Source organism: Coptis chinensis, chromosome 7 (genome assembly GCF_015680905.1).
Source record: "Coptis chinensis isolate HL-2020 chromosome 7, ASM1568090v1, whole genome shotgun sequence".
NCBI classification, from domain to species: domain Eukaryota; kingdom Viridiplantae; phylum Streptophyta; class Magnoliopsida; order Ranunculales; family Ranunculaceae; genus Coptis; species Coptis chinensis.
Window position 1 is genome coordinate 38,572,043 of NC_141462.1, and position 144,179 is coordinate 38,716,221.

General features: G+C 39.2%; 1 protein-coding gene and 3 pseudogenes across 2 annotated transcripts; all 4 read left to right on the forward strand.

Moving 5' to 3' along the window:
- The first annotated feature begins 1,611 nt into the window (after positions 1 to 1,611).
- Positions 1,612 to 12,838, forward strand: LOC147487458 (xyloglucan endotransglucosylase/hydrolase protein 31-like; annotated as a pseudogene). Its single transcript, XR_015202793.1, has 6 exons — positions 1,612 to 1,685; positions 1,739 to 1,969; positions 7,925 to 8,024; positions 11,764 to 11,986; positions 12,108 to 12,208; positions 12,371 to 12,838. The product of XR_015202793.1 is annotated as a xyloglucan endotransglucosylase/hydrolase protein 31-like (transcript).
- Positions 12,839 to 54,437: 41,599 nt separating this feature from the next.
- LOC147487459 (uncharacterized) lies at positions 54,438 to 62,303 on the forward strand. The gene is made up of 5 exons (XM_086574040.1): positions 54,438 to 54,551; positions 55,448 to 55,560; positions 56,065 to 56,146; positions 60,756 to 61,061; positions 62,244 to 62,303. The coding sequence occupies exons 1-5, from the start codon at positions 54,438 to 54,440 to the stop codon at positions 62,301 to 62,303; spliced, it is 675 nt and encodes a 224-aa protein (XP_086430166.1).
- A 1,253-nt stretch (positions 62,304 to 63,556) lies between these two features.
- Positions 63,557 to 108,180, forward strand: LOC147487460 (cysteine--tRNA ligase, chloroplastic/mitochondrial-like; annotated as a pseudogene).
- A 14,307-nt stretch (positions 108,181 to 122,487) lies between these two features.
- LOC147487461 (uncharacterized) lies at positions 122,488 to 127,158 on the forward strand (annotated as a pseudogene).
- Positions 127,159 to 144,179: the final 17,021 nt, after the last annotated feature.

Consider the following 144,179-nt stretch of genomic DNA (forward strand, 5'->3'; position numbering starts at 1 on the left):
GATACAAGGCTAGAGTTGAGTTTGGGGCAAGACGAGTTGCCCCCAATCGACTTGCTGAAGCTATAGAGCACGCAGAATGGGGTGAGCCCTCTACGGAGGAGAGGTGCAACTTACACATGGGGCATGGAATCCAAGCATGAAGAGAGATAGAGGATGGGAGGAGCCTTTTTCCTTTGCGGAGGAGGGGCGCAAATCACACATGGGGCATGGAACCCAAACATGGAGAAAGATAGCGGAGGGGAGGTGCCCTTCGCGGATATACCCAACCTTCGCGAAAATAGCGAAGGGAACGAGCTTATCACTAATGCAATGCACGAATTGAATAAAGGGCCCATGGACAAGATATGCAATTTGCACGCGGGGCATGAGGATTGGCTTACAGTTGATTGAATAGCCAAACAAAGAGAAAAAGATAGGGGAAGGGCAACATTTGATTAAGACAAAAAGACCAGACCACAGAAGAAAGGTGGGAGGGGGGAAACTTGGAGACAGAGAGACAACGCGGTTTAAACGAGTAGCAAAATCAAGAGATAAGGAGATAACAAACATGCCAGACAAAATCAAACATCACATGAAAGAGGTTAATATCCAAATATAAACAAAACAAGTGTACTGCAATTAGCTGGCCGAGATGGGGTAAAAGTTACTTATTACAAAAAAGAGGATCTCTAGTGCATCTCAGATGGGGAGTCGTTGGCAGATAGTATATCAGGAACTTCTTCAGTAGATACAGTGGTGTTCGCTGCAGCGATGTTCTCCAGGGTTGCAGTAGGGGGGTCTCTTCGGTAGCCGCTGTAGAGTTGGAGGTTACTTCGTGCACCTGGGAGTGGGGAAAGGTCTCTGGTGGCCGCCACTTCTTCTCTGGCATTCATAGGGGAGGATACCACTGGTGGTGGTAGGCCTTTTAGGCAGAAGCCGGCCTTCCTGTGTGAGTCGGGCAAGCTCCTCTTGGATCTTCTTGGTTACCCGTTTGTCAGCAAAAATCTTGAAGCGTTTGCGAAGGGCAGCCATATCGTCTTGTTGTTGCTGTAATAGGGCGGCGGCAGCATCTTTATGCTCTTGGTTAAGGGTATCCACGACAGCCTAGTGTTGTTGAGTTAGGGCAGCCAGATTGAGCTGATGTTGTTCGAGGAGCATTTCCTGCTGATGACTCAGGCGGTCGTTGATCGTATCCATGTATTTCTGGTGAGATGATTTCGCGGACTGGAGTTCGTCCTGGGCCTTGAGCTTAGCCAAGTTAGCAGCGGGTAGATCGGATTGGAGCCCTGCATAGGCAGCTTTTAGGCCAAAAGGGCCGTTGAGTTCTTTCTCCAAGGCGACCAACTTGGTCTTGGTGCTGAAAAGGCCGCGGATCATGAAGGAAATGTCCAAGCTCACCTAGAATCAGAAAGAGAGAGGTAAAAAAAAGAAAAAAAGAAAAAGAAAGAGAGAGTGAGTGAGTGTACCCGTTCCCAGTTGGTATACAAAGAGGTGCGGTGCTGATCAAAAGAACCCCCTTTGGCATAGGCGATTTCCTTGGGCAGATGAGCGTTGTAGAATAGGGAAGAGGCTACAGCCGCATTGTCCAAGGCGGAGTCAGCTGTTGACACTCGGTGGTTGCGCACATTGAAGATGGGGCAGAAGTCCTCTACAGGGGTCAATTTAGAGACCGGAGCTGCAGGTGGAATTGGTTCTTTGCCAGGCCAGTGTGCTTGGGGAGAAGAGACTGCGCGTTGAAGTGACGAGGTGATGGGGGCAGGTTTTCAGATGCGGAGGTCTATGAAGCGATAGGGACTGATTCTTCAGAAGCTAATGTCCGCTGCCTCTTGGATGGGGGCATTTCGACAGGAGCCCTCACTTCAGTTGGGGAAACCTCAGTCACATCTTCATCATCAGAGTCGCTATCAAACAATTTTTGTTTGCAAACATCCATGTCATCGGTTGGGGAGTTGGGAGAGGTGTACTGGTCATCCCAGTTAGAAATGGAGCTGTATGAAGGGATGTCTTCGGGAGTGGAGGGTGCGGGAGAATCACGAGATCTAAGGGAGTGAGAGGAGGGTCGAGGACGACGGTGGTGGGAGGAAGAGACGTGGGATCTTTTTCTGGTAGGTGGAGAGGCTCTGGGTTTCCGCTCCTTGGGAGGGGGAGGACGGTAAAAGGGAGCTGAGAAGTTGCAGAAAGTTTGTAGACTGGGGATTTGCAACAATGGGGTGGCTGTAGTGGGGTGGATGCCTAGGCAGTCGACTTGAGCAGGGCCGAGATCGCGGAGTCTTTGGAAAATGGGACAAGAGATGCTGGAGTAGAGTTGAGATTTAGAGTCCGACCGCCAACCTACAAAATAGAGAAGAACAACGAGTTAGAGCATAACGGTAACAATGCAATAAGAAAGAAGGGAAGAACAATGATACTCACCACGGGTGATGAAGGCGAGATGGTTAAGATTTAAATCTAAAGGAATGTCCGCGGACAGAAATTGTCCTGATACGTATAAAGGATAATGATGCCACACTTTGTCTGAGGATGTGATACGGAGCAAGAGTGATGGCTTCTGAGGGCGTACACAAAAAGATTGGTATCCCACACCGACGTCTTTGGTACTTTTCTTAATAAAATAGTGGGAGAAGATGTCGCGGTTAGTGATTTTAGGTTTGCCGGTTTTAGTGTATGCATTCGCGGCATACATAATCCTCCAAAAATTCCTTATGCCTTGACAGGGGGGAATGTTGAAATGATTGCACACCTCGACATCCAGGAGAATGAGGGGCAGCCGTAGACCGACGATAATTTGACCCACCGTGATTACAAGGTACCCTGGACGGCGGAGAACCAGGTGGGGGTAGTGTGTGATAGATGGCACGTGTTCTAAAGTTATGTTGGTTGGAATGCCATAAGTTGCCCTAATTGCGTCCAAATTAGGGCGGCGGCATCGCGAAGGTGGAGGTAGTAAAGGGACTTGGCGCCCGGAGGTGGAGGGGGCCGCCGTAGGGGCAATAGGAGGCAGAGATGCTACTCTATATGAGCGAGAAGTGGAAGAGTCGCCGGAGTTAGAGGGCGACATCAGAAAAGCAGAAGAGCAGACGCGAGATACGAACATAATCAACTATTTAGCTCGAATAAAAATAAATGAAGCCTAGAAAACGTACCGAATGAAGCAAAGAGAGTGGTTATGCCTGAGTAGAGGTCCGAAAAGAGCAAAGAACTTGCCGGAGACCGAGGAAACGCACGCAAACTGGAGGCTGATCGGAGAAAGGGAAATGGTAGAGCACTGGAAAGCAAAGGGAGAGGGGAAAACAAAATGAGGAAGAGTGAGAGGGAGAGGAGTTTAAATAGGGGAGGGGTAAAAGTGTAATTACTGGGATTTGTGGAACTCGAGGAGTCAGGCAGACAGTCTAGCCAGCGTGAGACACGTGGAAGCGCAAGGTACGAGGGGCGGCTGAAAATGTGCATGATGATTGCAGCCCACCTAACATGCAAACCAAGAAAAAAAAATGTGGGCGGTGGAAAAAGAATAACAATGAGAGTTCTCAACCCCGATCCATTAACAGGACCACGGAGTCGAGAAGGGGTATTTGTAGTGGCACAATGTGGGAAGATTGGACTAAGTCAGCGGTGCAGGGGAAAAATGCAACATAACTAAGGAAATGGAGGATTAGGGAATCAAGGCCGCGGAACCCTAGACCACAGACGTGGCATGCGTACGGTCGGAAGGAGAGCCATGGGATAACAGGACAGATGGGTGGTCCAGATGAGAAGAGGGAGGTATAAAAAGAAGAGAGTAGGGAGAAAAAAAGTGGAGGCCGCTAAAAGAAAAGAGGAAGGAGGAACAGTGGAGAGGGAGAGAAAAAAACAGATTGTGGAGTTGAGATATTTAGGGTTCATACAGACTACCAGATGACTCTATTCCCACCGGAGCTCAGCTACTGCCCAATACGCAGGTTCTTTTGCCACAAGAAGCAGCAAATGAACAAGTACAAGACGGCCAGTAGGGACTACCATATGACTCTATTCCCACAGGACTTCAGCTACTGCCCAATACACAACTTCTTTTGCCACAAGAAGCAGCAAGCGAACAAGTACAAGATGGCCAGCAGGGACTACCAAATGAATCTATTCCCACAGGAGCTCAGCTGCTACCCAACACTCAGCTTTGTTTGCCACAAGAAGCAGCAAGCGAACAAGTACAAGACCCTCAGGACCTTGTCCCACAACAACAAATTAATGAGGAGGACAACCTTAGCCTCAAACACTTGGTTGTGCAGTGAAACATGATGCTCTAACAACAAGCGAGAGATATGGCTTGCTGTCGGATAAGACATATGTTGCAACAGGGGCGGCCTGCCAAAGACTGGACTGATTCTTGGTAGAAAATAAGGCATGTAGCAAGCACTATAACAGGAAAGCAGCTACATTCAGCTACTAAAAAAGCTACCTTTAGTTTTGATTATTGGGTTTCTGTCAAGTCAGTTTTTGACTAATAGGCGATTAAAGACCATTTTATGCTGCTTTAAGGTTCTAGTGCATTATCACAAACTAGTAACTCATCCCCCCACCACCACCACCCACCCAATGTGTGTGTGTTGGGGAGTTCTATGCATGATTCTATCCATGACTGGCAGTGACAATAATGGTATTCCAGTGGTGGTGTATAGTGAAGTTATGCAGAATGCGTGATTTGCCCTGGGCATTCTTAGGAAGTGTTTTAGGTAAGGCAAATTGAAATACTCAAGCTGTTAACACTGAGGACTGGTAGGGGATGGTCTACAATAGTACAATGTATACAGATGGATCCAAATTTCCAAACAATCTGGTTGGTAATCCAATCAATTGACAAGTCTACCAGATAGGAAAAATGACGCAAAAAACAATAACAGCAAACCATGCTTCTCATGCTGGGGTGTGTTTTCAGATAGATACATTTATGGCAAGAGAACATAAGCATATGATGAAAATGATTGCCAAAATCTTGTCCATTTTTTTTTTATCATGTGCCTCTTTACAAATTCTTATGTTCTTTCTTCATGTCCTTTTTTACTAACAAACAATAATATCTTTATACAAGAAATTGACATCTATTAAGAAAAAAGACGTTTTTCTCTTTCTGTTATTAAGGGCACGACCCACGCTCTAAGTATGCCTGGATAAGGCGCGCGGCGCGCTCGTGCCTTTGGTGACCTCCAGTGATTTAAGTGCGACCCGCGCTCTATTTATGCCTGGACAAGGCGCAACTCGTGCTCCACTGTATTTCAGCAAGATACGACTGTTTTGAAAGTTTTTTCTGAAACAGTATAAATATAGGTTTTTTCTGTAAAAACCTAACTTAACCAAAACTAAGAAAGAGAGAGATTATAAGAGAGCAATTCTTTGTGAGTTGAGTGTTCATTCTTTGTGAGTGAATTAAGAGACTTGTAATCTGTTACTCCGGACATCTAGTAAAGCTTAGAACTCACAGTGTGGACGTAGGCAAATTACCAAACTACGATATATCTTGTCTTGTGGTTTGTTCTTCTTTTACATTAATTGTTTTACTTTAGATACTTGTTTATTTGATATTGAGAAGTGTTGGGATTACTTTGGAGGGTGTTGAAGTCTTGTCTAGCAAGAAGGATCGATCTTTGTGTATGATTGATCTATTTGTTGTGGGTAATGTTGTTTCCGTATTGTCCTATACACAACAATTGGTATCGGAGCAAGGTTAACAACCTAGGATTTTGAGTTTTGGTGAAGAACCATAGTGCTCAAAATTTGTGTAGACAAGGTGTTCGATTAAATTCCAAAGTAAAATTATTTTTTGGGTTATTGTGTGTAACTTGAAATATGGCTCCTAAAATGTCAAATGCTAAGTTTGAAGTAGAGAAGTTTAATGGAAAGAATAATTTTGGGATTTGGAGGATCCAAGTTAGGGACATCCTCATCCAACAAGATTTGCATAAGGCTTTAAAGGGGATTAACTCAAAGGCTGCGAGTATGAGTAATGATGATTGGGAAGAATTCGATCTTCAGGCTTGTTCATCAATCCAGTTGTGTCTTGCTAATGAGGTCATGTATAGTGTGATGGGAGAAAATACCGCTGCCGGTATTTGGCTCAAACTAGAGTCTATGTATATGACCAAGAGCATGACGAACAAGATGTACCTTAAGAAGTGTCTTTATCGGTACATGATGGTTGATGGTTCAACGATGCAAGAGCACGTTAGTGAGTTCCATTAACGTCTAGCAGATTATTTGAATGTTGGCATGAAGATGGATGATGAGGATCAATCGGCATATTTAATATTCTCTTTGCCAGAAAGCTAAGAGCATCTAATGACTACATTTATGAACAGAGAAGACGTTGATCTTGACGAAATTCAGAGTGCACTTCTTTCTTATAAGTTGATGAAGAAGACATGTGTAGAGAATAACATTGATGTAGGTCAGGGGCTAGTGGCAAGAGGAAGGTCGCATGAAAAAGCGTCTACAAGCAATGAGAAGTTTAGGTCCAAGTCAAAGAAGCCTTTGACACATGTGAAGTGGTATAATTGCGATGAAAATGAACATTACACAAGTAATTGTCCTCACCCGAAGAAAGAGAACAAGAGAGATGGTAAGAAGAAAGGTAAGGCAAAAATTGAGGCAAGTTATGCTTCAGGCTCTGAAGGGGACGAGTTGAGTCTCTGTGTGTCCACACAAGACTATATGGCCGAAAGGTAGATTCTTGATTATGGATGTTCCTACCATATGTGCTTGAATAGAAAGTGGTTTACTTCTTATAAGAGCATTGATGGTGGTTCCGTTTTGATTGGTAATGATGTTGCTTGTAAGATGATAGGAATTGGAACTATATGGATCAAGATGCATGATGGTGTAGTGAGGACTTTAACTGATGTGAGGCATGTTCCTGAGCTAAAGAAAAACCTTATTTCTCTTGGTACCTTGGATTCCAAAGGCTTCAAGTTTGTGGGCGAAGGTGGAGTCCTAAAGATTGTCAGTGGCTCTTTAACTATTATGAAGGGTCAAAGACATAGAACTTTGTATACTTTGATGGGTAGTACGGTGATAGGCGATATAGCAATGGTTACATGTAGTGATGATTCTGAGTGCACTAAGATGTGGCATATGCGACTAGGGCATATGAGTGAAAAGGGTTTGTCTGAGTTGTGCAAGCGAGGGTTCATGAAAGACTTAAAGAAGCCAAGTATGGGCTGGGTTCTGTGAGCATTGCGTCTATGGGAAGCAGTGCAGAGTCAAGTTCAAGTCAAGCAAGCACACAACAATAGGCATCCCTGACTATGTGCATACGGATGTTTGGAGACCCTTTAGAGTGGCTTCAAAGGGAGGTAACCACTATTATGTCTCATTCATTGATGATCATACCCGCTATGTGTGGGTGTATATGATGAAAATGAAAGATAAAGTGTTTGAGACATTTAAGAAGTGGAAGGCAAGGGATGAGAATCGTACAGATAGAAAGGTAAAAACATTACGGTCTGACAATGGTACTGAGTATACTTATGGGCCTTTCCAAGAGTTTTGTGCACAACAGGGAATTGCCAGACACTGGACAGTCATGGGCACGCCTCAGCAGAATGGAATGGCAAAGAGGATGAATAGAACCTTGCTTGAAAGAGCGAGATGTTTGTTGTCTAATGCCAGTCTAGGTAAAGAATATTGGGCAAATGCAGTGTCCATAGCGTGTTACCTGTATAATAGGTCACCAGTTTATAGATTGCAAGACACCTTATAAGGTGTGGTCAGGTAACCCAGCTAATTATAGTATTTTGTGAGTGTTTGGATTGATTGCTTACTACCATGTGAGGGAGAACAAGCTAGATCCTAGAGCTAAGAAAGCCATATTCTTAGGCTTTACAAATGGGGTAAAGGGATACAGATTGTGGTGTCAAGAAGACCACAAGTTCCTGGTCAGCAGAGGTGTTACCTTTGATGAGACTTCCGTGTTATCTTTCAGTAAGCCAGAAAGAGCTGGGCAGAATAGTGAGTCTATAGAAGTTCAAGCCACTGAGCTTGAGTTGTCTGATGCAACAGATGACTGGTTGGCTCATGATGAGGTACCAAATCATGGAACCACACAGCAACAGGAAGAAGAGCAAGATCGAGCATCTGTAACTTGTATTGGCTGACCCTAGGCCAAAGAGACAAGTTAAAGAAATGCACAAGTATGAGCATGAGAAGCCGGTGAAACACTATGGTCAGGTGAATTTAGTGGCATATGCACTGAATATCGAAGATGATGAGCCAGATAGCTTCAAGGAAGCTGTTAGAGATGCTCATTACAGAGATTGGTTGGTTGCTATGTAAGAAGAGATGGAGTCTCTTGATAAAAATTACACATGGGACCTAGTTTTATTACCAAAGGGCAAAAAGACTATTGGTAGTAAATGGGTGTTCAGAAAGAAAGAGGTCCTTCCTGAGTTCGACAGTACTGGGTACAAGGCAAGAGTGGTAGCAAAGAGTTTCTCACAGAAGGAAGGAGTCGACTACAATGAGGTATTTTCCCCGGTGCTCAAACATACTTCCATTCGTGTGTTATTGAGTTTAGTTGCTCACTTTGACTTGGAGTTAGAGCAACTTGATGTGAAAACTACTTTCTTGCATGGGGACTTAGAGGAAGAGATCTATATGAGACAACCTGAAGGGTTTGTTGTTGCTGAGAAAGAAGATCATGTATGCAAATTGAATCGGTCACTGTATGGGTTAAAACAATCACCCAAGCAATGGTATAAGTGCTTTGACACATTCATGATGTAACATGAATACACCCAAAGTAAGTATGACTGTTGTGTTTACTTTCGTAGGCTTCGTGGTAATGACTTTATCTATCTCCTACTTTATGTGGATGACATGCTTATTATTGCTTCCAAAACCATGGTGGAGATAGACAAGTTGAAATCTCAACTTAGCTCTGAGTTTGAGATGAAAGACTTAGGTGGAGCCAAGAAGATACTGGGCATGGAGATTGATAGAGATAGGAAGGAGTGACGGATAGTTGTATCTCAGAAAAAATACCTTCAGAAAGTAATTTCTTGATTTGGTATGGAGAATGCAAAGTCGGTTTCTACACCTTTAGCTGGGCATTTTAGGCTTTCAGCTAAGTTCTCTCCTAGTTCGGTGGAGGAACAAAAGTATATGGCTCATGTTCCTTATGTAAGTGTCGTGGGAAGTTTGATGTATGCTATGGTGTGCACACGCCCAGACATTTCACATGCAGTTAGTGTTGTAAGCAGCTATATGGCAAATCCTGGGAAATAACATTGGGAGACAGTGAAATGGGTACTAAGGTACTTAAAGAGTACCTTGGATGTGGGATTAGTTTATGGTGGAAGCACTTGTTATGTCAGTGGATATGTGGATTCAGATTATGCAGGTGATCTAGATAGACGACGATTGACTACTAGTTATGTGTTTATGATGCATGGTGCACCGGTTAGTTGGAGGTCTATGCTACATGCTACAGTTGCTCTATCTACTACTGAGGCAGAGGCAGTGAAAGAGGCACTAAGGCTTCGAGGTCTTCTGGATGATATGGGTATTGAGCAGAACAGTGTTGCTTTGTATTGTTGTATTGTGATAGTCAGAGTGCTATTCATTTGGCGAAGAACTATGTTTATCATGCTCGGACCAAGCATATTGATGTCTGTTATCACTTTATACGGGATGTCGTTGAGGATGATGGTGTAGCAGTTGAGAAAGTGGACACCCATGACCCATGACAATCCTACTGATATGTTGACAAAGGTTGTCATAGGAGTTAAGTTCCAACACTATTTGGACTTGCTCCAAATCCTATATGCTTAAATGTGCCCTTTGTGGGCATGGCCCTTCGGGGCGGTTGACTGCGAGTTCTGGATGGATGTGTTCTTGCTGGAAGTGTTCGGCTCGGTTTTATGTGTTAAAACCTCACCGAGATGGAGAATGTAAAGAAAAAAGACGTTTTTCTCTTTTTAGTGTTAAGGGCGCGACCCGCGCTCTAAGTATGCCTAGACAAGGCGCGCGGCGCGCTCGTGCCTTTGGCGACCTCCAGTGATTTAAGCGCGACCCATGCTCTATTTATACCTGGACAAGGTGCGACCCGCGCTCTACCGTATTTCAGCAAGATACGACTGTTTTAGAATTTTTTTCTGAAACAGTATAAATATAGGTTTTTTCTATAAAAACCTAACTTAACCAAAACCAAAAAAGAGAGAGATTATAAGAAAGCAATTCTTTGTGAGTTGAGTGTTCATTCTTTGTGAGTGAATTGAAAGACTTGTAATTTATTACTCCGGACATCTAGTAAAACTTGAAACTCGTAGTATGGACGTAGGCAAATTGCCGAACCACGATATATCTCGTCTTGTGGTTTGTTATTTTTTTACATTAATTGTTTTACTTTAGATATTTGTTTATTTGATATTGAGAAGTGTTGAGATTACTTTGGAGGGTATTGAAGTCTTGTCTAATAAGAAAGATCGATCTTTATATAAGATTGATCTATTTGTTGTGAGTAACGTTATTTCCGCATTGTCTTACACACAACAACATCGATAATAGGAACCGCTAATAGGGAAACACATAACAAAGCTAGAGAAAGAGAGGTGACCTGTTGCTCTGGGGTCATGAAGTGTTGTAAGACCCAGGTCTATTCTGGTGTTCGCTTCCAATCGAAGAATCTTTTGGAGAAGATTCAGAACTGTACACATCAGCACCTTGTTCTCTATCTGGTGATACTCACACTTTATTTTCTTCTTGTTCAGTCTCAATGCAACAGCTCTGATCCGAAACTTAATTCCTCATTGCTATTCAAACTTTTGAACTTACTACATTATCACTACCATAAGATTTGCTGCAAAGAAAAACAAACAACTCAAGTGAGAAAGTTTGTCCGCTTTTGGTGCAGAGACTTGTGACTGGAGCGCTAGTATTCTTCACTAATAATCCAACCAATTAAGTTGTTCTGTAATTCAAATTAGCATTCTTGAGTACAACTTTGGAATACAAAGCACAAAATGTGATGCACTGATGCATTTCGCATCTTGAGTGGGTCACATCAACAATTTAATATACACTGTAGAAGATTGTAACTTTTGTAAATGATAGGCATAGCCATATAGGACTAATTTAACGGAAAATGCCTAAAAGAAAAGGCACATCACTACAAGTATACAACATTTCGTTATGCAATATAAACTTCACAGCAACATTTCGTTATGATATAGTAATGCTGCTTTTAATAATTTAGACAGATACCCATGTTGTTTTCCATGTCCTCTAATAGTCTACTTTTGCTGTATAATGCATAATGCAAATTTTATGTACATTCACACGAGCACATAATAAACACCCCATTATCAAACACTCTATTCATTTCATATTTCGTAATATTTTCCCCAAACAAAGAAGCAGCAATAGCTAGTAGCAGTTTCTATCATAATTCATAAATGAAATAAAAAGGGCAGTTGAAACTTGAAACTTGAAACTTGAAAAAAACAGCAAAATTAAGGAATAATAGCTTATCACATTTTTTTTTAAATAGAATTTGGGGTTACAGTCCCCACTGTTTCATTAAAATCTCACATATACTTGTCAGGTTATCACATTTTTTCCTTTGCCTCTTGGTTAATTATACTTTGATATTTTGTTATTTTATTTGAAATTTATGAACCCCACATCAAGTCCCCTTATCACCTCTCTTTGAAGGGTGGGTCCTTGATCTCCTTATTTATAGCTAGCAACTGTACTGCCATACTCATTCAAATGCACCGTCGCTTGCCTCACCTATAGTGCACCTTAAGCACACAATCATTTTAGTTTCTATTCATAGTATATTTTCATCTCCATTTTCATGGCACTTCTTCTGTCTCTTTTCTGCTCTTCATTATCCCTTCAAGCACTGCTCAACCTTCACCTGGTTACTCTCCAACTTCTAAATTTAGGACTGTAAACTTTTATCATGGATTTAGAAATCTATGGGGTCCTCAGCATCAGACAGTTGAACAAAATGCTTTAACAATTTGGCTTGATAGGAACACAGGTCTCTCTCAAGTACTCTAAATATGCTTTATGTTAAAAGTGTCAAGTGTGTAGTCTACATATGCATCATTTAGAAGTGTGTTTGCACATGTTCTCATTTTCTTGCTTGATTTGCATAACAGGAAGTGGTTTCAAATCCAAAGTCCCGTTTAGATCGGGTTACTTTGGATCTTCAATCAAGCTTCAACCTGGTTATACTGCAGGAGTTATAACAGCCTTCTATGTGAGAATTGGACTAGTTACTTAATTGAGATATTTTTTGCTGCTTTAGTCCCTCCCTGCTCTGTTTGTCTATGATCTATACGATATTTAATAATGCTAATTAAATAATGAATTTTTAACGTTGTGAATTCTTAATATTAATGTCGTTAATTGGAATTGGCAGCTATCAAACAATGAAGCGCATCCTGGGTACCACGATGAAGTAGACATTGAATTCCTTGGGATACGCCAGGGAAGCCATATATATTACAGACTAATGTATATATAAGAGGGAGTGGGGATGGAAAAATTATTGGTTAATAAATGAAGTTTCATCTGTGGTTTGATCCAACTGCAAATTTTCACAACTATGCTATACTTTGGAGTCCAAAGGAGATCATGTAAGTGAAGTTTCCCATTCGCGTACAGATCAACTCAGAAAGAACCCAAGTGGCAGTGTGTCCATTGTCTTAAATTGGTGCACATTTTACACTTATCTCACGTTGTTTGGCTATAAAAGACACCAAGTAGATAACATACTTGACCTGAAATCAGCCCAACTGGTTTTCTATATAGATCAAGTTAGTAGGAAAAAAACTCTTTGTATGAGGGAACAAAATAACGGACGATCATAAATAATAATTGAAAGCTACCCGAATCTACCATACTAGCTAGTACGGTATTTCAAAAATCTCACTGCATATTCCTGAACTGCTAGTCGGTGACAGTTTACAGTATTTTGTTCCTCCATGTGTCTGCTCGCCTCCTGCTGAGACCACCACAAAGTTAAGGAAGACAAGACGTTTTGATGCAATATTTAATTAAACAATTAAACATAGACATGTGTTACTAATTACTCACACCATGATTTTTAGCAATTAACTACCACATAGAACATAAACATGCAAGTAATAAGTAAATGTATCCCACCCAGTGTTTAATTCCAGGCTTTCAATCTATCTATAAAGCTACTCATCTTGGTTAGTAAGTTTCACGCATTGATTTACACATCAAGTAGAAATTTGAGCTTAAAAGAAAATGTGCGAAATTGGGAAGAATTCAAAATTAGTGTGAGGGAGTAATATACACCACTTCCATTAAATATTAAGCACGTGCCCAACACAGTAGAGTTAACAATCAACCTCATATTCTCGTCCTCATAGCTCGCTTCATAGTGACTCAAATCAGGCAAACAACATATTCAACTTGCGCCCAAAGCGACCACACCACCAACCGATCTCATCCATTCGACCTGCGAGCTCGCTTCAAAGTGACTTGAGTCGAATGGATGATCTCGACTAGAAACGACCTGCATAGCACCCACTCCTCTCATCCCGCAATGGCTTGTAACACATGTCTTTATTACAAACATCAAGACCGGATCTTCAGGCATGCTTCATGATAAATGACCATAACTCGCCATCAAGGTTGGATCTGACCTGACGCGGGAATGTGAGAGGTGTGGACACCTTGCATATATAAAGAGGATGAGGAACTATGTCTGACCTGATTCAAGTCTCCCCCCAGCAGAGGGAACTTGATACGTAGGCAGTTTGCTTATAACGAACTTCGGTCAATTCAATCCCACAAACACCACTCTCTCCGATTATTGCCTACATTTGTAAGGTTAACCAAATAGAACATTTATATTGGCACCGTCTGTGGATTGAATTACTTGAAAATTCATCTACTCAAAATTTTCATTTCTTCCAACCATTTTCATATAATCGCCAATTTTCAAGCCCACGAAGCATGGAAAGCCTCCAGGATCAAATGAAGAACTTGGCCGCCCAGATGGGAACCATGAACGACAGCATCACCTTCTTACAACAGGAAAACGCCGCACTCAAAAGTCAGGTGGTAGCCCAGAACCCCAACAGAGTCACCGCTGAGGACGGTATTAACGAAGTGAACCAGCAGATTAACGAGTTGTCCCAGCAAATTGACCAGAGTACTATGAAGAAGGACGCCACTCAGATAGTCTAGAAGATGTTGAAAACTTATCGAGCATCCTCATTCACACCGGAGGTAATCAGTAAACCCTTCCCGCACGATTTCATTCAGCCACGCTTTGCGATGATGGCAGTATGTGTCCCGGTCAACACGTAGCTCGCTACATCCAGAGTCTCGCACTCTACAATGCGCAAAAGTTCGACTACTTGCAATGCCGCTTGTTTCCTGCAAGTCTGAAAGAAGGAGCCCTCGACTGGTTCTACTCACTAGAGCCAAACTCCATCGATAACTTTGAGAAGCTAACCGACCAGTTTGCTAATCATTACGTCCACAACAGATGTAAGAAAAACGACATTGACTCACTCTTCATGCTGTCTCAGAAGAAAGACAAGTCAATTTGCTCCTTCTTAGGGCGATTCAAGACAGACTTGCTATCTATAGAAAGCGACCTCCAAGAGTCCTTTGCAATCTTGGCATTCACCAAGGCAATCCGGAAAAACACCTGGCTATACAGGTCGCTCATGAAGGAGTGTCCTGAAAAACTGGAAGACTTGTACACTCGCGTGTACAAATATATAAAGCTATAGGAAGCTTTAGATCACGACGGTCAACAAGAGGAAGTTGCAGCAAACTCAGACGCTGCCCCGTCCTCAAACAAACGATCCAGACCACAAGGACAGAAGTCTGGTACCAGGACGCACACGAAGCGCGAGTTCGCTGTGTTCACAAGATCTCCAAGCTACATACTGGAGAAAATAAAAACAGCGGCCTATTACCGACCTGAGATAAAACGGCCAGAAGACACACCAGGAAAGCCGTACTGCTCTTTCCATAAAGCAAAGTGCCATGAGACTAACGAGTGTCAAGGGCCCAAGCACTACCTACAAGACCTCGTCGAAGCAAGGCATATCAAACATTACACTGATATCACCGATGGTGACCTGCGCCACAAACTCATAGCTAGTAGAGAACGAAGCTGAACTCCACCCCACAACAACAAAGCTCTCTCTCATGCTAGAGGATGCTCCAATGAGCGATCTCGTCATGAGCGACACCAGCACTCCTCTGACAGAGATAACAACAGAACCATCAACATGATTACTTTCCAGGACGACTCTGTCACATCCTCCAAGGAGAAAAGGAGACGGGTATGCGCCCTCCAAGAAGTATACCAGTTCTCCTCACAAACGGCTCCTGCCTCACACGCAACTCCCCGCAACTCTGGAGACATCACTTTCACTGAAGCCGACCTCAACAAGGAGTGTTTCCCAAACAATGATGCCTTGGTGGTCTACGTCAAAATCAGCGACTGGACTGTCAAGCGCATCCTGATCGACCTAGGCAGTTCGTGCAACATCCTATTCTACCACACCTTTAAAGAGATGAACATGCCTAGGTCAGTCATGATCGATCTAATAGCCCCCCTCTATGGCTTTAACTGATCACGAGCCGACCCAATAGGAGACATCATTCTACCTATCTCAGTTGGGTCGCATGAAGAAAAGGTCAACATCAACACGCGCTTCAGCGTTCTGGATGTCAACTGGTCCTATACTGCTATTTTAGGAGGCCGTTGGATCCACAAGATGCAAGCAGTTTCATCAATACTCCATCAGGTTTTATGCTTCCCTGGCCCCAGAGGCATGATGGAGCTCATAAGCAACCAGCTCGATGCCCACAATTGCAACCAAATCCTTTCAGTCAACAAGCCTGTTAGGGGTTCACTCAAAAACAAGGGAGAGATCGCCAAAACCAAACTCGCATAAGACTTCATATTTGAGGTCAAAACCCTAGCCAAGACCCCTCGAAACGATCTCCTAAAGGAGAACACTGGGGGTTCGATCAAGGAAGACGCTTCAAATGCTATGACCCCAGAGGTCGCCCCACCGCTTCAGGTCAAGGAGACTGATAAGATCCCAAAACTGCAGTTTTAACCCCTTAATAATATTAAATTTAGACCAATTATGTTTATAATAAATAAGAGTTAGTACTGTGTACGTATTTTTGTGTATTTCAGGTTTTGGAGTCAAATATATGAAGAAATATGTCACTTTTGTAAGAGAAATGAGTAAAGGTTGGTTGCTAAGAAGTTCTATGGTTAAAGCCCGAGTTTTAAGGAGAAAAAACCTTTTTTAAAGCCTAGTAAAAGCTGAAAAGTCAAAGTCAACGAGGGCAGAAATAGAGTAGAAAAGTCAACATAACTTCCATAAGCCGTATCTTTGGACTCAGACCTCGGAATAGGGCCTACTATATGTCAAAACGACCGGCTCGGAAAGAGATTTCTAGTGGTCCTATCTTTAATCCAATTAGAGGAGTAAAAGTAGACAAAAAGGCTATTGCAATAATTTCCAGCAGAGAAACCCTTTTTGGACTTAAGTAATTAGGTTATGGGCTTGATTTAATGGCCCAAAACATAGCTCCAAAGCCCATGCATGAAATTTTAAACCTAACCCTCTCCTATATAAAGAGGGTTAAGGCTAAACAAAACTTTGCTACTCCCCTATTTAGTTTAGTTGTAAATTAGGGTTCTCTCTCTCTCTCCCCCTCTTTAGTTTTAGTTTAGGTTTAGTTAATTAATTTAGTTTGTAGCCTCCATTAGAACCTTTTAATAAAAGCTTTAGTTTATTCAATTCAATTACTTCTTCTTTACATTATGTATTCCTTTCATTATTTTAGTTTAATTAATCCAATGATATTAGGCCAATCCCCCCCATTAGAGGGAGTGATTATGAAGCCTAGCTAATATGGAATAGATTGCTTAGTAGGATTATTTAATTGTGTATATATTTCAATGAGTTTAGTTTATTATATGACTTCCAAAATAAGCATATAGTAAATTAAACTAGGGGTTGTTATAATTAAGTCGAGAGACTTGGTTGTAATAATCCTACATGCTAGTAATAATGACTATAGAGATGTAGGTTGTTGCTAGGGATGATAAAGTTTGAGGCTTTAGGTTGGATCATTGTGTGAAAACCTAAAGATGATCTCTTTAATTTTCAATGAATAATTCTATTCTTGCTTGAAACTAATCATTAGGTGGATTGATTACTATTCTTTATAACTTTCTCTTCCATCAAAACCCTATTTATACTAATTTAGTTAATTTAGATTTATTTGAATCCGTAGTATAATCGTAGAATAGAAATCGCTCAACATAATATTACTCTCACCATTGTTTCTTTGTGATTTAAATTAGTTGAATTTCATTTATGTCTTGGTAGTTTAGGAGTGGAACGAATCCATACTATTTATATTACTTCATTATTATTTGAGAGTAGGAATATTGATATAAGCACTTGTTTAGTTGATTGATTATTTGTGTTTACGCATAGATAGTTAGTTTACATAACTTACTGTTTATCAAATGGCGTTGTTGCCATCTTAAACTCATTCAGGACAAGAATTCAATTGGTTGAATCCAAGGGGCAATCCCCCATTCTCTACCCACCCACCCTTTTAATTTTTCATTCTTGTTTCTCATATTTTCGTTACTGTTCAAGCTTGAAATTCATTGTTTTAAACTAAGAGCACACCCGCCCTCCCTTTTGCCTTGCACAAAGTGCGCCCGCGCTCCCTTAAGACTACGGACTCACAGTGAAGAATACTCGGTAAAGGCGACTTACTGGACGTCTTAGCAAACTACTATAAAAATTTCAAATTTTTTGAGAGCGCCAGCTCTCTTATTCTTGGAAAAAAAAAAAATTCCCGAGATTTTGAGCTGAAGCGCCAAGACTCCCCTCAAGAAAGCCTGATTCACCGGTTAGTCACAAGCTCTCTTTTTGTTCAAATTATTTTATATTCAGTGTTCCGAATTCTTCAATACACTGAGATTGTGTATCAAAGACACTATTCATATGCGTAGCAAGGAGGCATTCAGGTACTCCTTCTTCCACTCCTCGCCTTTTCTGTCTGAGGAGTTTAATTCTAGTATAATCAGGCTTGTCTATCGTAAACGTCAACGCACATGCCTATCTAGAAATTTATAGTTAGAGTTTTGTTTGCATATTAATTGTCCTAGAATATATTTTTAAAACCAATATGGCATATCAATATGTAGACCAACAATCATGTGGTTATTATGTAAACCCTTCACCATGTTCATGCTGTGGTAGTCCTTACCATTAGGCTTCTCAGTGCCCATCATACTAAGAGTTTGGACCTACTATAGGATATAATAATAATTATGAGCCTCAATTTTCAAATTATCATAGTAACTAATACAATCAAGAGTTTTCTAGTCATCCAAACTATACATGAAGTCAACTAGTGTCGTCTACTTCTAGTTCCGTGATGAGTGTGTATAATGAACCAAACACTTTTCCATGCACAATTTGTTCAAATCCAGACTACACCGCCCATTCATGTCCCATATTTATTCAGCCTCAACCTAACCCAACACAGTACAAAATCAAACAGATTCACTCAAACGCCAATAACTATGACTATCAAACACCATACCAATCAGACCCACACCACCAAGCTTCCCCTCCGCTAATGACATTTGACAAAATAATGGCCCAAAACAAAATAATACTTCAGGACTTAGAAGGGACAAGATTGATTCTAACCTCACATACACCAGACCCTTCCACCATGCTAGAAATCACCCACCCATCTAGTTTGCCACCCTTCCCAGACCAAATTTCCCAACAAATGACCGACTCAGAACAAACATTTAGGGAACAAATAGCCAACAATGAAAAATCGTTTAGAGAACAAAATGCCAAAACCCAAACTATGCCTCAGAATCTAGCCCAAATGATTTCCATGATCCCCTCACCTAACACAGAACTTTAAACCTTGCCAGAGATCGACACACAAGTAGAACAACTTATTACCATAACCAAAACATTCAACCTAGTTAAGACATACCCTAAATTTTATGAACCATTTACCTTCCCATGACCCTCCCATTAACCATTATATTAACTCCACACACTACCTGGATGAGAAAATTCTTGAAGACGACTCTTTAGGACTTGTGTCGGATGACCATGATGTCATTGAGGAAACTTATATTGTTTTAGGGGATGAGAGTGAGAAAATATAAATCAACAATTCTAATCTAAGGCATGAACAAGGTCATGTGCAGGAATTAAAAGAAGTAACTTCTTTATCGCAATGTGAATCTCAATTTAGTTTGGCAGCTGAGGAAATAACAATGGAAGAAATAGATGAATTTCTTAAAGATAAAGCCACGAACTATAACTTTATGGATTCAGCTAAGCTAGATGAAGAATTCTATGATTTCTTAAGAGCGTGTGAGGATCCATCAACTGATGAACCACCGACTGACCACCATCCACCTGAGTTACCACCTCTTAAAATCCAACCATCTACCACAACTAAGCCATCCATTCACCCACCATTTCAGAGGAACCTCGAATTTACACTTGAGCCTATTGCCTCAGAGACCCTCTATAATTTTTTCAACCCTCACGGTGAAGAGTTTTTGCCTAGCACACAATCCCATAAGTACACCATTCCTGTAGTTGAGAAGCCATGCTTTGATCGAGTGTAGTGAGAAACCTAGTTTGTCTTATTTTTCCTCATCTGAGCCTCATGAAAGACATCAGGATCCATACTTCATTCCTTTCTCACCTAAAGTATCATTAATTCATCTTTTGGGTCATTTTAACTTTTTAAAACAGCTACAATATGATGGTTTGCATATGTTCTTTGATGTGTTGCATAAGTTTTCATTCATTCTTCTACATGATTTCTTCCAATTATACAACTTTATTTTATTTGGGGGTGCATTTAGTATCATGTTTTTATGGCTAGACCCCCAACTCTTTTGACTATTAGTTTATAGTTGACCACACATCATCCATTTTGTGCCACCCAAGTTTCTTGCTTGTTTGGGGGTGTGCACAGCCTAGGAGAATAATCTGACTTAAAATGACCCCACTTTAAGTCTAGGGGAATCTGACTTTAAAAGACCCACGTTTTTGTACAATACCACCTTTCTGGAGTATAGGCCAAACAAAAATTTTCAAACTTAAAAAGAGTTTTCCAATTTTGTTTGAGGGTGGCGTATTTTAGTCTTTCATTTCAAAACTTTTTACCACCCTTTGCCTATCATGTTGACTCTAGTAGAGTTTGTGTTAGTTAATATGTAATAGTTTAATTGTGCTTCATATTATCATATCATCTTTACAATATTTATGTTACAAGTACTGCCAATTTTTGCCACATTTTTATGGCAAATTCTTTCTTTATCTCTTTACATTTAGAGGACAAAGCGTTCGATTGTTTGGGGGTATGGTGGGATGAAAACATTTGCAAAAATTAGGCACTTTTGGGATGTAAATTACGCACTTTTTTTTATAAAATATTAAAAATCATAAATATTGTTTATACTAGGCACTTAGTGATAATGGTATTATTTCCTTCTCCATGATGATATTAGTCTAGAAATATCACGTAGTACTTGAATTAGGATTTAATTTTTGAAACTTAGATTAATATATAGGTAATAGTCATTGCATCTTTTCATGAACATCTTGCATGAGCATTTATGATTATACTTGGCATTATTTTTCTGAGACCTAGGTTAGAGTACTTAATACATATCTTGTGAGAATCTAGCCAAAAAGCCCATATGAATTAATATTTGAGTGATGACACAAGGGAGAAGTCAAATCCGAGTAGAGAAATCACACATCCACTTGCTTGATCACCATACTATATCCTAAATGAGAATTTATGCCCTCTTTGGATCGATATAGCCAGAAATTCACACCTATGTGAAATTTATTATCCGCTAGTTGCCCCATTGAGCCTTTCATTAGCCTTTTCACAAACCACAAATCATTTTACCTAATAAAACAAAATAAAAAATAAAATAAAATCAGCCTACCTATCTGGATAAGTCTGAGAAATAGGATGAGTGAAGAAAAGAGAAGAGAAAAACTTGTGTAAACAAAAATTAGTTAGTTGCTTTGAAAGAAAAAGAAAAGAAAAGAAAGCTTCTAAAAAGAAAGAAAAATAAAAGTTAGAACTCCAAAAATAGAATCAAAAGGAGTCAAAAGCCAAAATAAAGGCTAAGTATGGAGCAAAAAGTGTAGAAGCAAAAGAACAAGGTTTTCTCTAAGTTACACAATATGAAGACCCTATTTTCTCAGACTTGTCTTTTTGAATATCCATTTTTTTCCTTCTTTAACCAACACCTACGCCCCGTATCACCTAATAAAGACCTCTAGCTCAATTAGAAATAGGTTGGTGTGATAGTAAGTGGTAGATGTGTTTGATAGACCTCGGCTTCCTTGGATTGTCATTGAGATTGTGAGGAATCGTGTGCCCACTGCACACTAGAGTTAGCGAACTTGAGTGGAAAAATCAGAGTGTTATATGTTTTGACACATTCATTGTGAGAACCTACTTAGGCACACTACCCAAAAGTTTCAGAAACGGACTTGCCATTGCATTTTATATCATAGTTCATTATATAGTTGTTTATCTTAAGATGATTTGATTATTATGCATGTATTAGTTTAAGTTTTAGAATGATCATCCTTGTTTAAGTACTAGCGAGATGAATAGATTATGAGATAAAATTAGGGAACAATTACTTTTATTTCTTAGTCATTGAGGTATAAATGAAGTTTGTGAGTGCCTTCTCTAGAAAACTCCCAGGAGGCTATAACTCGTCTATTAGGAAATTCCTAGTGGTTTAAGACCTTATTGCATATGGTCAATATAATTGCACTCAGCGAAATGAGAGTAGTTATGAATACATTTTTGGCCACTTATTTTAATTTCACATATTTGCTTAAGGACAAGCAAAATACTGTTTGGGGGTGGTTTGATAAGAGCCCAAAACTGTAGTTTTAACCCCCTTAATAATATTACATTTAGACCAATTATGTTTATAATAAATAAGAGTTAGTACTGTTTACGTACTTTTGAATATTTCAGGTCTTGGAGTCAAATATGTGAATAAATATGTCACTTTTGCAAGAGAAAGGAGCAAAGGTTGGTTGCTAAAAATCTATATGGTTAAAACCCAAGTTTCAAGGAGAAAAAGCCTTTTTAAAGCCTAGTCAAAGCTGAAAAGTCAAAGTCAACACGGGCAGAAATAGAGCAGAAAAATCAACAAAACTTCCGCAAGCCGTATCTTTAGACTCAGACCTCAGAATTGGGCCTACTAAATGTCAAAACGACCGGCTTGGAAAGAAATTTCTAATGGTCCAGTTCCTAAGCCAATCAGAGGAGTAAAAGGAGACGAAAAGGCTATTACAATAATTTTCAGCAGAGAAACCATTTTTGGACTTAAGTAATTAGGTTTTGCGATTGATTTAATGGCCCAAAACATAGCTCCAAAGCCCATGCACAAAATTATAAACCTAACCCTGTCCTATATAAAGCGGGTTAAGGCTACGCAAAACTTGCCTACTCTCCTCTTTAGTTTAGTTATCAATTAGGGTTCTCTCTCTATCCCTCTTTAGTTTTAGTTTATGTTTAGTTAATTAGTTTAGTTTGTAGCCTCCATTAGAACCTTTTGATAAAAGCTTTAGTTTATTCAATTCAATTACTTCTTCTTTACATTATGTTTTCCTTTCATTATTTTAGTTTAATTAATCCAATGATATTAGGCCAATCCCCCCATTAGAGGGAGTGATTATGAAGCCTAATGAGGAATAGATTACTTAGTATGATTATTTAATTGTGGATGTATTTCAATGAGTTTAGTTTATTGTATGACTTCCAAAATAAGTATATAGTAAATTAAACTAGGAATTGTTATAATTAAGTCGAGAGACTTGGTTGTAATAATCCTACATGCTAGTAATAATGACTATAGAGATGTAGGTTGTTGCTAGGGATGATAAAGTTTGAGGCTTTAGGTTGGATCATTGTGTGAAAACCAAAAGATGATCTCTTTTCAATGAATAATTCTATTCTTGCTTGAAACTAATCATTAGGTGGATTGATTACTCTTCTCTATAACTTTCTCTTCAATCAAAACCCTATTTTTATTAGTTTAGTTAATTTTGATTTATTTAATCCGTAGTATAATCGTTGAATATAAATCGCTCAACATAATATTACTCTCACCATTGTTTCTTTGTGATTTAAATTAGTTGAATTTCATTTATGTCTTGGTAGTTTAGGAGTGGAACGAATCCGTACTATTTATATTACTTCATTATTATTTGAGAGTAGGAATATTGATATAAGCACTTGTTCAGTTGATTGATTATTTGTGTTTACGCATATCAGAGACACCGCAAGAGACCAAGACCCCAGAGGTCGCTCAACCCATTGAAGCGGCTGCTCAGACCGAGCTGAAGGAAAAGGTTAACCTAGGAACTGAAGAGGACCCTAAGTTCATGTATGTAGGAGCTAACCTTTATCCTACACTCAAGATACAACTTGTAAGCTTTTTATCATTAAATAAAGATGTTTTTGCTTGGTCGTACATCGATGTGCCCGGAATTGATCCTAATGTTGTATGCCATAAGTTAAATGTTAACCTAAGTGCTAAACCAGTTCGCCAACGACCTCGAAAGTTATCCCTTAGATTCCAAAAAGCAATCAATGAAGAAGTTGAAAATCTCAAAAAAGTTGGCTTCATTAGGAAGGTCGATTACCCTGAATGGGTTGCTAACATAGTTGCAGTCCCAAAAAAGAATGGCACAGTTCGCCTTTGCGTGGACTTTACCAACCTAAATCTAGAAACTCTTAAGGATAGCTTCCCCTTACCAAGAATCGACCAACTTGTGGACCCGGACACAAAATACGAGCTCTTGTCATTCATGGATGCCTACAGCGGCTACAACCAAATCCCACTAGCAGAAGAAGACCAAGAGAAAACCTCATTCGTGACAGAGCAAGGAATTTACTGTTACAACGTCCTCCTGTTCGACCTCAAGAATGCTGGAATTACCTACCAGCAACTCGTCACCGATATATTCCAAGACATGTTAGGTGACACCATGGAAGTCTACATAGACGACATGATTGTCAAAAGCAAGAAAGTTGGAGACCACTTAGATCATCTCACACAAGCGTTCTCCAGACTTCAGCAAACTTAAATGAAACTTAACCCTGAGAAATGCCTCTTTGGAGCATCCTCCGGGAAATTTTTGGGGTATCAGGTCTCACAACATAGGATAGAAGCAAACCCTGATCAGATTCGAGCGTTCTTAGACATGCCCAACCCAAAAACAAAGAAGCAGATACAGAAACTCTCAAGAATGGTGGCAGCTCTAAACCGATTCATATCGAGAGCATCAGACAAATGCCAACCTTTCCTACAAATTCTCAAGAAGGGTGAACAGTTCTCATGGAAAGGGCAATGCCACCAAGCGTTCTCTACTCTCAAGGACTATTTGACAACACCACCCGTGCTAGCAAAACCGATTGATGGTGAAACGCTGGGGCTGTACTTAGCTGTGTCTGATTTCGCTATCAGTTTAGTTCTCTTCAAAAAGGAACAAAACACAAAGAAACCGATCTACTTCACAAGCAAGACATTATTGCCAGTTGAGAAGAACTACTCCCACATCGAAAAGGCAGTACTGGCACTACTTTACTCAGCAAGAAAGTTCAGGCCCTACTTCCAAGCACATCTAGCCAAAGTGCTCACCGACCTGCCTCTTAAGGAGATCCTTCTTAAAGCCAATAAGACAACTCGCAGGGCAGTATGGGTAGAAGAATTCGGTGAACACGACATTGAGTTCACCCCAAGAACCTCTCATAAGGGTCAGGTCGTTGCTGATTTCTTAGCAGATTTCCCAGTAAACGACCTGAACTGGGAACCAGAGGACAACACCCTGACCTCTAAACAACATGACCCGTCGGAATGGTCACTCTTCATGGATGGAGCTAGCAATCTAGGGGGCAGTGGAGTCGGAGTAGTCCTAGTGTCACCAGATGGTTCTATGGTGGAAAAGTCAGTTCCCAAAAATTTCACGACCTCCAACAATGAAGCGGAGTACGAAGCCCTGATCATGGGACTCCGTATGACGTTAGAGCTCGGAGCTCAAGGTCTTTACCGATTCACAACTGGTCGTTCGTCAGGTTGCCCATGAGTACGCCACTAATGAAGGTAACCTTTCTAAATACCTTCAAGTTGTAAATCAATTACTACCTTCCTTCAAGAAAGTTACGATACACCATTTCCTACGGGAAGAGAATCACCACGCTGACAGCTTGGTGTACCTCGCGACCCAAACACCGAACTGTGACCCTAGGAAACTAATCATCAAAGAAGTTGATCGACCTTCTTACAAAAGTGAGCACGTCCTAGAAGTTACCGAACTATGCCCACTCTCTGACACTCAGATGAGTCAAACATGGATGCAACCCATCATAGATTACATCCAGCTCGGCAAATTACCAGTAGATCGCACCAAGGCCCGACAGGTTCAATATCAGTCAGGTCACTACTGTCTAGTAAATGACAAACTTTTCAGAAAATCCGCCCCATCTGAGGTGCATAAGCCCAGAACAGGGTCAGATGATTTTTGCAGAAATCCACAAGGGAGAATGCGGAAACCACGCAGGAGGTCACTCTCTGGCTCACAAAGCGATCTCACAAGGATACTTCTTACCAAGAATGCAGATCGATGCCAAGAAGTATGTACTCAAATGCATAAGTGCCAAACATTTGGCCATAACATTATCTAGCCATCTCGCGAACTGATCAATATTGCCAGCCCTTGGCCATTTTACATGTGGGGCTTGGACATCATGAGTTCATTCCACAGAAAAGCATAGGCTTTCAGTTCATCCTAGTTGCAACATACTACTTCACCAAATGGGTGGTGGAAGTGATTCCCTTGGCTCATGTCAAAGAATCTAATGTTAGAAGCTTCATTTGGACTAACATCATTATCAGATTTGGCCTCCCCCACACATTGGTGATGGATAATGGCTCTCAATTCAAGGGAAAAACTGTCAAAGAATTCTTGGTCAAGTGGAAGATCATTCACGCATTCTCCACTTCCCAGTGACGCTTAGAGCAATGGTTAAGCAAAAGCTAGTAACAAAGCAATTCTAGAGAACTTGAAAAAGAAGATTGAAAAGAACAAAAGCCAGTGGCCAATGCAGTTAGAAAACATCCTATGGGCTCATAGAATGACAGCTCGTTCTAGTACAGGGGAGTCACAATTCTCACTATGCTACGGTACGGAGGTCGTCATCCCTTGAGCTGACAATTACAACGACTCGATCTGAGATCGTCGAATTTGGTCAGAACGATTCCATTCTTGCTCGTGAGGTCAATTTACTTGAAGAACAACTCGACCTAGAAGCCATTCGAGTGGCATCCTACCATCAAACTCTGATAAAGACATACAACAAGCGAGTTAACACTTGAAGTTTCCAACCTGGCGACCTAGTCTTGAAAAAGACTAAGGATGACTCGAAATTGGCACCAACATGGGAAAACCCTTATATAGTGGAACGAGTCGTTGGCAATGGAGCATATTGGATAAAAACCCAAGATGGACAAGCACTTCCACATCCTTGGAATACTTTCTTGTTAAAGAAATTTTATCAATAAATAATTCCATTTTCATGAGTTCTTACTCTTAAGCATTATACATATAACTTTTATTTTGCATCTCTCAATGTTATCAAGTAGACGCACAACTCGCTTTCTAAGAGCAGAATGCTCACTCGAACTAAAACACTTTACAGGGCTTAAACGTTTTCCACATTAAAATGCTCACTCGAGCTCAGGGCTACATAGCTCACAAGCTACTTAGCCTTAACACTTCTCGCTAGTTGGAGACCTATACTCCTAGGGTCAACTAAGTGCAGAACGCTTTCTAAAGGAAAAACATTCAAACGAACTTAAACGCTCTCCAAAGCTCAAACGTTTTGAACGACCAAACGCTCACTCGAGCTCGGGGCTACATAGCTCACACGCCTCTCACTAGTTCAAAACTTACATTTCTAGGGTTAACTTAGTGCAGAATGCTCTCTAAGAGCAACACACTTACTTAAGCTACAACGCTTACTCGAGCTCAAGGCTACATAGCTCACATAACTACTAGTTCAAAACCTACATTTCTAGGGTTAACTTAGTATAGAATGCTCTCTAAGAGCAACATGCTTACTTAAGCTACAATGCTCACTCGAGCTCAAAGGCTTCATAGCTCAAACATGATAGGGTTATTTACTAAAAGCATTACTTTTGTATTAACTCTAATTCTTCATTTTTTGAATAAGAATTATATGGGCAAATGTTATGCATATTAGTTATATGCATGTGTCTAATACTTTATGTTGTAGATGATATGGTGTGAATATACAGAAGATCATATCATCAGTACCTTATAAAGTATAAGTAATCGTTCACAACCTAGATGGATTTGGACAAACCATTAGTACGGTTGTAGTATAATCTGGTATTAGTCTATCTTGACTATAGGATTACACTAGTACACTTTGTGTGTATTGAACAGGACCAAGTGAGGTTGTTTCTCCTTATACTGACTATATAAGAGAACAAACACCTTTGTTATTATGGATGCTTCTCCTCCTAATCCAGATATAATAACGGGCACTTACATGCATTGTACATTGCTTTAAATCATCAATGAGTGAGATTCATTTGTGAATCAACAAACTCGATGGATTGGGTATAATGACATTGTATGTAAGGTGTTCTGTTGATTATAGAAGGAATCCGTGTCCCACAAGAAGTCGGGTTAATGATGTCCCCTTGAGGAGCTCTGATAAACATAAAAATGATAGTTTACCTACGAAATGAACGATAAAACTCAAAACCTAAGTAAACTAAAACTTATTACAAGCCTAATTTATCAAGTTTTCTACTCTCAATTCTATCGGAATAGAGTGGAGTAACAAATTCGTTCCACTCCTAGTTCTTTAGCATGGAATGTTTTCTAGTCTAATTAATCGGTCTTAAGTCTAATGAGAGGTTTACGAGGGGAATTCTATACTACGAGGGGAATTCAATTAACAAATTACGAATAACAAAATGAGAGAATGCTAAGGGTTTGAATCTAGATAAAGAATTAAAGGGAATTGAATCTACCTTAACTCGACTTAATCCTACTAACAAAGACTCGTCGTGATCCAAATTGAATGCTTCGCATATCAAAATAGTAATTATAATCCCTAATTATACATGACATTTCTACCAATTCATAACTAGCATGTGAGCGATTAAACCCATTCTCATGGTGAATTAATCGTTTCTAGAGTGGAATAATTATCACGACGATTTATAAGTTTAACAAAGATCAAACGTCATCAAGGTTTCTTCAACCCCTCTTATGGAGGTTTAGCCTTGATTCATACTACTATCATTTCCCATTGATTTAAAACTAGACATCATATAAAAATTTTATCTTTATGCAATTTATCTAAACAATGATTGAAATCTCAGGTAATAACTAGGAAATGAATAACAAGTAATGAGGGAATTTAGATCTAAACAATTGTAAATGACAAAATTGAAATGAATAAGAATCTACTAATTTATTTATCTAATCAATGAAGATAAATGATTTAAGAGTTTAATCTAAAACAAGAATTGAATTTAAACTAAACTTAATTTAATTAATGAAAACTAGATCTAGAATTATCTATATTTTTAGGTCTAACTAGCTACCATTAACAAAGAGCTAAGCTTTTGTTTTTATATCTTTAGATCCAAAAATTGTGCATGGGCTTGGAGCCATGTTTTGGGCCAGAGAATCAGGCCCAAAACCCAATTCTTTCAGTCCAAAAAGGCCTCTTCAGCTGCAGTTGGCTTCGATAGACTTTTCGTCCACTTCCGCTCCTCTGATTAGGCCAAGGCTTAGACCATTGGAAAGCTCTTTCCGAGCCAGTCGTTTTGACATAAGGTAGACCCAATTCCGAGGTCTGAGTCCAAAGATACGGCCTTTGGAAGTTTTACTGACTTGTGTATTGTTTCTACCCGCGTTGACTTTGAACTTTTCAGCTTTGACCGGGCTTTATAAAGGCTTTGTCTTCTTGAATCTTGGCCTTTAATCACAGAACTCCTTAGCAACCAACCATTGCTCCTTTATCTCATCAAAGTGGCACATTTCTGCACATAATTGACTTTGAAGCCTGAAACGCATAAAAACACGTAATCAGTATTAACTCTTAATTATTACTCACATAATTGGTCTAAAAGTATGATGTTTTCTGAGGGTTAAAACTACAGTTTTGGGCTCTTATCAAACCACCCCCAAACAGCATTTTGCTTGTCCTCAAGCAAATATGAGAAATTAGAATAAGTGACCAAAAATGTAGTTCTAGCTACTCTCGTTTCGCTGAGTGCGATTGCATTGACCATATGCAACAAGGCTTTAAACCACTAGGAATTCCCTAGTGGACGAAGTTATAGCCTCGTGAGAGTTTTCGATGAAGGTACTCACAAACTTCATCTATACTACAACGACTAAGAAATAAAACTATTGTTTCCTCATTCATGTCTCAACTATCTATACATCTCACTAGCAAATGAATAAGAATAACCAAGTCAAAACCTAAACTAATATATGCATAATAATCAATCATCTATGATACAAATATATATACTATGAGTAATACTATGAAATGCCTAGCGTGGTTAGTTTATGAAAACTTCGAATAAGCGCCCTTAAGTAGGTCCTCACATAAATGTCAAGACAAAACCACTCTGATTTTTCTACTCAAGTTTACACTCCGATTAAAGTGTGCGATGGGCACACTTTACCTTACAATCTCAATGACAAACAAGGAAGCCGAGTCGATCGAACACATCTGCCATTTGCTATCACACTAACCTATTCCTAATTGAGCTAGAGGTCTTTATTAGGTGTTCATGGGATTAGGAGATGGTTTAAGAAGGAAGGAAATGGATATTCAAAAGGACAAGTCCGAGATAATAGAGTCTTCATATTATGTAACTTAGAAAACCTTGTTATTTTCTTTTGCTTCTATACTTTGTTTCCATCCTTAGTCATATTTTTTTTTTCTTTTTTCTTTGGCTTTTTACTCCCTTTTATTCTATTTTTGGATTTTTTATTTATTTATTTTTTTTTTTTCCTTGGATGATGGATTTTTTTTTTTTTTTTTTTTTTTTTTTTTTTTACTAACTAATTTTTTTTGTTTACATAGGTTTTCTCTTCTTCTTTCTTCACTCATTCTATTTTCAGACTTATTCTAGATTGGGTAAGTTGACTTTTTATTTTGTTTTGTTTTTTTGTAACAGGGTAAAGGAATTGTGGTTTATGGAAGGCTAAAGAAAGGCTCGAGGGGCTTACTAGCGGAAAATAATTCATAGGTTTGAATTTCTGGCTATATCGATCCAAAGAGGGCCTAAATTCTCGCTTAGGGATATGGCATAGTGATCAAGCAAGTGGACGTGTGATTTCTCTATCCGGATTTTACTTCTCCCTTGTGTCATTTCTCAAATGTTTAGCTCATATAAGGCTTTAGGCTATATTCTCCGCGATTTGTAGAATAAAGTACTCTAGCCTAGATTTCAAACTTATCGCTAACAATCATAGATACTCATGTAATATATTTATAGATAGATGCAAAGATTATTACCTACATATTAACCTAAGTTTCTAACAATTATTCTGATGCAAAAGCTACGTGAGACTTCTAGATTGTTAAGAGCATAGAGAAAGAAAACAATACCAATATTCCTAAGTGTATAACATAAACTTATTTATTTATATTTTTGAAATTTTTAACTTGAAAACAAATGCATATTATACATATCTATATCCTAACAGATGCCTTAATTACACGTGTTTCTATGCCCCCCCAAACAAGAAGCATGCTTTGTCCTCAAAGCATTTAAATAAAGAAGGTAGAAAAATACTATGGAAATGAGTGAAATTCTGGAACATCTGCAAAACAAGGTTAGAACATACTAATATAAGAAATAAAAAAAAACTGACGCAACTCTTTAAGAGTTCCACCCATTATGGGGTTAACAGAATTAAATTGCTTGGGACATAAGCAGACAATAACAAAACTAAAAACTTACCTTATCTCCCGCTTAAGCATCTTCCTCCTCATCAAAGAGATGAGGTTCCTTCGCATCCTGCCAGGCCATTATTACTTGCCAAGCTTGCTGCCATTTATCATCTACTAATGCTAATCTGTTAAGTGTTATTATGTCTGATGGGATGTACGGGGCGACCAAATGAGGTTGCACCTGCCATCCCGGCCAAGTCATAATTCGTAATGAGCGAACTACCCAATTGGTGGGTCTCATGACTTCAACCTTTTTCCAATCTGTGAATTGGGTATATAATACAGGTAAACAACTACGCATGATGCGACTTACCAAAACAAGCATAAGAAGATACTTACGCCTCATGCTTTGGGCTCTCTTAAGACTAGTGACTAAAACTCGGGGAATGTCATATCGGCGACGTCCCTCAGCTAAAGTGAGGAAAATGTCACCAGCCAGATCGCTTTGCGTATGAACCGCCATTCCCCAAAATATTCATCGGGATGAATAACATGGTGTGGTGCCTACGTTTAGGGATTGTGCTACCAAGGGCAATGCTAAATCGCCTCGGTCCATTACTTTCGAAATACCCTCCCCATAATACTCATGGAAATATGTATAATCATAAAGGTATGCATTATCGGGTCATATATCCCCATGTGTGAACAGGATCGTATTGGTAATCCACGAAACTAAAGCGCCACATGTTTATTGAATTCTAGTGTCGTGTCATCGACTCGCGGAGAATTCTTGTTCTCCATCCCGATTACAATAGAAACTAACGTGGTCGTAGAAAGAAGCAATGAAGTCGCGGCTTGAATATGAATCGTCATCACTTACCGATAGATGGCGCCATCCTAATCGCGATCGATCCGCCGCTTTAACGATGCTCCATAGGTATCGGTTCCCAACACGTCTTAGAAAGACTGTTCAGGTATGACTATAGGAGATGTCATCTCAACTACTCTTTTGAACAGCTCCAAAAATCCTGGAACAACCCTCAGAAAATTGGAAATTTTCGTGTTCCTGAGGGCGGGGCGCTGGTGCGCTTCCACTTGAAGCAGTGCTTCGGGTATTTTAGATTTATGTTTGGGTGCGAAGTCGCTTCTAACTAGGGCGCGGGTGCGCTCGGGTGTTTTTGGAGTTACAGTGTTTGGGCTCGAGTCGCGCTCAACTAGGGAGCGGGTGCGCTCTACTGAGGCGCAGGTGCGCTCGTAAGTGCTGAAACAGAAGTTTACAAGGAAAAAGAAGGAAAATCTTGGAGTGAAAGGTGAGAGATGATGGTGGGGTGTAGTGTGGGTTGTGAGTGTAGAATGAAGGAAGTTTAAATAGGTTCTGAGCTTCCAAAATGAATTGGCAAGTTGCCAAATTGTTTAAGGCAATTTCCAGAAATAGAAAATTTCCAAACCCGAAAACGGAAACAAACCATATTTTTGATTTTATAACAACCCTGGTATCTTTTATACTGGATTTAGAATAGTAACTTCTAAACTCTCCTAGGTTTCATGCTACCACCACACATAATCATAGATATGCCGATATCGGCCAAATTCTCAACCTTTACTCCAAGACAACCTTACAGAAGATGATCATATAACGAATTATGCTCGGTATAAATATTACCACCCCCAAACAATTCGGGAAGGTGGGATTAATGATAAAAACACGCACAATTCGAAAATAACCAATTATATTAAAAATAAAATTTAAATCCAAACAACATAAAACAAACACATTAATATTTAAATTTAACAACTGAATTAAAATCCAACTAATAAAACAATAAAAACAATGAAATAACAGCGAACACAAACTGATGGTGAACACCTAGCCATGTGATGAAGATGGACCTTGAGATGGAGATTGGTCCTGGGATGAAGAATGGCTTGAGCCATCTGTTCTTCGGCGACGACGCTCATGCCTCTCAGACTTGTCTGAGCCAGAATCCTCCAAGGTTGGCATGCGACGTAGCATCTCTATTTGAAGCAAGCGTTGAGCTTCCATCTCAGCCTTTAGTACTATATAGTGGTCCTCTTGGCACTGGTGCATAGTCTCCATGTTAGACAAGATATCTTCCTGACCCCTTTCGAGCATTTCAACTCTCGTCTGAAGGTTCGTTTGTTTATTTCGAACTACAATCTATCTATCTCGGATATCTTCACAAATACCATAAACGCAACGCAAGCCAGTTTGCAACACTTGCATGCGTTCTAAATTAGAATTACAACTATCTAATGCATTTTCATCCAGACATGTCATATCTTCCATTTCATCCGCCAACTCAACTACATTTCCTTCAAACAACGGCCAAGTCTCTTGGATGCAATCCGTATAAATACTTGTATTAGAATGCAATTTGATCTTAATAGGATCAGATTTTGCGACAGCTCTAAATGAGAGCATGATCTTAGTGATCAATACGGGAAGAGGCGTCATGCTCTTTATCACTCCTCTAATCACATTAAAAATTAAATCGAGGATGCAGAAATTATACTTATTCGTTTGCAAAATCCAGAGAACGTGCAGACATTGCAGACCGATATCCCTGACTTTGTCTTTCCCGAGGACGTTCCTACCAATCCACTGAGCTACAGTCAGTTGGTTGGTTCTCAGACTTGACTGGCGGACGCAATAAGATCTCGGATTGTATTCACCCTCCACGACAATATCTTTCCTCAAAGTAGGAACTCCAGTATACTGGGAATCCTGAATGGTCGTTTCTAGGTTGCTTTCAGGCGTAATTCCTAACAGCTCAGCCAACAACTGTCTCGTTACTTCCCTCATCGTTCTTGCTACCTTAATGAAAATCCTATCCCCTTCAAATTCTCGCTTCTTATAAAACTGTTCTACCAAATCGTAGTGATAGAATTCCTCAGTCGAGTACTACAGTCCATTCCAATTTCTCCTAGTCATCTCCGCGTCGTAAAATGGCGCGAAGTGGTCGGCAGCAAACGCGTGCTCCAGCAAAATTCTTCGTCGTAGCGCCATTGAAGTTTTTGAAACAAACAATGGTTTTGTAGACGGTGGCGGAGGCGAGTTTGATGAAAAACAACTAAAAACAACGGTGGTGGGGATGGTGGGTACGGTGGTAGGTTAAAGCTTGAATTGGTGGCTGTTTTCGGAGTTTTAAAATTGTTGGGGTTGGTGGTGGTAATGGTTTGGAGAAGATTTCATTTTGATTTAAATGCTTGGCGTGGGTGTAGTTAGGTTTTCTTTTCTTTTTTTTTTTTTTTTTTTTTTTATTTTTTTCATTTTATTATTTTATTATTTTATTATTTTGGTGTTTAAGGTTTGTTTTAAACTTTGGTAACCGGCGGGATTGGAAAAGGAAACAACTATGCGTTTTTGGGAAGGAAGGAGACGCACAGACGTGCGTGCGGTTTGGGCCCAAGCCCAATTCGAATTCCAAACTTTTCGATATTTCGCACAATTTCAAATTCAATTTGCCGCTTCGTTACTGGTCCGATTTTGGCGAATGAGTTATGGAAATGATCAGTAGAGAATTTCCAATCCAATGATCCATAAAACACTCAATTCCAACCATGGGTGACGTATAAGAAGGTGGAAAAATGCTTCAAAGTGCGTGTGTGATGTAAGTTATGCGAACGAAGGAAATCTAAGTTTTAGATAACGTCAACCCAAATGAACTACAACTAATGGGCCTAAGCAACACAAATGGAAAGTTCGAGCAATCCAGATGGAAAGACCGACTGCCCACCCCCAAACAAATTTTTAAACACAAAATTTGTTTTAAACGTCAATCGCTTTTAAAGTCGATTCCCAAGACTTGTTGGATTGCTATTTCTATGATTTTAGAATTTTTATATATATATATATATATATATATATATATATATATATATATATATATATATATATATTTTTTTTTTTTTTTTTTTTTTTTTTTTATTAGTTTATTATAAGAAACACGAAAAATAATAAATACATAATTCACCCCATAGAGGAACATGACTCAAAAACCGAGAAAATATGCAAAAGTGGAAAACGTGAATTATGTGAAACGTGGACTTAGGATCCGGTATTTACAGCCACACACTCCATAGGGAGGGCCCGATTACCTGAATGGTGCACTTATCACTATATGGAAGTGAAAGGAAGTACACCAAATGACCAAGGTCAATCCTCATAGACAGGGTCCTGTAAAAGGACTTCCTCTACATCAGGGGACAGAAGTTCATGAAAATGTTTTAACCGTTGACCATTAACTTGAAAGGTACTGTTGTCCTTGGGATTTACCAAGGTGATTGCCCCGTAAGGGGTGACTTCAATAACCAGAAAAGGACCAGACCAATGGGTTTTTAGTTTCCCTGGGAAAATATGTAGATGGGAGTTATAAAGCAAAACCTTTTGACCAACCACAAACTCTTTGCGCAAGATTTGCTTATCATGAACACGTTCCATGTTAGCTTTATAATCCTTTGCGAGATCGTAAGAATCGCTATGGATTTCTTCAAGCTCATTCAATTGCAACTTGCGTTTGACACCCGCCTCATCAATATTGAAGTTAAGGCTTTTTATAGCCCACAGAGCACGGTGCTCTAATTCAACGGGCAAATGACATGGTTTCCCAAATACAAGTCTAAAGGGAGACATACCTATAGGAGTTTTGAAAGCAGTTCTATACCCCATAAGGCATCCGATAGACGCGCCCAGTCTTTCCTATCGGGATTTACGATTGTTTCTAAAATCTTTTTGATTTCCCTATTAGAAACTTCTACTTGTCCGCTAGTTTGTGGATGATAAGGAGTTGCTATCTTGTGTGTAACTCCATACTTTTTCACTAGAGATGCAACAACTCATTGCAAAAATGTGTTTCACCATCATTAATGATGGCTTTAGGAATGCCAAAACGCACGAAAATATACTCCTTAATAAAAATACAACCGCCTTATGGTCATTGCTACGGCAAGCCATGACCTTTATCCATTTAGACCGTAGTCCACGCAACAACTAATATAAAATATAACCGTGGGAAACAGGAAGGGACCCATGAAATCAATACCCCAAACGTCAAAAATTTCTACTATCAAGATTGGATTTAATGGCATCATATTACGCTTCGTGATTCGCCCAAGTTGTTGGCAACGAATACACGTCTTGCAATGCACTTGGGCATCCTTAAAAAGGGTAGGCCAATAAAATCCACATTGAAGAACTTTAGCGGCTGTTTTCATTCCACTAAAATGGCCACCACACTCTTTGTCATGGCAGAACGATAGAACTTCATTATATTCCCACCGGGAATGCAACGACGAATAATCGATCCGCACAATACTTAAAAAAGGTAGGCTCATCCCAAAGAGTATAACTTAACTCTGGCCAAGAACTTCTTACGTTCATTTCTTGACCAATTATAAGGTATAACATCAGCCGCTAAATAATTTACAATGTCACCATACCATGGTGCTGAAAAAATAGCATATAGATGCCCATCAGGAAAAGAGTCCGGTATGGACTCAGAATCACTATTATCGTCGTTTGTAAGTCTAGATAAGTGGTCGGCAACTACGTTTTTGACCACTCTTTTGTCCTTTATTTCTAATGTGAACTCTTCCAGGAGAAGAATCCATCGGATTAATCTCTACTTAGCATCCTTCTTTGCAAGAAGGTACTTAAGGGCTGCATGGTCCGTGTAAACTAAAGTTTTAGAACCAATCAAATAAGGACGAAACTTATCTAAAGCATAAATGACAGCTAAGAATTCTTTTTCAGTAGTTGAATAATTCCGTTGAGCATCGTTTAAGGTTTTACTAGCATAATAAATAACAGTGGACTTATTATCTAGTTTCTGTCCCAAGACAGCACCAACTACATAATCACTAGCATCACACATGAGTTTGAAAATTTTAGACCAATCGGGAGGCTGTATAATTGGTGCAGAGGTTAGGGTGGCTTTTAAAGTTTCAAAAGCCTGCTTATAGTTAAAATTAAAATCAAAGATTGCATCCTTCAAAAGCAGATTAGTTAAAGGCCTAACTATTTTCGAGAAATCTTTAATAAAACGCCTATAAAAACCTGCATGGCCTAGAAAGGCTCTAATATCACGGACAGTTCGTGGTTTAGGTAGAGTCGCTATCTTATCTAGTTTGGCCTTATCTACTTCGATGCCATCACTAGATACAATGTGACCTAGTACTATGCCCTTTTTCACCATGAAATATCACTTTTCCCAGTTTAAAACGAGGCTCTTTTCTTCACACCGTGTCAAAACCTTAGACAGGTTAGACAAGCGGTTTGTGAAGGAGTCTCCATAGATAGAAAAATCATCCATGAAAACTTCCATAAAGCTCTACCATGTCACTAATTATATGAAGCATACAATTTGGAAGGTACCGGGAGCATTACAAAGGCCAAAAGGCATTCGTTTATAGGCATCGTTCCAAAGGGACATGTGAAGGTAGTCTTTTCTTGGTCATCAATATCAATAATAATCTGAAAATAGTCCGAGTAGCCATCCGTAAAACAATAAAAAGCATGACCAGCTAGCGCTCGAAAGCATCCGATCTATAAAAGGTAAAGGAAAGTGATCCTTTTCGTGTCATAGCATTTAAACGCGTCAGTAATCAATATAGATTCTCCATTTCATAGGACCTTGTGTGACAACATAGTCACCCTTTCCGTTACGCACCATGGTAACTCCCGATTTCTTAGGAACTACATGAATGGGGCTTACCCGTTCGCTATCGAGAGATTGGGTATATGATACCCGCGATCGAGTAATCGTAAGACTTTTTCCCTAACCACCTCTTTCATGGCGGGGTTCAAACGGCCGAGGTTCGCGAGAAGTCTTGGCGTTATCCTCCAAATGGATCGATGATGAGTGCAAACATTAGGGTCAATTCCCTTAATGTCGGCTAGGGACCAACCAATCGCAGACCGATGTTCCCTAATCACCCGATTAAACGCGTGTCTCTTCATCCTTAGTTAACCGAGAAGATATAATTACCGGATGACTATCATCCGGATCAAGTTGAATATATTTTAACTTCGGGGAAGAGGTTTTAAGCACCGGGTGGAAGGAATGTCAATAGATGTTTCATCGGGTCCCCATTTTGCATAATGAATACTTGGGTAAAGTCTTCATACTCGATATATGGAGCAACCGGAAGGGTCTACAATTGGTGTGGACTCAAGGATGGTGTTGACTTCCTCTAAGTAAGAGTCATTTACAAAATCTGAAGTTTCAAAAGAAAGGAATTTATACATATGGTTTTCGGGAAACGTGTTGTTAAAATAATCTTGAGCTAAGCTCTCAATCATGCTAACCTCCCCATCTATAGGCGATTACGTAACTATTTCATCATTTTAAAAACATTTACCTCAACAGAAAGATGGCCAAAAGATAAGGACATCATACTATCGCGGCAATTTATAAGCGCATTGGCAGTTGCCAAGAAGGGGCGCCTTAAGATGATCGGTACAGAGTCGTTAGCGACTTCTGTATCGAGGATAACAAAATCTGTAGGATAGTAGAAATCCTGAACCTTAACAAGCACGTTTTCCACTACACCCTTAGGATACTTTATAGACCTGTCTGCTAACTGCAACGTCATTTTTGTAGGTTGCATTTCTTGTAGACTTATTTGTTTATACAAATAAAACGGGAGTAAGTTAACACTCGCCCCCAAGTCTAATAAAGCGGTCGTCGTGTGGGATTCTCCTAAGGTGCATTTTACAGTAGGACGACCAGGGTCCTTGTACTTAACAATTCCATTATTTTCGGATAAAGTTGGGAACTGTTCAATTAGAAAGGCGTCCTTAGGTATGTTGGTCTTACTCCTAGTAGTGCACAACTCCTTAAGAAACTTAGCGTGGTTATGTAGCTTTTTAATAGCTTCGAGAAAAGGAAGGTTTATTGTTAGATTTTTGAAAACGTTCCTAATCTCCTCAAAGTTTGTATTCCCCTGGTTAGCATGGCTAATTTATGAGGGAATGGTGGTTTTGCTCTATATTTAGCGTATGGCTCTATATTTAGTGTAACCTTGGCTTTCTGTTTCTTAGTTTGTGGTGTAATTGGTACCTCTACAGTGGTAGGCTCTTCAGTTTCTATTTCGGTATCTAGTTCGATATCCGGTGTAGGGAGTACTGATGGGGTAACTATAGGCATAGTTACTTTGTTATCAACCACTCTTCCGCAATCGGAGTGGTGGTGATGGCATTTAGGTCACCTACGATTGTAGTTTCTGTACTAGTATTACCGTTTACCTCAAAGGCTGTGTTTGTTATTTTAGGGTTTGGTATCGCTTGTCCTGGAAACACGCCTTTTGGTTGGGCTTTCTCTTGGGCTAACTGTTGTATGCCCTGATTTATGGATTGTAAGATCTGTTGGTTTGATTGAGTCATTGTTTGGAAAAGTTGTTGGGTAACCTGTATAAAGGCATCGATACGATCCGGTTGTGTAGGTGTAGTAGTCACAGGTGGTGCGACTGTAACTATCTCACGTTGATTATTTATGGGTGGGTTGTGATAATTACTATTGTTAACCAAAACGATACCTCTATTGGTATTATAACTATTATAATTACCCTGACCTTGTGCTTGACCTTGTCGTGGTTGTGCTTGGTTGTTATAATTATTATAATTCCCCTGACCTTGTCCTTGTCTAGGTGGAGCTTGGTTATAGTTGTTTGCTTGCCTAACATTTTGGTTATTAAACCCTGGAGGTGTAACTTGTTGATTGTTTCGCCAACTAAAGTTGGGATGTTGTCTCCATGGGGCATTAGGAATAGGATAACTATTAATGGAGCAAACATTATCTTGCTCTAATTGTTGTTGTTCATAGGCGAGAGGACAATAGGAGTCAGGGTGGTGCTCGGGGACTCAAACGAAATTACATGGGTTGGAGTTGACATTCATGACGGGGATAGGCTTTTGTTGAACGAAAATAGCCTCTACCTTTTAGTTAGAGATTCGATTAAATTTTTAAGTTCGGATCGGGTTTAGCCCTCAAACATACCGGGCGTGCCTTAACTGTTGAAGAAGAACTAGCGGGCGGGGGATATCATCACTACCCCCAATTATTATTGCTTTAGTAAGCCTCGGGCTCCTTTACTTAGGAAACTACCCCCATTCATTATGTCAAGGACTTCTTTATGGTGGTGTAGAAGTCCTTTGAAAAAGCACGAACTAACGTGTCTTTTTTGCTAGGTTATGGTGTGGACACTCTATAAGCAGATTGGTGAAACGATTCCAAGCCTCGAAAAATGATTCATGAGGATTACGTCAAAAAAATGAATCTTGGAAAGCATCTCATCCGTCTTTAAGGGTGGGTAAAATGTTCCATAAACAATTTGAACAAGTTTAGCCCACGAGTCCACAGAGTTAGCGCTTTGGGCGCTAACCAAACTGACGCCCTTATCGGCTAAAGTGAAGGGGAAATACCCTCGGTTTAATTTGTTCCGCACCAACCGTAGGATGGTGGAATGTTGTAAGGACTTGTTCAATCCCACGCGTGTGTTGATAAGGTTTTTCATGGTCTAAACCATGAAAAAATGGGGTAACAAATTAAATATGTTTGGGGATTCGAAAATCCCCACCGGTTCTCGCTAGAACGATGCAAGATTTAGGGCTATCGCCAAGGCTTTGTAAAAGTCGGAGAGAGGAGTCTCTCTTTCTTCAGCCATTATGTCAGGGTGGTGGGTGGAATAATAGCCGAGGTGTAGTGATTGGTATACTTTCGATAGACTTGTTTGTTGACGTTGACGATTAATTATGTTTGGTGTTTTCTCTCAACCAGACCTTAATCTCATGCAAGTCTAAGTCTAAACATGACAACACTCCAAACAATCTTGATATATTAGTATAAACCTCTAACTGGAGATGTGAGGTATGGAAGAAAGGAATACCTGATTGCGTCCTTGCTTCGCTTATGAATAGCGTCTTGTTTGGCGTGTTCGTGTATATAACAAGTTAGAACACCGAAAAACTTCGAAGTTGAAAACAAACCTCGTGGAAATCGGTAAAATTCAACTTAGGGCGGTGCGCCACTTTGGGCGCAGGTGCGCTCCGTGTAACTTCAAGTTACAGTGTTTGAGGGCGGGTCGCGCTCAAAGTTCCAGGCGTTTGGGCGCAGGTGCGCTCCGTTTGGGCGTAGGTCGCGCTCAGTGTAATTTTTCGCGGAACTTTTCAATGTTGAAACGGACAACCACAGTATGAATCAAACAAGGGTGGGTGGGTTTAATGGGACTTAGAAATGACTAATTATACTATGAAAACAATGCTAAAGGTAACTAAGATGGCAGCATTTGATAAACATAAAAATGCTAGTTTACCTACGAAATGAACGATAAAACTCAAAATGTAAGTAAACTAAAACTTATTACAAACCTAATTTATCAAGTTTTCTACTCTCAATTCTATCGGAATAGAGTGGAGTAACAAATTCGTTCCACTCCTAGTTCTTTAGCATTGAATGTTTTCTAGTCTAATTAATCGGTCTTAAGTCTAATGAGAGGTTTACGAGGGGAATTCTATACTACGAGGTGAATTCAATTAACAAGTTACTTAATAACTAAAATGAGAGAATGCTAAGGGTTTGAATCTAGATAAAGAATTAAAGGGAATTGAATCTACCTTAACTAGACTTAATCCTACTAACAAAGACTCGTCGTGATCCAAATTGAATGCTTCGCATATCAAAATAGTAATTATAATCCCTAATTATACATGGCATTTCTACCAATTCATAACTAGCATGTGAGCGATTAAACCCATTCTCATGGTGAATTAATCGTTTCTAGAGTGGAATAATTATCACGACGATTTCTAAGTTTAACAAAGATCAAGCGTCATCAAGGCTTCTTCAACCCTTCTAATGGAGGTTTAGCCTTGATTCATACTACTATCATTTCCCATTGATTTAAAACTAGACATCATATAAAAATTCTATCTTTATGCAATTTATCTAAACAATGATTGAAATCTCAGGTAATAACTAGGAAATGAATAACAAGTAATGAGGGAATTTAGATCTAAACAATTGTAAATGACAAAATTGAAATGAATAAGAATCTACTAATTTATTTATCTAATCAATGAAGATCAATGATTTAAGAGTTTAATCTAAAACAAGAATTGAATTTAAACTAAACTTAATTTAATTAATGAAGACTAGATCTAGAATTATCTATATTTTTAGGTCTAACTAGCTACCATTAACAAAGAGCTAAACTTTTGTTTTTATATCTTCAGATCCAAAAATTGTGCATGGGCTTGGAGCCATGTTTTGGGCCAGAGAATCAGGCCCAAAACCCAATTCTTTCAGTCCAAAAAGGCCTCTTCAGCTACAGTTGACTTCGACAGATTTTTCGTCCACTTGCGCTCCTCTGATTGGGCCAAGACTTGGACCATTGGAAATCTCTTTTCGAGCCAGTCGTTTTGACATAAGGTAGATCCAATTCCGAGGTCTGAGTCCAAAGATACGGCCTTCGGAAGTTTTGTTGACTTGTGTGTTGTTTCTACCCGCATTGACTTTGACTTTTGAGCTTTGACCGGGCTTTAGAAAGGCTTTGTCTTCTTGAATCTTGGCCTTTAATCACAGAACTCCTTAGCAACCAACCATTGCTCCTTTATCTCATCAAAGTGGCACATTTCTGCACATAATTGACTTTGAAGCTTGAAACGCATAAAAACATGTAATCAGTATTAACTATTAATTATTACTCACATAATTGGTCTAAAAGTATGACTGTTACAGGGTTAAAACTACAGTTTTGGGCTCTTATCAAGCTCAAAAAGATTGTCATATAAACCCTGCAGGTGGATTTATTCCGACATGATAATGAGGTTGAGTGGTACTACTCAAGGACATAAGAAGTTGATTAATGTAGTTGTCAGTAACTTGACTTAATCAACGGACATTCGATATCTTAAACACGGGGAGATCAACGAGCATATAATATGGAGCCCATAAACGCTGACATGTAATTTGGGATTAGGGCAGTAGTGCAACAATGGCCTTTAGTGGAATAAGCCATTTGTTGACGGAATTGGGCCGTGTGTTCTGGGCGAACATGGGAAGCCCAAGCCCGTCAAGAGGCCCAATCTTAATTTCTCCTCATGGTCCCTGTTGTAGCCTATAAATAGAATAATCTTTCTCTGGCCGAAATTCACTATTTACTGGATTAGAAAAAGAGGCAAGGAAAGATAGATCCAAAATTGGATCTAGTTTTGTGAGAAAGAAGGGGATTGGTAGATAATTGCCCACACAACGTGCAATATGTTCTAAAGGAATACAACAGAATATCAAGGGGTTGATTTCGGATTTGATAAAACTTGGATTCTTAGAGTTATCTAAATCGGATTCAAAGGTATGTTTTCTATTCAAAATCGTGAGAAACCCATTAATTCCGCTGCGCATGGGTTCTCGCGGTTTGTAGAAATATTTGCATTCTGAATAACGGTTCCTACAAAACACTTCTCACTAGTTTAATACCTACAACTCGAGGATCAACTTATCGCAGAACACTTACTCAATCGAGCTAAAATGCTTTAAGGCATCCCAAGTCTTCTTAAACGACAGAACATACGTCTCTAGGTCAAGTTCCTACTGAGATATTAAAGCAACATGCAACAATCATTCAGACAAAAGTAAGATCATACTTCAAAAGTAAACATGCATTTCATAAGTGCAAAATATGAACTGCTTGAACACACTCGGGAAACTAGTTCTTTCAAAACTACCGAACTGCTACTTATGTGGAAACTAGTTCGTCAAGATCTCAAAATTAAAGCAGATAGTAAGGCGAACTGCCTAGATCGCCCCAGGTTATCAGCTCTTAATGTATTTGACCAATGCCACGTAACAACAATAAATAAGGTGAACTGCCTAGGCAAGCCCAGGAAACCAGCTCTATTGTATCATAACAACCAATCACAAAGATAAGCAAAAACAAGGGAACATTCTCTCACAACTGACAAGATTTAAGAAGCATTTGGCAAATTCTCAGTGGCTAGGGGCTCCAACATGTCCTCCAAAGCAGCTCCATCCAGGGTGGGATTCGAGGCAACATCATTTACAAGAGCAGAACCTTCACATACAGGAAGAACGGTACTAACATCTTAGGTGCGTCTAACATTGTTGCACCTCGAGCCCCACGTTCTGGTTCCTCCTATAAAGCAAAGTATTTCTACTCCAGATCGTTGTAGTCCTTGGCAAGCTTGGTCGCCTCTCCAAACAGAGTCTCATAGGCATCCTTCGCCGCCTTGGCTGCAGCTGTTGCCTTCTCCATGTACCTAGTGTACAGTGCCACCTCGTCATTCGCTTCCTCTAACGCCCCCGCCATGACTATTTTCTCCAGAGCGACCTAATCGTGATGCTTTTTCAGTTCGTCAAAACTAGACTGAAGCGAGACTTCAACGGTACGAACGTTCTCCAGTTCTTCCTTCATTTTTTCTCATTCGCCCTTTTCAGCTTCAACGATCAGGGCCAGCTCTTTCAGTTTCTAGTACCCAGATAATACCTATGAAGCAACAACACGCTTACACATCAACGTACCGTTCTGTATACATAAAGCAAAAAGCCAAATAACACAAACACTTACCATACAATACCCAAGATCCATCGCCCTCATGTTCGCAGCAAGGTCTCCCATGGCGTCCAGGTTCTGACAGTCTCCATCGAGAGCAATGCTATCCAGTAAGCAGCTCGCTATAGGAGCCGACTGGAAGCTACAATCAGAGGTCAGCACGTACCGAGTCTCACCAGTGTCAAGATCAACATAGGAGACCCCCTTCCCAAGAGCACCGCTTTTCCCTTGCCAGAACCAGTCTTGGCACCAACCTTACCCAAAGTTTTTTCTTTGCCTCTACCAGTAGGCGGAGCAACATCAACAGCATCATTATCTTTCTCCTTTTCTAGGGAGTTCAGATCCACATCTCTCAAGTCAACCCTCTGGAACGACCTGCCTTGGGAACTCGAACCACCATCAGTTCGCCCACTTGTCCTCTCGACAAAATGCTGACTTGAGTCCCCCTTTATTATGCCTTCCAGACGAGCCACCTTGGTTGCCCTATCATCATCAGCACCAGCCTTCCTCTTTAACAAACTTCCTGGTACACGAACTGGCACATTGAGTTCGTCTATATCCACTAGAGCAGGCCCACGCCTCTGGGAGTGTTCCCGGGAAGACAGTTCAGAACTAGGGTGGTGACCCTTCCCACCAGAACGCTTGGTCACACCACCATCACCCCCAAAGGTCCCACCACCACCTACAGGCATCACCGTCCCACTTCGGCTCTTATTCCTAGCCTCCCTGGTTATAATGCCACTCTCTTTCGTCTCTATGACAAGTTCGGTAGAAGATTCACTGTCAGCCTAACCATGAGCTTTTTTTTTTATCCTCCTCTTCAACCTTATATGACGACCTCCCCTCTCCACAAAGTAGGTCGCTACCTCGAGCAACTTCTCCCGCTTCTCAGAACATCTAAGCTTAGCGAACTTCTCAATCACACCACGGTTCGATCACCGGTAATAACGACCTCTGCAAAACAAAGAACACCGATGTTAATTCAGTAAAACAAATATTACTCAACATACAACAAAGGACACCAAAACATACTAGAAAAATTACAAACCCTAGTTTGCACTCCAAACCCACTAGCACAAAAATCTCTAATTAACAGTAACGGTCTCCTCTCCCAAGGCTTGTTACCCACAACATCCAGAATGCTCGACTTCCTTGTCTCGCGTCTGCAAACTGAAATTATTGGCATGAGATCACTTTATAGCGAAGTGCTCAAGAATATCAACAACCTCAATACGGTACTCCCTGATATTGTTCAACAGATCGAACACTCTAAGCAACCGCTAGGTGTTGCCAATGAACTGGCACGGCGCTTTCTTACAAAAGTTCAAAAAATTGCAAGTTTCGAGAACGGTATCCTCATACTAGCTCGTAACTGCCCCTCACAGACAACTACCCCAAAATCTAGTGGTACGTAACAGTTGCTAAACACGTCTGCATCCTCCCCCAGTTCATGTATCTCCAGGTTGCTTACATGTATATCATAAGCTTCCCTTAACTCTACAAAAGCTTTCACAGCACGCCTATCTAATACCCTAGGCGGTAAACCACTAGAAGATGACGAAAACCTATTACCAGAACTGCTCACCACATCGACCACAAAATCAGAACCAACTTCTTCAACTTCCTCACTCAGTGAAACCTCTCGAATCTCATCAGATCAACTATCATTTGAATTAGACATACTTCCTCTTCTTTCACAAGTTACCAACAACAACTAACAACTACAAACGACCTCACAACCTAACAGAAAAAGCAAATGGCAGAAGAAAAATCGAAAAACAAAAATGGCAGAGAAAAAAAGACTAACCTTATGCTCTCGTTCGTTCAGTAGGTTGCAAAGTGATGAACATTTCTGTTCTCCAGGTGTATATCGCAAGCCACCGGTTCGTTTCCCAAAAAAGTGTAATCATTTTATTTAGCCCTAACGTGCCATATCGCTCCACAAAACGAGGCGTTAGCTTTCAACCCTTTAGATCAAACGTCCCACATGCCAACTTAAATCTCTCACCAGATCGCTATCCAATACCTAACGACCTGCTAAGAGGGGGTTGTGTGAGGGAGTAATATATACTTCCAGTAAATATTAAGCACGTGTCCAAGACAGTAGAGTTAACAACCAACTTCATATCCTCGTCCTCATAGCTCGCTTCATAGTGACTCAAATTAGGCAAGCAACATATTCAACTCGTGCCTAGATCGACCACACCACCAACTGATCTCATCCATTCGACTTGCAAACTCGCTTCAAAGTAACTTGAGTCAAATAGACGATCTCAACCAGAAACGACCTGTATAGCACCCACTCCTCTCATCCTGCAACGGCTCGTAACGCATATCTTTATTACAAACATCAAGACCAGATCTTCAGGCACGCTTCATGATAAATGACCATAACTCGCCATCAAGGCTGAATCTGACCTGGCACGGAAATGCGAGAGGTATGGGCACCTTGCATATATAAAGAGGATGAGGAACTACGTCTGACCTAATTCAAGTCTCCCCAGCAGAGAGAACTTGATACGTAGGCAGTTCGCTCATAACGAACTCGGTCAATTCAATCCCACAAACACCACTCTCTCCGATTATTGCCTACGTTTGTAAGGTTAACCAAATAGAATATTTACAATTAGCAACTGTTGGAAAATTTAATATCAAATCAAAACTATTTGCAAATTATCCCTGCATCACTAAAGGGGGTGAAGTATCGCACTCTACTTTCTCAAGAAAATTAATCTATCAATAAGTTACACAAAAAAACTAAAAAATAAAAGAAAAGAAAAAATAATAGTAGAAACCATCCATGTCCTCAGCAGCTATAAAGTAACACATGGCATAAAAAGATTCTTCTTTACCAAATAATTGCCATATTCGGCTTCTCAACTGGTAATCACAACATGCAATATATTCCAATAAATTCAGAATTTCTTTATTAATTTAGGAAATTACATTACAGAGAGTAACATGACAATCATCACTCAACCAGCCTCTTAAGGCATTGTTGGTAAAACTGACTAAGTTTACGTTCTTGTTCGATCCAATTATGAATACTTAATATTGAAGTATGGGTCTTAGTTTAAATATCTTAGTAAGCAATCGCTCAAGGTATCACAATCTGTTCGGGCTTCGGCTATTCCTACTATTCTTATCTCAACAACAACAAAAAGAGTACACTTACTGTTAGGATACATGGAAGCATGATATATATATTTTTTTCTTTCTTTTGGATTTTCCACGACAGTACAGTATTTTTGAAACAACACCATTAGGGCAACCATAGAATGCCAAAAACCCTAAGTTTTTTTTTTCTTTGATCGGTGGAGTGGAGTATTATATAAGAAAAAAGTAGGTTGCGATGACCTACAAATACAAGAAAAAGTAAAGTAGGTGAAAATTGCCCCCCCCACGACGTGACAAACTCTCTAACAAATGACAATTATACTTCAAACAGTTATTTAATTATTTAATAGCATGCAATAGAGAGAAGCATCAACCAGAATAACCAACTCAATAAACAAAAACTGATACACGGAAACAGCAGATCAGCAGCAGTTATTGGTGAATTGGTTAAAAATAAATTATTACACACCACATCATTATCTCTGATCTTTTCCTCCATAACTTTGTCCTTGTCAACCTTCTGTAATCCTACCAAAGCTAACGTGCACTCCTCCAAGCCAATACTCGGATTAGTACTAAAGATTTCCTCCGCAGAGCGCCAAAATTGCATAATAGCTTTTGTCAAAGTGTGAGCAATCTGTTTCGGCCCACAACATTCATTTCGTTTACTAATCCTCAACCGTCCATTAGAAGCAGCCATATGGGATATTTGAGATGCAGCACTTGTCTTCCAGAGACGCTCCTGTCCAAAATATTAATTTTAAAAAGTTATGACACTAAGATTCTAAGAATAACTACAATTGGAATAACAATAACAATAATAATAAACAATTTAAAAGTGCAAGAAAAGAGTCGGATTAGAAACTACATTCATATGTAATAACCAACTGACCTGCATGAAATCATTAGCTAACCAAGCCATTTCTTCAAGAACAAAGTCCCAATGTGATTTTCGTCGATATTCGGAAGGGTAATTACGCACAGAAAGCTCAGCAATCCTCTTACGTTTAGTCTGTTTTCAAAATATGTGAGACTTTTGAAGTCCAGAGGCAAAAACAAATACTCAAGATATATGTTTTTGATAAATTGGAACATAGACCGGAACAAAAAGCATCACAAATAACCTCTATACTCCTTGCTTCTTCCATGATAAAAGCTTCATGCATCTTTTTGGCCAACTTAAGCTGGTTCTCCTCATAGATTTGAAGCTCTGGTGCATCCAAACCCCTCCCTATAGAATTGAGAATTGATTTGGTTGACTTCCTTAAGAAGACCAAGAAGAAAATATTTATTTATAGATCATTTACATATATTACAAGGAAGTAAATTCGAAATTTGAATATACAACTATACAAGGATATAACCTACAATCAAGGAACCTAAAATCAAGGAAATCCTACGTTATTCTCTCTATACAACTATTACATATGTGGAGATAAAATCTATCCTAACTAAGAATCTATAAGTATAGAAACTCTTGATATGTGGGATATGGTATGTTGCATAGATATGCACATACAATATCTTTAGACTCCCCTTCAAGTTGGAGTAGGTGTTGAGAGATCAACGACACCCAACTTGCTAGATAGGCATTGAAAAGCCTCAGCTCCAAGTGGTCTGGTAAATATGTCAGCAACTTGGTCACGGGACCGAATGTAGCAAGGTTCTATCAAGCTAGAGGTGATTTTCTCACGAACAAAATGACAATCAAGTTCGATATGTTTTGTTCGTTCGTGAAATACATGATTTTCTGCTATGTGAATAGCAGCTTGACTGTCGCAGTGAACTGAAATCGGTTGTGGGTGATCTATGCCAAGATTAGTGAGGAGAGATTTGAGCCATTGTAATTCACATGATAGAGTAGTGAGGGCACAGTATTCAGCTTCAGCTGAAGACCGAGATATCGTGGGTTGCTTCTTGGTTTTCCAAGAGATTGGACTATAACCTAGCATTGTAAAATAACATGTGGTGGAATGATGGGTAGTTGGGCAACTCGCCCAATCAGAATCAGTATATCCACTAAGGTGGAGTGAACTTGATGCGGATAAGAGTATGCCTTTGCCAACAGAACCTCTGAGATAACGAAGAATGCGATTGGCAGCATCAAGGTGAACGGTATGAGGGTTTTGCATGAATTGACTTAATGTGTTGACGGCATACTGAATGTCTGGTCGTGTCACAGTGAGATAAAGAAGTTGCCCTATTAAGCGACGATAAGATGTTGGATCAACAAGAGGTTCTCCATCAGTAGGACGTAACTGGAGTTGTTGTCCCATTGGAAAACTAGTGACTCGTGCTCTAGTCATTCCAGCATCTTTTAAAACACATAGAAAAATTCCACGTTTTGAGCGAGAAACTTCAATGCCTAGAAAATATTGTAATTTACCAAGATCCTTTATGAAGAATGATTTTTCTATAAATGATTTGAGATTGGAAATTGCATCATTATTATTTCCAGTGATGATTATGTCGTCAACATAAACAAGAACAAAAAGAGATATATTTCCCTTAATGTATGTGAAGAGACTATAGTCTGCAATGGATTGAGTGAATCCCTTTCTAATGAGTGTCGAGGAGAATTTAGAGAACCATTGTCGAGAAGCCTGTTTAAGACCATATAAGGATTTGTTTATTTTGCAAACGCGGGTCTCCCCCTTACTAGAGAACCCGGGAGGTAATTTCATGTACACTTCTTCATTAAGATCTCCTTGAAGAAATGCATTGTTAACATCTAGTTGATGAAGGGACCAACCCTTGATGGCTGCAATAGAGAGAAGAAGACGAACTCTCACTAACTTTGCAACAGGTGCAAACGTATCATGATAGTCGATACCCTGAATTTGGGTATATCCTTTTGCAAGTAGTCGTGCTTTGAATCTTTCAATGGAACCGTCAGAGCGGTATTTGATTTTAAAAATCCATTTACAACCTATTGCTTGTTTTCCGACTGGTAAAATGCACAAAGATCAAGTGTTATTATCTTCTAAAGCTTTGATTTCTGTAGCCATGGCGTCACACCATTCTGGAATTTTCATTGCTGGAGTAAAAGAGGTTGGTTCCTCTTTAGTTAAAATATTTGTGAGAAACACACAATGGTGTTATTTAAAATGAGAAAGAGAGAAATAATTTGCAATGGAAAAATTTGTTACACGTGATGTAGATGAACAAACATAATCTCCTAACTTAATAGGAGGGCATCGAACTCGTGGAGGAAGAGTAGCATCAATCATGGGAGATGTTGGTATTGGTTCATCTGTAGAAGTTTGATGAATTATGGGAGATGTTGGTGTTGGTTCATCTGTAGAAGCTTGAGAGTTTGAGGAGGACGATTCAGGAATAAGAGAACTAAGTGAAGTATTTTGTTGAGGTAACTCAGGTGTAATAGAACTGAGTGGAGAAGGACTTTATGATAATGGAAGATCATATGATGTGTCATCAAGTATTGGTTTGACAAACACATGTGAATCTACGGATTTGGTGGGGATGTCCTGATAAGGGAATTTGTCCTCGTAAAAAATAACATCACGAGATGTATATATTTTATGGGTTGTGATATCATAGATGCGATAACCTTTTTGGCCATATGGATATCCTATGAAAGTGCCTGGTTTGGCACGTGCATCAAATTTATTTTTGATATTCATGTTCTTGTTAAAACATAAGTATACGAAAACTCGCAAAGAGGAGTAAAAAGGAGGAGCACCAAACAAAATTTGGTGTGGAGATTTGTGACCTAGGATAGGAGTAGGCATTTTATTTATTAAATATGCGGCTGTTAATATGCATTCTCCCTAAAATTCTAAAGGCAAATGCGCTTGGAATCTAATAGCGCGGGCTACATCAAGAAGATGGCGATGTTTTCGCTTAACAATTCCATTTTGTTGAAGGGTCGCAACGCAGCTACGTTGGTGTATTATGCCATTTAGTTGAAACCATGATTGAAGAGGTGTGGATAAAAATTCGGTTCCATTATCTGACCGAAATTTTTGGAGTTAGGGGAGAAAAGTATCACCACCTCCAGAATGAATATTATTGATCTTTTTATTGAACTGCCTATTTACAAGATTAAAAAAATAAAGCAGTAATTTCATGGTTTCTGATTTTGCTTTCATTAAATAAATCCAAGTGCAACGTGAATAATCATATACTATAGTGAGAAAAAAACGATCACCACTATGAGAGGGCGTAAAGAATGGCCCCCAAATATCATAGTGAATTAATTCAAAAGGATTAGTACTAGAAGTAATACTTTTATTAAAAGGTAAACGAGTTTGCTTTGCTAGTGGGCAAACATTACAAGAACATTCAAAATTAGATTTAATTGGTTCAAATGTTTTAACTAAAAATTTAAAATGAGACATAGATGGGTGACCGAGGCGCCAATGCCAAAAATCAAACTTGTTTCTGCCAAGAACGAATAATGCAGAAGCTTTATTTAGATAATATAGGCCATCTCGAGAATCACCCCGACCAATCTGTTTCAAAGTCCGTTGGTCCTGAAATATACATTGAGATGGTGATAAAATAACATCACAACTAAGAGAATGTGTTAGTTGAGATATTGATAAAAGATTAAATTTGGAAGAAGGTATGTGAAATACATTCTCAAATATAAGAGTTGGTGAAAAGACAACAATACCAATGTGATGTACTAATGAGTGAGTTCCATCTGGCAATTGAACTGAAAAATTCTTTGGTGCAATGATATATGATTTAAATAAAGCTAGATTAAAACAAATATGATTAGATGCTCCCAAATCAATAATCCATGATGAAGAGGAAAAAGGAAGAATCGAACCTGCTAGATTTGCCATGGGCATTGCAGATTCGTCATTTGATATCATGGTGAGGAGACGACTATACTGTTCAGTTGTCAATGGTGGAGGGGATGGCCCTGGGGCTGGTGCAGGTAGTACAGCGGCAACCACATTTTCTTTGGTTTTAGGAGGATATCCGTGAATCTTGTAGCAGGTGCTTTTGGTGTGTCCATGTTTGTTGCAATGTTCGCAAAAAGGTCTAGCCATTTTTGTAGAGTGATAGGAAGGACGAGAGTCATATTGACGCACATGGAGAGCAGCGGAATCAATAGAAGGAAATAAAAACATTTATTTCTTGTTGTTTATCTTCTTGGCGGACTAGAGAATAGATCCGTTGGATGGTTAGAAATGGATCCATTAAAAGTATTTGACTGCGGATAGCAGAGAAGCGATCATGAAGTCCTTGGAGGAACTCTATTGCACGATCTTGATGATAATGTTCAATGATGGTCTTACCATAACCACAAACACATGGGGGAACAGTAACAATAGATTTAAGCTCATCCCATAAAGATTTTAATTGAGTAAAGTAAACCGATATAGTAGAACCGTCCTGTTTGAGAGCGGAGATTAATTGCTTGAGTTGATAAATCTTTGGTGAGTTTGATTGTGAGAAGCGTTCCTTGAGATCTTCCCATATTTATGCAGCAGTTTCGGCATAAAGAATGCTATGATGAATATCCATCGACATAGAATTCAATATCCAACTACTAACAAGGTCATTGCATCGAGCCCAATTTGGGACATCTTTCTCTTCAGACGGTTTCTTGAGTGTGCCATCAACAAAGCCAAGCTTATTTTTTGCTCGCAAGGCCATGCTAATAGCATGAGACCAAGTGCCATAGTTGTCACCGGAGAGACCAAAACCACCGTTGGATTATCGGAATGATGCATGGAAAAAGGGTCCAAAATCGAGTTTGTATTGGGGATTACGGAAGTGGAGCTTGGAGGGGAAGGTGAACCATTTATTTTTTTTTTTTTTGTTAGAAATCTGATACCATATAGAATTGAGAATTTATTTGGTTGGCTTCCTTAAGAAGACCAAGAAGAAAATGTTTATTTATAGATCATTTACATGTATTACAAGGAAGTAATTAAATTCGAAATTTGAATATACAACTATACAAGGATATAACCTACAATCAAGGAACCTAAAATCAAGGAAATTCTACGTTATTCTCTCCATACAACTATTACATATGTGGAGATAAAATCTATCCTAACTAAGAATTTATAAGTATAGAAACTCTTGATATGTGGGATATGGTATGTTGCATAGATATGCACATACAATATCTTTAGACTCCCAGCCAATTTCACCTCTGGCTGATCACTATTGGTAAAACCAGTAGTTCTTGGTCGTCTAACTTGAGGACATGAGCCTGTAGTTTTGACATTTGCACCATCACTAAAGCACATGTCTTCCCATCAGTATTTGAAACAACATGGTCATTATTATGGTCCAACTTATCAAGGTTACTGATAAATTTCAACTCATTTTTCATCCCGTCTACTCTCACCTGTTTCCTCCTCAATTTTCTTAGAATTGAAAGAAACAGATTTATGACGATCATTGATTTCAGCATGAACTTGAACACCTTTGATATCACTATTTTCTTTAACTAAGCTATTGCCAGTTTTGTGAGTACTTGTTTCAACTAATGTTTGTACTATGTCTCATGCCTGTCATCATCTCTTCAAATCTCGTCTCTAACACTTTGGGGGAGCATAAAAGATTGTCCCTCTTAATTCGATACCATTAGTGAGTTTTCCTTGTCCAACTTTATTTTCAATCTTTTGTAGTAGGAGATTGGACCTTTTAGTGTTTGTATTCCTTTGGTAGAAACTAGAAACGCAAAAAAGAGGATGGAGATAGAAATAGATCACTATGAAATTCTAGGATTACCATCAGCAGCAGAAGAAGAGGGTTCAAAACTAACCCTAAAAATACATCCAGACAAGAATCTCAACAATCTAAATGCAGCCACCAAGTTCAAAACTCTAAGTGCTTAATACAAGATTCTCAAAAATGAAGCATCTAGAAAGCTATACCTACGTAAAAGACAATGTCAGGTTCAATACGAACGCGAGAAACAACTGTTAGAAAAATGGATTTGCACAAATCTATTGAGATATGAATGAGTAATTTGTCTCCCAAGTTATCCCACATTGAGATAAGAAAAACCTTTTCAAAAGGATGCACTAGTTTGAAACAATGCATTATGCCGAAAATGTGCGACCTTTCGAAATGTGCACTGGTTCGAAATAGTGCATCATGCCGAAAAGGTGTGACCTTTCGAAATAGGCACTGGTTCGAAATACTGCTTTATGCCAAAATGGTGTGTCTTTTCGAAACATGTGACTTTTCAATGAGTTGCTTACTTTTTCCCAAGAGTCACTGTGTTGTTTCGAAGAGACACCACTCACCTATAAATAGTGGATGAATTTGGAGAGAAAGACAAATCAGATCACACAGACATCTGATTTTTCTCTTCTCCCCCTGTTCTTAGTCAAATACTATGTTGTGTTCGCTGATTCAATAGAATTGAAGTGCTAGCTTTCTATAGAAGGAAATACATTCTATCTTGGGAGACAGTTTCCTATCAACCTTCAAGCATCGTGAGGGGAAAATCTGTCTTAAGGACACAGTGTATCTACACTAGGCTCAGATTTAACTAAGAAATATAAGACACGTACAAGACAAAAGGTTTATATAGTTTGGTAATTTGTAAAGAGTAAGTACAATTAAGTTGTATATTAATCCTAACAACTTAAGACGGATATCTTTTTCTTCTTTTTCTTTACTGAATATAATTTGTTTTTGTTTTCTTTTCTTTTTTGGTTTAAAGGAATAACAAAGTGTGGTTGTATTTCAGAATATGGCAACACCACCGGTTACACCAGCTGTTACTGTTCCTACTGCTATTCCCCATTCTGTTCCTCATGGGGAGAAGCCTGAAAAGTTCAATGGAACTAATTTCAAGCACTGGCAATAGAAGATGCTCTTCTATCTGACTATCCTTAACTTGGCATGGTTTCTGTGGGATAAGGCTCCTGATGTAAGCCCTAATGAAACCGACAAGGAGAAGGTTTTGGCCAAGGATGATTGGTTTCATGCTGATTTCTTATGTAGAAATTATGTCTTTAGTGGGTTGGCTGACTCATTGTACAATGTGTATAGTGTGTTCAAGATTGCTAAAGAACTTTAGGATTCGTTGGACAAGAAATACAAGAGTGAAGATGCTGGCATGAAGAAATTCATAATTGGCAGATTTCTTGATTTCAAAATGACGAATAGTAAGACTGTCATAAGCCAAGTCCAAGAACTTCAAGTAATCCTCCATGATGTCATTGCTGAAGGAATGACCCTAGGAGAATCTTTCCAAGTGGCTGCTATTATTGAGAAATTACCACCATTTTGGAAGGATTTTAAGAACTATCTTAAGCATAAATGCAAAGATATGAATATTGAAGAATTGATTATCCATTTAAGGATAGAGAAAGATAACCGCCTATCTGAGAAGAAGGGCAAGGATCCCATGGTGGCAAAGGCCAATGTTGTGGAAGGATCAAGTGTTAAGGGAAAAAGGAAGCACCAAGACAAAGCTCAAGGTGAAGAGAGTAAGTGATACAATGCCTACTAAGTTCAATGCCTACTAAGTTCAAGGGCAAGTGATACAACTGTGGGAAGGCTGGACATAAGGCAAGTGAATGTCGCAAGCCAAAGAAGTACAAGAAGCAAAAGACTAAAGCAAATATGACAATGGACACACTTTCTAACAATGTTAATGACATGAACCTATCTGTTGTGGTTTCTGAATGTCTTATAATTGGAAATGAAAGGGAATGGTGGGTGGATATTGGTGTTACTCGCCACATATGCTCCAACAAGTCGATGTTCACCACTTATCATGCTGTGAAAAAGGAAGAACAACTCTTTATGGGAAACTCTTCTACGTCCAAGGTTGAAGGCAAAGGAAAGGTGGTGATAAGGTTGACTTCTGGGAAGGAACTAACTCTGAATGAGGTGCTCTATGTGCACGACATTACAAGAACTTGGTTTCGGTCGCCGAAGCAAGAATGGCTTTAAGTTAGTCTTTGTTTCTGATAAATTTGTACTAACTAAGAATGATGTATTCGTGGGTAAGGGCTATCTTCAGGATGGACTCTTTAGGATGTCTTGTTTTACTATTGCACCAAAGAGCGCCAATAAAGTTGAATCTTCTGTTTACTTGATTGAGAGTTCACATGTATGACATGGTAGATTAAGACATGTTAATTATGTTACTTTGCATAGATTAATTAATTTAGACTATATACCAAAGATAAAAATAGACCTACGCCATAAATGTGAAACTTGTGTAGAATCCAAATTAACCAGATCATCCTTTCATTCCATTGAAAGAAGTACTGAACCTCTAGACTTAATACACATAGATATATGTGATCTTAAGTACGTGCAAACTAGAGGTGGTAAAAAGTATTTCATTACTTTTATTGACGATAACATTAGATATAGTTATGTTTACTTGTTAAGAAGTAAAGATGAGGCAATTGAAGTGTTCAAACACTAAAAAATGAAGTTGAAAACCAACTAAGCAAAAAGATTAAGGCTATAAGTAGTGATAGAGGAGGTGAATATGAATCACCTTTTGAAGGTTTATGTTATGAACATGGAATCATTCATGAAACTACGACTCCTTATTCACTTCAATCAAACGGTATTGCGGAATGCAAAAACCGAACTCTAAAAGAGATGATGAATGCTATGTTGTTAAGTTCTCGTTTACCCTAGAATTTGTAGGGGGAAACTTTGCTTTCCGCTAATTACATTCTCAACAAGATTCCTAACAAGAAAACACTTAAAACACCATAAGAATTATGGAAAGGTCATCAGACTTCCTACGATTTCCTAAAAGTATGGGTGTCTTGCTAAAGTGGAAGTCCCTAAACCTAAGAAGGTGAAGATAAGACCCAAGACTATTGATTGTGTGTTCATTGGATATGCAAATAATAGTAGTGCATATCGTTTTCTGGTTCATAAATTAGAGATTCAAGATATACATGTTAATACGATTATTAAGTCAAGGAATGCTTCATTCTTTGAAAATACATTTTAAATTATAACATGTGTATAGAGCCAAGTTCAACAAAGAAAACTTTAGACGCTACAACTAGTAACCATCCTACACAAAGCAAAATTGAGGAGGAACCTAGACGTAGCAAAAGGTCAAAGACGTCAACGTCTTTTGGACCTGATTTTCTAACATACTTGTTGGAAAATAATCCTTAAACGTTCAAGGAGGCAATGTCATCTCTAGAAGCTACTTATTGAAAAGAAGCAATAAATAGCGAGATTGAATCCATAATGCAAAATCATACATGGGAATTGGTGGATTTACCAACAGGTTCCAAGACTTTGGAATATAAGTGGATTTTCACAAAGAAATTTAAGACTGATGGATCAATCGACAAGTATAAAGCTAGACTTGTGGTCAAAGGCTTTAGACAAAAGGAAGGATTTGATTATTTTGACACTTACTTTCCAGTTACAAGAATAACTTCCATAAGAATGCTAATAGCAATAGCATCAATACATGGATTTGAGATACATCAAATGGATGTAAAGACGACATTCTTGAATGGTGAGTTAGATGAAGAAATATACATGGAACAACCCGAAGGGTTTATTACTCTTGGACAAGAAAGGAAACTTTGCAAGCTTGTTAAATCCTTATATGGATTAAAGCAAGCACCTAAGCAATGGCATGAGAAATTTAACAATGCAATATTGTCAAACGGTTTCAAAATAAACGAGTGTGACAAGTGTGTTTATGTTAAAAGCACTCAAAAGGGATGTGTCATTGTTTGTCTCTATGTAGACGATATGCTAATTTTGGGTAGTAATATGGATGTCATAAAATCTACCAAACAAATGTTGTCTAGTAAGTTTGACATGAAAGATTTAGGTGTCGCTGATGTTATCCTAAGAATTAAGATCTCTAGGACGGAGGATGGACTTGTTCTATCACAATCTCATTACATTGAGACGATTCTTGAAAAGTTTAAGAAATATAACATCACACCAAAAAGGTTACCAGTTGACGTAAATCTTTATTTAGCCAAAAATACTGGAGATAGCATATCTCAACTAGAATACTCTCTTATACTTGGCAGTTTAATGTATGTCATGAACTGTACAAGGCTTGACATAGGATACTCTGTGAGCAAGTTAAGTCGATATACGAGTAATCCTGGCAGAGATCATTGGACTGCCATATTGAGAGTTTTGGGATACTTAAAGTATACTAAGAATTTTGGTCTACACTATACAAGATATCCAGCCGTTCCAGAAGGGTACTGCGATGCTAATTGGATATCTGACACTAAAGACTCAAAGTCCACAAGTGGATATATCTTTACAGTTGGAGGTGCAACTGTTTCTTGGAAATCCTCAAAACAAACGTGCATATCGAGGTCCACTATGGAATCAGAATTCATTGCATTGGACAAAGCTGGAGAAGAAGCAGAGTGGCTTCAAAATTTCTTAGAGGATATTCCAAATTAGGCTAAACCTGTGCCAGCAGTGTGTATACACTATAACAGCCAATATGCTATTGGTAGAGCACATAGTAGCATGTATAACGGGAAGTCTCGACACATATGTCGTAGACATAACACCGTTAGACAATTGCTCTCAAATGGAGTTATCTCAATCGACTATATAAGGTCAAAAGATAACATTGCGGATCTGCTTACAAAAGGTTTAACAAGAGAGCAAGTGGAAAGATTATCAAGGGGAATGGGCTTAAAGCCTTTGATATAATCAACCAAGAGTCATAATAATGGAAAAACCAACCTAGTTGATTGGAGATCTCAAGATTTAGGTTCAATGGGTCAACTGAATTATGTTTGTGACTCAGTTAGCACTGGAGAGTAATATTATACTCTAACCCATTCTTATATAAGACAGTGTATATTTGCCGCGAGAACTAGGATAAGTCAAGCTTTTAATGATTTACTATATCTTGGAAAGTTATGTTATCCAAGTGGAGTAATGCAGATACTCTTTATAGAAATCACCTATGTTAGTGCGAAAGTGGGGCGCTTCTATGAGAATTTTAAAAGGAAAATGTCTTAAAAGCACTATCCAAAACCAAGAAGTGTTCAAGGCCAAAATGAATACAAACGTGAGAAGCAACATTATTCGAGAAGGTACTGCGTGAAGATGATTATCTAGGTTTATACAAACGGCTGACAGTTCAAGGACATTAATTGAAGTCTACTGATCGTCCAATTAAATCCGATCGTCTTTCACTAAGGCAAGTTCAAGGCCTCCCATGCTACTTGACTTGATGTGGTATCTTTTCATTTATAAAAGAACAAAAATCCGATGTTTATGATAGAAGAAGCCAAATTTTCATTCATGTGGGGGATTGTTAGAAAAATGGATTTGCACAAATCTATTGAGATATGAATAAGTAATTTGTCTCCCAAGTTATCCCACATTGAGATGAAATGGGTTTCTCTTGAAACAGTACGTAAAGTGAGAAAAACCTTTTCAAAAAGATGTACTAGTTCGGAACAGTGCATTATGCCGAAAAGGTGCGACCTTTCGAAATGTGCATTGGTTCGAAACAGTGCATCATGCCGAAAAGGTGTGACCTTTTGAAATAGGCACTGGTTCGAAATAGTGCTTTATACCGAAATGGTGTGTCTTTTTGAAACATGTGACTTTTCAAAGAGTTGCTTACTTTTTTCCAAGAGTCACTGTGTTGTTTCGAAAAGGCACCACTCACCTATAAATAGTGGATGAATTTGAAGAGAAAGACAAACCAGATCACACAGAGTTATGATCTTTCTCTTCTCTCCCTATTCTTAGTCAAATACTATGTTGTGTTCGCTGATTCTATAGAATTGAAGTGCTAGCTTTCTATAGAAGGAAATCTATTCTATCTTGGGAGACAGTTTCCCATCAACCTTCAAGCATCGTGAGAGGGAAAATCTGTCTTAAGGACATAGTGTATCTACACTAGGCTCGGATTTAACTAAGAAGTACAAGACACATACAAGACAAAAGGTTTAACGTTAATCGGCATATGGTGTGAAAAGGTAGATCATGATAAATGATCTTGAAGAACGAGAGCGGCCTTCGTTTGTGGTGGATCCGGTGGGGAAAGCTAGAGAAGTGGAAGAGAGAATTGCGTTGAGGTTGAGAGAATTCGTGCTATGCATGCCAAGAAGAGTGGAATGGCGGGGAGGAAGAGAAGCGAGCCGGAGGGGGAGAAGAGAGGTGGAAATGGGAATAATGGTTTGGATGGTGACAAGGTTTTGAAAGTTTCTTGGGAAGGGAATGAGGATGCTTATATTGCTGAGAGATTGAAGGAGTTGTTTAAGGAGTTTGGTGAAGTTGAAGATGTTGTTATTCGATTTAATAAGAAAAGGAGAACGAGGTATGCGCTTGTTGTTATGGCAAATAAGGATTCAGCGGTAAGGTTTTTTTTTATCTTAGTCTTGATATATGTAAAGGTATGATTTGGTCAGACCTTATAATTATAGGATAATTAGGGAAGAAGGAGGTTTGATATGGATTTGATTGAGTTCGTTCCGAACGAACTGCCTACGTATCTAGCTCTCTCGGGGGGCCGAATCAAGTCGACGGTTATTTGAATTCCCTCCCCCCTTTGGTGCTCCATGGATTTAATGAGATCCACCTTTGGTGCTCTATTCATTGATGATATTTAATGCATGTATTCATGTTCATTTTGTAACCATTTGGTAACTCATGACTCTTGAGATGACTAATTGTAATGATCCAATAAGTTAGTCTCAAGATATGATCAATGATAATGTCATGTGGTGCAAATATATTGATGACAATATATGTCCCCCACACAGCCCCCTCTCGTTAGGTCATGCTTTCTTAAGAACGATCTGACGAGAGAAATAATTTGACACGTGTCTAAGTGGAACAGTGAGCATGTTGGAGGGTGTGTGAGTGTAGGTCTAGGACCTTTAGTGCTTAAGTAAACGTTATGCTTGAGTGGGCGTAGGTCCAGGGACCATGTAGCGTTTATGTAAGCGTTCTGTTCCAGTAGGTCAAGGCACCTTTTAGCGCTTATGGAAGCATTCTGCTCGAGTGAGCGTAGGTCAAGGGACCATTTAGCTTTATGTAAGCCGTTACGCTCCCGATGAGGTCAAGGGACCTTTTAGTGCTTATGGAAGTGTTATGCTTAAGTGAGCGTATGTCAAAGGACCATTTAGCACTTATGTAAGTGTTCTGCTCCAGTAGGTCAAGGGACCTTTTAGTGCTCTTAGAGAGCGTTATGCATTGAATTGATCCTAGAAGTGTAGGTCCTTAATTAGCGAGAACTGATGGGCTATGTAGCCTCTGAGCTCGAGTGAGTGTAGGTCCAGGGACCTTTTAGCGCTTATGTAAGTGTTTTGTTCCAGTAGGTCAAGGGACCTTTTAGTGCTCTTAGAGAACGTTCTGCACTGAATTGATCCTAGGAGTGTAGGTCCTCAATTAATGAGAATTGATGGGCCATGTAGCCTTTGAGCTCGAGTGAGCGTAGGTCCAGGGACCTTTTAACGCTTATGTAAGCGTTCTGCTCCAGTAGGTCAAGGGACCTTTCAGCGTTGAGCTATAAAGTCTGGGTTATATTTGCGCAGATGGCAATAGCGATCCCCAGTCCGGAGATGGTTGTGGCTAGCTCCCAGTTTGTAGATTGATTGACCTACACTAGATTTGCACTGATTGTTGATGCTAGCCCCAGCTCGGAGTACGTGTAATCGATCTATAATAGATCGGGCTTTAGACATAGAGGTTAGTATTATGATCAAGGTCGACATTTAATCGAACTTTTGTAAATTTGGAGGCCGGTCTTTTTTTCTTCTTCTGTAGGTTGCTCATTCATGTTGCATTGCCACCATTTCTAATGGAAGCGTAATAGTAAGTTCAATCCAAGAACATAAATAGTATCCTCAGTGTATGTAATGGCTAGCGAATAGCTTGCCAATTCTATGAGCGAGCTGAATTTTTGTTTGATTGACTGATCACAATTAATTTCTTGACCAGTGCACAATGGAATTAGTAGTTCCTGTAGATATGCATAATTTATGCAAATATGTATGCATGCTCCCACAAAACATTGAGTTATATCATTGGTATCTATCGTTCTTAATCCATGGCTACCACAATAGGCAACAGGTCATACGTTGGTAGGTAAGGGCCACCAGATTGAATACGTACTATGTTCAGGTCGGCATGTAAAATAATGGAGTCCAGAAGTAATGGTAGCCTTGATAGAGTCGTCTCTAGCCAAGGGCATAGAAAGGACTAACATGGCATGTTCCACTCTTCATAAAAAATGATATTGAATGCAAATAATCACTATTTTTACACAAGATTGGCAAAGGCGTAAAGCCCCTTGTTCAATTTTGAACGACCTCCTTCACCAACTAATGAGAAGTTAAGTAATCCATGTAGTACCAGCTCCATTTGTCTTTTTAAACAAAGATAAATTATATTCAAGTAAAAAATAGTTTGCAAAAGATATGTCTATGTAGAAATACCTTGACCAGTTTAAAATTTTGGATTCCGGTGTTGAGAAGTAACGACTTGACCATCACATTAGGCAGTAAATGCGACTAGGTATAATGCATTGTAAATTGAGAAGTGAACAAATAGTCTCGAACTAAGTAGTTCGAAATGAAGCAAGTGATTGCTGCATTTTTTGCACGCAACTGCATTCAAAGTTGCTTTCACTTTCGTTAATGCTTTCACTTGTTGTCCGCCAATTTTGCACGCAACTTTTGAGAACGACAGTTCACCACGCTTCGTGGTCTTGAGAAAAAAAAACTTTGAATTAACGAAAGAAAAGTTGAATTTTCAAGAAATTTTCCTCACAGACAGCGCCAATGTAAAGGTATGATTTGGTCAGACCTTACAATTATCGAATAATTGGGGAAGAAGGAGGTTTGGTATGGATTTGACTGAGTTTGTTCCGGACGAACTGCCTACATATCTAGCTTTTGTGGGGGGAGCCAGAATCAAGTCAGACGTAGTTCGTTGTTTGGATTCTGTAATTGAATGGTCGATGACGAATGTAGAAGATGGAGAGTGGAGAAGAAGCATCCCCCCCCCCCCCCAACTTCTTTAGAGAGTGGAGAGGAAATATATAGAATTCCTTCTCCCTTTTGGTGCTCTATGAATTGAATGAGATCCACCTTTGGTGTTCCATTCATTGATGATATTTAATGCATTTTATGTTCATTTTGTAACTATTTGGTAACTCATGACTCTTGAGATGACTAATTGTTATGATCCAATAAGTTAGTTTTAAGATATGATCAATGGAAATGACACGTGTTATGAATATATTGATAACAATATATGTCCCCACAGTATATATATATTTTAATCTAGTTTATGTTGATGTTGTGATATTTGTTAGGTATCTGCAATAGGGATTGGGGAGTGTATGTGGGGATCTTAATAAAGCTGCAGCGGTTGAGGGTTCATCTGTTTTCCCTCCAAGGCACGTGGAACCTGAACCTTATATTCCGGTTGTAAACAATCTTGTTGGTGTATCATATCTGGCTAAAGAAGCTTCAATTCTGGATAAGCTTATGAAGGTATGAATATGATAGTTAGGAATGATTGTAACATTACAATGCTCTTTAGTAAAATAGAAAGCGACAAAATAATAGGTTTCCTCTTGAAATACAGAGTTGTTATTGAGCAATTTTATGAACTGTGTGGTTGTAGTATCATATACCACTAGGAACTAATGGTCATTACAGAGAATGATTTTTTCCCTGCTACTCTGGCATATATATCCATCTTTTACCCTTTTGTTGAGACACCAAATGTTGCAGGTTCAAAGTAATATTTAGACTACAACGAGCAGTTCCAAATTTTTGTACATGGCAATTCGTGTACCTTTATACTACTAATATCTAGTTAAATTATATTTGAAAAGAAATTGATTTAAATAGAAAATTGAATTTGTTTAAGATAAAATGATTTCTTAGGTTTTGCAACCCAGTAATTTACAAATTAGTTACAGAAAAGATTTCACATTTTGATGAATGATGTTATCATACAATTCCAGAGATGACATGGTTACTGGTTAGTCTCGGAAGAAGTGGCGATGAAGTGCATCAAAGTGTGTCCAACATCTAGAAAGTAGAAATATAGATAAGATTTAGGGATGGCAGGATGTGGGAGTTCCGAGAGATGATTTGTGTAGCAACGTTTTTGTATGTTATTTCTTGCCTATGATACTCGATATTAAACATGACATTTGTAATTCATGTATATGAGGGGTGAAGGTTTGTATTGGGTTTTGTTCATTGTATAACTTTCGGAAAGTGAATTTCCCAGGTAGCACTCAAGTCTTAATTTTAGACTAGAGGTTTCACTAAGAAACTGACCGACCTGTATACCACATGCTACTTGCTTCTTGAACATTACAGCAAAGAGAATAATTTTGTTTTCCTTTCTGTATTACACAATCTATGTTTGTCATTATTGCCCAATCTCTTATTTTTATTGGAAATGCTCATTCTGATTCGTCTTATCACATTGGTTTAACAGGCAGCAGAAAAACAAAAATGATGGGTGTCGAAGAGCTAAGCAGAATTGGCTTGCATAGTTGTATTACATATGTTTCACGATCTTTCCTAATTCGGGTGCAAGAGGTATAATTCACGTTTTGTTTTGGAGGAAAGGAAAAAAATAACCTGAGATGTTGGACTTTGTTTTTTCTTTTATGGTTTTGTATACGTACCTTATTTCCTTTATGTAAAGGAACGTTTTAGTTTTCTCTTACATACAAGATTAGGAGGAAAAGGTGGTTAAATATTGGAAAGACCGAGTTCGTTGTTGAGCGAACTGCTTACGTATTTATCTCTCAATTCTGAGGGGAAAGAAGAATCAGATCTAACATAGTTCATGTAGGGGGTATTTATAGTTGTTGAGCATGAAGATCTGTTTAACACGTGTACTGACGAGTACAGATGTGTGGTTGAGATCAGGGATATGTGTAGGGCTGGTGTTGGTAGGAATTCCGTAATGATGGGGAGTGATTATAGTAGTTCATATATTGCGGTAAGAGTTGTCCTGGTAATGATTGTATCTGGACAAAGGATGACGTCATGAGATAGAACGCTCTGCGTGAGGATGTGTGAGCTGATCTGTTCTAGAGCGATCTCGTAGCTCAGGTGTGTGAGATGATAAAGTAGGTCGCTCTAAAGGCAGTTCGGGGAACGAAGTCATAAGTCGGTATGGTATTTCCGTTATGCTTAACACATGCTTGATATTCCTAAATGAGAATATCACTCTCTCACACAGCCCCCTCTCAGTAGGTCGTGCTTTGTACATTGAAGTGATATGCTGAGAGAAAACGGTGGCGCATGTTGAGCATGAGTGAAGAAGCAAACTGATGTGAATGAAAATACCAACCATGCTATGGAGGTCGGTTCGTGGTGCATGACGAACTGATGTGGAGTGATAATTGGTACATGAGCGAATCTGAGCAGTTGAGGAGAAATTGCGCCGCCCCTTTTTTCGGGATTTGAAAAGACAGTAATGCATGTCATTTGCTTATGCTTAACTACTTGTACCTATTGTTTTGTCCACAATAAATAAAGCATGTAAGGGCTAAGAAGCCTGAGAATTAGCTTAAGGAAGCGTTTTGCTCGTAGAAAGCATTCCACTCGTAGAGAGCATTTTCACTTAGTTGATCCTAGAGTTGTTAGTCGTCAACTAATAAGAACTGTATAGGCTATGGAGCCTGCTAGCTCGAGAGAGCGTGGTAGCTTTAGAAAGCGTGTTGCTCACGAAAAGCATGTTGCTCATCGAGGGCGTTCTCACTGAGTTGATCCTAGAGTTATAGGTCCTCAACTAGTGAAAATTGGAGAGACTATAGAGCCTATGAGCTCAAGAGAGCGTGTTAGCTTAAGAAAGCGTGTTACTCACGGAGAGCGTGTTGCTCGCTCGTGAGAGCATTCTCACCGAGTTGATCTTAGAGTTATAGGTCCTTAACTAGTGAGAATTGGAGAGGTTATGGAGCCTATGAGCTCAAGAGAGCGTGTTGCTTGCGGAGAGGGTGTTAGCTTAAGAAAGCTTGTTGATCGTGGAGAGTGTTCTCGCTGAGTTAAGCCTAGAGTTGTAGGTTTTCAACTAGTAAGAACTGTATAGGCTATGGAGTCTAGTAGCTCGAGTGAGCGTGTTACTCGTTGAGAGCGTTCTCACTGAGTTGATCCTAGAGTTATAGGTCCTCAACTAGTGAGAATTGGAGAGGCTATGGAGCCTATGAGCTCAAGTAAGCGTTATACCCAGGTGGGCGTCAGGACCTAAGTGAGTCTGCCTGCGCTAGTGAGCTGGCGGCTCTAGTAAGCGTCCTGATTTGGAGATCGCAGTTGATAGCTAGCCTTGAATTGGCCTAACTATAGGTAGCCCCAGTTTTGGAGCTTTGATTGACCTCTGGGTCTTGTCAATAGGATCTGAGGCGACTTTTGGGGTCTTGACAACAGGAGCTGGGGCGACCTCTGGGGTCTTGTTAACAGGAGCTGAGGCGACCTCTGGGTCTTGACAACAGGAGCTGGGGCGTGACCTCTGGGGATGTAGTTGATAGCTAGCCTTGAATTGGCGTGACTATAGTTAGCCCCAGTTTTGGAGCTGGATTGACCTGTAAAAGATGCGAGCTAGTACCAAAGAGTTAGTATGAACTAACAGTAGTAATTTTGGAGATGCATGGAGTATAATAACATAACTGAACATGTTTAGATGGCAATAATGAGCCCCAGTCCGGAGATGGCTGTGGCTAGCTCCCAGCCCCTAGTTTAGAGCTTGATCGACCTGTAAAAAATGTGAGCTAACATCATTGAAGCGGTAGTAATTCTGAAAATGCATAGAGTATAATAACTGCACTATAGAGTGCAAGACTCAATGTTTCGAAAGCTATGTGTTGACTAGGACATGTGCTGCCATCGTACATTGCAAAGCATAGATTTGAGCTTCGAGGCTTGCCATGCTTCGTGAGCTTGAGGATTTTAGTTTATGTAAAGTGGTTTCTCAAGAAATTGAGACCATAGATAGCGCCAATGTAAATGAGCGTTTTAGTTTTCCCTTACATACAAGATTAGGAGGAAAAGGGGGTTAAATATTGGAAAGACCGAGTTCATTGTTAAGCGAACTGCCTACGTATCTATCTCTCGATTCTGAGGGGAGAGAAGAATCAGGTCTAATGTAGTTCATATAGGGGGTATTTATAGTTGTTGAGCATGAAGATCTGCTTAACACGTGTACAAACGAGTACAGATGTGTGGTTGAGATCAGGGATGCGTGTAGGGCTGGTGTTGGTAGGAATTCCGTAATGATGGGGAGTGGTTGTAGTAGTTCATATATTACGGTAATGGGTTGTCCTGGTAATGATTGCATTTGGACAAAAGATGACGTCATGAGATAGAACGCTCTGCGTGAGGATGTCCGTGCGAGTTGATCTGTTCTAGAGCGATCTCGTAGCTCAGGTGTGTGAGCTGATAAAGTAGGTCGCTCTGAAGGCAATTCGGGAACGGGTCGAGGTCGGTATGGTATTCCCTTTATGCTTAATCGTGCGCTTGATATTCCCCGAATGAGAATACCACTCCCTCACGTACACTTCCCTTGTTTTACAACTTCATGTTAATGAATTTAATTTAAATACCACCCTGATGCTTCATACCTAGAAGAACATCAAAATTGATATGTAATTGGTTTGGCATGAATCTCGTCACTTGTTTTATTGGATTTGCTAGTAATATTGCTACTAAAATAATGTTTAAGTACATTTGATCATCTTTATCCTCCTTTACTATATCATCAAGCTTACAGTCTCGTGGAGGATGGAAAAATCCAAACATGATCATTTTCGCTTACACAAATTTTGGACAAGTAATCAGCTACCTGATTACGTTCCCTAAGGGCACACAATAGAAGTATATAGCAAACCTATCAAAGTTTGAACAAAGGGTTTGAACAAAGGACATGTACTTAATTGCAACTTTTTTTTATTTGTTTAACGAGAAATAGGTCTTGACTGGCAATTTGTCCTAACTTTTTCGTAGAAGCACCATATGTTTCTGCCTTCCTCAAAGTTCTCCTTTTGGTGATCTTCCTCTGCATAGGTGGTACAACCTTTTAGGCCAGTACTTCACTACTCTCTTGTATTGGAACTTTGGAAAAAACAAAGAACATTGCGAAGAAACCCTTACATAAAATGAAAGTGAAAAGGGTTCTATCGAGGTAGTGTTTGCGGATGTCATCATATTAATATAAATTAATTTGTGTTGCATAGTATTGCACTAGGTTGTCTAAAATGAGTTGGATTTGTTGGAGTTATCCCTCACATGAGAATGAGAAAGAGGAGAGAAAGTAGTACTATTCATGTGAATAAGTTTGAGCGCGCGTGTACGCTCAGATTGGTCGTGACCAAGGCGCACCCGCTCCCTTGTCGTGAAAAAGAAGATATATTTTTTTCAGTCTCTCACGAAACAAAGTTACTGGACTTTTGGTTTGAGGAAAAAATCAGAGGGCGCACGCGCGCTTGATTTTGCCTTACCGAGAGCGCGCCCGCGCTCATGTCTATATTTGCAGACTTCTATTTCTACAGTAACCGCGAAATTGTGGGTTACTATAAATACCAAAAGTAAAGTTTTTGGAAAAAGAGTCACGATTGAAACCCAATTTTGAGAGCTATCAAAATTGAGAAAGAGAACCTTTGCAAAGAGAAAAAGCTTGTAAGGAGAGAGGAGTGATCTAGTAAGGTGGAGAGACTTGAGAGGAGTGATTATAATCTTCCTTCCCATACTTATAAAAGCATTAACTCTTGTGGAAGTAGGCATCATTGGCCGAACCACGTTACATATTTGTGTTATGGTATGCTTTATATTTTCTTTGTATTATTATTTGTTTGTGATAGTTGTTTAGATAGTTGGGCATGCTAGGTTAGTTGTAGTGAAAATTTAGATTTTTTGTCTGGAAATTATAGTTGGTCCAAGAGCAAGTTATCTTAGTAGTGGGGATCGATTGGAATCGTTGTCCCCAACATAATTGATTGCACAGAATAATCACGTTCAGGTTTGTGATTTTTCATGCCTATAATTGTGTTGCTTGCTTGTTATTAGGTGTGGTCCATTAAATGGTATCTTGTGGTCTACTTGCATTATGTTCAACCTCATTGCGTCTTGATATCGGTTGTAGCTAGCGAGGCGACTATTATTGGAAGTTTGAACTTAGCTAAAGTATTAAAAGCTTAAAAGCAAGTCCCAAGCAACTCGAAATTGTGCTAGCATGATCTGAACCACCACTCGTCATACTTGGAGGTTGACATTATTGTACACCTGAATAGATTCCGAGTTTTTCTCTAAGAATTTGTGATTACTTAAATAAGCATTGATGTAGTTGGAATCCATTATTATTGTTTGATTCTAATATACTCCTCCTGTAAAGTTATTTCTTGGATTCATTAACTTCTTTCTAAGTTGTAGCTACATGTTCAGTGCACTGCTATCAATGTTCTTTCTTCTTATTATTCTTTCTTGCCATCTTATACGAACTTATACGTAAAATAATTGGGCCAAGTAAAATTGAATTGAGTGATTAAGATGGAATTCAGATAAACGGGAAGGCGTCGAAGCTACGTGATAAGAGCCCAAAACTGTAGTTTTAACTCCTTAACAATAATACTTTTAGACCAATTATGCGAGTAATAAATAAGAGTTAATATTGATTACGTGTTTTTATGTATTTCAAGTATTGGAGTCAATTATGTGCAGAAATATGTCACTTTGGCGAGATAAAGGAGCAAGGGTTGGTTGCTAAAAAGTTCTGTGATTAAAGGCCAAGATTCAAGGAGAAAAAGCCTTTAAAATGCCCGGTCAAAGCTGAAAAGTCAAAGTCAACGTGGGCAGAAACAGCGCACAAAAGTCAGCAGAACTTTCGAAGGCCATATCTTTGGACTCATACCTGGGAATTGGGCCTACCTTATGTCAAAATGACTGGCTCGGAAAGAGCTTTCCAATGGTCTAAGCATTGACCTAATTAGAGGAGCAGAACTGGGCAAAAAGTCTGTTGAAGTCAAATCTAGCTGAAAAAGGCTCTGTGGACTGAAGAAATTGGGCTTTGGGCTCGATTTTCCGGCCCAAAACATAGCTCCTCAGTCCATGCATGAAAATGTGGATCTTGTCTCCTCCATTTCAACACACAAGACTTAACTCTTAAGCAAGCCTTAGTTTAGGTGGCAAGTAGCCATTAGAGAATAGTTTAGATCTAGTTTTGAGAATCCATTAATTAATTAGTTTTTCATATCTTGTTTTAGATCTAGTTTTATGTTCAAGTAATTAGTTTAGAACAAAGTAGATTATTAATTTAGTTATTGGATCATTGTTTTATTATTCATTAGATTAATAAAGTTAATTAGTTCTTCATATTTTAGTTTCATTTTCCATTAATTATTTAGTTTCAATTCATAGATTTAGTTATTTGTCATTACTAGTTTCAATTAATTCTTGCATGATTAGATTTCTATTTGCATTAAAATAAGCAAAGTTAGAATCTTTATACCATGTCTTGTTTAAATTCAATTGGAAATGATAGCATAATGATTCTAGGCTAAACCTCCATTAGAGGGGGTTGAAGAAGCCTTGATGAAGCTTGATTTGTGTTAACGTAGAATAGTCGTAATTTCCATTCCATTTTAGAAAAACGATTAGTTCACTATGAGAATGGGTTTGATTGTTTCACATGTTAGATGTTAGTTGGTAGAGATTACCATGAACAACTAGGAATTAGGAAGAACCAATTGTTATGCGAAAGCAATTCAATTCGGATTACGACGATTATTCGTTAGTAAATTAAGTCGAGTTAAGGTGGAATCAATCTCCCCGTAATTCTTTATCTAGTATCAATTTAGTATTTCTGTAGTTGAATTATTATAGTTAGTATTTTAGTATTTGAATTGCCATTGTAGTGTAATTCCCATCATACTCTCATTAACTTTGGATAAGACGAATAATAATAGAAAATGCGAATACTAAAGAACTAGGAGTGGAACGGATCTTTTACTCCAACTCTATTTCGATAGAATTGAGAGTAGAAATCTTTGATAAATTAGACACGAGTTCAGTTTTAGTTTTACTTGCGTTGAAGTTTTCGTAGCTTATTCGTAGGTAAAACTATTTATTTTATGTTTATCAAATGGCGCCGCTGCCGGGAATCTGACTTTAAAAGTCTCGGGAATCTGCTGTTAATCTAGGAAGTCTCGGGAATTTGACTTTAAAAGACCCACATTTATCAAATGGCGCCGCTGCCATCTTAGTTCCCGTTAGTATTGTTTTCTTTAGTATTGATTAGTCTTCCAAAGTCCCATAACCCACCCACCCGTGTTTGATTCTAACTGTGGTTGTTTGTTTCAGAACTGAATTTTTCCTCGTAGGAATACATGAAATTCACCCACTCTACTAAGGAAAAAAATTCGAAGCCCCGCCTAAAGCCTTAGAACTTGAGTTTTACCCCGAAGCGCGACCCACACTTTGCCAAGGCAAAACTCTCGAAATACCGCTAAGTGCTCGAACCCGAGTTTTACTTGAGCACGACCAGCCTTGCCAAGGCAAAGTTCGAAAGCACCCCCACGCTTTAAGTGCATGGAGCTCGAAAGTTAGACCTCGAAGCCACTCGCCCTACCTAGGCTGATTCTAAGTCGCGACTGTGCCCTCTACTCTAAACCGCCCGATTTCCACAGGTTAGTTCAAACTTCCATTGCTTCAAGTTATTTAGTGTTTCTAACTCGTTATACACACTGAGCACGCGTATACAAGACGTTATTCATAAGCAAAGCAAGGAGGCATTCAGGTACTTCTTTCTTCCACACCTCGCATTTCCTGTTAAAGGTTCATACTAGCATATTAGGATTGTTTGGAGTGTTGTCGTGTTTAGTTAAGATTGGTCTTAGCCTTGCATGAGATTAATGTCAGGCCGAAGAAAAATGCCTAACGTAATCAACCGGCAACGTCAACAAACACGCCTTTCTAGTATACCACTCACTACACCTCTAGCTAGCATACCACACACCACACCTGAAATAATGGTTGAAGAAAGAGAGTCTCCTCTCTCTGACTTTTACAAAGTCTTGAATGATAGCCCTAAATCTTGCATTGTTCTATCAGACCCAGTGGGGGATTTCCGAATCCCCCCAAATATATTTAATTTGTTACCCGTTTTTCATAGGTTGGACAATGAAAAGCCTTATCAGCACATGCGTAGGATTGACCAAGTCCTTACTACATTCCACCATCCTACGGTTGGTGCTGAACAAATTAAACTAAAGGTGTTTTCTTTCGCCTTAGCCGATAAGATTCGCGTCTTGGTTAACTACCCAAGCCTAATTTCGTGGACTCATGGGCTAAACTTGTTCAACTATTTATGGAACATTTTTCCCACCATTGAAGACAGATGAAATGCTTTCCAAGATTCATTTCTTTCAACGTAATCCTCATGAATCATTTTCGAGGCTTGGAATCGCTTTCACCGATCTTCTTATAGAGTGTCCACACCATAACCTCCTTGAAAAGACGCGTTAGTTCGTTGCCTTTTTCAAGGGGATCAAGGCACCACCACAAAAAGGTGCTTGACATAATGAATGGGGTAATTTCCTCGTAAGGGGAGCCTCGAGGCTTATAAGTTTCTAGAATATCAAACAAAGCGTAATAATAACCGGGGGTAGTGCCGATATCCCTCGTTCCGCTAGTTCTTCTTCAACAATTAAGGCTACCAAGATGTTTGAGGTTAAATTTGATCCCGAGCTTAAAGATCTAATTGAATCCCTCACTAAAAAGGTAGAAGCTACTTCGCTCATCAAAAGCCTACCCCCCACATGAATGTCAACTCTATTCCCTCAGAATTTATGTTTGAGTCCCGGGCATCTCGACTCTATTGTCCTCTAGTCTATGAACATCCATCCGCACATCCGGACAATGTTTATTCCATTAATAGCAAACCTAATGCACCTTGGAGACAAAACCCTAATTTCGGTTGGCGAAATAATCAACAAGTTACACCCCCGGGTATAATGATCAAAATGTTAGGCTATCACTCAATTACAACCAAGCTCCCCGAGAGACAAGGACAAGGTAATTATAACAATAATAATTATAATGCTAATAGAGGTAACGTTCCTAAGAATAATAACTATCACAACCCACCTGTTAATAATCAACGTGAGATAGTTTCACCACACCACCGCTACCACTACACCTATACAACCGGATTGTCTTGGCGCGCTTCATACGGGTTAGCCAACAACTTTTCCAATCCATGGCTCAATCTAACCAACAGGTTTTACAATCCATTAATCATTTAACCCAACAGTTAGCCCAAGAGAAAGCCCAACCAAAAGCGTGTTTCCGTGTCAAGCGTTACTTAATCCTAAAACACCAAACATAGCCTTTGAGGTAATCGGTAATACTAGTAATGGAAATGGAAACGTAGGTGAGTTAAATGCTATCACCACTGCTCGGCGAGTGGTTGATAACACCCGTCGGATGCACAATGGTTACCCCACTAGTAGTCCCTACACCTGATATTCTACTAGATATCGAACTGGAAATTGAAGATCCTACCCCTGTAGAGGTTCCAGTTAAACCATAACCTAAAAAATAGAAAGCCAAGGTTAAACATCCTGTTGATCCATATGCTAAATATAGAGAGAAACCACCGTTTCCTCAGAGATTAGCTATGTTAAACAAGAATACAAATTTTGACGAGATTAGGGAAATTTTTAAAAATCTAACAATAAACTTACCTTTTCTTGAAGCGATAAAAAAGTTACCTCACCATGCTAAGTTTCTTAAAGAGTTGTGCACTACTAGGCATAATACAAATATTCCTAAAGACGCCTTTTTAAATGAACAGTTCCCAACACTATCTGAAAATAATGGAATCGTTAAGTACAAGGACCCTGGTCGTCCTACTGTACAATGCACCTTGGGGGATAATCACACGACAACTACTCTATTAGACCTGGGGGTGAGTGTTAACTTACTCCCTTATTATTTATATAAACAAATCCGTCTACAAGAGATGCAACCAACAAAAATGACATTCCAATTAGCGGATCATTCTATTAAGTATCCTAAGGGTGTGGTTGAAAACGTGCTAGTTAAAGTTCAAAATTTTTACTACTCAGCCGACTTCGTTATCCTCGACATAGAAGTTGCTAACGACTCTATTCCTATCATTTTAGGGCATCCCTTCTTGGCTATTGCCAACGCGCTCATAAACTGCCTCGATGGTTTGATGTCCTTATCCTTTGGCCATCTTTCTGTTGAGGTAAATGTTTTTAAGACGATTCAACAGTACCCAGATACGACTGTCAATGGAGAGGTTACCATGATCGAGAGCTTCGCTCGAGATTATTTCGACAACACATTTCCTGATAATCAGATGCCCAAATTTTTTTCCTTTGGAAGTTCAGACTTCGACGTTTTCATCCCTACACTAATCGATACCCATTTTATGGATGAGGACGAGATTGATGACTTTCTCAAAGATACAGAGGAATACCATAGTAATGTGGATGTGACCAAACTAGATTAGAAATTCGATGAGTTTCTTAGAGCAGGTGATGATTCACCCTATCAAGAACTACCTTGCGCACCATCCGCCTCGATTCTCCTTCTACCCTTTCAAAGGAACCTAAAGTTTGCACTTGATCTTCTTGTTTCTCCCAGGCTTCATGATTTTATAAACTCTCCCTGTTAAGAAAAATACTACATAAAGAGCCCACCGACACTTTCATTTTCAATTGTGTGATAATACCAACCCATCCCACAAATGAGTTTTATGCTAAACCCACATTCTCATTTTTTCAATTCCTTACTTCTAAAATTCATCCATATCCATCATATCTTCCATAACCATCCATTTTTTCACACTCATTCACTTGTCCACCTTTTTGTTTGAGGAAAAAGAAGACTTTGCATGCTAGGTTAGGTTCTAGATTCATCAGTATTCACTCTCATCCCGCTAGCCCACATTTTGGGCAATCATGGTGCTTGATTATGTTTGGGTGTGTTTCCTGTGATAATTATTTATGGAACGATCCACAACTATTTTAGTTATTGATATATAGTAAACAACATGTTCATTATATACATATGTGTTAGATAAAGTCTTGAGTATCCGACTATAAAAGACTCATTTTATTCTTTGGTGTGCTACATTCCACTTCCATATATTAGTAAGTGCACCATTAAGGTAACCGGGCCCTCCCTATGGAGTGTGTGGCTGTAAGTACCGGATCCTAAGTCCACGTTTAACATAATTCACATATTCCACTCTAGCATATTTTCTTGGTTTTTGAGTCATATTTATCTATGGTATGAATTATGTCTTTATTACTTTTGTTTTTTTTTTATATATTAAATCTTATTCAGAAAAAGTAAAAAAATACCAATATCATAAAATTAGTAATCTAGGAAGTCTCGGGAATCTGATTTTAAAACACCCACGTTTTAAAATATATTTTCAAACTTCGTTGCCAAAAATTTGTTTGGGGGTGGGGTGTTGGGTTTTCCATCCATGATTGCTAAACTTTCCATTTGTGTTGCTTATGCCGTTTATTCGTATTTCAATTCGGGTTGACATTATCTATGAATTTAGATTTCATTCGTTCGCATAACTTACGACATGCACGTATTTTGAGGTATTTTCCATCTTCTTATATGTCACCCACAGTTGGAATAGAGAGTTTTATGTATCATTGGATTGGAAATTCTCTCATGATCGTTTCCATATCTCATTCGTATAAATCGGACTGGTAACGAAGCGGCAATTTTAGTTTGAAGTTGCGCAAAAAATCGACAAATTTCGAAAATCGAATTAGGCTTGGGCCTAATCTCGCACGCACGTGAGTCTCCATCTTCCAAACTAAACAGATCGCGATTTTCTTTTTTCCGCCATTAACAAAGCTTCCAAACCCTAGATACCAAATATATATATATAAAGAAAAAGAAAACCTAACTATACCCACGCCCAACAATTTAAAACAACCCCAAATCTTCTCCAAACCTCTCCCACACCATTTTCATACCTTTCCCACCACCGAAAACATACAAAAATTTACAAAATTCGAATTGCCACCGCCCCCACCACACCACCACCATTGTTTTTTTTTTAGTGAGGTTGTTTCAAACTCGTCTCCCTACCTTATTCAAACCCACAAATCTTATCAAAACTCCAATGGCTCAAAGACGAAGAATTTTGTCGGAACAAGCTTTTCGTGCTGACCACTTTGAGCCGTTTTACAGTGAAGAGATGATTCATAGAGATTGGAATAAGTTGTGGTATGCGACAGATGATTTTTATCACAAGGATTTGGTCCAACAATTTTATAGGACGAGGGAGTTGGTTGGGAATAAATTTTTTGTTAAGGTGAATAAAGTAAGGCGAGAAGTGGATAGAAATTTGTTGGCGCGTATCTTCGGTATAGAGGAAGATCGCACTCTTGTGGCCACAGTGCAGGAATCCCAAATTAGTGGGATCGAGGCCTTGATGAACGAGACGGTTTAGGAGGGTAACTACAATGCGAGCTCGCATTGTGTTCGCCAGTCGTCTCTACGAATCAACCAGCTGGCTGTAGCTCAGTAGATTGGGAGGAATGTCATTGGAAAGGAGAAAGTCAGTGACATCAGCTTGAATTGTCTCCACATGCTTTGGGTACTCCAGACGAGAGAGTATGATTTATGTATCCTCGAGTTTTTGATTACTATGATTAGAGGAGTCGGGAAGAGTATTGCACCCTTTCCTGTTTTGATAACAAAGATCATGATGAGGTTGAGAGCGACTCCGAAGTCTGATCGGATTTGGCTGAAAAGGCACCAAAATCCTACTATTTATAGGGAGTGTATCCAGAAGATGTGGAGGTTGCCTGAAGAGAGGGTAGTTGAAGAGGATGAGTCGGAGGATAAGGAGGACACGACATGTTTTGATGCCGATGCCTTGGAGAGGTGTAAGTCTGATGCAAAACGCATGTCGGTGCTTCATCGTGGCATGCATTCTCTCAACACTATTTGTGGAGATCTCCAGACTCAGCAAGCTACCATCCATCGTAACTATGAGACTCGCGCCTAGCGCGAAGATGAGCGTTGGGAGGAGATGAAGGTCGAGATGGAAGCTCAGCGGAAGTTCTGTGAAGATATGCATGAACGTTTCCCACTCCATGGGGGTTCCTCTTCTGAGGAGGTGTCTGTGAGGCACGAGCGTCGTCGCCGCAGGACGGATGGCTCTGGCCCATCGGGAGCTCAGGAGTCATCTCTTTCTCATGTGCCATCCACTACCAGCATCGCGTTGTTTAGGGATATTATGAGTTGATGTTGTTTTGTAGTTGTTTTTATTTAGTTCGTATGTTAATTTTTGAATTCTGTAGTTAAATTTGAATTGGGTAGTTAAATGTTGTTTGAATTTCAATTTTAATATAATGTGGTTCTTTTCAAATTGTGCGTTGTTGTTATTGTTAATCCCACCTTCCCGAATTGTTTGGGGGTGGTATTATTTATTCTGGCATGATTTTTATATGAACCTCAATTTTAGAAGTTGTTTTGGAGTGATTGTTGGGAATATTGCCTATATCGGCAGGCTATGAGTAAATATGGTGGTAGGATGAAATCTAAACGAGTTTAGAAGTTACTATTCTAAATTCAGTCTAAAAGATATTAAGTTTGTTTTAGAATCAAGAATATGGGTTGTTTCCGTTTCGGTTTAGAAATTTTTGTTTTTAAAATTGCCTTAAAACTTTTTGACAACTTTCCCGATTTGTTTTGGAAACTCAAAACCTATATAAACTTCATTCATTCTCCACACACAACCTACACTACATCCCACTTTCATCTCTCACCTTTCACTCCCAAGTTTCCCTTTTTTCTTCTTCACTTTAGCACTTTTCGAAGTGCTTTGAGCCTCTGATGGAGCCACCAGCACCAAAACACTGCAAGTCCAGTTTTCCATTGAGCGCAACTGCGCCCTCACAAGACCAAACCTGAGTGCGACCCGTGCCCAAAACATTGTGAGTCCAAATTCTGCGCAGTGCGACTAGCGCCCATACAAGCCTTAGTCAGAGCGCACCCCGTGCCCTAACCCCCGTGGGCTCAAAAAATTCTAATTTTTTGTGGGTTGTTCCACGATTGTTCCAGCTATTCTAGAGAGAAGTTTTGTGATGACATCACTTATAGTCATACCAGAGAAATCTTTTGAACACTTGTTGGGAAATGAGACTTATGGATATTGATTCCGCAACAAGATCTTGTAGTTAGGATGGAAGCATCTACTGGTAAGTGAAGACGACTCGTCTTCACCTAAGCTTACTGAATATTTTTACAATAATGTTATTTTCTATTGTAACCAGAATGGAAAACAAGAATTCTTCGTCATGGTTGATGACACGCACTAGAATTCAATAAGTATTTGGTAGCGTTAGTTTCGGAAATACCAATACCTGATCCTATTCACACGTGGGGATATATGACCGATAATGCATACCTCTATGACTATACATATTTCCATGAGTATTATGGGGGAGGGGTGTTTCGTATAATGGACCAAGGGCGTTATAACATAGCCCTTGGTAGCCTGTCCCTCAATGTAGGCACCACCATATTATTCATCCTGATGAATATTTTAGGGGATTGGCAATTTACCTCTGCAAATAGTACCGCTGGTGACGTTTTCCTTGCTTTAGCTGAGGGACGTCGCCGATATGACATTCCCCGAGTATTAGTGGCTAGTCTTAAGAGAGCCCAAAGCATGAGGCATAAGTATCTTCTTATGCCTGTTTTGGTTTGCCGCATCATGCGTAGTTGTCTACCTGAATTCTGTACCCAGTTCACGGATTGGAAAAGGGTTGAAGTCATGAGACCCACCAATTGGGTGGTTCGCTCATTTTGATTAATGCCTTGGCCGGGATGGCAGGTGCAACCTCATTTGGTTGCTTTTTACACCTCATCAGACATAGTAACACTCGACAGGTTAGCACAAGTTGATGACACACGGAGATGGGCTTGGCAAGTTATTATGGCATGGCAAGATGCAAAGGAACCTCGTTTGTTTATAGAAGATGAGGATGACAATTAAGTGGGAGATGAGGTAAGTTTTAGTTTCAGTTAGTGTCTGCTTATGTCCCAAGCAATTTAATTCTTGTTAATCCCATAACGGGTGGAACTCCTATAGAGTTGCGTCTGTTTTTATTTTTCTATATTAGTATGTTTTAACCTTGTTTTGCAGATGTTCCAAAATTTCACGCGTTTCCATGGTATTTTTCTACCCTTTTATTTAAATACTTTGAGGACAAAACATGCTTCTTGTTTGGGGGCATAGAAAAGCGTGTAATTAAGGCATCCGTTAGGATATAGATATGCAAGATGCACTTGTTTTCTGGTAAAAGTTCAAAAATTTCAAAAAAATAAATAAAAAGTTATGCTATACACTTAGGAATATTGGTATTGCTTTCTTTCTCTATGCTCTAAATAATCTAGAAGTCTCAATGTAGCTTTTGCATTATAATAATTTTTAGAAACTTAGGTTAATATGTAGGTAATAATCTTTGCATCTATCTATAAATATATTACATGAGTATCTATGATTGTTGGCGATAAATTTTTTGAAATCTAGGCTAGAGTACTTATTCTACAAATCCTGTGAGAATATAGCTTAAAGCCTTATATGAGTGAAACATTTGAGAAATGACACAAGGGAGAAGTAAAATCCAGATAGAGAAATCACACGCGTCCACTTGCTTGATCACTATACCATATCCTAAGCGAGAATTTAGGCCCTCTTTGGATTGATATAGCTAGAAATTCAAACCTTATGAAATTATTTTCCGCTTAGTCGCCCATTTGAGCCTCTCTTTTTGGCCTTTCATAAACCGCAAATCCCTTTACCCTACAAAAAAAAATAATAAAAAAAAAAAAAAAACCCCACCCACTCTGAGAATGAGTCTGAGAATAGGATGAGTGAAGAAAAGAGAAAGGAAAAACCTGTGTAAACAAAAATTAGTTAGTTGCTTTAGAAAAGAAAAAGAAAAGAAGTTTCCATCTAAAGAAAAGAAAAAGAAAAAGAAAAAGAAAAACAATATGGTTAAGGATGGAAACAAAGTGTAGAAGAAAAAGAACAAGGATTTCTCTAGTTACGTAATATGAAGACCCTATTATCTCAGACTTGTCATTTTTGAATATCCATTTCCTTCCTTCTTAAACCATCTCCTAATCCCCGCAACACCTAATAAAGACCTCTAGTTCAATTAGGAATAGGTTAGTGTGATAGTAAGTGACATATGTAATTGATCGACTCTGGCTTCCTTGTGTGTCATTGAGATTGTAAGGGAAAATGTGCCCACTGCGCACTTGAGTAGCAAAACTTGAGCGGAAAAATCAGAGTGGTTTTTTCCTTAATATTTATGTGAGGACCTACTTAAGGACGCTATTCCGAGTTTTCAGAAACGGACCTGCTAGTGCATTTCATAGTATTACTCATTGTATATATGTTTATTCGTAGATTATTGATTATTATGCATATATTAGCTGAGGTTTCGACTTGAATATTCTGTATTCATTGCTAAGTGAGATGTATAGATAGTTGAGACATAAAGAAGGAAACAATAGTTTTATTTCTTAGTCGTTGTAGTATTAATGAAGTTTGTGAGCTTCACTGGAAAACTCTCAATGAGGCTATAACTTCGTCAGGGGAATTCCTAGTGGTTTAAGGTCTTGTTGCATATGGTCAATGCAATGCGACTTGGCTAAACGAGAGTAGTTAGAACTCCATTTTTTTGTCATTTATTCTAATTTCTCATATTTGCTTGAGGACAAGCAAAATGCTGTTTCGGGGTGGTTTAATAAGAGCCCAAAACTGTAGTTTTAACCCCTTAACAATAATACTTTTAGACCAATTATGCGAGTAATAAATAAGAGTTAATGTTGATTACGTGCTTTTATGTATTTCAGGCATTGGAGTCAATTATGTGCAGAAATGTGTCACTTTGGCGAGATAAAGGAGCAAGGGTTGGTCGCTAAAAAGTTCTGTGATTAAAGGCCAAGATTCATGGAGAAAAAGCCTTTGAAAAGCTCGATCAAAGCTGAAAAGTCAAAGTCAACGCAGGCTGAAACAGCGCACAAAAGTCAGCAAAACTTCTAAAGGCCATATCTTTGGACTCAAACCTCGGAATTGGGCCTACCTTATGTCAAAACGACTGGCTTGGAAAGAGATTTCCAATGGTCTAAGCCTTGACCCAATCAGAGGAGCAAAAATGGGCAAAAAATCTACTGAAGTCAAATCTAGCTGAAAAGGCCTCTGTGGACTGAAGAAATTGGGCTTTGGGCTCGATTTTCCGGCCCAAAACATGGCTCCTCAGCCCATGCACGAAAAATGTTGATCTTGTCTCCTCCATTTCAACACACAAGACTTAACTCTTAAGCAAGCCTTAGTTTAGGTGGCAAGTAGCCATTAGAGAATAGTTTAGATTTAGTTTTGAGAATCCATTAATTAATTAGTTTTTCATATCTTATTTTAGATCTAGTTTTATGTTCAAGTAATTAGTTTAGAACAAAGTAGATTATTAATTTAGTTATTGAATCATTGTTTTATTATTCATTAGATTAATAAAGTTAATTAGTTCTTCATATTTTAGTTTTATTTTCCATTAATTATTTAGTTTCAATTCATAGATTTAGTTATTTGTCATTACTAGTTTCAATTAATTCTTGCATGATTAGATTTCTATTTGCATTAAAATAAGCAAAGTTAGAATCTTTATACTATGTCTTGTTTAAATTCAATTGGAAATGATAGCATAATGATTCTAGGATAAACCTCCATTAGAGGGTGTTGAAGAAATCTTGATGAAGCTTGATTTGTGTTAACGTAGAATAGTTGTAATTTCCATTCCATTCTAGAAAACGATTAGTTCACTATGAGAATGGGTTTGATTGTTTCACATGCTAGATGTTAGTTGGTAGAGATTACCATGAACAACTAGTGATTAGGAAGAACCAATTGTTATCGCTAAAAACAAATTCAATTCGGATTCTTACGATTTCTTCGTTAGTAAATTAAGTCGAGTTAAGGTGGAATCAATCCCCCCTAATTCTTTATCTAGTATTAATTTAGTATTTCTGTAGTTGAATTATTATAGTTAGTATTTTAGTATTTGAATTGTCATCGTAGTATAATTCCCATCATACTCTCATTAACTTTGGATAGGACGAATAATAATAGAAAACGCGAATACTAAAGAACTAGGAGTGGAACGAATCTTTTATTCCAACTCTATTTCGATAGAATCGAGAGTAGAAATCTTTGATAAATTAGACACGAGTTCAGTTTTAGTTTTACTTGAGTTGAAGTTTTCGTAGCTTATTCGTAGGTAAAACTATTTATTTTACGTTTATCACTACGCTTCCTCCGAGAACCTGTCATGACTGGGTTTTGGTCGATTCGTGGATTTGGTTTTACATATCAAGTAATGACAAATATACTCCTAAAGTCCTCTATTCGACCATTTTCGCTACCAATTTTTTGTTCCAAGAGATTTTTATTCAAAAAAAAAATGCTACTTCACCTCCGAATCTCCCGAATCACCTTCGGAGCAGGAGCAGCAGCAGAAAAAGAAACAACTGTGGTTATACAACAGATTGGGTAGACAGAAGCAAGTGTTCACGCCAAAATCCCTGGTAAAGTCAGCATGTACATTTGCGGTGTCACAGCTTATGACCTCAGTCACATTGGTCATGCTCATGTCTATGTTTCCTTTGATGTCCTCTTCAGGTATGTATACTCCAATTCTTGTAGTTGTTTATTGTAAGTAATTTCGCTTCTGAATAACTAAGTGGACATGTTTTTTGGACCTTGTTTGAAAACTAGGCAGATACTTGAAGCATTTGGAATATGAAGTTTGTTATGTACGCAATGTCACCGATGTCAATGACAAGGTCAGTATTATACTTCTTGCTGCGATTCATTTATGGGATGTTTTGTTTTTAAATGTTAGTTGCCATAGTTTTTGTGTTGGACATGTCATTAGACTTACTTCTGCACTTTTCCATACGTGTAGATAATTGCTAGAGCAAATGAGTTGGGAGAGGACCCTTTGAGTTTAAGCAGATGCTACTTTCATGAATTTCGTTGTGATATGTCATATCTTTACTGCATTTCTCCTTCGGTTGAACCGCATGTATCTGATCATATGCCCCAGATCATTGATATAATCAAGCAGGTGCTCACCTTGATCTTTATGTACTTGTTTGTAAAACCGACAAGCATGCTTCTTCAGTTTCGTAATTTTACAGATGGAACTGTAAAATTCATCAGCTTCTTCAGTTTCGTAATTTTACACAAGTATATAGTTATAAGATCTTTTCTTGTAAACGATTATCCTTTTCATTTTCCTTTGCAAACTTAAGTAGAAACATGACTAGTCAGTTTTACATAGAACTTTAACTTTGTTGCCTTGCTTTCTTGACATATTCTTGATAATGGTTGTGCCTATAGAGTTGATAGCGATGTTAATTTTTCTATAGACAAATTTCCCGAATGTGGACGACTATCTGGACGGAAGTTGGAAGATAATAGAGCAGGTGAAAGGGTGACTGTTGATTTGAGGAAGCGAAATCCTGGCGACTTTGTATTATGGAAAGTGAGTTGATCGCAAAAAACTTATGCATGTATGAGGTTACGCATTGAAAGTTTGATGCAAACGTTTTGCCTCAAAGTATGGATGATATATGTGATAAAGAGATCATTTCGGGCTTAACCTCGCCAACCTATCTGAAACTTCTTGCCTTGTCAAAACTTCGATCTTGGATTGCACATTGAAATATTTGGTCCATTATTTCACCATGAAATTTCTTGCTTTCGAACTTTCAAGTAGGTTTCATTTGTGAGGACGATTTTCTTTTTTTGACTGAAAACAATGTTGCGGATCTTAACCCGAAGGTTTTAAAATTAGTCAAAGGTTCTCTTATGCTATGATGGTAAAATATTTCAGCCTTTCTGGATGCAATATCCACATAAATGCCAAACGTATTGCATAAGCCAGATAGATTCCAATATATCAGGACGCAAAGCGGTTTGTTAGTGATACTGTATAGATTTTAATTTCTCAAATTCCTAAGTTTATATGACAAACTCCATTTACCATCCGCGTCCCACGAAGGAAGGAAGGAGAACCTTTTGGGAAAGTCTTTGGGGACCTAGAAGACCAGGATGGCATATTGAGTGCAGTGCAATGAGTGCAGCTTACTTGGGTTACTCTTTTTGATATACATGGTGGAGGGTGGACCTTGTGTTTCCTCATCATGAAAATGAAATTGCTTTCGAGTTTGTCGCTTGTAACAAGAGTAACATAAGCTCTTGGATACCTGCAACGGATTTGTCAAAATTGATAATGAGAAGATGTCGAAGTCACTTGGTAATTTCTTCACAATCCGGCAGGTAATCGTAATCAAGTACTCTGCTTAGGATATCAATCCTTTTGTGCAACTTATGTTTGCTTTCATGTTTGAGCATTTTACAATGAATATAAGATATCTTGATGGATGGTTCCCTACAATTCTGCAGGTTATAGACCTTTACCATCCACTTGCTATGAGACTATTTCTGATGGGAACACACTATCGATCTCCTATTAACTACTCAAATGCGCAGCTTGAAAGTGCATTTGACCGTGTTTTTTACATATATCAGGTACCATTATTTCTTTCAATTCCGTGAGGTGCATTGTTAAGACATACAACTCATACATCTTTTCTCCCAAGTCGAGGCAGTTGGAAGTTGGAACACATTGAAGGCCTTCGCTTTATAAAAGTAGACGACATTCTATTAACCCTAAAATTATCCGCATCTAGCTGGTTAAATCCAATGGAAGTTTCATCTCGACATTGTAAAGATAATCTGTAGAGCTTACCAAACACGCAATGAACCGACTGCATCATAATAAGTTCTTCCAACTTACAAGTATAGGCAAGTGACTCGGTCAATATATTTTCTATTGTAGACTTCAGTCTCTGAGAGTGTGATTTAAATGCACAAGGTGTTGGGGATTATACCAATACCAATCGGTTCCCCCACTACACAGATAACTTGTATGAACACACTTCAACTCCAGATGAAATCTAAATATCACAAACTACCTATTCTAACATGCCCAACTCCGCTAAACAACTATTAACAACAGATAATAATGTAAAGCAGTAAAAGCAAACCACAACACAAAGATTTACCGTGGTTCGGCCAATGATGCCTACTTCCACAAGAGCCAGTTCTTAATAAAGTGGGAAGGAAGATTAAAATCTCTCCTTACAGTCTCTCACCTTACTAGATCACTCTTATCTCTTTACAGGGTTGTATCTCTGTAAATGTTATCTCTCTTTTTGTTTTAGTATGGATTCCAATCCTTCTGACTTGTTTGGTTAGGTTTTCCAAAACCTTGATTTTTGGTTTTTCTCCAAAACCAAATTTCAGCGAATCTTGTAGCAAGGCCCACAAAAATTATGCTCTGGCTGGCGCCCTCCTCCTCGAAGCGAGTCGTCTTTGAAGACACGAAGAAGAGCCTTGCGGGCGCTCACTCTCTGGCTGGTCGCCCCTATGTTATGGAACTCTGGCTGGCGGCTATTCATCCCCGCCGGCGGCGCTTCGACTTATCTTGTTGCCGAATTAAACTTGTTTCTCTCCGGCTCGGTTTCTCTCCTCATGAGGGATAACTCAACAATCTCCCCTCGAGCGGTGAGGGGGGGATACCTCCATGCAATTGCCAAATCAACAGGGAGGAGTGTCTTTGCCATTCCGCAATAAGACAACAGCATCAAACTTACCTTTCGGTAAGACTTTGGTCATCATATCCGACCCGTTCTTGTCGGTATGGATCTTCTCGATACACAAATGCTTGTCTTCGAGTACTTCTCTAATCCAATGATAACGCACGTGTATGTGCTTGGATCTAGAATGAAAACTCGGATTCTTGCTCAAGTGGATGGCGCTCTGACTGTCACATAGAACTACAAACTGTTTCTGCTTTAGCCCTAGTTCGTCGAAGAACCTCTTCATCCATAGCAACTCTTTGCAACACTCAGTGGCTGCAATATACTCGGCTTCTGTAGTGGAGAGGGCAACACACTTTTGCAACTTAGATTGCCAGGAAACTGCTCCCCCTGCAAAAGTAACCAAATAACCGGAGGTGGACTTCATCGAGTCAACATCACCTGCCATGTATGCATCAGTGTAGCCTTCAAGTAAGGGCTTACTTCCACCAAAACACAAACATGATTTGGAAGTGCCTTTGAGATATCTCAATATCCACTTAACACCTTCCCAATGTTCTTTACCCGGATTTGACAGAAATCTGCTTACCACCCCAACGGCGAAAGCAATATCCGGTCTAGTACACACCATGGCATACATCAAACTGCCCACTGCGGATGCATAAGGAATCTTTTCCATCTGACTTTGCTCATGCTCACCCTTAGGACACATCTCTTTGGTCATCGCGGGCCACCAAGCGGACAACCGACCGGCTTTCGCTTGATCCATGTTGAATCTCTTCAACACCTTTCTCAATGTAGCTTTCTTGAGAAAGCCACAACTTCCCACTCTTTCGTCACGAAAGTGATCCGCATCCCAAAGTATCTGCTTTGCTTTGACCCAAATCCTTCATCTCAAAGGACTTACTCAAGTCTTTCTTCAGCTTGGATATCTTGTTGATGTTTGGGCCAACTATCAACATATCATCCACATACAAAGAATAAAGACAATGAAATCCCCATCCGAAATCTCTCGAACAAACACACAATGATCGGAAGCAGGACTTCTTGTATCCTTGCTTCACCATAAAGGAGTCAAACTTTATGTACCATCGTCTCGGTGCTTGCTTCAACCCATACAAGCTCTTTATCGGCTTGCATACTAGGTGCTCCTTGCCTTTGACCTCAAACCCTCTCGTTGGTCCATGTAGACATCTTCTTCAAGGTCTCCATGAAGAAAAGCATCTTAACATCTAGCTACTCAACCTCTAGGTTCATACTTGGCCATACCCAATACCACCCTGATAGAAGTCATCTTCACTACAGAGAGAAAATCTCATCAAAATCAATTCCTTTCCTTTGACCGAATCCCTTCACAACAAGGCGAGCTTTTGTGCCTTGGGTGAGGATTGTTCTCTCTCATGCTTGACTTTGTATATCCACTTATTCTTGAGAACTTTTCTCCCCGTGGGTTTCAACTAACTCATAAGTGTGATTCTTATGCAAAGAATCTATCTCGTCATGCATGGCCTTCAACCACTTTTCTTTGTCCAGTACCTTCAAGTGCCTCTTTGATAGTACATAGGTTCTCCACCATCCGATAGTAGCACGTGCACGTATGTGGTGGATACCGTTGAAGCTAGTCTCTCTCTGTCGACCTCCTTGCCCCATCCGGCCGGTGCCCTCGTGGAGGATGCACTTCTGCTTGCTTTCGGTGGTGGTTCATGCATCTCATCTGCATCTTCTATACCAATAGGTTCTATCCCATCATGAGCAATAGGATTCTCATCATGAGCTTCAAACTCATGGTTCTCTGCATTCTCAATGCCTTCTCGCGACGCGTTCCAAGAGGGAACTTCCGGTTCTCAATCAACAAGATCATTGGTGAAAGCTTGTAGCTTCTCCCCTCCTCAAAGTCTGCTATGGTTTGGTCTTCCGGGAACACAACATCTCGATTTCGATTACCTTCTTATTAATCGGATCATAGAGTTTGTAACCAAACTTTTCATCTCCATAACCCAGAAAAATGCAATTGCTTGGCTTTGTCATCAAGCTTGAATCTCTCATCCTTCGAATATGCACAAATGCCATGCACCCAAATACCCTCAAGTATCCATAATCAACATCTCGCCTCGACCATACTCTCTCTGGATAATCACTATTCAGAGGCTTTGCTGGTGACAGGTTGATCACATGCACGGTTTGTACGCATTGCTTCTACCCAGTAGCTTCTAGGTAGCTTAGAGTGAGATAGCATGCATCTTATCCTCTCTACAATGGTCCGGTTCATTCTCTCGCTATTCCATTCTGCGGTGTGTCTTGGGAACGGTCTGCTCATGATGAATCCCATGACTCTGGCAATACTCTTCAAATGGCCAAATGTACTCACCCCCATTATCTGAGCGAATACACTTCAACAACTTCCCAGTCTCTCTTTCCACCATGCTGTGGAATTTCTCAAACACGCCAAGTACTTCATCCTTGGTCTTCGGACTATAGGCCCATTCTTTCTTGACGGATCATCAATGAATGTCAAGAAGTACGAAACTCCCCGTGAGACTTCACTCTCATAGGACCACATAAGTCCATGTGCACTAGTTCAAGGACGTTGTCCTTTTTCTCGTGGAGACGGAATCTTTGGAAAGACACCTCGTGTTGCTTTCCTACCAAACAATGAGTACATGTATTTAAATGTGTACCTTTAATGTCCGGCATGGCCTTTTGCTTAGCAAGAACTTCCATCCCTTTTATATGCCCATGTGACCGCGGTCTCTTGTGCCACGCTCGGATGAAGCTTCTTCTGCCACGCGATTAAATCTTCGCTTTACACAAACTAGCCTGTGTTTTGTAAAGAGAGCAAGTTTTCTTTCCTCACGGCTGCTACAATGGAACCTCGGTCGGGTTTCCATACCCCGTTACCAAACGAAGTTTACAAAGCCATCGTCATCTAATTTCCCACCAAAATTAGGCTTAACCGTATGTCAGGGACATGTCTTACATCCTTGAGTGTCAAGGTGTAGCCGACATTGGTTTCTATATGAACATCTCCAATGCCTATAATCTTCGAGACTCCACTGTTACCCATCCTCACTTCACCATATTCACCACAGTACGTAGGTAAGAAGAATCCCCGCGGTGTGACGGATAGGATGCTCCCCAGTATCTATCACCCACTCGTATCCCGACATGAGGTACTAAGGCAGACAGACACCACAATCGACACCGACATTCCCCCACTAGGGTCGCCGGTCGCGGTAGTATCTCTCGCCTGTGTTTCCGTTCCTCGCACCATGTCTTCATGTACACGCGGTTATTCTTCTCATCCCTCTTCGTTCTCGCACTCATATCCGGAAGTGGCCTTTGGTGGCACAATAGTAACATTGCCTCTCCGCGCCTTAGGAGTTCTAGCTTCACCCCTAGATTTACTTCGTCATCACCTCTAGAACGAGATGGTTTTCTTCGACCTCTCCCCCGTTTCTCTGTGAAAAGGACCTCTGAGTGAGAAGAGCTGCTTCTTGCACTCCTTCTAGTCTCCTCATTCAACAAAGACGTGGTAGCCATCTCCATGGTAACAATTCCATCCTTGGCTGCTCCATGTAGAGAAACTGCTAATGTCTCCCAACTTTCGGGTAGAGAGCCTAATAGAAACAAAGCCTCAACTTCGCCTCCCAAATTGATCTTCATCAAATGCATCTGATTGATGATATTCTGTACTTCATTAAGATGCTCAGACATTGAAGAACCTTCTTGGTACTTCGTGTCTGCAAACTTCTTAACGACTAGCACTTTGTTTCCACCCGACTTCCTCTCATAAAGGTCTTCGAAGTTTCTTCCATGACCGAAGGTCAGTAGTCTCTTGGGCCACATGGTGAAAGACACTGTCGTCTATCCATTGTCGAATGTACCCAATAGCTTTTCTGTCAAGCTTTTTCCACTCAGCCTCATCAGTCTTTTCTGGTTTTACTCCCTCATTCTCAATGGGAAGTGCCAAGTCCTTGCAGATAGCAAGTCTTCCATCTTGGCTTTCCGGATGGTGTAGTTCTTCCTATTCGGACTCATCATAATGAAAGTGTTCACGGAATGGTCCATCTCTACAAGTTATTTAACCTCAAATCTTCTCTCGTGAATTTCACAAACACCTTTCCGACCAAGATTTGGATAACACCCTAGGCCATTCTAACCAAGGCTCTGATACCACTTGTTGGGGATTATACCAATACCAATCGGTTCCCCCACTACACAGATAACTTGTATGAACACACTTCAACTCCAGATGAAATCTAAATATCACAAACTACCTATTCTAACATGCCCAACTCGCTAAACAACTATTAACAACAGATAATAATGTAAAGCAGTAAAAGCAAACCACAACACAAAGATTTACCGTGGTTCGGCCAATGATGCCTACTTCCACAAGAGCCAGTTCTTAATAAAGTGGGAAGGAAGATTAAAATCTCTCCTTACAGTCTCTCACCTTACTAGATCACTCTTATCTCTTTACAGGGTTGTATCTCTGTAAATGTTATCTCTCTTTTTGTTTTAGTCTGGATTCCAATCCTTCTGACTTGTTTGGTTAGATTTTCCCAAAACCTTGATTTTTGGTTTTTTCTCCAAAAACCAAATTTCGGTAATCTTGTAGCAAGGCCCACAAAAATTATGCTCGAAAAGTGGCGCGGCTTCCTCTCCCTCGAGCGAAATGCTACTTGAAGACTGAAGCCGAAGCGCTGGGCGCTCCACTGAATTGGTCGCCTATGTTCTTGGAACTCTGAAGGCTGGCGCTTTCATCTCATCTGCTGGCCTCGACTTGTGTAATCACCAATTAATTTGTTTCTCTCCAACTCCAGTTTCTCTCCTCATGTGAGGGATAACTCCAACAATAACTCCAACACAAGGTTGAGTATGCCTTCATTCAATAAAAAAGTGTATTTGATCTTTTCTGTGAGGTCGTTCACTAAAACGTGTAGATCTATTATTTTTTGTGAATGCGGCTTTTGATCTCATTTATATTGATGTTTAGTCGGGATACTCCTTGTACCTCGTTATAGTTTGGTCTTTGTAAAACTTGTTTTGTGGGCATCCCTCTTGCTAGTGGGGCTTCCATTCGACAGGTGTCTCCAACTTCCCATCCATGGTAGGGATGGGGGTTGGGGCGGAATAGATGATGGCTTCCTCTGACAAGCATGGTATTTTACCCCTAATTTTTTTTTTTTGTCTATAAAAAATCTGCTCTTCTTGATAAAATAAATGCTGATAGAATTCTTGGATACCTATCTTCATGAAGCTGTTCTCGTGAAATTTGTGCAGACATTACGTGATTGTGAAGAGGTGTTGAGCCAAAGATCAAAGTGGATTGCAAGGACAACATTCCTCCTGCTACTCAAACTTGCATTGATAAATTTCATAATGATTTTAAGATATCTATGCTGGGATGATCTCCATACTCCTGCCATTTTGGCTGCTATGTCTGATCCACTGAAGACCATCAACAATCTTTTGCATACTCGTCAGGTACCCTTCTCTAACCTCTACCAATATTTTGCTCAAAACTTTTGGGAGGGGTGTTTGATATTTGTCATCATTCAAATTGAATTATTCTTGCTAGGGAAGAAACAGGAACTACGTATTCAATCACTTTCAGCTCTTGAAGAAGAAATTAAGAGTGTTCTCTCAGTTCTTGAACTGATGCCCACAAGTTATGCCGAGGTAGGTGATATTGATTACTGAAAGCTCCTCCCAAAAGATGCCCAGATGTTTGTATAGTTTCTCTTTCTACCCCACAAATTTCTATTTCATTCATTCAGGTTCTGCAACAATTAAGAGAAAAGTATACACATTAGGTTGTATCCCAACCTCCTTCATTTCCCCAAACACTTTCTCAGCTTGATCAATATTTCCCATTAACCAAACTAGTATATATAATCACATCTGGTTCAAACTTGTTGTCACACTCCAAATTTCCAGACAATATTTAAAACAATTATATTTAATTATCTGGAAATCCAGGGTAAAACAAAACCCAAAACCCTGTTATCAAACACGATATATACAAAACTGAAATCAAAAGAAAACTAAAAGGAATAATCCTTAAATCACATTATTAAACTACAAAAAAACTAACAAACTCTATTACATCTGTCTAAAAACAAAACATTACCCTTCAGAAAATCTTAAACCAGAAGACTCCAAGAGCAATTCCAAATCATGTGTCCTTTATCCACTGCACTCCACCATCTATGTTCCCAATAACACGCCGACGTTGCAAAACAAAGCAAACATGGGTCAGCAAATTGAATTTGCTGGTATGAGTAGACTAACAACAAAATATATATAATAATCTTTCAAATTAATAAATATAACATTACCAACCATTTCAACTTGGAAGACAATATAGTTCCATTTTCCAAAACGGTGTGTAGTTTCTTCTCAAGTACTATTTCACCCCCAATATAAAAATTCCAAGAATATCATATAACAGTACTCATCATTCCCACTTTCCAAAATAACTCACAACATAAATACCACTTACATTCCATTTATTAAATGCATATAGGATAACCTAATTAAATATGAGTTTGGTATACCTTACATTTAAGCCAACACGTCGTCTTAAGGTAGGATATTTACGTCCCTGTAGAAAAGATTAATAGATCCTACCCTCCTGCAAAACAGAGTTAGACATCACAATAAAATAATTTATCTCAGTCAGTCAAATTTCCATTCATAACCAAACCTCATTTAAGACATTGAAGTCTAATTAATACAACATAGTTCGTCCCGCATATTTGGGGAATACTACTTATCATACCACCTATATCAAGGGTAGTCATTCACATGACATCATTACGTCATAAAGTTTTTAAGTGCATAATTATATATCTTAGACTATTACAAGTCATTAATGCTTTCATAATAACATATCATTTTAGACTCATTCCACAATCACAGAAAAGATCACAAGCATTCAATAATATTATTCCCAGTCACACTTCACATCCATAACCTCACACAAACCACCTCTATATTTCTTTGTAAGAAAGCATATACATCATAATACATAAATATTCATAGGCAATAACTCACTCATACGTAAAATCAATATTTCACTTTGCTTATTAATTATCTTGTTGACTCATTTATAAACAGACTCAACCCAACCTTTAGTTCCTACTCCACGATTTGCATTCCACACATTTGCCAAATCACACATACACGTGTGCCTCTCTCCTACCGAGTATCACTATATCACAGCCATCTCTGGGCTTTCCATACACATAATCACAACCTCTTTAGCCATAAAATCTCAGGTCATTCATGGCACATTCAATGAATACCTTGGGTCATTCTTACCACATTCAAAGAATACCCATCATAACACTAACGGGCCATTCACGGCACATTCAATGAATGCCCTGAGTCATTCCTGCCACGTTTAAGGAATACCCAAACTTACATTCCCGTACATTTAAGGAATACGACCAACCCGCAAGGCGAATACCTTAGTTCCTTTCTAGGGCAGTCCAAACTATTGGGTCATTTATGGCATATTCAATGAATACCCGGCTTATTCATGGCACATTCAGTGAATACCCATCTATCACATGACATCACAAGTCATAATATTTCATTACCAAATCCTGAGGCGTGGAAAGTTCTAAAGATGTGGGCGACACATTAAAACATTATTATCATTTATAATTATACTAGCATTACTCATGTCAAAACATACCACATATGCAGAGAGTCATTGAATATCATTGAATGTAAACAGACTTATAATCAAACAAATACAATTTACATAACCACACTCATATACACAATATTGTAAACAAATAGTTCATTAGCCCAAATTCAAGTCCACGCACACTAATGTCCAAAACAGATCTACATATACTAAAATTTATATTCATATACAACTTCTATCTCACACATATATATTTATGTAGTCTCAAAACAACAGTAATTTCTAACACAATCACATAGTTATCACACAAACTAATATATAAATTATAGATATAGTGGCTGCACTTTTGTTCAAAACTGCCTACGTATCCAAATCTTTCAGGATTGGAATCAAGCCTTCGTAGTTCTTAACCAATTCTCCAAATATTTTAATAATCACGATAAAAGAAAACATATAGATATCTTTTCATTCCACACCAATATTTCCACAATAGTAAGAATATATCGAAAGTATAATAACCACTGACCATTTAATGCCATCATGTAACCACCCAACTATATCCATTTTAAACTTTAGCTAATTCTAACAACCTTGTTAATCCATGCCTTGACATACAACCCACTATTGGATCTGCCTAAAATTTGTATATGTTATTTAACTGGATATCAAAAATCTACAGATTTAAATTTGAGGTCAATCTGATAATAGGTTGACCTCCATCTAAGCAAAAACAAAGGACTGCGCCCATCAGTTTTCTGGTGTAGTTTCTACTACGACCAGTCCCACTAATGGAAGCCTCGACAGATATCAAGTCATTGGATAAATCTACAAATATAATATGGAAGACTACAATGTGTCAGGAAACTATGGATTAAATTTCATACAAATTCGAATACGGAAAGATCACCATCTAAGAAGAAACAAAAGACTGCGCACTGCAGTTTTTCTGGTGTAGAAACACTACGACCTGTCACGCTTATGTGCGCCTCGACAGAAATCCAACCGTTGGATCTGTCTAAAGTTTGAATATGTCAGACTACAATGTCTTATAAAACTACATATTAAATATGAAGTCAATCCAATAATAATTTGACCTCCATCTAGTAAGAAACCTCTGACTGCGCAGTGTAGTTTTTCAGGTCACCTTTTTTCAGTTCATCTTCTTCTCAAATATTCCTAGTTAATATAAGTAACCAAACCTTAACAAAATTTAAGAGGAAAAATCCAACACGCACAAGATAAGTGTATAAATACATACGAAATTATCCAACAGGAAACCAACGTGGAAATTACCCATTATATTTTAATTGTTAACCTTGACACCATATCAAACAATACTTGCATCATCCGTTCTAACCGATCTTTTGTCAAACCACAAGACATTAATAATTACAATAATAGATCGTAGAAGCGAATATATATGAAAGAAAAATAAAAATAAAATCCACTCACCTCTGTTGTGTTTACGAGCGACGTGAATGAATATAAACTTGAGAACGAAAAACGCCACGCAACAATCGTCAGAAAGAAATCCCAATAATCTTCTCCTTTCTCTGTTTTCCACTATGTGTAAAACTCCCTCCCTCTGTTAAAACTCCCCGTGTAAAGTCCTGTGTAACTCCATTTTTTTTTTTCAAAACCCCCGAAAAATAGGAAATGGTGTTTATCCTCTTTATCTTATCTATTTATAATCTTTATCCTTTTATTTTATTTTATCTCTTATTATTATTTTTATTATTTATTGTACTAGGAAAATATTAAATAAAAACACGGGGTGTTATACTTGTCTTTCAAGCTATCGAAAAACGATTGGGCTTCTTCTGCTATTCTTTTCTTACAAAGTATACTAATCACTATGGAAAATGCAATCTTATCAAGCATACACCCATAATCTTCCATTCTATTAAAAGCATGAACACCTTCAGCAACTAAACCTGCCCTTACATACCTTGTAACCAATATGGAAAAAGTTTCGACAGGTATTTGGACATTTTGAGTTTTCATTAAATAGATTAAATACCAAGAGAAATCGAAATGTCAACTTTTCCAGCAAGATTAATCATCTCATTATAAGGTTGAGGACAGTGATGGAATTCAGTTTGGTTAGTGACCCAATTAAAGAAAGAAAGTGCTTGGATAAATGGATAGAGCCGCATTTTTCGATGACGTGTTTTACGATTTGGGGAGTGATGGAATTGGTGGTTGTGATTTTGGAGAAGTCGAGGGAGAGAGTTGTAATTGTGGAGTTTGGGGTTTTAGGAGATGGGTTAGGGTTTTTGCGGTGGTGGTCTTTTAATGAGGGTGTGGAATTTTTTTGCGAGTAGGGTTTCTGTTAGGGATAGTTTGGTATTGTTTGTGTCATTTTCGTCTTTTGAAGATAATGAGGAAGGAGAAGATGAATATAAGGATTTGGAGAGAGGAGAGAGTGTGTGTGATGTGAAGCTTGGAAGTTAGAAATGCCATGGCGTTGGACCAAGTGAAGAGAGTTGGTTAAAGAGGAGGCCAGGAGGGTGTGTGTTTTGACTTTGGAATGAGCAAGGTATAGCCATATAGGAAAGTGCCCTTCTTCAGATGCTCTACTATTGAGTGGCACAAGAAATGCTCTTGTGAGAATACGAGCCTAGGTTTTTGAGTGTGGACTGTTGACCCTTTGCTATGAGCAAGTCCAATGGCGTGTTATATGGGCAGCTAAAAGCCATATAACACCCCAAAAACCAAAATGTCATTCTAATAAGACTGCTAGAACGTTCTTAAATTTGGCTGGTGTGATAAATCCAGCCAAGTTTGTAGTCTTATCTAGCAGCTGCCATAATAAGTTTCAGGAGATGACATAGTTTCTTCCGTCTGTGTGTTAAATTTCGACAGACGATAGAAATTGTGCTGTCCATACCCATTTAGCACTTCAAAACACAAAAGAGCAATTTGAATGAAATTCAAGTTTTGGTATGCCATTTTTGGCTAGGCAAGGTAAAACCCTAAAAATCTTATGTGGCAAGGGTTTAGCAGCTCCTTTTAGCAGCCTTCCATTGCACTTGCTCTAAGAGTATTCCCATGCAAGTCACTGTTTTTCACCTCCATGTAGGCTTAATTTCCCCTATTTGCTACCATTTTGGTGAAAAGCAAGGTGAGGGTGCCCAATGCAGAGGTGACTTTGGATCTCATTTGAATGCATTTTGATGTAATGGAATGTAACATTCCGTCTGATATTTTACCCGAAACGGAATGAAACATCCCGTCCGGTATTTTATAACGAGACGGAATGAAACATCCTATCTGGTAAGTCTACTATAACAGACGCAAAACAGCTTACTTCCAATTTCTTCCATTGTGATTTTCTTTCTCCATTGTGATTTTATTCAAGTTCTTTAATTCCTAATAACTTCTCCACCCCTCAATGATTCCCCACCTGCCTCACCATATCAAGAGCGTAGTAGATGGTTTGGAAATCACAAAATTTCAAAAAAAAGAGGGCAAAAAGGATCGTCGTCAACAACTCAAAATGTGGATGAGGAGGACGAAATTGAACTTAGCTTTAACTTTCCACCACGTTGTGAAATCGACCAACACCCACCATTAGAGTCAACATCCGTCCAACACGTAGCAAATAGAGTGGCGGCGTCTCAAGTAAGTTTTAGATTTTTTTTATGTTAATTATTATTATTTATGTTAGTTTATATCAAGTTTGTTGTTGTGTAATTAGTTTGAATTTGTTGCATTGCGTTAACAAAATTTGAGTTGAAATTATATCATGTTGAATAGTTTGTTGTATTATGTGTAATATGAATGTAGGCAATACACCTATAAAAGTGCGTTGTGCACTTTCAAATGCCGTGTCATGGTGGCGTTGTTTGAGATAAAAAACGGACCCTAATTTTGTCACGGTTACTAACATTATAGCCACCACACTATTTGGGAATTTTTTAAATTCAAATTTGGGACAAAATGATCAAGCATTATTGTTTGGGATAGTTGAGCGGTGGTGAAAATCTACCCACACATTCCATTTCCCATGGGGTGAGTGATAAGAGCCCAAAACTGTAGTTTTAACCCTTTAACAATATTGCTTTTTGACCAATTATGTGATTAATAAGTCAGAGTTAGTACTTTTATCGTGTTCTTATGTATTTCAGGTATTGGAGTTGAATATGTACAGAAATGTGCCCCTTTTGTGAGATAATGGAGCAAAGGTTGGTTGTTAAGAAGTTCTTTGATTAAAGACCAAGATCCAAAGAGAAAAAGCCCATTTAAAGCCCGATCAAAGCTAAAAAGTCAAGATCAACGCGGGTAGAAATAGCGCACAAAAGTTAGCAGAACTTTCGGAAGCCGTATTTTTGGACTCAGACCTCGGAATTGGGCCTACCTTATGTCAAAACGACCGGCTCGGAAAGAGCTTTCTAATGGTCCAATATTTGATCCAATCAGAGGAGCATAAGTGGACAAAAAAGCTGTTAAAGTCAAATCTAGCTGAAAAGGCCTCTGTGGACTGAAGAAATTGGGTTTTGGGCTCGATTTTTCGGCCCAAAACATGGCTCCTCAGCCCATGCACGAAAAAGTGGATCTTGTCTCCTCCATTTGAAGACACAAGACTTAGAGCATCTCTAGGTGGATGCATTCGTGGTCGCATTCTTCAAATTTGAAGAAATGCGTCGGAATTTCCCGGAATTCCAACTCTAGGTGGACGCATTCGTGGATGCATTCGTGGTCGCATCACCTGCTTGTTCGCATTCTTGTTCGCAAATTTGGCAATTTGGATGCGGATACGGCGCGACATTGGTAATGTCGCCCCACAACTTTTTTTACTTTGACCAAAGACCACACGCTTAGTTGCATGATCTGTCAGCCAATTCACTAATGTCGTCAGTAGGGGGTTTTTTTTTTTCACTTTTTGTGCCAATTCCTAATGTCGCTGGTTGTTGTTTTCAAATTATACATGAGCGACATTAAAATCGTCGCGTTGACACAGTAATAATGTCGCGTGGGTTGTTTTTTGGTAATCGAATTTGCGACCACCTAGAGCTGGTCGAAATTTGCGACCAACTTCTTCATTCGCATTCTTCAAATATGAAGAGTATGCTACCACCACCTAGAGATGCTCTTAGCTCTTAAGCATCTAGTTTTTGTAGTGATCAATAATCCAATAACTTGTTTTAGATCTAGTTTTTACATTCAATTAATTAATTTTAGAACAAAGTAGATTATTATTTAGAATCAGATTTAGTTTTATAATAAAGTATTAGTTTTTCATTTCAATTTAGTTTATTGATTCAATTCTTATTTAGATTTAGTTGTCTTAAATTCATAATTAGTTTGTTTTAATTTGATAATTAGTATTCATAATCTTAGTTCTAAATTAGTTTTAAACTCAGTTTAATCCATTTTGAATCTTAGACTATTGTTAAATTAGATTATAAAGTTTAATAAAAAATTCAATAATGAGTTGTTATATTTGTTCTTGTTTAAGAAATGATAGTATAATGATCAAGGCTAAAACCTCCATTAGAGGGGTTTGAAGAAACCTTAATGAAAACTTGATTGTTGTTAGCGTAGAATAGTTCATAATATTCTATTCCATTCTAGAAAGTAATTAGTTCACCATGAGAATGGGTTTGATTACTTCACATGTTAGTTTTTAGTTGGTAGAGATTACCATGAACAATTAGGGATTAGATACACCCAATTGTTATGCGGAAGCATTACAATTTGGATTACGACAATTCTGCGGCTAGTTGATTAAGTCAAATTAAGGTGGAATCAAATTTTCCTAATTCATTATCATATAGACAATTTAGTATTTTCGTATTTTGAATTATCGCATCTTGATTAGTTGAATTACCATCGTAGTATAATTTCCATCGTTACTCTTATTGACTTTGATAGACTGATTATCGTAGTTAACATTGAATTCTAAAGAGCTAGGAGTGGAACGAATTCTCTACTCCACTTATTGCAATAGCATCGAGAGTGTAGAAAACTTTGATAATATAAGCGTGAAATTAGTTTTAGTTTTACTTGTGTTTGAGTCTCGTAGCTTATGCATAGGTAAAACTATTGCTTTACCATTTTTATCAAATGACGCTGCTTCCATCTTAGTTCTGTTTAGAATTGTTTTCATTAGTATTGTTAGTCTCCCCAAAGTCCCATTAAACCCACCCACCCTTGTTTGGTTCTAATTGTGATCGTTTGGTTTAGAAACTAAAAAAATTTCGCAAGTATAGCCTGAGCGTGACCCGCGCCCATACAAGAATAGACCATGAAAAACCTTATCAGCACATGGGTAGGATTGAACAAGTCCTTACCACATTCCATCATCTTACAGTTGGTGCTGAACAAATTAAACTGAGGGTGTTTCCTTTCACCTTAGCCGACAAGGCGACGTCTTGGTTAACTGCCCAAGTGCCTAATTCCGTGGACTCATGGGCCAAATTTGTTCAACTATTTATGGAACATTTTTACCCACCACTGAAGTCTATGAACAACAATCCGCACACCGGACAATGTTTGTTCCATTAATAGCGAACCTAACGCACCTTGGCGACAAAACCCCAACTACAGTTGACAAAATAATCAACAAGTTACACCTCCAGCATATAATAATTAAAACGTTAGGCCAGCAAATAATTACAATCAAGCTCCACAGAGACAAGGACAAGGACAAGATAATTATAATAATAATTATAATGCAAATAGAGGTATCGTTCCAGTTAATCATAACTATCACAACCCACCTGTTAATAATCAACGTGACATAGTTCCTGTCACACAACCTGTAACAAACACTCCTCTACAACCGGATCATTTCGACGCCTTTATGCAAACCTAACAACAGATTTTACAAGCCATCCAACTTTCCTTATAGCAGTTAGCACAAGAGAAAGTACAACCAAAATGTGTGTTTCCAGGTCAAGCGATACATAATCCTAAAACAACAAACACAGCCTTTGAGGTAAACGGTAATACTAGTAAGAAAAATACAAACGTAGGTGAGCTAAATGCCATCACCACTCTCCGTTCTGGCAGAGTGGTTGATAACGCCGTAACTATGCCTATAGTTACCCAGCAGTAGTCCCTACACCGGATATTGTACTAGATACCGAAGTAGTAACTGAAGATCCTACCCCTGTAGAGGTACCAGTTAAACCACAACCTAAGAAATAGAAAACCAAGGTTAAACATCATGTTGATCCATATGCTAAATATAGAGAGAAACCACCGTTTCCCCAGAGATTAGCCATGTTAAATAAAGATACAAATTTTGACGAGATTAGGGAAGTTTTCAAAAATCTAACGATAAACCTACCATTTCTGGAAGCGATTAAAAAGTTACATCACCATGTTAAGTTTCTTAAAGAGTTGTGCACTACTAGCCGTAAGACAAATATTCCTAAAGACGCATTTTTAAAAGAACAATTTCCAACTTTAACCAAACATAATAGAATCGTTAAGTACAAGGACCCTGGTCGTCCTACTATACAATGCACCTTAAGAGATTCCCACACGACGACCACGTTATTAGACCTGGGGGCGAGTGTTAACTTACTCCCTTATTATCTCTATAAACAAATAGGTCTACAAGAGATGCAACCTATTAAAATGACGTTGTAATTAGCTGACTGGTCTATTAAGTATCCAAAGGGTGTTGTTGAAAACGTACTTGTTAAGGTTCAAGATTTCTACTATTTGGCTGATTTCGTTATCCTCGACACAGAAGTCGCTAACGACTCTGTTCCTATTATTTTAGGCGTCCTTTCTTGGCTACTGCCAACGCGCTCATAAACTGCCGCGATGGTTCGATGTCCATGTCTTTTGGCCATCTTTCTGTTGAGGTAAATATTTTTAAAATGACAAAATAGTTCCTAGATACGACTTCGGATAGAGAGATTAGCATGATCGAGAGCTTAACTCAAGATTATTTCAAAACCACGTTTCCTGATAATCAGCTGCACAAATTCCTTTCCTTTGGAAGTTCCAACTTTGACGAGAACTCCCTGGAAGTCGAGGAAGATTTTCTTCGACTCTTTTGCAACTCTTCCTTGCCACCTCGCGAGTCCCTCCATGTCAACATCCATTCATCCCTTGACGCTATGACGGAAGATGAATTTTTCATTCTCTATCCCAGTGATTCTTTTGACCCACCTATTGAGGAATTTCTTGCATATCTCAAGGCTTCTGATGATCTAGACCTGAGAGCTCTAGCCGAGCCCCATTCATCCACCTCACATCATCATGTCACTCATTCATCTTCCATCACCAATTTTCCCCACCTTCTGTCTTTTCAAAGGAACCTTGAGTTTGGACTTGACCCTCTTGTTTATCCTGTGCTTCATGATTTTCTAAATCCTCCTAATATGGAAATAATTCCCAAGGAAAATGCACTTGACACCTTCATTTTCAAAATTGAGATGTTCGTACCTACACCATGAATGAGTTTTGTGCTAAACCCACATTCCCATTTTTTCCATCATTTCCTTCTAAAACTTATACATATCCAACATATCTTTTCCAAACATCCAGTTTCTCACGATCATTCACTTGGACACCCTATCATTCAAAGATGAAGAAGAAGGTGTATGCTCGGTTACGTTCAGGTCTATTAGACTCCACTCTCATTTCACTAAGTTGCGTCGTAGAGAATCTTGGTGCTTGATTCTATTTGGGGGTGCATTCCATGTTAATTATTTATGGCAAGATCCACAACTATTTCAGATTGTTGATATATGGTAAATTGCATGTTCATTATATACATATGTTAGAGATGAAGTCTCGGGAATCTGATTTTAAAAGACCCACGTTTAAAACAAATTTTTTAAACTCTGTTCTATAAAATTTATTTGGGGGTGGGGTGTTAGTCTTTCCATCCTAAACTCTGTTCTATAAATTTGTTGTTTTTATGTTGTTAAATTTAATAGTTAAATTTGAATTCTGTAGTTAATTGTTATTTGAATTTCTATTTGAATTAATTTGGTTCTTGTCTAAGCATGCGATGATTTTTGAATGAATCCCACCTTCTCGAATTGTTTGGGGGTGGTATTATTGTTTTTAGCATTGCTTTTATCTGATCCACCATTTTAGAAGTAATTTTACGATGAGTTGTGGGAGTGTTGCCGATATTGGCATGACTAAGATCATATATTATGGTAGGATGAAATTTCAATGAGTTAGGAAGTTGTTATTCTAAATTCAATCTAAAAGATATTAGGTTTGTTTTAGAATAATGCATATTGGTTGTTTCCATTTTAGGTTTTGGAAATATTTTGTTTCCTGCAATTGCCTTAAATTTTTTTGGCAACTTGTTAATTCGTTTTAGAAACTAAAACCCTATATATACTTCCTTCATTCTACACTCAAAACCCAAACATCTCACTTTCATTTCTCACCTTAAACCTCTAATTTTTCCTCTTGTTTTTCACTGCACCCTGTTCTTCATACACGGAGCGCACCCAACACACCTTATTATTGAGCGCACCCTGCGCTGAAAACACTGTAACTCGATTTAGACTTGAGCGCGACCCGCGCCCTACCAAGGCTATTTCGAAGCGCACCACGCGCCCTGACCGTCGTAGCCCCGGAAATTTTTTTTTTTTTGTGAGTTGTTCTAGGGTTGTTTGCAGCTCTTCTAGAGAGTAGTTATTGTGATGACATCTCCTACGGTCATACCTGAGCAGTCTTTCAAAGACTTGTTGGGAAGCGAGACCTACGGAGGTTGGTTCGGCGATAGGATCTTGCAGTTAGGATGGCGTTATCTACTGGTAAGTGACAACGACTCGTATTCACCTCAGCTTACTACATATTTCTACAATAATGTTAATTTCTATTGTAACCATGATGGAGAACAAAAAATTCTCCATTGTAGTTGATGACATGCCACTAGAATTCAGTAAGTCTTTAGTAGCGTTGGTTTCGGGATTGTCTTTGCCTGATCCTATACACACGTGGGGATATATGACCGATAATGTATACCTCTATGACTATGCGTATTTCCATGAGTATTATGGGGGAGGGGTGTTTCGTGTAATGGACCAAGGGCGATATAATATAGCCCTTGGTAGCCTGTCCCTGAATGTAGGCACCACCATGTTATTCATCCTGATGAATATTTTAGGGGAGTGGCAGTTTACTTCTGCAAATAGTACCACTGGTGACATCGCCTATATGACATTCCCAGAGTTTTAGTGGCTAGTCTAAAGAGAGCCCATAGCATGAGGCATACATATCTTCTTATGCCTGTTTTGGTTTGCCGCATCATGCGTGGTTGTTTACCTGTATTCTGTACCCAGTTCACGGATTGGGTTAGGGTTGAAACCATGAGACCCACCAATTGCGTGGTTCGTTCATTTCGCGTTATGACTTGGCCAGGATGGCAGGTACAACCTCATTTGGTTGCTCCTTACACCCCATCAGACCAAATAACACTAGATAGGTTAGCACGGGTGGATGACACACGGCAAAGAGCTTGGCAAGTTATCATAGCATGGCAGGACGTAAAAGAGCCTTGGTCCTATGAAGAGGAGGAGGATGACGCTTAAACGATGACGTTAAGGTAAGTTTTTAGTTTCAGTTCGTGTTTGCTTACGTCCCAAGCACTTTACTTCTTGTAACCCCATATCGGGTGGAACTCATATAGAGTTGCGTCTATTTTTCTTTATCTATATTAGTATGTTCCAAAATTTTGCAGATGTTCCAAAATTTCACGCGTTTCTATGGTATTTTTCTATCCTTTTTATTTCAATACTTTGAGGACAAATCATGCTTCTTGTTTGGGGGTGGCATAGAAACACGCGTAATTTAAGACATCTATTAGGATATAGATATATACAATATGCACTTTTTTTTCTATAAAAAATTCAAAAAAAAAAAAAAAAAAAAAAGTTTATGCTTATACACTTAGGAATATTGGTATGGTTTTTTTCTCTCTCTGCTCTTAATAATCTAGAAGTTTCACGTTAGCTTTTTCTTTAGAATAGTTTTTAGAAACTTAGGTTAATATGTAGGTAATAACTTTTGTATCTTTCTATAGATATATTACATGAGTATCTATGATTGTTTGGCAGTAAGTTTCTGAAATCTAGGCTATAGTACTTATTCTACAAATCCTGTAAGAATATAACCTAAAACCTTATTTGAGTGAAACATTTGACAAATGGCACAAGGGAGAAGTAAATTCGATAGAGAAATCACACGTCCACTTGCTTGATCACTATACCATATCCTTAGTGAGAATTTAGGCCCTCTTTGGATCGATATAGCCAAAAATTCAAACCTATGAATTATTTTCCGCTAGTCGCCCCTCTAAGCCTTTCTTTAGCCTTTCATAAACCGCAAATCCTTTACCCTTTTACAAACACAAAACAAAATAAAAAATCAACCAACCCATTTTAAAACGAGTCTGAGAATAGAGATGAAGAATAGAAAAGGGAAAGACCTTTGAAATCAAGAATTTGTTAGTCGCTTCAAATAAGAAAAGAAAATTTCTATCCAAAAAAAATAATAATAAATAAATAAAGAGATAGAACTCCAAAAACAGAATCAAAAGAGTCAAAAGCCAAAGAAAAAAAATTTGCTAAAGATGGAAACAAAGTGTAGAAGCAAAAGTAAAGAACAAGGTTTTCTCTAGTTACATAATACGAAGACTCTATTATCTCAGGCTGGTTCTTTTTGAATATCCATTTCCTTCATTCTTAAACCATCACCTAATCCCTGCAAAACCTAATAAAGACATCTAGCTCAATTAGGAATAGGTTAGTGTGATAGTAAGTGGCAGATGTGTTTGATCGACTTCGGCTTCCTTGTGTGTTATTGAGTTTGTAAGGTAAAGTGTGCCCACTACACACTGGAGTAGCGAAACTTGAGCGGAAAAATCAGAATGTTTTTGTCTTGGCATTTATGTGAGGACCTACTTAAGGACGATATTCCAAAGTTTTAGAAACGGACCTGTTAGTGCATTTCATAGTATTACTCATTGTATATATGTTTATTCGTAGATCATTGATTATTATGCATATATTAACTTAGGTTTCGACTTGATTATTTTGTATTCATTGTTAATGAGATGTATAGATAATTGAGACAATAAATAAGGAAACAATAGTTTTATTTCTTAGTCGTTGTAGTATAGATGAAGTTTGTGACTACCTTCATTGGAAAACTCTCACGAGGCTATAACTCATCCATTAGGGAATTCCTAGTGGTTTAAGGCCTTGTTGCATATGGTCAATGCAATCGCACTCGGCGAAACGAGATTAGTTAGAACTTCATTTTTGGTCACTTATTCTAATTTCTCATATTTGCTTGAGGACAAGCAAAATTCTGTTTGGGGGTGGTTTGATAAGAGCCCAAAACTGTAGTTTTAACCCTTTAACAATATTGCTTTTTGACTAATTATGTGATTAATAAGTAAGAGTTAGTATTTTTATCATGTTTTTATGTATTTCAGGCATTGGAGTCGAATATATATAGAAATGCGCCCTTTTTGCCGAGATAATGGAGCAAGGGTTGGTTGTTAAGAAGTTATTTGATTAAAGGCCAAGATCCAAGGAGAAAAAGCGCATTTAAATCCCGGTCAAAGCTAAAAAGTCAAGGTCAATGCGGGCAGAAATAACGTATAAAGGTCAGTAGGACTTCTGGAAGCCGTATCTTTGGACTCAGACCTTAGAATTAGGCCTACCTTATGTTAAAACAACAGGCTCAGAAAGAGCTTTCTAATGGTCTAAGTCTTGACCCAATCAGAGGAGCAAAAGTTGACGAAAAGGCTATTGAAGTCAAATCTAACTGGAAAGGCCTATGTAGACTGAAGAAATTGGGTTTTGGGCTCGATTTTTCGACCCAAAACATGGCTCCTCAGCCCACCACGAAAAAGTGGATCTTGTCTCCTCCATTCGAAGACACAAGACTTAGCTCTTAAGCATCTAGTTTTTTTAGTGAGCAATAATCCAATAACTTGTTTTAGATCTAGTTTTTACATTCAATTAATTTGTTTTAGAATAAAGTTGATTATTATTTAGAATCAGATTTAGTTTTATAATAAAGTATTAGTTTTTCATTTTAATTTAGTTTATTGATTTAATTCTTATTTAGATTTAGATGTCTTAAATTCATAATTAGTTTGTTTTAATTTGATAATTAGTATTCATAATCTTAGTTCTAAATTAGTTTTAAATTCAGTTTAATCCATTTTGAATCTTAGACTATTGTTAAATTAGATTATAAAGTTTAATAAAAAAAATTCAATAATGAGTTGTTATATTTGTTCTTGTATAAGAAATGATAGTATAATGATTCAAGGCTAAAACCTCCATTAGAGGGGTTTGAAAAAGCCTTGATGAAAACTTGATTGTTGTTAGTGTAGAATAGTTTGTAATATTCTATTCCGTTCTAGAAAGTAATTAGTTCACCATGACAATCGGTTTGATTGCTTCACATGCTAGTTGTTAGTTGGTAGAGATTACTATGAATAATTAGGGATTAGATACACCCAATTGTTATGCGGAAGCATTACAATTTGGATTACGACAATTCCACACTAGTTGATTAAGTCGAATTAAGGTGGAATCAAATTCCCCTAATTCATTATCATATAGACAATTTAGTATTTCTGTATTTTGAATTATCGCATCTTGATTAGTTGAATTACCATCGTAGTATAATTTCCATCATTACTCTCATTGACTTTGATAGACTGATTATCGTAGTTAACATTGAATTCTAAAGAACTAGGAGTGGAACGAATTCTCTACTCCACTTATTGCAATAGTATCGAGAGTGTAGAAAACTTTGATAACATAAGCGTGAAATTAGTTTTAGTTTTACTTGCATTTGAGTCTCATAGCTTATGCGTAGGTAAAACTATCATTTTACCATTTTATCAGTGAGCTTGGGATTACCCCTCTTGATTTCACCATGCTCATGGGTATCCCTAATGGTTATGGAGATGCCGTTCCTTTTGATGAAAATTTGGAGGTTTTTACTACTGCAATGAGTTTCTTTCAAGGTTTTGATATAGTAGAAGATGATGAGGAAGACGTGTTCTTGAGATTATCAGCTGAGCACTTTAAGGGAGGAGTTATAAATATGAGTTGGTTTACTTCAAGATACTTGAAATAGGCTAAAGGAGAAGTCGAAAGACTATCAGATTGGCATTAAGTCGATCGAAGAATATGTACGTGCATTCCTCTATTACTTTGTTGCTGTGATACTATTTGGATACTCTGATAGTTTCTTACGTATCGGGTGGATAGCCGTTGTCTTAGACGAAAGAGGATGTAGGATTATGATTGGGGTCAATCGATCTTGATGTACCTTTACCGTTGGCTAGACCTCGCAGTTGAGACTAAAGCCGCTAAAGGCAATTTGTGTGGCTTTGTTTGGATTATATCGGTAAAGTCTTATTTATTAAGCTATTGTTTCATCTCATTTATTTATCTAGTTATTAATGTTGACATGTTTATATTTATGTTGATATTGTATTTTATCTATTGATTTAGTATTGGTAGTACAAATATTTTCATGTAAGGCATCCTGTGTTGAAGACGTTGCAAGAGAATGAGACTCATGACCTGATTCCATGTATTCAAGCATGGGGGTTTCATCGTAGGCAGAGGGGGTATAATGATCTATCTCAAAATATTCGTAGCACTTGTCAACAGATTGTGCTTTTAGGAGCTACACGAATTGAATGGCAACCCTGAGCCTCTTCCTTCATCTTTCAAACCCCTTATGAGGATATTCCATATGTTCCAGAAAAGACTGAGTACCGCAGATTGTCATATATGTGTCATTGAGCAAGGTTTCTTTCTAAGCGGCGAGTGATACTTATAGGGTCAGTAACTGCATGGTACCTTGGGGACCGATGTTGGCGTCAAGTATCTGGAGAGATTGTTACACCTTACCCACCACCATAGATATGACAGTCTCTTATATTCTTTCTGTAACTCTTGCACACTATAGAGCAAACCCAAATGATTGGCCGAATGCAACATCTTACATTTTTACGGGAGACTATGACTTGTATTAGAAGAGGATTGGTCGAGGTCTCTTGCTAGGTGCGTTATACTAGGGCACCAACTTTGAAGGGGTTACTTCCGAAGCATTGAGGCCTGACATTCATTTCCCAGAAGGAGTGGAGTTTCCACAGTCACAGCCCAGGGTGTTTCATGATATTGAGATGCCGCAAGGAACTCCACAAATATTTGATGAGTCTAACCTTTAGCACTGGATCATGATTAATTCTCAGGGGCAAGAGATGAGCATACCTATTCCACCAGCAAATGCCGTATTGGTCACAGATTTGTCAAAATAGTTTGAGCAGTTAGCCATGGTTAGTATGATTTAAATTTATTCATGATTTATTATTATTATTCACTATAACATGTAACATGCATTTGTTTTGTTAAACATGAGGAAGTAAGGTCGGAGCTCCTTAACTACAGTGATAAGAGCCCAAAACTGTAGTTTTAACCCCTTAACAATAATACTTTTAGACCAATTATGCGAGTAATAAATAAGAGTTTATGCTGATTACGTGTTTTTATGTATTTCAGGCATTGGAGTCAATTATGTGCAGAAATATGTCACTTTTACGAGATAAAGGAGCAAGGGTTGGTTACTAAGAAGTTCTGTGATTAAAGGGCAAGATTCAAGGAGAAAAAGCCTTTTTAAAGCCCGGCCAAAGCTGAAAAGTCAAAGTCAACGCGGGCAGAAACAACGCGTAAAAAGTCAGCAGAACTTCCGAAGGCTCTATCTTTGGACTCAGTTCTCGGAATTGGGCCTACCTTATGTCAAAACGACCGGCTTAGAAAGAGATTTCCAATGATCTAAGTCTTAACCCAATCAGAGAAGAAAAAGTGGATGAAAAGTCTGTTGAAGTCAAATCCAGCTGAAAAGGGCTCTGTGGACTGAAGAAATTGGGTTTTGGGCTCGATTTTCCGGCCCAAAACATGACTCCAAGCCCATGCACAAAATTGGGGATCACTTTCTCTTCTTCAAGGGAAGAAAGGAGGAGACTCATTAGTTTGACCTAGCTTAGAAAATAAATTAGTTAGACTCCATTAATATAGTTTATAACTTAGTTTTTACTTAGTTTATTAGTTTTAGTTAGTTTTTAATTAGTTTAGATTGAAATAACTTAGTTTAGATCTAGTTTAATTTCATTAAATCATTTTAGCTTTAATTCATAGATTTAGTTAATAATCATTACTAGTTTTTATCCAATCTTGTATGATTAGACTCTTTTCTTTTAGATCAATAAAGTAAATTTATTCATTCAATCATGTTTTGTTCTCATTGTTATTAATCTATAAATGATAGTTTGATGAATCAAAGCTAAACCTCCATTAGAGGGGTTTGAGAAAGCTTTGATGAAAACTTGATTGTGTAGTGTAGAAATAGTTGTAAAATTCTATTCCACTCTAGAAGGTAGTTGATTCGCCGTGAGAATGGGTTGAACTTCCTCACATGCTAGTTATTATTTGGTGGAGCTTGCCATGAATAATTAGGGATTAGAACGACCAAATCTTTATGTGAGAACGTAAAGAATTGGATTACAACAATCTATGCTAAGTTATTGAGTTGAATTCAAGGTGGAATCAAATTCCCCTAATTCGTTATCCATATTTGATTCATCTATATTTAATTACTTTAGTTAATATTAGTATAAGATCAATTGATAGTATTATCTCGTAGTATAAATTCACATCCATAATTATTGATCTCACCATTATTCCTTGTGTTTGTTCAATTGAATTTGTTTAAGTCTTGAGAGTTAAGAGTGAAATGAATCCGTACTCTATATATATTGCATGAATCTATATGTGATAGTAGAAAATAAATAATTGATACCGTAAGAATAAGGTTAGAGTAATCTAATTGAGTTTTTACGGGTTATCATACAGCTCTCTGAGTTATGGCATGCGTGAGTCGTTCATAGAGTCCTCTCATCAAAGTTTTGAGTACTTATAACAAGAGCGAAATTGAACTTTGCAGCTTCAGAGACGTGTGTAAGAGTTGGAGAATGCTGCTATGTTAGGAAGTGTCACACCTCAAGCTCAAGCTCAACCAGAGTGGTGACAATGATGTAGGGAGGAGAGCTCTTCAAGCCAGGTTATTTCTCGTAGGGGGAGGAGGTCTCAATAGTTATTCGTAGTTAAATTCTTATTGTTTGTAATAATTGTGCGCTATTACTTGTAATATGGCATTTTGGATTGTTGTTTGTAATGATTTATTTATTATTTAGGAAAATATTGGTAGGTTTTTGATATGAATATGTTAATAAAACAAAGGAGGTTATTACAAAAAAAAAATTAGAAATTTTTGTACAGAGTTTCTGTGTTAGACTTTGGTGCTGTAGTTTTGATTTTTGTTGTATCAGTTGAGTAGAATAAGTCCGTAGAGTTTTTCAGGATTTTTTATTTGTTGTATCTATTGCAGTTTTGCATATTTCAGGAACATCTGTGTATGGTGTAAACCGAGACGAAATGAAACATCCCGTCTGGTTAATATGTCCATCCCACTGTGGCTTCCATGTATTGAACTTATTGATGGTGATCTATACATTGAAATTATTGAGGGTATGTGTTGATCACTATGATACATTTGGATAGAATGTGTTGTCAATTGGAGAGTGAACAAAAATCTAGCTATCACTATGGTACATTTGGATAGAATGTGTTGTCAATTGGAGAGTAAACAAAAATCTAGCTATCACTATGGTATATTTGGATAGAATGTGTTGTCAATTGGAGAGTGGACCAAAATCTAGCTATCATATGTAATCTTACCTTACATATTTCATTTTACTCTTCTTCCAGATCAAACAAACAACCATCTTATTTTCCACAACCAAGCTAAATATTGAAAAAAATGTCTAGACAAGATAAAATTGTATTCAACCAAAGTTTATGGGGATCTAGTAGTAATAGTTCGTCTTCTGGTATTACCGCGTCTTCTGGTACTTCCGCTGAAGATGACTATATGGAAAAAGTAAGAGATGAGAATAATGATATGATGAGGCAAAAGAGGAGGAGGAGGTAGCAATTATTATACACTGTTGGGGCATTAATGACTCAAACAACTATTAAAGATGTGGATACAGACAAACGCGGTGGATCTGTGATGGGCAGAGCATATACGTTTAGAGATGGTGCAACACCTACTTTTAGTAGCACGCACTTGTATTGAAGTTAGGGCTTTCTTGTCGTACTGACTTTTGACTTAATGAAAAGAACGAACTACAACTTTAGGGACTTTGTTATGCATTGGCACGACATCATCACAGAAGCTAGGTGATCGGGGAACTAGCTAGTCGACCAGGGCAGTAGTTGGGTGTGCATATTTCCTTCACTTAGCTTTTATGGTTACTTGTATTTGTTAACCTTCATAGGACTTAGTAGTGAGTCCTCGACTCTCTCCCCTGTCTGCCTCATAATTGGCTCGCAATATTGTTTGTTTTAATACATTTTAGTAAAAAGTATGGTAAACTAACGAAAGTTAATATATATATATATATATGGGTGAAGAGGAATCCACATACAAACACTTTTTGTATAATAGTTTATACAACACCCTTTTAAGTTGAACTAAGAGCTAATACTTTGTGGGTATGATCTAATCACTATAAAGATCATATCCACAAAATTTGAGTTCATTTCTAAATCTCTACCTCTTTCAAAAGCTGATTTGAAAATGTGATTTTTTTTTAACAGTCAGGATTTAAAATTTTGCAACCTTCTTTTGACATCTTTTGAAATTTCCAAATGTGCCCATTTTTTGCAGGGTTGTTATTATCCATAGTGGAAAGATGACATCCATAAAAAATCAAGTCATAAATAAATTTGTAGAATGAAATATAGGCAATTGTATAAACTGTTGTATACATATACACGTACACAAAAATAGTAACCGATATAACCTTGCATCCAAAAATAGGTTGTACAGATATGTACACACAACAATCAATAACAATAAGCCACTACATACACATTTAATGAGATAAAGCTTATATAACAACCTAATATGGTCTTGTGAAGTTGACGAAACACTAAAAGGCTTAAACACACTAGGTTGGAATATTTGACAGAGAATCAAAAATAGCTTGGAATATTTGTTAACTTGTTGCTATCCTTCTGAAAGCTGAAGTAATCACTCCTTCCAGGTCTCAGGCTATGACCTCCATATCATTTACAGAGGAAGATCTTGACAAGGTGTGCCTACCCCACAATGATGCCTCGGTAGTTCACGTCAAGATTAACGGATAGACAGTCAAACGGATCCTAATTGATCCAGGCAGGTCCTGCGACATCCTTTTCCACCAAACTTACAAGGATATGCACCTGCCAGACTCGGTGATGATAGAGTCAACTGCACCACTCTACGGGTTCAATGGAGACCACACATATGCCATTGGAGATGTCATCTTACCAGTCTCCATTGGAGAAAAATAGGATATGGTCAAGACTTCAACATGCTTCAGCGTGATTGATGTCAAGTCATCCTACACTACCATCTTAGGATGTAGGTGGATTCACAAGATCCAAGCAGTTTCATTAATCTTACACCAAGTCCTCCGATTCCCCGGTCCCTGAGGCATCATCGAGCTCAGAAGCAACCGACTAGAAGCTCATCGATGCAATCAAGTCAACACAATAGCCACGACAAAAACTCAGGTCGTCCAAACCAAAGAAATCCCGAAGCCGCAAGATCCTCAAACTTCCAGCCCTCCAGCATCGGCATCAGACAAGCTCAAGGGGAAACAAGCACAAATCAAACCGGGAAAAAAAGTCAATTTGGGCACAAATGATGACCCAAAGTTTGTTTATGTAGGGGCTGATTTAGACCCCAAGCTCAAGGAGCAACTTGTCAAATTTCTATCTCTCAATAAAAATGTTTTTGCTTGGTCGTATATCGATATGCCAAGAATCGACCCTCAGGTCACTTGCCACAAATTACATGTAGATCCAATTGTAAAGCTATCAAACAACGACCTAGGAAACTAGCACTCAAATTTCAAAAAGCCATCAACGAAGAGATAGAAAAGCTCAAAAATGTTGGATTCATTAGAGAAGTCGAGTACCCGACTTAGCTAGCTAATATCATAGCCGTTTATAAGAAAAATGGCTAGGTACGACTCTGTATAGACTTCACCAACGTCAACAAGCATTGCCCAAAAGACAGCTTCCCCCTACCAAGGATTGACATATTGGTAGCTCAAACCTACGGACATGAACTTCTATCATTTATGGACGCATATAGTGGATACAATCAGATACCACTTGTAGAGGAAGATTAGGAAAAAAACATCCTTCATAACCGAACAAGGAACGTTCTGCTACAACGTCCTACCATTCAATTTGAAGAACGCTGGGGTGACCTACCAAAGACTTGTCACAAAGATGTTCAGAGACTTGCTGGGCGACACTATGGAACTCTACATAGACGATATGAAGCCTTTGAAAGATTGCACTAAAACAAAATGAAGCTCAACCAAACAAAATGTGTTTTGGGGTAGCCTCAGGAAAATTCCTAGGATACCTCATCTCACAAAGACACTTTAAAGCAAATCCAGAGCAAATACGAGCTCTCCTTGAGATGCCAGAACCAACTACCAAGCAACAAATTCACAAGATATTTGGCATGGTTTCAGCCCTCAACAGATTCATCTCACATGCATCTGAAAAATACAGACCGTTCCTACAAATACTCAAGAAAGGCGCAACATTCACATGGACAGATGAATGCCACAAAGCCTTCAACGACCTGAAGGCTTACCTATCAACGCCACTTGTCCTGTCTAAACCAAATGAAAGAGAGACACTGGGGCTTTACCTCGCAACTATCGACTTTGCCATCAGCTTGGTCCTCTTTCGCGAAAGTGAGGGAATAGAAAAGCTTGTCTACTTCACCAACAAAACTTTGGCGGATTCAGAGAAGCATTACTCTCCAATTGAGAAAATAATGTTATCTCTGTTATACTCTGCTCGCAAGTTTTGACCTTACTTCTAGGCTCACAACATCAAGGTCATAACAGATGTACCCATCAAGCAGGTTTTGAGTTCTAATAACAAAACAGCCTGCATGGCCAAATGGGCTGAAGAACTCGGCGAGCATCACATAGACTTTGTTCCCAGAACGTCTCTCAAAGGTCAGGTAGTTGTTGACTTCCTTGTCGACTTCCCCGTCGAAGATGTCAACTGGGAACCCAAGCCCATCATTTCACTCCATCAACCAACCACCCTAGACACATGACACCTCTACGTAGATGGAGCTTGCAACAATAGTAGTAGTGGGATGGGGGCGGTGTTAACTTCACCAGAAGTAACCCAGCTACAAAAATCAATCAAGATCAATTTCGCAACATCCAACAACGAAGCGGAATATGAAGCGTTAATCACAGGCCTCTATATGACACAAACATTACAAACCCGAAAGCTCAAAGCTTACAGTGACTCCCAAATAATCGTCAAACAGATTACTAAAGAGTATGTAACAAATGGAGCAAACTTAGCTAAGTACGCTCAGGTCGTCAATGAGATCATCAGCTCGTTCACAACATTCTCCTTGGAAAACATTCCCCAAGAGGATAACAGACATGCAGACAGCCTGGCTTTCTTAGCCTCAAAATCCCGAGATGCATGTCCTAGTACAGTTTAAATTGACATCCTAGAAAGGGCCGCCTACCAACAAGAAAGTGTCAACAGCCTCACGGACTTCCAGCCTTTATCCGACGAAGACATCAATCAATCTTGGATAGGCCCATTTCTGAAATTTATCTTACATGGCGAGCTGCCAGCATAGGCAAAGAAGGCTCGTGTCATACAATTTTGAGCTCCCAGATACACCATGATCAGCGGACGATTGTTCCATAAATCCGCATAATGACTCCACCTAAAGTGCATAACTCCACGCGAAGGCCAACTCATCTTTGACGAAATTCACAAAGGCGAATGTGGCAACCATGCAGGAGCAAGATCTCTGGCTCATATATAAAGTAATCGCCTAAGGGTATTATTGGCCAGACATGCACATCGAGGCAAAGATGTATGTCTTCAAATGCCACTAATGTCAAACATTTAGCCACAACCACCTAAGTCCAGCAGGAGAGTTGATCAACATAGCCAGCCCCTGGCCTTTTCATATGTGGGGGCTAGACATCATGGGACAATTCATCCCACAAAAGAAAATAGGACTCAAATACGTCTTGACAGCCACAAATTACTTCACCAAATGGGTAGAGGCAATCTCACTTATTCAAGTTAAGGAAGTTCACGTCATCAACTTCATATGAACCAATATCATCACAAGATTTGGTCTACCCCACACTCTCGTCATGGACAACGTAACCCAATTTGCTGGCATATAAGTCAAGGCATTCTTGTAAAAATGGCGCATCACTCAAGCATTTTCTACACCTAGATATGCACAAAGCAATGGCCAAGCAAAAGCCACAAACAAATCCATCAAAGAAAATCTCCAAAAGAAGTTGGAGAGCAAGAAAAGCCAATGGCCATAACAACTCGAGAACATCTTATGGGCATACAGAATAACAACACGAGCCAATACCAACGAGTCTCCTTTCACACTTTGCTTCAGAACAGAAGTAGTCATACCATCCAAGCTTACAATCACAACAACACGTTCTGACATCGTCGAATCAGGAGGAAATGACAATATCTTAGCCAAAGAAGTCGACCTCCAAGAAGAACGAAGGGAAACAGCTGTAATATCCCTAACTCGGTATCACAAAACAATCCAACGATCTTACAATAAGAAAGTTGTCCCAAGATCTTTTCAAGCTAGTGACCTAGTCCTCAAAAAGACCTTAGCACCAGCCAAGCTTGACCCAACTTGGGAAGGCCGATACATAGTTCACAAAGTCGTTAGCAATGGAACGTACTGGATAAAAACTCGTTTTGGACTCAAAATAAATGATAAATGATAATTTTGTAAGGGCAAAAAGAGAAGTAAAAAAATTGTTGGTTTAAAGGATTTTTTTTTATTAGTTTTTTTTTTTTTCATACTATTTTTTTTTTGTTGATTATATTCTCAATATGGTTGTGAAAATTTTGGGGGTGGGGTAGTAGAAATTTGCTAAAAAAAATTGGGGGTGCGAGTCATTATAGTTTGAAGATTTTTCTAGGCAATTAGTTATGTGGTAGTAGAGTTTTTCTAATCTCAGGGGGTGCGACTGCCACCGCTCGCACCCCCCTATATCCATCTATGCGTCTAACATCCCAGTTTTACAAAAGTCATCAATGGCTATGTTATAGAACCTCTTCTCAAGGGGCATATCATCTAGGAGGAGAGAGTAAAAGAGACGCCTTGCAAGAACTAGTTTACCAGCTTTCCTAAAGACGACCATTACAGCATAAAAGGTTTCAGTATCATCCGCCAATCCATTAGTTTGCATGAAAAGCAATAAGTCTTTTGCTTGTTCATCCAAGTAGTGGGTACTAGACACGTCAAGAACTAAATTATGGTACGGTATCAAACTTTGGAGCCCATTGTGGAATACTAGCTATTTGGCCCGGCCTATGGTCGGACTTACAATTTTCTAAAGTTGACTTTGGGCTTTCTACATTTTTTAGTTTATTATTATTTTATGTGAAGTAGAAATGGATATTATATTAAACATTAAAAAACATAGATAATATTCCTTATTATATATTGTTAAAAAAGATTATTAAAAACCAATTGTGCGTGGCTGAGAAGTGGAATGAGTAGATAAGTTGTAGGTGGAATTCATGTATGCGCAATCACAACCTAGGGACAAATAGTATAAAGAAATTGATCAATTTTTTTGTGTATCTCTCAAAGAGGAATCCCCATTATCTTCTAATGACAACAAAATTCAAATGAAAAAATCTCGGGTTTACATGATAAATCACATGCTTCCTGTATAAACTCAAATACGTGTCAAGTGCATAATTACATTGACTGAGGTTACTCCAAATTGTACACTATTATGCTATTTCTATCTGAACATGAATGAAATTTGGTAAGATGTTACTACCCCATTTTTTTTTTTTTTTGAACCTGGTGTCCGGGCCAGCTTACGCACACTTCGACTAATCCCATGCCCTGGTTGGAAATTCGACCTGATACTGCCTCAGATCACCAGTGACCTTGAGGGGATGTTGCTGCCCTGCTGCTCAAGTCCATACAGAAAGATTTTGGAAGAATAACCGTCATTATAATTGTAAGGCAATAGACACATAAAAATTCAATTTCAATTTCAAAAGAGTACAATAATCGAATAGAGCTCACCTAGAGGTAAGCTCTCAAGAAAAATAAGGCCTACTACATTATGTACTACATGCCTGCCAATATGATAAATATTACATGCCTGCTAATACGATAAATATGAATAAGCTACTTGAAGGCTCATAGGCCGTATAATATAATTTAACTGTTGTCTGCATTGGATTATCCTAATAATATCCAACCGCTGTCAAGTATTTCCCGTACGCACAAAGTAATTCTTCTCTTCAACTGTCAGACCGTGATCCACATCTCAAAAAATAATTTGATCTTGAGAATTGTACCTGGTAACAAAACAAATATCATTATGTACACCTAACTATTCTTGCATATTGTCTTTTCTACATAACACTCATAACAGTTTGATTGTGTACGGTTTATTAAACAATGTAGCCATTAATCCATTAAAAGAGAGTGCAAACATGGATAGGATTATTTTTCAATTAAAAGTTAATAATCAAACTATTTCAACAGTTCATTACTTTAAAATACAATACAAATACTAATTTTGTTTAATACAGAAAATAATTGAACGTCATCCAAAAAAATACAAAAATAGTATTGTTCGATAATAATAATCGACAAAAGCACATCACATTTTAGTGGAAAGGAGTATAAGCATAATCAAATGATTACAGACAACATACATCGCCGGGATTAAATTGATCCAAAAGTAATGACCTCGTATGTGTTGTACTGAGTTTTAACTTAATGAAAAGAACAAACTAAAATTTTAGGGACTTTGTTATGCATTGGCACGATCGGGGAACTAGCTAGTCGACCAAGGGAGTAGTTGGGGGTGTATATTTCCTTCACTTAGCTTTTATGGTGACTTGTATTTGTTAACCTACGTAGGACTTGGTAGTGAGTCCTCGACTCTCTCCCATGTCTGCCTCATAATTGGCTCCCAATATTGTTTGTCTTAATACATTATAGTAAAAAGTATGGTAAACTAACCAGAGCTAATATATATATATGGGTGAGGAGGAATCCACATACAATACTTTTTGTACAACAGTTTATACAATACCCTTTTAAGTTGAACTAAGAGCTAATACTTTTTGGGTATGATCTAATCACTATAAATATCATATCCACAAAATTTGAGTTCATTCCGAAATCTCTACCTCTTTCAAAAGTTGATTTGAAAATGTGATTTTTTTTTAACAGTCAGGATTTAAAATTTTGCAACCTTCTTTTGACATCTTTTGAAATTTCCAAATGTGCCCATTTTTTGCAGGGTTGTTATTATCCATAGTGAAAAGATGACTTTCCATAAAAAATCAAGTCATAAATAAATTTGTAGAGTGAAATATAGACAATTGTATAAAACGCGTTGTGTAAAATGTTGTATACATATACACACAAAAATAGTAACCGATATAACCTTGCATCCAAAAATAGATTGTACATGTATGTACACACAACAATCCATAACAATAAGCTACCACATACACATTTAATGAGATAAAGCTTATATAACAACTTAATATGGTCTTGTGAAGTTGACGGAACACTAAAAGCCATAAACACACTAGGTTGGAATATTTGATGGAGAATCGGAAATAGGTTGGAATATTTGTTGACCTGTTGCTAAAATGAACTTGGGGTCGAATTCCGATTTCCTTTTGCGAAACAATTTCCATTTATCACCAAAATGTTTTTCCCATTCTTCTTGAGTTTTGTAATATCCAAGATATTGCTTCACTTTGATTCTTGATTCATCGCAGAATTTAAGAATCAGACGATTCTGAGCGCTTAAGTAGTTCTCTTCACTGGCGTCCGAGGCTAACCTTAGTAGACCAACTTGGTAAAACATATTTTCATATGGTATAACAGCTGAGTTTCGATCGTCCCACCTATATTGGAATTAAACATGAAGAAATTTCAAATGTGAAATTAATAATTATGAAAACTTCGAGTTATGTTATGTTCTATGCGAATGCCAAGTGGCTGACAACATTAATATGGTCCAAATAACTGGCCCAAACTAAATGTTGGATTAGATAGTTTTTAATCTAGGAGGGCTGATATATTTCCTTGTTTCAAACGTACAAAGAATCAGCCAACTGTTATTAGGTCCTCTGCTATAACAAGTTATAATAGTTAGTTTTAGATTAATGAAGAACCTCTGTATTGTATCCACCTATTTGTGAAATTATTGTATGAACCAACCTAATGGTTCTACTGTATGTATGTAGTTGTGAGTGAACTACATAAGGCCAACTCGATCTGAGCAATTGAACCTGTGATATAATTGGTTGATGCATCAACCTATAACTATTAGATCATGTCTTTTACATTACTGACATTACGAAAATAACAATGAATCCTAATAAGAATGGTACTGACATTCTGCAAAGCTACAAGGAAAGGTTCGGTATACCACAACCATGATTAACCACATTGGCACAATTCAGAATACCACAACCATGATCTGAAACACAAAGTAAGCACTAACATTGTTATACGACTGAATACCAAATAAGCTACAAAAGAGTAAAAAACAACAAAGTCACCCCTCCTCTTAAACCATCCATTCCTATTTTCTTAAAGCACAAGTCACTCTCTTGCAGCAAAACTCGTCAACCGATTCATATGAAGTTCGTTAGCCTTTGAAAAAAATTGTTTCCCAACAAGATGGTTTTCAGTTAGATACTCAAAAGCTGACTTTAACATTTGAGTATCAAACCCCTCAATGTTCATCACTTCATAGAAGACTCTGTTGCAAAAGCTTTGATTGACGTTATTCACTGCATTTGCTAGGCGAGAAACTTGTTGCGTCAACCCGTCAAGCTTCGAAAATGCTTCCTCCCACTGTTTACTCCTCTTTGCCTTTTGTGGCATCCCATGGGTCTCGCTTACTTCTTCAACAAAAACATTTTAAAATTGTATATCTTCCCAGAACTTCTTGTAGCTTGGTCATCCCCACAAGCAAGGGACAACTCATCATATTGCTCTATTAGGACATTCAACAAGCCTTTACAAGCCATAAGGTTGACTCTATTCTCTGTACTAACTTAGATGAAATGCATAATCATAGCAACTCCTAAATAGTAGTATGCCAAAAAAATTACACAATACCATGATGCAAAATTTGTTAAAGTACCACATGTTGTAGGATGGATAGTCTAAAAAAATAGTTCATGAGACCAAGAAACTCCTCAATCCAAATGTGTAGATTGGTTCAAATTAAGTAGATATAATTACAAAGTAAAGAAGTATGAACACTTGAACAGAACAAAATTAATAAGGGACATATTTTGAACTTCTAGATAGTGGGGAAAGAAAGGATGTACTAACTATGTTCCCCAATACACAAGCCATTCAGGAAGATTCAATGACTTAACAATTGTTAGAAAAATGGATTTGTACAAATCTATTGAGATATGAATGAGTAATTTGTCTTCCAAGTTACCCCACTTGAGATGAAATGGATTTATCTTGAAACAGTATGTAAAGTGAGAAAAACCTTTTCGAAAGGGTGTACTGGTTCGAAACAGTATATTATGCCGAAAAGGTGCGACCTTTCGAAATGTTCACTGGTTCAAACAGTGCATCATGCTGAAAAGGTGTGACCTTTCGAAATAGGCACTGGTTCGAAACAATGATTTATGCCAAAATGGTGTGTCCTTTCGAAACATGTGACTTTTCAAAGAGTTGCTTACTTTATCCCAAGAGTCACTGTGTTGTTTCGAAGAGGCACCACTCACCTATAAATAGTGGATGAATTTGGAGAGAAAGATACACCAGATCACACAGAGTTCTGATCTTTCTCTTCTCCCTCTGTTCCTAGTCAAATACTATATTGTGTTCGCTGATTCTATAGAATTGAAGTGCTAGCTTTCTATAGAAGGAAATCCATTCTATCTTGGGAGAGAGTTTCCCATCAACCTTCAAGCACCATGAGGGGGAAATCTATCTTAAGGATATAGTGTATCTACACTAGGCTCGGATTTAGCTACGAAGTACAAGACACTTACAAGACAAAAGGTTTGTATAATTTGGTAATTAGTAAAGAGTAATTACAATTAAGTTGTATATTCCTAACAACTTACGACATATTTCTTTTCCTTCTTCTTCTTTACCAAACATAATTTGTTTCTGTTTTCTTTTTTGTTTGGTTTAAAGGAATAACAAAGTGTAGTTGTATTTCAGAATATGGCAACACCACCAGTAACTCCTGCTATTACTGTTTCTACTGTTATTCCCCATTCTATTCCTCATGGGGAGAAGTCTGAAAAGTTCAATGGAACTGATTTCAAGCGCTGGCAACAGAAGATGCTCTTCTATCTAACCACCCTTAACTTGGCAAGGTTTATATGGGATAAGGCTTATGATGTAAGCCCTGATGAAACCAACAAGGAGAAGGTTTTGGCCAAGGATGCTTGGTTTCATGCTAATTTCTTGTGTAGAAATTATATCCTTAGCGGGTTGGCTGACTCATTATACAATGTGTATAGTGTGTTCAAGACTGCTAAGGAACTTTGGGATTCGTTGGACAAGAAATACAAGAGTGAAGATGCTGACATGAAGAAATTCATAGTTGGCAGATTTCTTGATTTCAAAATGACGGATAGTAAGACCATCATAAGCCAAGTCTAAGAACTTCAAGTAATCCTCCATGATGTGATTGCTGAAGGAATGACCCTAGGAGAATCTTTTCAAGTGGCTGCTATGATTGAGAGATTACCACCATCTTGGAAGGATTTTAAGAACTATATTAAGCATAAACGCAAATATACGAATCTTGAAGAACTGATTGTCCGTCTAAGGATAGAGGAAGATAACCGTCTATCTGAGAATAAGGGCAAGGATCCCATGGTGGCAAAGGCCAATGTTGTGGAAGGATCAAGTGCTAAAGGAAAGAGAAAGCGCCAAGTCAAAGCTCAAGGTGAAGATAGTAGTACGCCTAATAAGTTCAAGGGCAAGTGCTACAACTGTGGGAAGGCTGGACATAAGGCAAGTGAATGTCGCAAGCCAAAGAAGTACAAGAAGCAAAAGATTGAAGCAAATGTGACAATGGACACGCTTTCTGACAATGTTAATGACATGAACCTATCTGTTGTGGTTTATGAATGTCTTTTGATTGGAAATGAAAGGAAATGGTGGGTGGATACTGGTGCTACTCGCCACATATGCTCCAACAAGTCGATGTTCACCACTTATCATGTTGTGGAAAAGGAAGAACAACTCTTTATGGGAAACTCTTACGTCCAAGGTTGAAGGCAAAAGAAAGGTGGTGATGAGGTTAACTTCTGGGAAGGAACTAACTCTGAATGAAGTGCTCTATGTGCCTAACATTTGCAAGAACTTGGTTTCTGGGTCGATGCTGAGCAAGAATGGCTTTAAGTTAGTATTTGTTTCTGATAAATTTGTACTAACTAAGAATGATGTATTCCTGGGTAAGGGCTATCTTCAGGATGGGCTCTTTAGGATGTCTTGTTTTACACCATATCACACAAAGTTCTGATCTTTCTCTTCTCCCTCTGTTCTTAGTCAAATACTATGTTGTGTTCGTTGATTCTATAGAATTGAAGTGCTAGCTTTCTATAGAAGGAAATCCGTTCTATCTTAGAAGACAATTTCTCATCAACCTTCAAGCACCGTGAGGGGGAAAATCTGTCATAAGGACATAGTGTATCTACACTAAGCTTGGATTTAACTAAGAAGTACAAGACACTTACAAGACAAAAGGTTTGTATAGTTTGGTAATTGGTAAAGAGTAAGTACAATTAAGTTGTATATTCCTAACAACAATTTCCACAAAAGGTGCAAACAAAGATTTCACTGTCCCAGCTGTTTTTGCCTCCACATTTTCACAAAAAAAAATGCTTATATATCATAATCAATTCAACTTTAGCATTTAACAAGTATGTCATAATAATGTTTCAATGAATAAGCTAACAATATACTACGGAAAATGCTCAAAAAAAATAATAAAAATAAATCTTGGAAGTACACCTAAGGATAGTAGGGGAAATGGTGTGAATGAATATAAGAATGTCTCACGGTCATTGATGCGTTCCAATTCATCATCATTTTCAACTGTCTCTTTGCAATGCACATTCTTTGACGACACAGCATGGGAACTGTATGAACCTAAAATCTTTCACCTAAATAGTCTCTTCTTTTCTCCACTTACTCACTGTTCACTCCTCTTTTCTCTAAAGCGGCCACACTTTTCTCTTCCCATCCACTTCTTTTTATATCTCCCCCCCTATCTGGACCGTCCATCTGTCTTGTCATCCCATGACTCTCCTTCTTACCGTATGTATGCCACGTCCGCGGTCTAGGGTTCTGCGGTCACGATTCCATACTCCTCCTTTTCTTTCGTTATGTTACACCCTATCCTCTGTACCACTGACCTAGTCCAACTTCCAATATTATGCCACTACAATAGCCCCTTCTTGACTCCGTGGTCCTGTTAATGGATCTGGGGTCGAGAACTCTCATTATTATTTTTTCCACCGCCCACGCTCTCTTTCCTCGGTTTGCATGTAAGGTGGACTGCACCCATCATGCGCGTTTTCAGCCGCCCCTCATACCTCGCACTTCCACGTGTCTTACTCTGGTTGGATTGTCTGCTCGACTCCTCAAGTTCCTCAACTCCCTATAATTACCTTTTTACCCTTCCCCTATTTAAACTCCTCTCCTTCTCCCTCTTTCTCATTTTATTTTCCCCCTCTCCCTTTGCTCTCCACTGCTTTACCATTTTCCCCCTTTTTGATTAGCTTCTGATTTGCGTGTGCTTCCTCAGTCTTTCAGCGGTTCCTTCATCTTTCTGGCACTCTACTCAGGCATAACCACTCTCTCTTTGCTTTAGTCGGTACGTTTTCTAGGATTTACTTATTTTTGTTCAAGCTGAATATTTGGGTCTATTCATATCTCACATCTGTTCTTTTACTTTTCCGATGTCGGGCTCAGAATCCGGTGACTCTTCCTCTTCTTAGTCCCATAGAATAGCGTCTCCGCCTCCTATTGCCCCTACTGTGGTCCCATCCACCTCAGGGCGCCAAGTCCCTTTACTGCCACCACCCTCTCGGTGCCGCATCCCTAATTTGGGCGCAATTAGGGCTGCTTATGGCATTCCAGCCAACATAGCCTTAGAACACGTGCCATCTATCACACACTACCCCCACCTGGTTCCCCGACGTCCGGGGTACCTTGTAATCACTGTGGATTAAATTGTTGCCGGTCTACGGCTGCCCCTCACTTTCCTGGAAGTCGAGGTGTGTAATCATTTCAACATTCCCCCCTGTAAAGGCATAGGGAATTTTTGGAGAATCATGTATGCCGCGAACTCATACAATAAGACCAGCGAACCTAAGATTACGAGCCGCAATATCTTCTCTCACTATTTCATTAAGAAAAGTACCAAAGATGTTGGTGTGGGGTACCAGTCTTTTTGTGTACGCCCTCAAAAGCCATCACTCTTACTCCGTGTCACAACCTCAGATAAAGTGTGGCATCATTATCCTTTATACGTATCGGGGCAATTTCTGTCTGCGGACATTCCTTTAGATTTAAATCTTAACCATCTCACCTTCATAACCTGTGGTGAGTATCTTTGTTCTTCCCTTCTCTCTAGATGTGTTGTTCCTGTTATACTCTAACCCGCTGTTTTTCTCTGTTTTGCAGGTTGGCGGTCGGACTCCAAGTCCCGACTCTACTCCGGCATCTCTTGTCCTATTTTCTAAAGGCTTTGCGAACTCGATTGCCTGGGCATCCACCCCACTACCGCTACTCCACTGTTACAAATCCCTGATCTCTACACAATTTCTGCAGCTTCTCAGCTCCCTTTTATCGTCCTCCCCCTCCCAAGGAGCGGAAACCCAGAGCATCTCCACTTACAAGAAAGAGGCCTCGCGCCCCTACCTCCCTCCGTTGTCATCCCCAAACCTCCTCTCACTCCCTCGAATCTCGCGATCCTCCCACCTCCTTTGCTCCCGGAGACATCCCTTCTTACCACTCCATCTCTAATTAGGACGATCAGTACACCTCTCCCCACTCCCCACCCGACGATATGGATGTCCGCAAACAAAAACTGTTTGACAGGGATTCCGATGATGACAATGTGAGGGAGGTTCCCTCCACAGAAGTGAACGCTCCTGCTGAAACGCCCCCAGCCAAGAGGCAGCGGACCTCAGCATCTGAAGAATCTGTCCCTATCACTCAGCGGACCTCCGCATCTGAAGAACCTGCCCCATCACCTCACCACTTCAACCCACAGTCTCTTCCCCCTACACACGCCGGTCTGGCAAAGAACAAATTCCACCTGCAGCTCCGATCTCTGAGTCGACCCCTGTAGAGGACTATTTTCAATGTGCGCAACTGCAGGGTGAACACTGCGGACTCCGCTCTGGATAATGCGGCTATAGCCTCCTCTCTATTCTATAACGCTCACTTGCCCAAGGACATATCATATGTAGACGGGGGGTCGTTTGATCAACATCGTATCTCTCTGTATACCAACTGGGAGAGGGTACACTTTTTTTTTTTTTTTTTTTTTTTTTTTTACATCTCTCTTTCTGATCCTAGGTAAGCTTGGACATCTCCTTCATGATTTGGGACCTTTTCAGTGCCAAGACCAAGGTGGCCTCCCTAGAGAAAGAACTTAACAGTCCTTCTGGCATAAAAGTTGTCTATGCCGGACTCCAATTAGATCTAGCCACTGCTAACTTGGCTAAACTCAAGGCCCAGGATGAGCTCAAGTCCGCGGAGTCATCTTACCAAAAATACATGGATTCGGTCAACGACCGCCTGAGTCGTCAAAGAGAAATGCTCCTTCAACAACACCAGCTCAATTTGGATGCCCTTACTCAACAATAGCAGGAAGATGTTGACGCCCTCAATAAAAAACATAAGGATGCTGCCATCGACCTACTGCAGCAACAACAAGCAAACATGACTGCCCTTCGCGACCGCATAAAGCTCCTAACCGACAAGAGGGTGGCCAAGAAAATCCAAGAAGAGCATGCACGACTCATACAGGAAGGGCGGCTTCTCTCCGAAAGGCCTACCACCCCAGTGATCGACTCCCCTGAGATCGCAAGAGAAGAAGTGGCGGACACTGAGACCCTCCTCGCCCCTCCTGTGCTAGAAGAAACTTCCACCCATGTGACGGCCACTGAGGAGACCACCGCTGCAACCATGGAGGACGACACCGAAGAGAACGCCACTACACCCACCGAGGAAGTCACTGACGTAATGCCCACCAATGACTACGCCTCTAAGATGCACTAGAGATCTTTTTTCTGTAATAAGACACTTTTACCCAATCCTGACTAGTTGTTTGCTACACTACTTGTTTTGTTAATATTTTGACATTATTCCCTTTAATGTGATGTTTGATTTTGCCTAGTATGTTTGTTGCCTCTTTATCTCTTGATTCTGCTACTCGTTTAAATTGCAATGTATCTTCATGTTTTCCATGACTCTGCCTCTCTTATGGGATCTTGTTTCTTTGACTTAATTTGATATTGCCCTTGCCCGGTCATCTTCTCTTTGTTTGGCTATTTAGCCAGATGGAGGCCACTCTCCATGCCCCATGTGTAAATTGCATCTCTTGTCTATGAAGGGCCCACCCCATGGGCTCCCTTATCTCTAGAGGCCCATTGGGGGCCTCATTTTGCCTCTATTCAACTCGTGTACTGTATTTGTGAAAGGCTCATTCCTTCTGCTATCCCTCGCAATGATTGGGTCCCATGCCCCGCGTGTAGTTTGTATATCTCATCCACGAAGGGCTCATCCCACTCCGCGGGCTCCCTAGCCTCGAGAAGCTAGTTGGGGCAACTCATCTTGCCCAAGCTCAATTCTAGCATTTAATCAGCGAAAGACACATCCCCTCCACTTTCTTTCTCCACGCTAGGATGCCATGCCCCATGTGTAGTTTGTATCTCTAATCTGCGAAGGGCTCATCCCACTCTGAGGGCTCTATAGTCTTAGGAAGCTAGTTGGGGCAACTCATCTTGCCCCAGACTTAACTCTGGCCTTGTATCAGCGAAGGATGCATCCCCTCCACCGTCTCTCTCTATGCTTGGATTCCATGCCCCATGTGTAGTTTGTATCTCTCATCCATGAAGGGCTCATCCCACCCCGTGGGCTCTGTAGCCTCAGGAAGCTAGTCGGGGCAACTCATCTTGCCCCAGGCTCAACTCTGGCCTTGTATCAGCGAATGGGTCATCTCCTCCGTTGTCTCCCTCTACGCTTGGATTCCATGCCCCATGTGTAGTTTGTATCTCTCATCCGCGGAGGGCTCAACCCACTTCGCGGGCTCTATAGCCTCAGGAAGTTAGTTGGGGAAACTCATCTTTGCCCCAAGCCCAACTCTGACCTTGTATCAGCGAAGGGCTCATCCCCTCTGTTGTCTCGCTTGTATTCCATGCCCCATGTTCATTTTGGACTCCTGCCCTTACGAATGATATTCTCTTCTCAAAAGTGCCGTCGTATTATATATTTACATACAGCTACAGACTCTTGCTCTAGATTTTCATTACATTCAAATGTGAAATGTTTTTAACATTCTCACGTTCCACGGCTTCTCTACCAATTTGCCTTCCTGTGTTCGCAATTTGTAGGTGCCAGCCCCTCCTATATCCACCACGGTATAAGGTCCCTCCCAATTTGGACCCAGCTTTCCATCTTTCTCCTTCCTAGTACTAAGCGTCACTCGACGGAGCACCAGATCACCTATTTGGAATTGCAGCGGCTTGACCCTCTTGTTGTACTGTCTTTGCAATCTCCGGTGGTACTCCTCCAACTTTATATAGGCAGTGTCTCTTCTCTCCTATGCTAGATTCAGATCTGCTGCTAATATTCTCCAGTTTGAGCCCTCCTCCACGGTCTTTGTTCGTGTTGTAGTTGCCACCATCTCAAAAGGGATCACGGCCTCCACACCGTAAGCCAACGAGAATGGGGTCTCTTGGGTGGACGATCAAGGTGTGGTCCGATAAGCCCAGAGTACATGATTCAACTCGTCTGCCCACGCCCCCTTCTTATCTTCCAACTTCCTTTTAAGGTTGTTCATAATAGTTTTGTTGGATGACTCCGCCTGTCTGTTGCCCTTGGGATTGTAAGGGGCCGAGCCCTGTTTCACCTTATAGGCTTGCAAGAAACATACCACCTTCGCTCCTGTGAAGTGAGTCCCATCATCTGCTATAATGGCATATGGTAGTCCAAACCAGCAGATAATATTCTCCCATAAGAACTTGACTATTTGCGTCTCCTTCACCTGCTGTAAGGGTACGACCTTAATCCATTTCATGAAATAATAAGTGGCTGCGAGCATGAACCTCCATTTGCCTCTAGCTATGGGCAGTGGTCCCACTATATCCATTGCCCACATAGCGAACGACCATGGGCTTGAGACGTTATGTAATGGTTCTGCGGGGGCGAAGATCAGCTGGGAAAACCTCTGACATTTGTCACATCTCTTCGCAAACTCCACTGCATCCCTTTTCATATGGGGCCATAAATACCCCTGTGTCAATAATCGATGTGTCGTAGTTCTTCCCGCTGAATGGCTCCCGCAATTTCCCTCGTGTAATTCTGCCAGCACCTCATATGATAACTACGGACCTAAGCATTTTAACAGTGGTCCATTAAAGTTTTTTCGGTACAACTCTCCTTCCAGCAGAACGTATCTCCGAGAAGTCTGTTCCCATCTTCTTATTTCTTTCTTATTTGTCACTTCCTTTCCCGCCAAAAAGCACTTAATCGGATCCATCCAACTCCCACTTTCTTCCGCGACCTGACAAATCTCTATCGCGTCCTCAGTGCTCGGTTTCTCCAACCTTCCCACTCGTATCATTCTTCCTTCTGACCCAGGAATTGCGTCGGCTACATACGCCTGGGCATCAGCATGTATGTTCTCTCCGCGACCCAAGTGGATGAACCTGAGCTTTGTGAATTTTGCAGATTGTTTGTGCAGCACATCCAAATATCTTGCCATTCTGGGGCATCAAGCAGCGAACCTTCCATTCGCTTGACACACCACCAAATTTGAATCGGAATATACTGTCAGTTCCTTCACTCCCAAATCCTCGGCCATTCTCAATCCCACTATCACCGCTTCATATTCAGCTTCATTACTAGATGGCACAAAGCCTAGTTTCATGGTTTGCTCTATTCTATCATTATCGAGTGTAACCAATACTTATGTCGCTGCATGCATCTGTAGCCGATCCATTTGCAAATACCCTCCATCCATTCCTCTTATCATATCCCACGGGTCTAGGAGGTCTGGTTCCCCCTCCCTCTCTGGTTCCATGACCATTTCTTTTCCCGAAGTGGGGTCTTCTGTGGGAAACTCTGCCAGAAATTTAGCCATCGCCTGCGCTTTTTCCATGATTCTTATCTGATATTGTATCTCATGGGAACTTAGCATCACTGCCCATTTCAACATTGTACCAGATTTTTCTGCCTTCAATGCTTGCTTCAAAGGTAAATTCGTCACCACCACTACCACATGCGCCTCAAAGTAGGGTTTCAGCTTCAAGGTTGAGAAAACTAATGCCAAGGCATACCTCTTAATTCTACTATACCGCGTTTCTACGTCTAGTAATGTCTTGCTCTGAAAATACACTGGTTTCTCAACCGGTCTGCATTTATCGGATGACTTGGAAATGAATCTATTTAAAGCCACGACCCTTCCTGCTAGCCGATGTACTTCCTTAACATTCTGCGGAGATGGCATCTCCGCCAAAGACCTTATTTGTTCGGGGTTAGCCTCGATTCCCTTATGAGTAACGATATAACCCAAAAACTTTCCCGTAGTCACCCCGAATGTGAACTTTTCAGGGTTCAGCTTCAAGTTGTATCTCCGTAGTATCCCGAAGGTCTCTCTCAAACCCTCTATATGTTCCTCTTCCGACATACTCTTTTCCATCATGTCATCTATATAGATCTCAATCCCCTTCCGAATCTTGCTTTCGAACATTTTCTCGCCCAACCACTGGAAGGTAGCCCCCGCATTCTTCAAACCAAACGGCATCCTCATATATAGCAGTATGTACCGCCTTCCACCACAATCGCTATCTTTTCCTGATCTGGCTCGTACATCGCGAGCTTGGTTGTACCCCATCGATGCATCCATGAAGGAAAATATCTTGAATCCCGCCGTCCTATCCACCAACTCATCTACTCGCGGCATGGGATAACTATCCTTTGGGCACTCGAGATTTACATCATTAAAATCAACGCACATACGAACCTTGCTATTCTTTTTCGGTACCGCGACTATGTTAGACAACCAGTCTGTGAACTCAACTTCTTAGATTATCCCCGCCCCTTTCAACCTCGTGACTTCTTCACGGATTCCCTCAGCATATTTAGGTCTAATGTCGTGCATCCTTTGCCTCACGGGTTTAGTGTCTTCCTTCATGTGTAAGTGGTGACAAGCGAATTCAGGGTCTAACCCAGTAACATCCTCTATCGTCCAAGCGAAAACATCTTTATTTTCGGACAAGAACTGTATCAACTTACCACTTTCCACTCCTTTGGCAAATTGGATCCTATCGACGTGAACTTCTCTTCTTCCCCCTTTCCAATATTCACCACCTCAATCTCATCGAGTGTCTTTGGTCCCACCGATGACTCTGCCTCCCCCTCCGCCGAGGCGCACTATAATTGCTATGCTTGCGTCTTCCTATGATTGGAAGTCTCTCCTTCTGGTCCGCGGATCAACCACTTCACTATTCCCCGATGCCTATTCTTGGCAGTTACCTGATCACCGTAGACCTCGTACATGCCGGTAGGTGTGGGAAATCGTATCACATGATAGTACGTTGATGGGACCGCCTTCATCTCGTGAATCTACCGCCTTTCTAAAATTGCATTATATTGCGAAGCAGAGTCTACCACCATGAATCGGGCAAAAACCATCACTGTTCCTATTGTCACGGGCAATAAGAGTTCCCCTATGGGCTCTGTCATACTCCCATTGAATCCATACAAATTGGTTCGCGAAGGCCGCAGCTGCTTAGGATTGACTCCCATTTCCTCCAAAGCGCCTCTGAATAACAAATCCACTGCACTCCACAATCAATCAACACCCTTTTCACCATATAATTTCTCATTGTGACTGTAATGACCAGCGCATCTTCATGTGGTGAGTCCACTGCCCGGAGGTCCGCGCTACTAAATACAATTTTGTCCTTGTCTACTGCCGACGCCGCTCTTTGTCGCGGTCTATCCATTCTCTCATTGATCTGCTAGATACTCGCGGTCCGCCTTATCTTGTCTCTATGAGCGTTATGACTCAGAACCACCGCTATAAATCACATTGATGGTTCCCAGTATTCTTCCCTGAGGCGGCATGCGCTTCTCATTCTGGGCGCCTCTCACAAACTCTCTCATCCTCCCTTTCTCCACCATCCTCTGAATCAACCAATTTAGTGTGTAACAGTCATTCGTCTCATGATTCCGTACCTGATGATATGCGCAGAAAGGTTTTTCTGGTATCTCTATTGGTGTGCTTCGCGGTCCCTCATATCCCGAAAGATTCTTGATTAGGGGCAAGATCTCCCTCAATGGTTTATTCAGCGGTGTCTGTTCCATCTCGCGGTATGGCTTCTTCTCCTTGTGCTCCCTTCAGGCTCCTTCCCGACTTCCTTCTGCCCGTGCTCAGTATCCGCGATATCCCCCACTTCCTTTTTCTGATGTCTCTGCTCTCCGGTGTTCCCGTTCCTTCTCCAAAGACAACACTGCCTTCCCTAATCTCCTGGAATCCTTCTACATGGTATCTTCATATCTTATATACTTTTCCACTTTCAAGATACAAATTTCGAGTAAGGTCGCGATCTCATTCTTTGCCACGGACTGGTGCACTCCTGTTCCTGGAAGCAAACTTCTCTCAAATGCTATCACCACTGTCCTCTCATCCAGATTTTCAACTTTCAGTGTCTCTGCCTTGAACCAGCATAGAAAATCCCTAACTGATTCCGTAGATCTTTGTCGCACGTTGAATAAAGTCGCGATATCTACCACCCGCCTCTTCTGATGTATGAAGTGATCTATGAACGCCTGCTCCAACTCCTGGAAATTTTTTATGCTCCCCGCTGGTAATCTATAGTACCAATCCGACGCCCCTCCTTTCAGGCTAGCCTAGAACATCATACACCGCAGACCATCATACCGAGCCTCCTGCCAAAGAGGCATCTGTTGCCGAAAATGATGGATGTGATCTGCTGGATCTCCATTGCCATCATATCTCTCGAACCTCGGCTGAGCGAACCGGTTTAGGACCTCCAAAGCCCATATGTCATCTGCTAGTGGGTTGTGATTTAACCCGACCACCACCGCCGCCTCCTCTCCGTGACCCTAACTTGTCACGCCTCCCCGCCATTGGTCACACCCCCGAATTTCCCTGAAAAACATTATTTTCCCCGACTCTTCTTCTCTCGGGGTGACGACTCTCCACTCCCAAAAGCCCATAAACGGTTTAAAATATGCGGATAATTAAAACCAATAAAATTTTTAACTTAAACAAAGTCCTCTTCATTATAAAACAATTTACAAATGAAAATGCAAATAATATTATCTCAACTGAAAATCTATATCACCTCAAGGAAAACAAAACACAACACGAGATGCAATGCTAACGCAAAACCACAAGCAAAGAACCAATCTTCTTCATCACTAAACCTGTCAAAACTTATCAACTATGTTCATTGAATGAACACACCCGATAAGCAAACATGCAAATCGGGAAGACATTATAAAAATGCCGGTGTGAGTAATACTAAAATACAAATATACTTATACATATATATACATAATCCATATGGCAGCTTAGTTCCTCCACCGGAGCCTTTTAACTTTCAACGACTAATACAACATCCTTAAGTTCAATAACTAAAAGGCGGTGTAGTTCCTCCATTTTGAGGCCTTTTAACTTCCCACTAACCACACAACAACCTATACTCATAATAAATAAGGCATGTAGTTCCTCCATCGGAGGTTCTAACTAAACTATAACCCGCCAAGCATATCAATCATCTATCTAAAGATACATCATTAACTAACATATTACCATAATTAGATTATTTCAACTTTCTTTGTGTGTCCCTAAAATCACGTCAGATCTATGTCTTACCTAGTTTCCCTGGCTACCACAATCGCAAACCCAACGCCGAACATGTACATCCACATGCCTCCCTTTACATAATGAGCCACTCGTGCGTAACCACCACGATGCCGCGACACCGTAAAATCCTCACACGGAAGCCAAATCTATGTAAGCACCGCCACTATTCGGCATAAAATATTAGCATCATCGTTCTATTTTGCGAACGGAATAATCAAGCCACTATTAAAACTCGCCCGGGAGGGGCCTCCGAAGGCCCATTCGGATTAACCGAACGCCCGGAAGGGGCTCCATTCATCTCGAAGCGCCCGAAGGGCCAATCAACCAGTTGTGGTAGTTTCTAGGATTTTCGTTATGTAATTTATTCAGTGTCATACATTAATGACTTCATAAACATTTCTACTATATCAATGTCGGTGTCAATTACCTTATTGCCTAAGCCATAATATCTAGAAACATCTCAATTATATTTCATAGTCACTTTCATTCTTTCAAATATATTATTGCACTTCGCCACAATCCGTGGGCAAATATTCACCGATACTATATTAGCATCTCACATATAAAATAATGGAGTGTATATACATTTCTCCAAGATATTGCATTAATATAACTATCCCAGCATATTATATCATGTCACAATGCTTCAACGTATCGCATACATCTTTATTATAACGTATTAGGAATATAATGTCTCCTAACACCTCAATATCGTCACGTGTCAAAAATACACAACATCAAGGTCAAATCTTTCTTAGATAATGACCACCAAATTATACAAGCTTCCACAGCATTTTATTACTACATATGTCCATATAATATACACATAACACGTAAGCCCGAACGCCCGCTCCATCAATCAAAGCCCAATATGTATATGATTTTACCGCACTTCGTCCAAATCTAAATTAGATAATGACCAACCAAGTTATCTGATATCCGACAATACATTATTACTATATTTGTCCATATAAACAAACATGTGAAAACTGGAAAAGTCAACATTCCCGGTCAACGGTCAAAGTCAATGATCCCAACATCAAAAGTCAACGGTCAAAAGTCAACACCTCATGGTCAAGGTCAAACTCAACATGTCATGGTCAAAGTCAAACTGTCATCGTCAAAGTCAAAGGTGAAAGTCAACCGTCCATGGTCAAAGGTCAAAGTCAACTGTCGATGGTCAAAGTCAAACTGTCATCGTCAAAGTCAAAGGTGAAAGTCAACCGTCCATGGTCAAAGGTCAAAAGTCAACCTGTCGATGGTCAAAGTCAAACCGTCTGATCAAAGTCAAATCGTTTCCGTGTTCTTTCATGGGGCATAGCCATGGTTCATATCCAAAGGTCATGGCTCGTACTCGTGACCAAGGTAATGGTTCGGACCAACCGCCAAAACCTTAACTAGAAAGTCTAAACATTTTGGAAAACCCATATAGATCTATTTTAAGTCCAATGGACTGGTCCATGCAATATTAGAACGGCCCAAAAACATATCTTGAATCGCCCAAAACGTATTGGAGAAGGCCTAAACAAAAACTAATTAAAGCGGTCAAAAAAAAAAATAATATGAAACTGGTCCAAACAAAAGGATTAATCCGCCCAAACTAAACCACAATCCGCCCAACCAAACATTTAAATTTCGCCCATAACAACTTAAATTAGATTTCGCCCCAAAATGAAATAATAGAACCGGCCCAAACAAAATCGTTGAAAACAAAACCAAAATAAACCGCCCATTGAATCAACCAAACTGGTCCGGCCCAAGCCCAAATTGACGGATGGTTGTTCATCATCTTCTAGCTACCAACAATGAAATCCGCCACCACCAACCTCCACACAACCACCCTTTCAACCCATCGGTTTTACTCATCAAGAAAACCCTCCAACTTTAACAAAGGCAAAAACTCCAAATCATACAATCCAAAAATTATTCCTAAATCTAGATCTCGAATTTCGGCCACCATTAGAGCTTGCTCCAAGCTCAAATCGGCGGCCCAACCATCCCCACTACCACCAAACATCATCCCATCAACCCACCATACAAAACACAGTTTAAACAATTTTAAAAACGCATCAAACCAAATCCTCCGAGAACGCAGTAATGGCAAAGAACGCCATTGACGGATTTTCCGAGCTTCAAACCGCCCCCAACAAAGACTCACTCACGACCCCCACTCATCCATCATAATCCCACTACTCCAAACATCCTAACCCAACACAACAAAACAACCCATTCAAGGGCAAGCCGACCTCTCATGGGTGACGCCATTAACAGAGCCGGCGGCTCCCATCCTATATCCCGACGTCCATCAACCAATACAAACAAACAAAGATTTAACGGTTAAATAAAATAGAAAATGGTATCGCCATATCTTCTTGGTCATAACCTTGGCGCCATTAACGACCTCAACATATCTACAACAGGTTCTATCAAATGTACCGACACCCCCCCATTATCCGCATTTTCAATGATAAGTGAATACTATTCTAACGCCTAAACTAACCCCCGGCGGAATGAGAACAAAAAAAAACCTCGACATAGGAACGCGAAACCGAGCGAGAACGAAACTCTTTACAATAAATTCAGTAAATACTAAACCGGAAGAAAACCATAGTTTATGAAATTGTAAATTCTAAAATGGACAAAAATTATAGTTTTAGTACTTTCGATTGAAGATAAAATCTACTCACAGTCCTAACGACTCCACGAATTTCTCCGGAGTCCGAGCCGTCAAGCTCCACCCTCCGTGAAATCCAACTTTAAGCTCTGGTTCTTTTTGAACCCTATTCTCTAGAAAAATGTTTATATACTTGGGTCCTAAACCCAAGCCCAACCGACTTCGGCCCAAAAACCAGGCCCACGTATCCCGAGTCCAATCCGACGAATTTTGAAAATAAATAATTTAATTAATTAATTAAAATAGAAAAATACGTATTTAAAAATACGGGCGTTACACATTGTCTATCGTTCTTGAACTTGCTCCATTGTCAAGCCAACTACCGAGTTTTCAACAAGATTCAGCCCGGGCTCCTCATCTTCAGATCCCTCACTTACTTCTTCCCCGGCCTCTTCCTCCGCCTTCTCTTTCTCTCTTCTCAGCTCGTCGTTCTTCTCTCTCAGCCTCTCAATCTCTTCTCGCATCAGTCGTGTTTCTTCCACTACTTGCTCCTCTTCTCGTTCTCCCTCCTCATCAATCACCGCCTCCGGCGTCGGCTCCTGAACCACCACCTTCTTTGGTCTATCAGCTGCTCTCTTTGGTGCCATTTCTAACTTGCTTTTATCTCTCCCCACAAACAGCGCCAAATGTATGAACCTAAAATCTCTCACCTAAACAGTCTCTTCTTTTCTCCACTTACTCACTGTTCACTCCTCTTTTCTCTCCCCATCCTCTTCTTTTTATATCCCCCCCCCCCTCTTATTTGGACCGTCCATCTGTCTTGTCATCCCATGGCTCTCCTTCTTACCGTACGTATGCCACGTCCGCGGTATAAGGTTCTGCGGTCACGATTCCATACTCCTCCCTTTCTTTCATTATGTTACACCCTATCCTCTGTACCGCTGACTTAGTCCAACTTCCAATATTATGCCACTACAGGAACTAAAAGCAAGATTACTTTCGCTGCTTCTTGTGCTCGACTGACATCGAAATAGTGTACTAGATATTGTATATGAAGAGCTTGGGGTTGCAAGAAAGAATGAAAAGTGAGAAATGTGTGGACGTAGAGTTGAGGAAACAGTGAGCATTGCTATTTGAAATGAGAAATGATGAATGTTGATGGAGTCTCTTAAGTGTCTTCTAACGTGCTTGTTACTTGGGTTTTAAGGCGAGGAGATAAAAAGCTAAGATGCAATTGGAATGGGATGGCTTGCAAAAAGACGCAAGTTGGTTTAGAAGATATCCACTTGTTATCAACACGCCCTCGTACTAGCATCTTCTTATTTTACTTGAGAAACTCGTTTTGTCGAAAATATTGTTCCCAAGTCCGAACAGAATTAGAAGTGCAAATCTGCAATGGGCCTTGTTTGGTAGAGGATTTCCCCGAGTTGCTGGCTTGCTGCAACTGTTTCTTTGAAATTAGGATATAATGCCCAAACATTACAGAACCTAAATGGGGATATACTTGTTTCCCAATGTGTTTTTTTTTTTTTGAGTAACAGTAAGTATCATAGGTGTGTGGTCTGATAACCTTGGGAGATAAACTCAGTTTGTGAGGTACACAACCGTATAGTTAGCAAGACAACTTTATGATGGACAACTTTATAGCAAAGCTTTTGAGAGTGGGACCCTCGATCAATAGATTCTTAATTCATTCTTGCAATGGATTGCTTTGTATTTAAGATTCTCATGATTAGATGGACAGCCCCAGAATATCAACAAAAGAGTAAAACGTGATCAAGAAAAAAGAACAATCTGATTCTATAGTAAGACCAGAATAATCTGGCCAAACTCATTACGTAAACAAAACAATCACAAGTACATCAACTAATGAGTTAAAGACGTACGGCACATGCTTGACATACTAAAACGTAAATTTGTTATTCTATTCGGGCGTGTATGCTATCGGCATCAAGGAGATCAATGTAAAGATGCTCTAAACTCATGCTACTTCCTTGCCTTCCCCACGAAAATTATCAAGGACAGTAATTTTCTGGCGAAATTCTTTTGAAGAACGTCCTAAGACAACCACATCACGAAAAATGTCTTTCAACATATACTTACATTCAATATCCAACAAGCAATCCCCAGTACTCATCCTTAACAAAATTTCTATCGTTTCATTGATAATGGTCTGACAGGTTAGGCATCCTTCAATCAGGGCTTTGAATGTGAAGCGGTTTGGAATGACACCCTTCTCTTTCATGCCGTTAAGCAAAGACTGAGCTTCGTCTAAGTATGTAACGGTGCCTAAATGTCTAAGTCGCATGCTCAATCGCATTAAGCGCCATATGCAAAGCGGTTATACATTTGTAGCATGTGTAACACATAATACTTGTGACTAAAAACTCTTCTTCCAATTTTCTACTACTCATATTTGTTGGTCGTACTCATTTTTATATAAATCTAGTTCATTTTTACACATTTCAGTTTATACTCGTATCAAACAAATATCACAATTGTTTTCTTTATTTTGGTGTTCAAGTATATTCAGGTTGCCAAACGAAATGGGCCTAGTCGGCTAGCCCAAGCTTAGAATTATACAACACATATTGATTTGTCTCCGGCCCAGTCCACTAAAGATTTTATTATTATTATTATTATTATTATTATTTTTTAATAAGCTAGAGGTTATGGCTGACCTCAACCTGTATTAGATGAAAAACGGGGATACATAGTGTCGATTCTATCTACCTCTATTATATGATGTAACTTTGCATCTAGAGGAAGAGAAAATAAAACAACACCTTCTTCTGGTGATCTATACAACTTTGAAAGATGTGATTGAAAGAGCATTTTACAAATGAGCTAGTAAGACATCTAATATAGGCGACCATATTTGAACAATACCATGGACATCGCTCATTACCATTTAAGATGTTTATGGCCCCCAGAGAGTCAGAATTGAATTCCAGATTTTCATTACCTAACTTTTGGGTCTGCTTAAGCCCAACTGCAATGGCTTGAATCTCCTGATATATGACAAAATTCTTTGACGAGCAACCTGCATAAGCTTGAACAACAAACCCCAAGCCATCACGTATAGTCCCTCCATATCCATTTCCATTTTGCTGGACCGATCCATCAGTGTTAAGCATGAAAGCTTCCAATTCTGCTGACTTCCACTTGCACCAATGTACTTCCTGTGGTTTGAAGTTAATTTGCAGCCCCAGCCTGGTAACAAGTGCTCAAAGGGAGTAAGAATCTTTGACATCTGTCAGATTTTTCTGGATGTAAAGCTTCATTGAGTCCATAATCCTTGAGCTTAGCTGTTGTGACGTCATCAAGATGTTCTTCTTCTTCCGTCTATTTCTTTCACACCAGAGTTCGTGAACAGTGGCTCCAACAAAGACTTTAAAGATATCGACACATGTGGAGCTCTGTCAACATAGCCTGAAAATGCTATACCATTCTGAAGTAGAATCTTTTACAAGCTCTCCTAGTCTAAGATTGTTTTTCACCGTGGCCCAAACCTATTTAGAGTAGTGACAGTCGAAGAATAAATGCTTTGTGTGCTCAGAAGAAATACCGCAGAGACTGCATTCAGAGAATTGCAAGGTCTTCTTATGTATCAATCTATCTTGGGTAGGAAGACAATTTGAAAGCAATTGCCACAATGTGAATGAGAATTTTGGAATAGAGAGTTTTCCCCATACCACTCTATACTATTTTACCTTTGGTCTCTCTTTTCGCAGAGCTGCATAGGCTGATTTTACTGAGAAGTCACCCGAGCTACTCGGTGACCAAATAACTTCATCTTTGTCTAGAAAACAATTCATTTCAGTACCCAAGATGAGACTTTTCAAGGAACTGTCCGAAATTGTCGTCACCAAAGAAGACCAGTTACCTTGATTCAAAATATCACTAACCTTTGCGTCTACTAGCAGCGCGAATGAATTTCTCGCAACTATTGATTCCCAAAGCGGCTCAAACACCATGGGTCGTTCCAGAAGAGGGTGTTAGTCCCATCTGCAATAACATATCAAACATATTTCCTAGCAATGTTCCTATGCTTCAGTATCCCCCTCCATACCCAGGAGCAGCTTGCCGGTGTTTTCATAGTCCAAAAGAATGACTTCTTTATCTGTTGGCTCCATGTCTAGTTTGACCACAGTGATCCATCCTTCTCAACTATTCTGAAAATCAAGCCGCAGTAAGCAGCTTTGTTCCAAGTTCTTACATCGATCATACCAAGTCCACCTTGCTCTTTAGCATACCTCAATACTTCATGACTGGCATGATGCATCTTTCTTGTCATATTGGGTCCAGACCATAAAAAACAATTGCAAATCTTAGATACATTGTCCAGGACTTTCTTTGGTAAGACAAAGGTTTTGGACCTGTAGACTTGAAAGGATGAGAGAATTGACTGGATAAGTTCAAGTCTACCGGCCCTTATCAAGGATATATTCTTCCAATTTGAGATTCACGAAGTCAATCTCTCTACCATAGGAAGACAATCTCGTATACCTAGCCTAGCTTGAAGAAGTAAGGTAGACCAAGATATATAAGAGGCGGAGATATAAGGGGTATACCCAAAGCATTAGCCAAGTCCAGTCCAGCTTCATGAGACATACTACCAACCAACAGAGATGATTTAGCTGAGTTGATATGCAATCCTGTGAGGAGCGAAAATTGCAGAAGAATTTCCTTGATAGCAAGAATAGAAGCCATATCTCCTTTGCAAAAAAAAAGAGAGAGCATCATCCACAAAAAATAAGTGAGAGATACTCAGCTTCCGGCATTTAGAATGCTGATGAATGTGTCCAGAGTAGAGGGCTTGATTTAGAAGGCAAGAGAGCAGCTCCATCACAAAGACAAAGAGATAAGGTGAAATAGGGTCGCCCTGTCTTAGTCCTTGTTCACTTTCAAAGAATCCTTCAGAGGTTCCCTTGATGATAATGGAATAAGAAGAGTGGTGAAGCACATCGATAGCCACTCTATAAAGAGAGGGGGAAAACCAAATCTCTATAGAATCATACCCATAGCTTCCCAATTGACTGAATCAAAAGCCTTCTTTATGTCAATCTTGATTGCGCAATTCTTGGTGCCATATTTCCTGGTGTAACCTCAAATAAGCTCATGCACAAGAATAATGTTATCTTGGATGTTTCTACTTGGTACAAAGGCAGACTGAGCCAAAGAGATTAAGAAGGGCATAAATTCCTTCATTCTACTTGTTATAATCTTTGCAACATATTTGTAAATTATATTACAACATGCAATGGGACTGAATTTATCAACCTTTGAAGGTGCAAGGATTTTTTGGAATTAAGCATAGGAGAGTGGAGTTTGTACCTCTTGGTATGGACTTTTGATTGAACATATGCTGGATTGCGAGAGAGAAATCTTCACCAACAATATCCCAGGCTTTCTTAAAGAAGAAAGAATTAAAACCATCAGGCCCAGGCATTTTGTTATCATCCATAGAGAAGAGTGCTTCCTTGATTTCCATGATATCTATATCCTTGATCAATCTAGCGGCACTCTCAGGGGGCAACACTTGAAGATTAAGTTGCTCCATAATCCAAGGGTTACATGAGGATGAAGAAGAAGAACCCAACAAATTTTTGTAGAAAGATATGAAAGCCTGAGCAATATTAGCTTGACCATCCTGCTGGGTTCCTTGAGAATCCAATATAGACCAAATTTTGTTCCTAGTCTTCTTTTCCTTTACAGCATTATGAAAGAAATCATTACCTTTGTCCTTAAAGGATATGCAGTCAGTGTTGGTCCTCTGCCTGAGGTCGTACTCCTCCATAAGCATAAGATCACCAAGTTCAGATCTACGGATCCTTTCTAGATTAGAGAGGTGAGAATCAAAAGGTCACTTCTGCATATGTATTTGGATATCTTCTAGATTGGCCCTGGCAGCTACCACTTGATTTTGAAGGTCAGTGGAACTGAATCTAGGTTAGCCTTTGAGAGCTTCCTTGAACAGCTTTAATTTCTTACATAGCATGAAAGATGGATTTCCTTGTCTAGGAATAGACTAGCACTTAATAAGAGTGTCCTTGAAAGAAGGATTTACAGCCCAGTAATTACAGAACCTGAACGGGGATCTGCATGAATAATAGTTGGAGATCGAGATAACTATAGGCGAATGGTCGGAAAGACCTTGCGGCAAAAATTCCACTTCCGAAGAAGAAAATTGAGTAGCCCACAAGGAATTGATAAGACACCTGTCTATATTAGACCATTTCCTCATGGAACCATCACCATTGTTAGTCCAAGTAAAGAAACAACCACTGGATTTATGATCATAGAGACTTACAGTGTTGAGACAATTTGCAAAGGGAGTAGTTTCCCTAGGATGCACCAAGTCAGTACCAATTCCTCTCATAAGAATAGAGGACATTATTAAAATCACCAGCCACACACCAAGGACCCGAGAAGGATGAGTAAAGACTGATGAGATCTTGCCAGAGTATCAACCTTTCCGATCTATTATTGCTTGCATAGACTGCCGTAAAATGAAACACTTGTGCTGAGGCAAGGATGGTGACTTGAGCATGTATAAATTGATCGCTCTCCAAAATCTTTTGAACCCCTAGAATTGAAGGATCCCATGAGAACCAAATGCATCCAGAAACTGCACTAGAGTAATTGTGTTCAAACTTCCAAGAAGGGCAACAGACCTTGCTAATACTCAAAAATTTTGCTTGCCGAACTTTAGTTTCCAAAAGGCAAAAACAAGCTAATTTATTCTTGGTTCTAAAAGCATTTAGAGCCTTCGCTTTATTCAAATCATTTAAACCCCTAACATTATAAGTGCATATCTTTATAAGATTATCTTTTGTTTTTTCCTTTGTTATCCGAGCCTTTAGCCCTTCCTCTACCTCTTTTTCATGAGCTCTTCTATTGTTATTGCTGCAGCTGGGCTCTAGTAATAACTTAAGACAGCAGTTGCAATCTTGTGACTTGTGGGGAGGCCACAATATGATCATCGAAAGGTTCCTCATGCGTCTCTGAGATGTCATCATATATACCGTCCTCTTCAATGACTAAGGCTGCATACGCATTATTGTTGACATTAAATTGGAAAAGTTCTTCTTCCGTTAAGATACCTTCCTCCTGTTGAAGGACTGATGGTGTCTGTTCTTGAGTTGTATA

Excerpts from the sequence above, each read along its gene's own strand:
- LOC147487459 (XM_086574040.1), top strand. The coding sequence starts at position 54,438 with ATGGAGATAGAAATAGATCACTATGAAATTCTAGGATTACCATCAGCA. Across the intron at positions 54,552-55,447 it reads AGAATCTCAACAATCTAAAT|AATATGGCAACACCACCGGT; the intron begins GCAGCCACCAAG and ends GTTGTATTTCAG. Across the intron at positions 55,561-56,064 it reads GGAACTAATTTCAAGCACTG|GATAGAGAAAGATAACCGCC; the intron begins GCAATAGAAGAT and ends TATCCATTTAAG.